Below are 106,949 nucleotides of genomic sequence, written 5' to 3' on the forward strand. Positions count from 1 at the left end.
CGTGGGTGAGACAGCACTCGAGCATGAACAGCAATATGACAGTTGATGTTGCACTTATTGTGACACTTATCCCAAACAACTTGTCTCTGACGTAACATTGTTTTGCTCAGTGGAAGTCATACAAAAGTTCTCCTGCTCGGCTAAAAAGCGGAACAGCAATGTCATACGGCGCTGAAGCACCCTCTCGCCGCAGCGCGAGAGCAGCTATAAATGGAACGGCTCAGCCCAGAGTGAAAACATGTGAAGACTGACCATGAGCATCAAGCACCAAGGGCAGCACCCGTCAGAACAACTCATCCTTTGTTGGCCCTTGGCTGTTTGAGTACATAATACATCGTTACAGGTGTGTACAGTATAGAATAGATAAAGCCATTGACACACTGAAAACACATCATAAACATAAACATACCGAATGTATTGCTTTAAATGTGAGATTTGTCTAAGTTATGGATGAACCATAAAATGATCATTCTCACCTGATTGTTTTTTTTTTTTGTTCCAAAGCAAAATTCTCACCGACATTAGACATGGGATTGTATAAACACACAACTAGAGCAAAAAAAAAAAGGTGAATATCAACACAATTTTCATTGCTTTTGTAAGTAAATCAGTTTTAAGGTGCTCTTAATGTGGTTGCCATGGCACTGTTCTTTGTTCCCTCCTACGTTGTATGCAGACACTGCAACAGGATGTCAATCAAGTACCGGCTGAGCAGCCTCCCCACCTACTGTCACCCAAACTTTTCACTGAGCTCTGAAATCCCATCAGGTCTTCAAGTTATCCGTTGTGTTTTCATCATGTGTGCAATTATGTGTGTGTGTGTCGGGGGGAGGCTTTCCCTGCTCCTCATCATCTCATGCAGAGATAACGCCAGAGAGAAACAAGGAGCAACAGCGAGGTGATGACAGCGGGGTGAAGGAGGAATTAGGAATAGACAAAGAGCAGAGTCACAAGGGGAAAGAAATGATGGCATTTTGCAATGTAAGACGTCTGTAGCTGCAAAAATGTTTTTATGCAGCTAGCTTGGCGAGAACATGATGTTCAAGCTGCATTGCGTGAATGATGCACTGGACCAAAAAAAGAAAAAAAGAGACAGATTTACAAATTGAAACAAAGTCAAGTTGACAAGCTGACCTTTTCTGGACCTTAATGAGTGTTTAATCCTGGGGATATGGGAAAGGAAAAAAATAAAATCTGGAGGACTCTGACTATGGCTGTGACTCAGAAAGAAAGAGAGGAGGAAATGTTTTTAAGGGCTTGGGGAAACAGTTTTAGGGAGAGGGCTGGAGATGCAAAATGATGCTAATGAGGTTTTAGCATATGGAGTTATAGATCCACATGAAGGGGTATTTGTTTAGAGAGTTGTTTGATAATAGCCATGTCCAAGATGCAGAGTGACAGCATTAAGTTTGCTAGAAAACACAGATCAACGGGACTGGCTTGCCCAGTCATACAGGAGTACACCTCAGTTTCAGCTGTTTTAATGACCTACTGTATGATCATCCCGTCTTTCATAAAACCCCAAAACCAATAAGTTAAAAACATTTTAAAAGAGCATCAAGTAAAGGGACCTTATTTTGTGGCAACCACACTAAACATACATCTAGACTTGTCTATATTTGTTCTCTAATAAATTACACAATAATATCCATAATCCAAACCATGTTGACCCATGAAATGGCTATAAAAGCGGCCTCTGTGCACCAGTCACTGTCTGGAGGCCTGTCCTGCTCCGTAGGTCATGATAAGAGGAGCAGAAAGAAGGCATGATAGGGGATCTTGGCCTTTGTGATAGGAACAGCTCTCAGGCCTCGTGGCCGTCTGAGCGTCAGGACTTGTGCACTGGTTCCATCGTAAGTCAGGCGGGCTGCATAGTTTGCGTGTGGCCTCTGTCATGTGGGTCACACCTAAAGTTGGGCCTGGGGTTTGGTAAGGGGACAGGGGAGGAGCTCAAATGGGAAGTGGGTTAAGTCTTTAGTAGGGGGAGAAGATGATGGGTGTGTGTGTGGCCCTCAGTGGCCCCGGGGCAGGCCGAAACAGTGCAGGGCCCAGGAAGGGGGTCTGGATGAAGGTGGTGGTGCCCACTGGGTGGCGCAGGGCCAGCGGGTTAGTCGCCACTGTGCACAGAGTTGGCGGGGTGAGGGGGCTGGGCAGGAAGCCAGTTGTCAAGCTCTTGGTCAGCTGCTTCTGCAAGGCCAGTTTGGTCTGGAGAAGACAGGAGGGGTGGGGGGCGGCGGTGAGAAGTGAGAGAAGAACACGGTGAGGGCATAGCATGTTTAGTTGGGCAAACATGTTTCCCAAAGTCACGGCACTTGTTTGCACACACAGCTGCAGCAGAGGAAAACATGTTCCCACTAAATACCAGACAGAACTGGATTCCTGATAGCTCGTTGCATCATCACTCCTCAGACATATATACTGCATGTATATATATACATAATGGGCTAATGCTAGGACTACAGTATGGACACACTTCAGCCTATTCCATTAAGGACAAGGGTTAATGACAGACATTTCATTTAAAACTCTGTGGAGTTAAAAGGATAGTTCAGATTTTTTTTAAGGTGGAATGCTTTACTCACTGGTCATCATACTGATGCATGGACAGATGCACAGCTAAGATGAGACTTGCTGAGATCTCATCAAGCTTCCAAAAACCTTTGACAAAAAACATTTTAAACCATAACACAGCTCCTTTTTTTTTTTTTTTTTTTTAAATCAACACTCACTCCTTGTAGGCTTTAAAGTTGGGTTTAAAAAATATTTAGCCGTTGTAAGCTTGGAAGCAATGGTGGAAACACTTTCTCAACAGAATTGCTAAATACGTATCACAAACACTGTAACACTTTTTTTTTTATCAGTGTCTTAATAGTAGAACTATATTTGAATCCAGCGTAACAGCGGTGAATTGAAGCTGACTACAGCTGCTGTAGGTTGGTATTTGATGCATTAAAGATGCAGACCTCTCTCTATCATGGAAATAATTACTTTCATGATACAAAGAGGTCTGAATGGAGACTGAAACCTCGCAAATGGATGATTAAAACGTTCTTCGAGGGCTGTGTCTTTCCACACACCTCTCCAAAGGACGAACAGACGACGCTAATGTCATTTCTTTGTTTCTGCAATATGCTCAATCTTACTGAATACAGAAACACAAGATTCTCCAGAATCATTTAACAATCATGTGAATTCTTTATCATAACCACTAGTTTGAATTATTTCAACTTTGTGTATGAGTAATCATGTCTGTTAGTTTGGTACAGATGAGTCTCAATATTACTGTATCTATGAGCTTCGGATGCTGTTGCTATGGAGAAGAAGATGCACCTGGTCTGCACCTTAGTAGTGTACCTCTCATCCGATATTTTTATGTTCACAGGCTTGTACCTTCGATTTTCTTTCAAAGAACCAGATATTTTCTGACATAGGTGCAAATATTTTCTACTGGTGATTTAACCTGGAAGAGTTTCTTGCTCATCAAAGCCACAGAAATGTTCCACCCGTAAGTCATGTAACATTGTACATGGGAAAAATGAATAGGATTTTTCCTGAAATAGCATCTCCCACTTCACAACTGTATTCACATTAACACCGGCGAGTAAAGTGAATAGCACCTCATGTAAAAAAAAAACAAACAAACAAACAAACAAACAAAAAAAAAAAATCAGAACTATCCCTTTAACATAAACATGACTTCATCATTATCTCTGCTCAGTCCCCTGCCCCTGGCCAGGCCTAAAGTCCAGCCAGCTGAAGCTCTCGCCCTCCAATCCAACCCCAGTCTCGGCCTCTCCTGCCACTGACCTGCGAGGAGAGGGAGGTGAGGTTGTACTGGCTGAACGCTTTCTTCATGGCAGACACAGCCACGCCTGCATAGCCACTCCATCTCACGCACTGTAGGATGGAGGAGGAGGAGGAGGAGGAGGAGTATGGGGAGGAGGAGAGATGGGGAGGTGTGTATATGACAGGAGCAGAGAAGTGATTAATCTGGAGTGCTGATTCAGGCTGCTGTTGTCAGAGCTGGTCAGTGGGGGAGAGCAGGACTATTTTAGACCTGTCTCATGGGTAGGGGACTCACTGAGTACAACAGTGTGCTTAACCTCTCTGACAGTACAGGCACACGAGCATGCTGCCTTGCCGAGACATAGAAGCCCCTAAGCACAATGTAATGAGATCACTGTGTGTGTGTGTGTGTGCGTGTGTGTGTCTGTCTGTCGGGGCTGGGGTCAAATCAGTTAACTGTAACAAAGATAAATTAAAACAAGTGTTTAAAAATGGATTATTTTACGAGCTACATCGAATTTATTCCAGTCTTGGCACATGTGCGCAGCATGTTCAAGCATATCTGTGCTAAGAGAAAGGCAATTATGTTTTGTTTGTGTGTGTGTGTATGGGTGCATATTTGCATGACAGTGTTTTGTTTGTCTGTGTCTTTATGCTGAGACTTACCGCTAAGCTGGAGCTTGGCTGGCTCTTGCTGTGGGGGGTAAATTTGGGTTTGGGTGGTTTTCCGGCCAGCCTGTCCTTGTGCCTTCTGCTATTCATGTGCTGCAGAGACCAGCAGAAATACCATTAGCGAGCTAACAAGCATCTGTTGTACCACAGTGGAACAACTTCAAGTGTTATCTGCTGAATTAATAATGGATACACATTGATTATGACTGAAGTGCACTGAAATTACATCACATCACTTTCTACCACCGCCACAGTATCTCCCTCCTCTCTGGCTGCATTGCTAACAGGCTTACATCCTCCTGGGATAGGGGATGTTTATATGAGACCGGTGGAATGCATTTAAGGCTACAGCAGCCTGGGCGCTCACACATGCCAACATATCCTGTATCTTTTCCACATTCTCCTCCAGCCGGGGCGAAGTTTCCAAGACAATCCTTTCACTCAGATGTAGCGTTTAATGAACATCAAAAGGAGAGAAATTACTTCACCAACCTGGTTTGATGCCAATGAAACCAGAAAATTAAATATACGAGGCATTAGTAGCTTGCAATAATGAGTGGCAAATAAATCCCTGCTCAGTGAGGAGCTTTTCAGTTAGTTATAGCATCAGATGATATCTGTCTAATGTGGAAAAATAGCTGCTGCTTGAATGTGCTCTGCACTCACAACCTGCTTTTCAGTGGCTTCATTCATGTGGCTGTAAATGAAACTGCTGCTTTGATTTAAGCACTCGCGCATTTCCTCCATCAAGGTGATGTTCAAATGGGCTCTTGGATTAAGTAAGGTCTTTCAAATCCCAGCATTGATGTTTATCATTTTAATACACATCATCTGTGCAGGTCAGCCTGGTCTTTATTCGATGTGTTGTATCAGTGTCCTGATGTGTAAGGTAATTACTAACAATGCGCAGGTAGTACTGCTTTCTGATTCAATCTGTGGCCACACTGATATAATACAGTCTGCTACCCATTTTACCTGGCTCAGCTGGGTCTCAGAGTTCACAAAGATCTCACACACTTCACACTGGAAGTTCTTGCTGGGAACCCCGACGCTGCCTTTGCTGCCCAGCCGCTTGCTCTTGCACCCAGCACGAGCTGCCACCACTTTCCCTCTGCGTCGTGGCAGAACACTGTGACCTTCCAGCATCAGTTTGTGCTTTGTACCTGGCGGCGAGAGAGCAAAGAGTTGACAGATGTGTGCTCTGCATCTATTTGATGCTCAGATTCCCAACATTTTCAGCCAACTATTGGCTAACTACTAGTCAATTACAAATGCAGAAGCCTTTTTAAAAAGCCCTTTACCGCTGTTATGTGCTTCCAGTTGGGAGACTGAGTTCACTGTCACTTTACAAACAGGACAATGGAGGTGAGCCTTGCTCTTCTTGGGCTCCTTGTCCTCATCTGTATGTGGCTCTCCATTTGTGCTGGACGTGTCTGCATGGCTGCCTGACTCAGTATTCAGGCCCGCGGCCTCGGCGGCCTCGGCGGCCTCTGGGGCTTCGGGGGCGCTGGTGTCTGAGGCAGTTTCAGAGAGCTGTGAGGAAGGCGAAATCTGAGGGGGGGAGAGGGTGACCAACTCGACAGAGGAAACCTCTGATACTGGCGTCAGCATAACTGAGCTCCTGGGACTCTCCTCGAGCTTCGCCTCCAGGTTGGCTGGTTCTAAATCAGTTTGAAGACCTGCATAAAACAGTAGCAACACAGGAGAGCATCAGCAAACTGTGGTTCATTCAACTTACTTTTTACTTACAACTTATTTATTTTTATTTTATTTTTTTAGTAATGTGTTTATTAGTAATGTGTTTAAGGGATTAGAATTTGAAATTACTAAAGTAAAATTACGACAGTAAAGTCACTTTGATCATTCGGAGGGTAGAAATGTTCCCTGTCTTAATGGGAGATGACAGAGGTTTCAGTTTGGTCTCTGCATGTTCAGCGGGCAGACTGGTCTGTGCCAGCTTGGTGCAGGGGCTGGAGATGTTAGAGAAATGCCACACCTGATAACTCTAAGATGTCATGTTATTGGCTGGCTTCCTAATGCGAGAGACAGGTCTGCTTACATTCAAGAATCAGCTGGTTTGGTTTAGCGTTGGAGGCTGTGAGAAGCCTTTAGCGTCACTGTGAGGACGGGACATCTGGACTGCTACTGTCACCAAGGCTACAGTCACTCTTAATAGTAAATACTTCCAAACTGTAGGCTACTATTTCTACATATGTTCATTACAGACTATGTGACAGTAGGTGTGGAGGCCTCACAATTAAAAGGCACCTGTGCTGAGTTACCACGGTGATATAACAAGTTATGTAACTAATTACTTTTTATGCCACAGCACTGTCCCATTCTCATGAACGCGATGTCTCGGCAACGCCTTGACAGAACTTCTTCAAATTTGGCACATTCATTCATTAGGACTCAAGGATATACTAATTAGATTTTGGTGGTCAAAGGTCAAAGGTCACTGACCTCACAAAACACAGTTTTGGCCTCGTGAATGTAATACCTAAAGATCACCTTAAGGAAATTTGTTTAGATTTGGCACAAACGTTCACTTGGACTCAAAGATGAACTGATTAGATTTTGGTGGACAAAGGTCAAAGGTCAAGGTCACGGTTATGTCACGTTCTTGCGAATGTGATAAATCAAGAACGCCCAGAGCACACTGTGACCTCACAAAACATGTTTATGGCCATAACTCACAAATTCATTCACTAATTATGACACAATTTAACTCAAATGTCTATAAGGATAAAATTAAGTGATGACATTTTATATCCAAATGGTCAAAGGTCAACTTCACTGTGACATCATAATGTTCTGCTAAAACATGTCGGGCCATTATTCGATGCTGTAACTCAGGAAGGAGAGATTGTGACCATATGTCCTGCTACTTGGCTGGTTGGCGGAGGGATACAACCATGAGGTGTAATTCTAGTTTGTTGAGTAATTAGTAAAATACATAATTACATTGTATTTGATTACACTGTCCAATATGTATTTGAAGATTTTCTCATCACAGTTAAAATAACGCCAACAAAGCATGAAAACACAATGAGCCTAAATAAATAGCGAGAAAAATCCCCATGCATGCTTAATCAGCAAAATACTTTACAGATTGACTTTTTTTGCAAATATTAAATCTGCCAAATTAATTTTCAAATAGCCATTTGTCTTTCAGTACAACATTGGAGGCAACATTAAGAGTGCTCTTCGAGTGCTGGCTCTCTCACTATTCAAATATCAAGTGGACCCGGAGTCTCAGTCAATATAAACAAACCCATCGACTGCCGGGCCACGCCAATAAGTCACTAGAGTTCTATTACCCACCTCCCCTTCACCCCACTGCCCTCCCGAGGGAGACACACACTTCGCCCCAGAGCACAGCACGCTACGCTCGCTGAATATAGTACGCTTTCTCCCCGCACACACACTTGCAACCCCTCTCAATGCAACTGTGCTTCATTGATTTTCTCTTTTACGTCTCAGAGTAAATTCATCATTGGAGATAAGGGTCTTCCTCTCTCATTCCCACTCAAGAGAAAGAACCTATATAGAAGCTAGATTAGACAGTCCCCCTCGCTGTAATGAGAGTGACCCCTGAGGAATTTGCGCTCCTCTGTAAGGGGGGCAGGGGGGGTGGGGGGGTATGATCCTGAGCTTATGTGAAAGATACGGCCACCTGAGAAGTCTCCAGAGGGGAGTGATACTGATCAATGGATTTAGCAGGAACCTTACAGAGGAAGACATGGAGGCTGGTGGGAATCAAAGCTCTCTGAAAATCCAAAAGCTCGGATCATGAAGGAGCTCATTCAGCAAAGAATCATTTCACACATCCCTGCTGGGTTTCAGGTATCCTCATTTTTAAAAAGCCCAAACTTTATCCACCAAAGAATTTAAAAAAAAAATGTAGATTTATGGAAGCCCATTGATGCCAGTCACATTTTTTTTTAAAGTGAAATGAAATGAGTAAATGAAAAGATAGAAAAAGTTAGTCTTGATAAAACATTTTGACTCTTTATCCAACAATTTTGACTGTCTATCTTATACTTTGGACTTTTTGCTTTATAATTCTAATTTTGATTTAATCAGTTAACATTTTTGTGTTTTTATCCCATAATTTTGAAATGTTTTTATTTTTATCATAACTATTTCTATCTTCTTTTTTGTTTCTTGGCTTAAATGGGCTTTTATAGATACTGGCTTCTTGGATGTGAGGATTTGCTACATTTCTCTTTTTGTATAGTATTGTTAATTAAAAATAATCTTTGGGTTAGGGATTGTTGTTCGCATAAAACCATCAGTTTCAAGATGACACGTCTGAGAAACTGTGAGGGGCAGTATTTCAGGTATTTTACAAACTGAAAAGATGAATCTACTAATTGTGAGAAATATAACACACAGATTGACTGAAAATGGAAATAATTGTTAGCTGGAGCCCTGATAGGAAGCTGTGAAAAGAGCTGTTTTTGTAGCAGACAAAGGGTGAAACTGATGAAACACTTTGATAAATATCAAGACTCTTCCAACCTCCTCTCGAAGCAAATGCCTGTCTGCCCATTCGTCAGCCGTCTCATTTGCCCTCTGACCATCAACAAGATAACAGAGACTTCCAGCAACATTGGCAAACTGCCAGAGCAAAGGCCAGCATATTGGCAGTGCCAGCAGGGCCTCTGTGGAGTTACATAGCAGCAAATTATGGACATTTGGATCAATGTTAGGCAGGCAGTCATCAGTTTTATTTAACCCAAAAAGAATTTAATCCATGTTTTAACAGTCCAATCAAGTCTGACAGTCTTTTGGAGTGTAAACACATCTGCAGAGATCTCTGTTCAGCAGATTGATCCACTGAGAACTCTAACCACAGCCAAGCAGCAAATACATATGAATATTTGACTCATTATGCATATGCTCACACACACAAACACACACACACACACACACACACACACACACACACACAAACACACACACACACACACACATAGCACTCAGTTTAGCGGGCGAGCGATGAACCAAGGCAGCCTCAGAACATAAACAACTTCCACAGGGAAAAATCCTTGCTTTAAATCATTATTACAGTGATGACAGACAGAGTCACCGCGAAGACCTGTTTCAACAGCCGAGTCAATCAAAGCCGAGCTTGACTGATGCTTGTCACGACTGATGCGGACCCTCTGTCTCTGGGCACTGGCCTGCTGCTCTCCAACTAGCTCACTCACTGTCTGCCCACTCCCTCCTTTGCTGTCTGGGACATGGTTTTTAATCATCGATCCCCCCCCCCCCTTTGAAGGATTGAAAATGTCGTCTCTGCTTTTCCCTGTCTCCCTCCTGTATGTATGAATTGTTGTGGTGCCCTAAATGACAGAATGTCAGTAGAAAGTAAGAGATGTTGGAAAGTCTCACTGTGATGTGATAGAACTTTTTTGTGTAACAAGGGAAACTTGTTGGTAGTTTGAAGCAGTGAAACTAACAAATGTAGGACATCCTCATTGGTGTAGAGGTTCGGTTTATACTTGGGCAGCTTAAGGTCCTGCATTGGTGTCTTGTGCTGTCAACAAGTATTTCAAATTACTTCTAAATATGCTGCTCGTCAGTGCCCTGCAAAACGTTAAATGGAGGACATCAAGCGCTTTCCGACCTTTCACCACCACGGTTCAGGAACAAAAAAACTACTTTGTTAAGCTTGGGAAAACATCATGGTTTGAGTTACAATTACTACTTCATTAAGGTTGGTGGTTACAATAATAACCACTTGGTTAAAGTTATGGTCATGGTTAGAACTAACCAACATGGACTGTCGGTGGGATTTGGTAAACAAACAGTATATCATAGCTGGACGTTCTGTTCATGCCAGCCTCCTCCCATCTGCAGACATTGAGGTTCTATAGGAACAAGAACATCACTCTACTTTCTCTTTTGCTCCCAGTGGACAAGAGCAATTATTATTCCTTCGGCTGCTGGAGGCCTGTGTCACTGAGCATGAACAAAAGTCGTTTTTGGGGCATTTGATGAATGATCTTGTTTTTCATAGCCAGTAGTTCCCAACCTTTTCCAACTCATGGCCAACTTGAAAATCTCAAAAATGTTGACGCCTCACATCCAACCCCGTAACAACACAGAGGCCAAATAATACATTCTCACAGCACTTTTTATTTTAATGATCAACAGTGATGTGCCACTTCACACTTAAAAGAAACTAGCTCAAAGTTCAGTTCATACAGATGAAAATGAGCTAGATCACCTTCATTTGTTCCGTTTTTGTTTTTTGTTTTTTTAAATAAATAGGCTGCTTTTCTTTTTAAATAGAACCTTCTTCTACCCATCCATCACCAGCCCCAAATAATTGCCACTCCCAAACTAAATGAATTATTGTATATACCACTGAAGAATCACACACGAGTTACATTTAAAACCGCCATGCTGGGCCGTGTCTATGGAGACGTCATGCGGCGTGCCGTAAAACTGTGGTAAAACGTGAGCGGCCGTTCACGATTATCATTTGGAAACTGATTCATTCAGTTCAGCATTTCCAAAAAAACATGCACATCACTGACGATCGCACAGTCAGGACTGAACTGAAAGCAGGCGAGGCTCAGTTTTTCTTTTTTGTTTGACAAGAGAGATCACTTTCTCGTGTCAGCATCTGTCAGCACCGCAGAGTGGTCAGTGTCAACATAAAAGTTCCTATCATGGGTTTTTCCTATCATTTTTAATGTTTTCAAAGATCATTTCATTTTAAAACATTTAAAAACATTATTTATATACATGTTTATATATATGTATATTTTCAAGAATTATACCTTTTCACCAAAATTGTACTGTTTTGCAAATGATTTGTTGCAATACCTTCACGGCCCACAGGTTGGGAACCACAGGTTGGGAACCACTGGTGTAGAGGCTGTACCGGTGCTTTAAGGTCCTGTGTTTGTGTCTTGCCCTGTCATATTGCTATTTAATTCAAATAAGTGTTTTGCTATTAATCTTAATTATGTTGTGACAAGGCCTGAATCTTAATTACTTCGTCCATCCCACCGTGGCTCTGGACCACATGTATTCGGAAAGCAATTTGTGACTCATCGTTTCTTCTTGTGTGTTTGTGCACCTAAAGTGCACTTGAGGTCCAGCACCTCCCAGCCAAAAAGAAGTGGTACGTGCATGGCAGCGGCTCCCTGCGTCCGAGTGTGCATCGGCAGGTATCCTCATGGAGCCGAGCGGGCTGACCTTTGTGACTGCAGAGGAATCTGTTTATTCCGAGCCCCGCAGACTGCTCGGAGGAACAGCCGACAGGTGTGTTATTGGTTCCTGGTGGCGGACAATGTGGGCATTACCCTCAGGCGGCTTCCCACCAGCTTTCAGTTTCATGGCAGACATAACTCATTTCATAGAGTGTTAATTTGGAGCTCTATTCCATTACAGGTTGGCATTGTGGTGCATGGCTCGCACTGCTGCATTTCAATTTCACATTAGGCCAATCACACAATTGGGCTTATTAAAGAGTGTTCCTCCTCACAAAATTGCCTTGGAACTGTAAAATTATTCACAGCATAAAAACTAGCTATGACTTATCTACTTTCTCTGTCCACTGACCCCCCCCCCCCGTTCTTATTCCTCCCTCTCTCTCTCTGTCTCCTTCATTCATTTCATCTTATCTTTCATTTTCCACTCATCATCTCATTTCGTCTCTGCTGCTTCCCTCTTTCAGAGCTCCCCTTTGCAACGCCGGAATATTAAAATGAGGTTTGATGAGAGCGTTATCAGGCTTCCAGTCTTTTGTCCACTTTCTCCTTTCTGAAGGAGACTCTTAGTGCTCAAGGCAAAAAAAGTGTGCATATGTGTGTGTGTGTGTGTGTGTATGTGCGTGTGTGCCCATGTGCACACGAGCACATCTACGAGAGGGGATGAAGTACAAACCGTCTCCCTCCTCCCTCCAGAACCTTATCTCTTCTCTGATATTTCATCTAGCATCCAAGAGCATTTTGAAATTCTGCTCAGATAGGGATCTTCTCTGGGGCAGGGGGAAGTGGAAGGGAGGAGGAAGTAGGACAGTATAAGAGAGAGAGGGGGGGGGGGGGTTTTACCACTCCTCCACTCCCATCACCTTGGATGGATGAATGAAAAGCGTGGTTCCAGATGAGTGCAACATGAGAAGGTAATGGGCTCACTCTGCAGTCAAAATGGCATCGGAGCAATTCATGCTCTCTGAGCCACGTTTTGTGGAAAAGTCGTCGTCCATATTGTGTTGAAAGAAAACCAATGCTCTCCTCTTTCTTTATCAAAGGTTCAAATGTCTGTATTTACACCATAAACATTTGAACTTTTTGCAAAAGGAGATGAGTGCCTTTGATTTCTTTCAACTTTATTTCCTTTTTGACAGCCTCTTAAATGAAAACTCTCATCATCATTTCGCTCCCTCTCAACTCAACCGCTACTGTGTGTCATGCATTTCATTGCTGCACAAATACGCCGATTCTGGTTCCACAGCCGTCCTCTCTATCAAACCAAGACAGATAGGAGAGAGCAGGAGGGAGCAAGGAAGAGTCAAGCAGTGGAAATTAAGAGACAAAGGGGGTAAAAACGACCCCAGTGAGGCTCAGATCGATCTCAGCCAGCCCCTTTATTTACACAGCATCTCTTGCTTCCAGACATCCCACAATCCCACAGCTTTGGAGACCTCTATCAATCACAAGGCACATGGACAGAGAGCCAGGTCAAAAGGGTTTTGCAAGGGGGTGGGGGTGGGGGGGGGGGGTGGGGGGTTGAAATTGCTGAGGGTTGAATGCACAGAAAGACAGAGGGGACAGGAGGATAAGAGGGTAAAGGATAAGGTGCACAGAAGTTGTGATCTCAAAGTGTAGCAAACTGAAGCAGAGGGAAGGAGATAAGGGAGGCCAAGACATGGAGGAGGAGGATGGAAGCAGTCAATGATGTGAGAGCAGGACTGGTGGAGGGGATTTGGAAAGATGAAATGGAGTGGAAGGGGGAATTAGAGGAACCAAAGCATGATAGAGTGATGATCAAGAAGGTGGAGAGAGGCGGAGAAGGATCGGTTACAAATAGCCTTCTCTTTGCTGTTGTTTTCTTCCCATCACTCTGTCTGTTTACGTACTTGTTCCCTCCACTAAGCTCGTATCCATGAGCGCGGGAAGAGCCGCCTCAGACGTCGATGTCTTGCTCCTGTCCCGCTCCCGTTCCCGTTCCCGCTCTCTGTCTCGGTCCCTCTCCCTCCCCGTGGATGAGGCCTCCCCCGCTCTCCGCTGCCTGTTCTTCTGGGCCTCCATGGCTTTGAGTTTCCGGGCGTGCTTGTGGCCCTTATAGTGGGCTTCTGCTTGGTTCTGCAGAGAGAAATGAGAGAAAACCAGGTTGGGGAGGGACAAGCAGAAAGGACTCAGTGCGTTATCTGCTGGAAAGACGGGAGAGCACGTGCAATAAATGTTTAAGTGCACGCCTGAATATTCGCTCTCTTGCAGGCATACACAGGCTGCAAGGAGGAGAGTCTGTTTCCACCTGATAACAGCGCTGGCACATTGGGAGGCCAGAGGTATAATTGCATGTGTAATATGTAACAAGAGAGAGGATCCCATCTCCACAACTACCCTATTAATGTGCACCGTGAGAGTCAGCCTCTGCAAATCCTAGACACATGTGGCAATACATACTAATAACACACACGTTTGAGCACTCACGAGCACACAAACCCAACAAACACAAATCAGACTCCTGACCGAGTGCGACGGCAGCAATAAACACACTAAGATCCCTCCAGGCGGATCACGATTTACCTTCACATTTTCATCATTCTCACGGCCCGTGGAACAAAGCTCCTGATGTCAGAGCAAGCGTGGATACATAGGAATAGTAGAGAAATCAATACGGAGATTACTCATTAAAACAACAAAAAAAAACTGGGATCATCTGCTCCAGGCCTGAACAGGACAAAGTTATAGAAGGAGGAAGTACACATTACGGAAAGATTTAATGAAAAAAAAACATTATTAAATGAAATTTTTTGTGTCAAATTAAGTGTGGAAAGCTGATTAGATGTCCCCCAAAAACACACAAATTGTAGGAACATAACCTCAATATTTAAGAGATGGATGGATTAAGTATAAAAAAAAAAGCCTTTGACATGTGGAGCAGGTGCAGCCGTTCCTCCAAGACTGCCACGCTTCTTTCCCGAGCTGTCGTCCAGTTTTACTTCCTCGAGAAATAAATCATGCAAATCCTCAGACACCAAACAGCTTCAGTAAAGAGACCGGACTTTTGCTTTGAAGGGCTCCTGAGTGAGGAATAAATACATGCCGAAATGACTAAGAGACTGGCAAACACTAAAAGACTTTTACATTAGGAGGAGTGGAGCGCGGATCGCTCTTATTAACCCGGCATCAACAAAACATTAAGTCCCATAAGCAATGAAAAAGATTACTGCTTGTGCTGCATTAGCACAAGGTTATAGGCGAAAAAACACACACACACACACACACACACACACACACACACACACACACACACACACACACACACACACACACACACACACACACACACCACCAGTCTCATGTGTTAGCTCTATGTAAACATCAGCATTCTGGGTATGGTGTTAAACACATACACTCCCACTGGTGTGATATATATAAATAACGGGGCTGTCAAAGCGTCTGTAAAAAAAAAAAAAACTTGAATACTTTGTGACTGATCTGCCATGAAAAAGCTTCAGAGATTAGTGTGATGTGACAAATTCAGCCAGTGCCTTCTCCACCACCAGTCTCTCCATCCAATTGAGTCTCAGAGCAGGCAGAGGGACAAGGTGTGAAATGAGCTTTGGTTTTCACATCACCACCCCTGCCAGCAGGACTACAGGGAGATACGCTGCTCTTTTAGGGGGATTCTTGATTGTCCGGTGATTAAGCAATCCCCAGGCTGAAAGTAAACACCGGACTATATCTGGTGCAGAGACATATGTTCAGTGGGTGTGGAACGTGTTCAGCTCAAAATGGTGCTGAATCCTGTCTCCAAATAACGACTCGCTTGTAGCAAAAATAATAACAAAGGCATAAAATAAAGTGGCTATGCCCGCTGCTTTGCTTAATTTAACAATCAGTGTGAGCTGCCTCTGTGGAGGCTGATGAATAGAACTGTACAGTTTCCCCTCAAGTCAAAGATACACCGGATGGATGTGAAAAATACAGCTTTTTACCAAATTTGCAGGTCACAGTTGTTTCTGTGATTTTTTTTTTTTTTTTGGCTGCACTGTGCTATAAATACACACGTTATGATGTTCCATTAGGATATTATGGCACTGTAAAGCTTGTTATAGGGTGAGCAAGAGCAAATAAAACGATAATAAATGACACATTTATTCCAACCCTCTCACTTACTGTTCTCCTTTAACTATCTTAGGATATTCTAACACCACTGGACCTGGATTACTGATACTAATACACTGAGAATACAAACTAATGCATTTAATCAGTAACTGCATCTGTTTCATAGTCAAGTTGCAACAACAATTACCTCCTATACAACAAGTGCATGAATATTAAAGGGCTACGAAGTGATCTAAGAGCTCTGACGACCTCTATGGGAAACCAGAAGCCACTGACAAAACCCCTCCCACCTCCTCAACTGGTGACAAAACTAACAACAAAATAAGAAATACAAGAGCACTGATTTTAATAGTGTGTCAAATCACTTGCTATATTTCCCTTTTTGGGTCATTTCAGCTTCAGAGCAGAGAGGCCCACGTGTTCCTCTTGTGAGACATTAAAGGAATAGTTTGGAATTTTTAGAAAATACGCTTATTTGCTTTCTGGCTGAGAGTTAGATGAGAAAATCAATACCACGCTCACGTCTGTGCGGTCAGTATAAAGCTACCTCCTGCAGCCAGTTGGCTTAGCTCAGCATAAAGACTGGAAACTGAAGGAAACAGCTAGTTTGGCACTGTCCAAAACAGTGATGTCACACTGCACCGACACACCCTGGAGTGCCCTTCTACATCACTGCAGCCAGGCGACAAATTGAACCACTGCAGGTCACAGAAAAACAAAATTCGCTCTTTAAGGTCAATTTGCGCTATACTGAGCGGCGGGGAAAGCTTACACATTTCCCATCTCAGCATTATGCATAAGGATGACTTGGTATAATATCTGAGCAAACTCTAAGGAAGGCGCGTGGAAGTGTTAGGAATGTATTCATGCTCTAAGAGAGACAGATAAAGCTGACACTCCTCTGTAAGTCAGTGTGTGGAGGCAGGGAATGGGATTTGTTCTGGTGTGTGAAGAGCACGTCTGCGGCCCCTCTCCCCCCTCAGCTCCCTGTCTCCTGTGCCTCAGCCCTCCTTTGAAAATGGAGTCCAAAAAATAAAAAGTAATGTGTGTGTTTGTGTGTGTGTGTGTGTGTGTGTGTGTGTGTGTGTTTAGCCATACCCAGACCTGACATGTCTTAGGGCTTTATGGACTATTATCTATTTGTTTATGTCAATATGCATAAAATGTCATGGGATGTTTGCCCGTGTGTCTTTGTGTGAGTGTGTGTATGTGCTCTCTAGTGTACATGTTTGCATGAGTACAGTATGCATGCATTTGTGTGTGTGTGTGTGTGTGTGTGTGTGTGTGTGTGGTGGCAAGGATGGGAGAAATGAACAAGAAGCCGAGAATGCTGCTTCCTGCTGGGGCTGCTGATTGTTTCTGCTCTTTGCTGATAAACGGCAGCTCTCCCCGCTGTCTAATCCCTCTCACACCAAAACAACAGAGACACACACACACATATACACACACACACACACACAGATTTCATTGAAGGAAAAACTGGACAAACTTTTATATACACTTAACTACAAAAACTCTGAATGACTAACTTTTGATTTGAAAATACACAAATCTGCATAAAGGGAAACACCTTTTTCCTTTGCATACACAGACTAATATACACACACGCGGGTGTATACACGCATACAAAACATAAACACAAACACAATGAGTCGGTGAGGCTGATAATAGCTGAGGTAATTGTGGACCATATTTTCTAAAATCAACATTGAAGAAGATAGCAGACGCACGAATAAAGAGACGCTGTTCTCTGAGGCTAGACTCACATTTTGGTATAGATTGCTTTTATATTGTAAATTACACAGTCTGGCGTGCCGTCTCTTTCTCTCCCTTAATGTCCCACAACTTCAGCGTCTATCTCATGAAAACCACAGCATAAAACAGCTGAAGCATTTCTTACCGTTGAGTTAAAGCGCAGGTGGCAAATGTTGCAGGAGATAATCTGTTTCTTCTTGAGGGGCTGGGGGACACCAAATGTGTGGTTGATCACTGCCTTCTGGACAGGGTCCATCTGAGAGACAGAAAGGAAAAGACCAGTACAAACAACATTAGGTCTATATATGATTTTATTTTCCCAAATGAGAAATTTCTGTGCAGCACAACAACTTATTCCCCTGCAATCTAAGATTCAATCCTCTGTATGGCCACAGGCTGCTCTCTAATGCAGAGGTTTTCAAACTGTGTGGCCGGGGGGGGGGAGTTGAAGGTGGGGAGAGCAGGGAGAGCAACGAGGTAAAGACACTGCATCATATGAAAGGGACAGGTGCACACCGGTGCTCTAAACACAACTGGAAGTTACTTATTGCAGTTTAGCTGCTGATTTAGCCCATTTACCGACACGGTCAGCAGCTGGAGCTCCAACAGAGGCTGAGAGACACGGTACATGGAGGCAGTTAAGGTACTTAAACTCCTCGTTATAACGTCTCAACATACAGATATGACACACGTTCAGTTACGTGACACTTTAAATGCTCCTTAACCTTCGTATTGTCTTCCCGTCGACCAATGCAACTTTTGTCGTCCTGAGTCAAAATTGACCTGATCTGCTTGACTGTTTATAAAACATGAAGTATAAAATTATTACCCAATAATTGCATTACACCTTTTCAAATCAACTTCATTTCAACTCATTATCGCAACTTTTACACTTTCTTTTACAATTTTACGGTCAATAGATATAAAAATATACCTTGTTTTTGAGTAAAAGCACAAAGCTGACTATAGTTACAATCAGAGGAACATATGCTGATGGGTTATCACAGACAGGTGCATAGCAGAGGTTAGACAGGATACTGTTCTGAAACCATTTCAGTAGTGTCACCCATTGCCCCATTGTAGTGGAGTGAAAGCCACAGATGCGAGGAATTTAAATAAAACACCCCAAATTCAATGAAAATTGTGCTCATTAATTACATTTGCAAAAGGTGCAGTAAGGAACCATCCATGTTATTTTCAGGCAATTACGTGAGAGAAAACCATTTTTCTGATATAAAAACATTTGAGAACAAGTTGTTGAGGACAGCAGACGTCTGCAGAAGCTGCTTCAGAATGATCACGTTTTTAAGTTTTCTTCAGGATCAAAGTATTCCACTGATGGTTACCTGCACATCCCTGGATACACAGCAAACAGGAACTCCTAACAGCACATTCTGCATACTTGCCACAATGTAAACAAATATAATCCACAGCTAACTCAGTGTCTCTTTGGCAACAGTGTACTTCCTGGGTTGTCTTGATTTTCCCTGAAGGGGGCGCACAGAGTCAGAGCTTGAAACCCCCTGCTCTAAATCATCAGTAGAAAATCACCTCCAGATACTTCCAGCAGCTACAGTAGTTTATGTGCAAGAGTCTAAAGCTTGAGTGAGGATGTCTCTCTAGATTCAACATGTGGCACCAATGTTGAGAAAAAGAGAAAACTGATACTTTGTGGAGGAAGGTGGAAATCACAACGTAAATTATGAAAACAACAATAATATACATATAATTCCATGAATATGTTCAAATCTTGTCTTGATTTATTCAAACATTTTCCTTCATAAATTTAAAAGTCTCTCTGTATGATTTGTGTCAGTGACCCCCCAGCAATCTGACTTCTGTCTGCCCCCCCCCGAACAAGCTACATCAGTCTTATCTTCATTAAGTTAATCTGCGTTTATGTTTATGTTTATGTTTATGTTCTTACTATGAGGGTTGTTGAATGTGAAAAATAGTAAAGGATGGGGAAGCGCACAAATCACGAAGTAACCCCTGGAACACAATGAACGTCACACATAATATGATGATGTTGTGATCAAAACGTAACCCCCCCCCCCTCCCCCCCATCCCATTTTTTATAAAAAAAATAGATAAAAACAAGGAAGCAGAGACAAGCAGGGAGTGTGTCTGTGATAGCTGAGCAGTTTTCGACACAAATCTGGAACAAATGAAAACATCACTCTCTGAATTAGCATGAAGTTGCATGACCTTGTGATGTGAGGGGAATATCTGAATTTCCCCCTGCGAGGACGGTGTGTTATTCTCAGAGCTATGTGCATGACTTTTCTGACATCAGTGGCTGTTTTGTCCACACAAAGAAAATATTCCCCACACTATTACCCCACCACCACCACCAGCACCACCAGCAGCAGCAGCAGCAGCAGCAGCAGCAGCAGCAGCAGCAGCAGCAGCAGCCTGGACTGGTGACACACGGCAGGTTGGGTCTGTGGATTCTGACCCTAACATCTGCGTGTCTCAGCAGAAAACCAGATTCATCAGACCAGGCTACGTTTTTCTTCACCTGTGTTCATTCTGAGAAGTTCTTCTGTTCACCACAGCTGTAAACAGTAGTTATCTGAGTTACTGTAGCCTTTAAGCTCCAACCAGTCTGGCCTCTCTCATCAACCCTAGAGACTGAATCCCAGGAGGAGCTGCAGTTTCAGAAATAGTTTCAGAAATACTCTAACCAGCAATGAACAATCATCTCAGTCTTTCGATGTGAACATGAACTGAAGCTTCTTCTCATGCTTACTAACAATAACAATTACTAACAATACTGAAAATGTGGCTTCTAAAAATGTTCTCACCGACAGAGAAATAAAAACACGTGTTTTCAGAGACAGCTTTTACATCCACCCAGAGCCCAGGAATTTCTGTAAGTTAGAGGAGCATTCAGTTGGATGTGAAAGACCTTTGCTGTGTTTACAATCCTGTTAATATGTAATAATAATAATAAACCATAAAGCTGGATATATATCTCTGCGTTAAGGGGTTACACTCTACTAATGACGGCTACCTGCACAGGCTGTGCTCACACGTTCCTCAACAAAACTTCTAGTAATCCTCTACAGCCATTCCACTCACTGTTTGGAATGAATGCACAAAAACACAGTGACTGCGTAGGCTTCCGTACACTAATAAGCCGTATTGGTGAAATTACACTATAAGTTACCTGGAAGTAAGTCCAGTTCTGTAAGTATGTGTGTATGCGAGTGTCGCCCTGTAAATGACAGTAAACACAGTTACTGTGGGGCATGTAATTGGAGCACGATACAGCTAGAACATGTAGAATAAATGCGTCGAGCATTGTGGTGGAAATATTAGTTGGGTAAATCCGACGCGCAACTGTAAATCAAAACCTACGTCACTGGTATTTAAGTGGGCGGGGGGGGGGGGCTCCCATTAACCCCTCGTGCTGACGACAAATCCAGCTTTCATCTTCACGCTTCGCGCATTCTAATGCGGTTAGACTTCATTGTAATCTAAAAATCGTGACTGTCGAATACATCATGAGTCACTGCAAGTGTTTCTGGAGAGGGAACTGTATTGGGGACTAATACAGTTTTAACCGTCTGTGAAAAGACTGCAGCCTCCCAGAACTGCGTACTATAAACAGCAGAGTGAAAGCCGACGCTTCATTAGAAGCTCTGCATTCCATGATGACAGCTGATTTCATTGCGGCACCCTTCAGCATGGTATCACATATAACAATCACCTTGGATCTCTCCCCAGGCTGGCACGGGGCCTGGCCCAGCCTGGCCCTCTGCTCACATGGGAGAGTGAGATCGGCACGGTCATTGGAACCACAGCGGTGGCACTGCTGACAGCCCCAGCTGCCCGCAGATCAAGGGGTGCTGGTGTATTGATGGCGGACAGGATGGCACACTGCCTTGATTTTTTTTTTCTCTAAAACACAAGCCTGAACAATGAGATCCCTCCGTACCACACAAAGAGTTGTGCCATGTCCAAGGCAGCTGCCTCCTCTGCAAGAGTGGGCTCTGTTTGCTATAGATTCTTAAAGGCCAGGTGTGAGAGGGAATATAAACACACCTGACACTGAAACCTCCACACTGGAGGTATAGCTCTCCCTCAGGGCTATCTTCGCCTTTGTTGATTTATTTTGGCTTCTTCTACATGACTCAAAGCTACCTCTGGGAGCAACTGACTTTTCCCTTCACCAGCCAAAGCCTGACCATGGAAACCTAGCTCTCCCACTCCTGCTGCCCTCTGTCCACCTTAGCAGGGCAGGCTGCACACAGCTATTTGTTTTAGGAGCTGAAGAATGTGCCCATTGTCTGTCCGCAGCCATCCTGAACTGACTGCTATAAATGCGTCTTTTGTCCGAGCCCTGCCTCCGCCCCCGCCGTCCCAGTGCAGACAGAAGTTATCTTGCGCTGTACGGCTGAGTCCGTGGTGGGGTTTCAGGGTAGGTAGAGAGAGACGGAGAAAGAGATACACACACACACACACACACACACACAAGAAAGATGAAGGGGAGGGATGGGGGTGTAAGAAGGGACACCAGGGGAACCTGAGGATATTTAGTTTTGGAGACAGGTGCATTCATCTTCTCCCCCTGCACACATCCAGGACAACGTGTGCCTTATCAGGTCTAAGAGAACCTGGGGCTCCCTGTTGAAAGGACTCTGTGATTAATGCCACAGCTGTGCTGTCAGACTGTGTGTTATGGAGGCTAATCATCTCCTCCTGGGACTGAAGCGACACTGATTTGATGTTATTTCTGTGGTTATCATAATTTCTGCATTCTGGGTGAGGGAGATTCCACGTCCTACTGCGAGTGGTATTCTCTTTAAAAATGACTGACTGAATTTCCTTGCAACAATGTAAATACTATGTCATGTGTGCTAGCTTGCTGCATTTAGTATTAATCTACTGCCTATTTCTTCTACAATAATATGACTCTTTATTTTTTACACAGGGAAGCAAAGTGTCTAAAAATAAAACAGTGCTTTAAATTCTGAAATATATTTGTTGTGGGTTGTTTTTTTTATCAGAAAACATAAAGCCTGTGAGGCACAGACAGCAGTTTGAGGAAAGAAAATAATTTTCCCAATGAAACATAAGCAAGTCACAGACAAAACACTGACCAGAGACTTGCCCTCCTGCCTCCATCACTAATATAAATATATGAGGGTGTTGGAGGAGCCAGTGTTTTAACCTGCTGCCTCTGCTGCTGGGCATGCTCAGTCCTCCACAGGGCAGTGCAGGCCAACCCTCGACCCGAAGCAGTGGGCGGCAGAACAAATGAATAAACTGACACTTTTCACATAGAGGGCTGGAGACCCCCTACATACACACAGACACCTTACACAGCGCACGTTTATGTCTCATCCACCCCCTCACACATGTGCTCCACAGAAAGTAGCAGCCAGTCTCTCTCTCTCTCTCTCTCTCTCTCTCTCTCTCTCTCTCATCCTACCTTTCTTCACTGGGTTTGAAAATGTGGAGTGTATGCTGGAGCTCTGCCTTATGTTTCATTTACAGACCACAGAACTGGAGATGGTTTCACAGTGTGCGATAAGGGACACATACACACACACACACACACACACACACACACACACACACACACACACACACACACACACACACACACACACACCGTAAAACTAGGATCAAAGAAATCAGAAGTGCCTGCACACACGCACACACACACACACACACACAAAATGACAATGGGTATAGCGCTGTAAGTAAAGGATCAAAGATACAAGCTTTTAATTCCAGGCACTGCGGCGAGGTAAGCATCAGAGCCAGCGTGCTTGAAAACCGAACAGTTAGTTGCTGACGTTGGAAACAAAGTAATAATGTTCTCATCCATACAGAGTTGCTGATACTGAGGTGACGACAGCAATGCTGAGAGGTGAAACGACGCCTGAATTAAGATTAGCACCCCCGAGACGCCTAAAGGCGAGGGCCTCAGCACGGTGAAGGAGGATGAGGGTGAGGTCTGGCAGGGAGGACGGTGATGTGGTGAATAACAGGGGGGGCTGTAGCATTAAGGACACAGTTTTATAGACCTGTCTTTCTTAATAACGCTCGCTGATATAAAAACCAGTCAACCAGCATGAGGTGGAACATTGACACAAAATTTATGAAGTATGTGGATCATAACTCTGAAACTTTACACCATAAAGAAAAAGACTCTCGCTGCCCCAGGGTACAAAATAGTGCTAATACCTCTGCTGGGGCTTTTCCAATCAATAGGTGCCTGGACTCTTCCCTTTCATTCCCCCTGTGTCATATTTTTCCATTTTCATTGAGTCTAAAAGACTTTTTTTTCTTTCAAGCTCAAATAAACACGTGTCATCGCAATATTTTTCCGCAGTGAGATGAGTCACCTCTTCACATGATATTTCTGCTGGATCTGATTAGGTGCCTTATTATTTACAGGCTGTTTTTAGGCTTAGAGGCCTTTATTGTTGAAATTCCTTCTTGATAAAAGCCACAGATTAATTTGTTCCACTTTGATTCCCCTGTTCATCTGATTACTAATTTTCATGATGTATATGAGAGCACATCGGACTCACCGTGTTAAAGTTGGGGAAGAGGCTGAGGGGGGAGGATCCATTGAGCCTGAAGGGCAGGAGCTGTTTGAGGTCGAGCTGAGGCTGCAGGGGCCGTCCCGGGACGGGGAGGGAAGCCAGGAGGGGGCTGCCCTGGGCGGATGTACCTGGACAACACAAAGAGATGGATGTTAGATAGTTAACGTAACATGAGGGTGGAGATTTCGGTCCCTGTGTGATTGTAGGAGTGGAGCTGGAAATGATGGTGAGGTGCAGCACACAGAGGGGGCCTGACTGTGATTCATTCCATACCAGAGGCGCCATTACACCTCCAGCTGACACCCAACACACACTGCACAGGTCAAATGCATGTGTGTGCATGTGCTTGTATCTGGGACGATACAGTGTGTGGAAGCGAGTGTGTGTTGCTGTTAGTGGGCAGTTTTACTGGAGACTTAATACGTCCATCGCCCCAATTGCCCGGACTGATTCCCCCCAAGGACGTGCACCTATCCCTCATGTACACACACACACACACACACACACGCACAAACACATCATTTAATTACTGATGTATTGGCTGAGGAAAGGTGCCTGCGCAAAGGGAAGATGGGAGATATCGGATTTCAAATGGACCAGGGATGAAGAGATTTCTAATTTTCCACCTGGCTGCGTTTCAGTGGACCGGTGCGCTCAGCGGTGCGCAGGCACTTATCCCTGCACCAGGATCAATCATCGGTGTCAGCTGTGGGTCACCGTGGCCACCCCAAAGTATGCCTATCCTGTGAGCCCTCTTGCAGCACGCACACACACACATACACTGTGAGGTATTTGTGTGTGATAATGCACACCACAGAAAAAAAAAGCAATCACTGACCTTACAATAATGCCAGCATCTTAGAAATAGAAAAGATTAGCCAAAAAAAAAGAGCACCTTCACGGTGGGGGAGGATTTCAGTGACAGATGGTGGGAGTACAGGAAGCTAGAGGTGAAGACAAAAACACTGTAAAATAACAAAATAAAAAAAACAAACAAAAAAAAAAACAGTAATATATTCATTCCTGGGAGCGCACAGTCCACACCTCTGTTTACCATACAGAGAAATGAAATGACTTTATCATCATGAGTTCATCGCTCTTAATCTTAGAAACATTTAATATCAAACGATGAAATTGTACATAAAGACAAATGAGTGGAAATGAAAGAAGTACTGAAAACATGGCAGCAGCCAATTTGACTAAATCCTGGACCATGTTCAGTGATAAGGTTGTTAAGTCTTTCATGCAAATATTTTATTTTAATTATTCACCTAATTAATTAAAACACTCAAGAAAAGACCATTCATTCCAACTCAGTTTCAGATGCAGGTCTGCAACAGAACTCCAGCATGAAAACAAAGCACACTATGCACCCACCCACCATCTAATCCTTCTTCTTTTTTTTTCTTTGCCTCATTACAAAAAAGGATGCACTCCTGTCTCCACTGGCTCTGCACAGGCTGCATGAAATACAGAGCTACTCCACTTACAGTTCACCTAAAGACAGTCAAACATGGCTACAAAGGCTCCGCACTCAACAAAATAAAACATGTTTTTATTTCTTTTTTTATTTGATGTAGCATCTTAGTAGTAGTAGCAGTAGTAGTAGCAGTAGAGCTTTGTGAAGTGCAGAACAGTGATAGATGGGGAATCTGGTCCATGGCTTTTCTGTGGCTTGGCAGGATTGGCAGCCATAATGTGGGGGTGGGTGTGTGTGTGTGTGTGTGTGTGTGAGGGGGGCGGGGGACTGAAGCTCTGAGCATATGCTCCTTAGCGCTGGTCTGAGGCCTGCATTTTTGTGTGGGCTCTCCTCTGCTGTCTGTCTGACACCCAGAGAGTGAGGCAGCATAGGACAGACGCAGCCTACAGACACGTGGGCAGCAGCCGGCGGGGGATCGCTCACACACACACACACACACACACACACACACACACACACACACACACACACACACACACACACACACACACACACACACACACACACACATTCAGACAGAAAAGCAGGAGTCTCCTCTTGGCAGGGCTATCAGAGGAAGGAGCTGGGCTTGCAGGGAGGACAGTTATCAGCTGATAGTGCTTCCCCACCTCTCTGTGACTCCCTAGGCAGCTTATTAAATCAGGGCCTGGCTGTTTGCCTCTTTGGATGATAACGCCGCCGCGGAGGCACAGCCCGAATCCAGGCATGTACGACAGAGCGAGCGAAGGAGTGCGTGCGTGTGATACTCGTCTGGTACATGCGAGCCTAGCGCACACACAAACGCATACAAACAGAAACTGCCTACGCTTCTCTGAAAACAAATAGCTCCCAGGGCGAGGGGGAAGTCAATATAAACACAGTCACAGAACATGCACACAAACACAAAATCAAACAAGGTATAATTTTACACTTGGCACATATTGTATTTGATTCCAGTAGGAGCACACTTTAAAGCAAAAGAACAGACATTTTTGAGTGTTCGAGCATGATTCTTGTGTTTTGTATTTCAGCCTGCAGCCTCTGATAACCTCCTTCTATCACACTGCGTCATTTTCCACTCGTTTGATAGCGTGTGTGCGTGTCTGCACATATGTGTGTGTTTGTTTGCATGTGGTTCTTCCTGTCCAGAGTCATGTCTGCGTCAAGGCTCAAATTTATTTACGCATCACTTGCGGTCCGCGGTTCAGACCACTGGCAGTTGAGGCAAGGCCTGAAACCAAATGTCCAGCCTCCGTCTCTCTCTCTCCCAGATGACTTTGCTACCGGATCTGACTGTCTCCGCCAGTCTTTCCCCAGGCAGGCAGGCCTCCTCCTCCTCCTCCTCCTCCTCTTCCTCCAACCATCACAACAACGCATTCCTCCCTCTCATGACTCACTGGGCCGGGTTACACAACAGCCACCGTCACATCGCATCCACTTGGATGTGTGTATATGTTTGTGCAGGGTGGTGCATCCCAGCCGTAGAATTCAAACATGGATTTTTCAATTATTTTCTACTTGGTCATCTGAGAAAAATAATGGATTCAACATACACAAGCAAACATACTGAGCCTTCCCTCCTCGTTCCTCTTCCGCTATGGCAGAATTAGCCGTTCAACCCTTTAGTCCTTCTACTGTAATTCTCTTGTCATCACTCCAGTGCTCCCTTAGGTTTCTGACAAATTGCCTTTTCTCACATCTAAATACCTCCACCCCGCCCCCTGTGCCCTCCATATCCCTGCAAACCGCTGCTGAGTGGCACAGGAAGGAGAAAGGGAGAGGGTCGGGGAGGAGAGGAGAGAAGAGAAAACTGTCTTTCTATTTGTGGCCCAGTGTAATTATGTGGGATAGATGCTGGCACAGCAGGGTCTTGGAGTTTGGTGAGTCGATCTCCACCTTCTTTTTCCCTCTGCCTGTTGTTGTCTAGTCTCCCAAAGACGGCTTAAAACAGGTGCCATGTCAGGTAGGCCGTACAACAGATGACGGACGGGAGAAACACGTCTTTTCTGTAAATATTCTAAAACAAATTCAGATTCTGAATCATTTTGAGGCGACATATGGTCCATTTAGCCTCACAGCAAGAAGGAAGAAGGTTCTGGGTTCGAACCCCGGTTCGGTCGGGGCCTTTCTGTCTGTCCCCCGTGGCTGAGTGGGTTTCCTCTGGCTTCCTCCCACAGTCCAAAGACAAGCAGGTCAGGTTAATTGGCGACTCTAAATTGCCCGTGGAGCGTGAATGGTTTCTTGTCTCTACATGTCAGCCCTGTGATAGACCGGCAACCTGCCTAGCTAACGGACGGATGGAATATAGTTTGAGTTATGTTTTATTTTACTTTTCCAGCACCTTGTTGTGAGAGTGAAACTCATTAACTGTACACTCCCACGGTTCGCTGATTCAAATTCTAAGTGGATGTTTTCCAGAATTAAAACTCACCAAACTGAACAAGATGTATTCTAACTTTGCAAGGTCTGTTGTTGTTTGTTGTCCAGGGTCTAAACTCTAAACAGCCTGCCAGTGCCTCCCTTTGTCCTCATTTACGGCCCACAGAGTGAAAACACAAGGACATAGCACTGCTGCTAGCAATGCTACCTCATGGACCCCCCCGAGGATCCTCATGACTTCGGCTACGGTGTTTGTATAAAGAGACGAAGGGCCGCGTGGTGAGGTAAAATAATGTACAAGACTACTCCTGCTCCTAAGTCCTTCAACCACCACAACAGAGAGTGAAGACTCTCTATTTTGCCGTTTCTTACGGAGCCTGACGGAATAGAAAACATGATGAAATCCTTTGTGTAAGAAGGTTTTAAAGGAATACACAGGAGACCTTTGTCTCTGGTTTGGTGATTTATTCTTTGTGTGATTGTAGGATCAGTAAGGTAGGAGCTGTTGTCTTTGTTGACTTCTGCAGAATTTAAGGGCATTATGCACCGCGGCTCTGCTGCTCAGCTGTGACTGCCTGCTGAGTAACAGTTGGACTGTCAGTTAGACCTTCGCCATCAGGCTTCTGACCTGATTATCCAGCTGTGACAATGAATTTTTACACATCTCAACTTGAATGTTTTGCAATGGAATGTGCAAGGGGGAATTCCTGACCGGTGCAATGATGAGCGTGAAGTGCAGACACTGTACGGTCATAATTACTCTGCATCATGTGGATGATTCTTTCCTCAGTTGCCTTGCACAGTCCCCACATGCCAGTCAGTGATCGTAGCCGTCGCGAATGTGCACACAGTCAAATCCTGACACATACATTAAGCCTCGTGATGCGATGTTGCTCACTGTGCATCTGCCACACTGTTCCACCCCCCCCCCACCCCTCCAAACTTCCAGGCAGCCGCTGCCCAGGCTCAGACCACGGGCTGATGGGACTGGATCTGACAGCGCAGGAAGAGCCAGCAACTACAACTCTCCACATGAATACAGAACTGGAGCTTTTTAGTTACAATAACCCGACTGACAGAGTGGTTTTTTTTTTTTTTCAGCTGAGGTATGAAATAACCCAAGACATGCTATGCATACAAATGGCTGTCTCACACGAGCTGCGCCTGGAAATTGTAAATTGGCCTCATGGTGTATTAGAGGCTCACAGCCATTCGAGGGCATGAAATGACATTACACTGCCTCTGGATGTCCGAACCTACTCCTCAGAGACACAGGGAGAGAGAGACAAAGAGGGAGAGGTCGGGACATTCCAAGAGAGAGAGAAAGAGAGAGAGAGAGAAAGAGAGAGAGAGAGAGAGAGGGCCAAAGTGACTCTTAACAGCCAATTAGCTTGTGCTTGATCAGGAGGTGGTGTGAGGGCCACCGTGGGAACCATTACAGCATGGACAGAGAACATTAACCACAATCAGTTTTAATTAAAGACTGAAGCTTTTTATTCCTCTCAATTCCCAGCCATTCCTCCCTCACTCCCATTCTCCACTCCTCCTTCAAGTGTGATGATAATCTGCAAACCATGAGTTTGAGCTGGGATGTGACTGGACTGATTAGATGAAACTGTGCAGAGGCGATGAAGGAACTTCAATTAGCCCTCAATTAAGCCAATTTGATTAGTTTAGTGGCATGAAAGAGGCCAGAACTACGTGCTCCTTCACAGATGCAGATATGATCTCGTCTTGATGCATCTAAACAGGAGATGCAAACCAGGAAAGTGGCCAAATAAATGTATGATTCTGGCTGCTTTTGCGCTCAAATTGACCTTTTTGGAGACTTTTATTTCTGTGGGCCACTTTGATCGTTTCAGGAGAGAAATGTAAACAATTCTCAATGGCATGCAATTTCAAATTTCTACAAAGAGCCCTTTCATTTTATGCCCCATCCTTCCTGTCTCTCTTTTCCTCACTTTACCTTAAAGCCTTTTAAAGTTGTTTGTTTGAATTACATTTTTTTTATTTTTTTTATTATTTCTAGGTCACTCGGCATGCCGTGTTGGCTGCACTGTGACTGTGTATATTGTGTACTGGAGTGTGTAAGCTGACGACTGTGTGTGTGCTGCACGTGACAATTTGTATTCCTGGGTGGGTGTGTGTGTGTGTGTGTGTGTGTGTGTGTGTGTGTGGCAGACTAATACAGTTTATAGGCAGAACAGAGCTTCAGCTTTAGCGTTTGATGTGTGAACAGTCAGTGTCTGCCGCTCGTCCGCTGAACACACACTCGTGTTTCTTCTCCTCTCCAGTTTGTGTGTGCATGATGTGAAGGAGGGGGAAGAGATATTTCCAGCAGAGATACTGGAGTTGAGCTCTAATAAGGTTGTGAAGATTTTTCTTACGAGGATTATATTTAATCTCAGCACAGTTACTTACTTTCAGCGACCCTATTTTAAAATAATCTGCGGTTAAAAAAAAAAAAAAAAATCTCTCATATGTAGTTCTGCCCTCCTTTCTCTTTCTTTTCCCTGGATTGCAGAAGGTGGCAGACTGCTCCATGTGGCCTGATTATATGCAAGGCTAAGCACAGTTTGACCCACGACTGAAAATAGAGCGCTCTCAGGAAGGGAGATGATTTCATAACTTTTCTTTCGCATGCAATTTTAGAGGGATTGTACAAAGTCGAGACACTGAGTCGGTTGACATTACATCTCCGTCAACCTTAAAATGTCACCTCAGTACTCGGTCAAGCTTCTGCTCCCTCCTAAAGTTCCATCACTGGGGTTGTTTTAGCGCTTCATTAATTAGCGAGCGCAAAATGAAAAGAAGGATGGAGCGATAAAAGTGTGCAGCAGATTTAGACTGCAGGCAGCTCCATCACAGTGTGGATTAAGGTGCGTGGAGGCTAATTCGCAGCCGATAAATAAAACATGACCTGACATTGAAGTTTAAATCAAGATCAATATACAGCCTCTGGCTTCCGCGGCGACGTTGTCTCATCAGAGAAAGATATCAGCCTGTAGCTGTGTTACTGGCATTGACAAACAACGAGGTTCGGGCTCAAATTCAATTAGGAGAATTACAATGAGAGACATGGGGTCTCTCATTATCAGGGTCAGTATGACCCTGAAATAATCTTAGTTTAATCACGTCTCTTTTTTTACTTCTACATCATTGTTAATAGCTGCTTTTAGCAGGTTTGAATGTTGCTGGCTTTTAGCAGGTTTGAGCGATTCATTCCTAAGTTGAAACGTTTTACCTCAAACTACAGAAAACATTTGAGCAGCATGTTCGGGTCTTCTGTGTTTGGCTCAGTAGTGAGTCATGGCAGTCCGGTGGTTGGCAACGGGACCTCGTGGAGATGCTTCTTCTCCCAGGGAGTGTCTATAATGAGTTCTGTCAGGCAAGCAGCGAGCAGCGCATTGCTACCAAACCCAACCTGAGCAGAGGCAAAGCCCATCTGTCAAGCAGAGACGATAAGCCCGGAGCTATCCAGAGACAAATTGCTCAGCTTCCCCACTGCGAGGCCCTACAAGGCAGCCGGGGATGGGCGGGCAACAGAGATGCCACTGATTCCTGATGCTACACAGGAAAAAAAGGAGGTGGGAAAAGGGAAATATCAAACACATTAATCTATGCACACGGTGCCGACGGCCAGTCATCACTCTGCGGCAGCTGTACACAGAACTTCAACGTGATGATAAACAGTCGAAAAGGGAAAAACGTGAAAATTAACATTATTTTTATTTTTTTATTATTATTTTTTGCTTCCAAGCCTAAGGCTGAGCAGCTTTAATAAGTCACCCACACTTTTCCTAATCTCTTTCCTTTTGCTTTACAGATATAATGACAGCTGTCGGACTTTTACCTCTGGGTACAAACAAAATCAACTTCTGTAACACAGACGTTATTGAAAAGGGAAATGATCAAAGGCAGCAGCAAATGCAGTTTAAACATCTGTCCGAGGGAGCCGTCGTCAGCCTCATTTCCTTCTTCATTATCTGAACTAGCGCTGCCATCTTGCAGCTTCATGTCAAAAAAACAAACAAACAAACAAACAAAACAAAACAAATAAGACTGAATAAACTGTTTCAAAGTTGTGACAGGCCCACACACGCAAAAAAAAAACCAAAAAAAAAAAAAACCCAGGTCTGGAGATTCAGCATGATTGACAGGAACTCAGATCAGGTTCATTTCCTCAGCAAATTGAGTCATTTGTGGAAGTGGCATTAAGTGCGACATCGTTTTTTACATGAATAAATATCAGGCCGGTCAACCAAGCGTCACACAGCGCATCATGCCAACTGTGACAACTCATTATAAATTGATTAGATATGGTGGGCGAGCCGGGCCGCTCAGATCTTTCCGAGGAAGGAGGATGCGACGTGCGGGAGAAAACAAGCACAAGACAGAGGTTGCGTTCTAATTTTAGCTCCTCACCTGATGAGATGAGAGGAGCACGAGATGAAAACACTCACTCAGACACTGAGAGGCAGACACAAAGGTTGTTATGAGAATGTGACGAATGTGAAAGGAAAATGAAGTTGTAGTTGGGCTGAATGCAGTGGAAAAATCCTCCCCTGAATTTCTCATCAGGGACGAACACTGTGTCACAACACACACACACACACACACACACACACACACACACACACACACACACACACACACACACAAAGAGGACAAAAAAAGTCCCTTAACGATTAATGATTCATTTACACAGCTGCAAATCATAGGTATTGCAGGCGAGAGCGTTCCCTTTATTCATACGAACGACACTAGCAAACAGCTTGCAGAGAGAATTGTACTGTACATTATTTGTGTATCATCACATTCATTGTTATGCAAAAGATCTCCTGCTAAGAAAGTTGTACTTGCAGAAAGCCAGTAAATTGCCTTCCAGAGCCGATTTCTTTTTCTTGCCTTCAAATGGCCTGCCTATCGTCTGCTCCCGTTCCACCCTGTTTTTCACGAAATGTCTCTATCCTCACCCACTCACCCACTCACCCACTCCCTCTTTTTTTCAGCTTCTTTGTTTTAGACTTTTCTTATAACAAACCTAATTTCCGTCCCGCTTTCAGGCACATGTCTACGGCCAATTAAAACTCTTAATGAAAATGTGTACTGGCTAAAAAAAGACAAAGCTTTCCTGTTCTTTTTAAGTCGTAGCTGTAGGGCCAAATATCTTTTTTTTTTTTTTTTTTGAACACATAACAGGGAAGTGGGAGACAGCTCTTATATCATTTGAGGAGCAGAATTGCAGCTACATGTGAGTTATGGCATGCGAACGACTGTTGTAATAAAAGTCCTCCAGCTGTGAAGGTTAGCACAGCGCTAATGCATAAATTAGCTCACACTCTGTAATGCAGATAACATTTCAAGAAAAAAAATAAACACAGTAGCAATTTAAAGATCATTTTAATTAGCCAAGTAGCTTACAAAATCCTGACTAATATCACTGTTGACTGAAAGCAAAACTCAGAGACAGTTTATTAAAGGAATTTAACCCTAACGAGCCCGTGCACAGGTTATAAGGCTGGCTGAAGGACGCGCCGCTGTTAAAAACCAATTACCCCTCGGTTGATTTTTAAAATGCCCTCACACTCAATCAGCAGCGGCCTTGGGAAATGAACAAGCTAATTTTGCCCAACCTGGGCTGTAATTGTTTCAAATCAGCCTCATGCCTCGGCGTCACTGCCAGCATAATTGCTCATGAGCGGGGAAGATTAATCTACAGAAGCACATCTGTGGGACTTAATTTACGGGTCGCAGTGCCATGCCTCGTGGATCCATTAGACTCATTTGGTTTTCAATCCTGTGCAGCATATGCGGCTAAACAAAGGTGAAATAATGGTGGGCAAATGCCAGGAGACAAGCAAACACAATGCACAAACTGCTCAGTATTTACACGCGGTCACATGCGCGCACTTTCCGACACTTGTGTAAATACAGTGCGCGGTGGAGACAGATGCAGAGCGATTAATGCTCATGAACTGTAGGTGACGTGAGAGTGTGTCATTTGTATTTGGATGCATCACCCCACAGCGCAGACGTTAACACACACACGCCACCTAGTACAGCTGTGAGAACCTGTCATCCCATCAACCACTTCCCCCCCTAAATGATCCGTCTCTTCTCACGTCCACGTCTGAACACCTGTTACGGGAGGAGAAGAGTCGGGCCCAGACACAGTCAACACATTCTTACAGAGGAGGGGAAAGTGTCATCCTGTGCCAAACGTCGGCCTCCAATCAGCGGCGGCTGAGAAATCAGAGATTGCGAGCCACTTTCAGGCTGAGATAGGACGGGCCATTCAAGCTCTCTGAAGAGAAACAGCTGCACTTTGTGAGAAACTGCTCTGCCCTTTGTTGTCTCCTTCCTCCTCTCCTCAAAGTGCTGGCACGCAGATGTCTCCTCTCATTCCTCACGTGTAATTACAAAGAGGGGGAGGAATGGCATAAATGGATGATTCCTCATATGAGGTATTGTACTGCAGGCAGCCGCTGCAGTTTTTAAATAGGAAAACTTCACAACAAAACATTTAGCACCTCACTCCTCTTTGCCACAGCTGCCTACCTCCTAGCTGCACTCCTACATGACACGCCAGACAGGATAATGTGGTTGAAAAACAATCAATGCTACCACCCATGGTGGTGTTATATACCTTCCACTCCAGCTGTAGGGCCCTCCTGCTCTGCCCGGGTGGAGACACGAGGCTGAGCAGATAAGGATTCTTATCAGAGTCTGTGCAGGTGTTTGGTGGAGCGAGGCCATAACAGGATTCCTAAGTTACTATTGGCCGGCAGGATTTCACTCGATGAGAAGAGAGTAAGAGAAGAAGAGCGGAGGGATGGATGGGTGGAGATGGGGATGGGAGTTGTGTGTGCAGTGGTGGCGGTGTGAGCCGGCGGCCAGGGTGTTGTAATTGTGAATCCCCTCAGAGTGCCGCAGTACAGTGCGTCTTAGACACCTGCTGGTGTGGCGATAAGGAGCGAAAAGCAATCACTCCAGCTACCCGCCAGAACCAACTGGCATCTTGCTGCCTCTCAACCTGCTACTCGGTTAGTTTTTCTCAAATATAACTTGCTTTCTTTAATAGGCCAGCTCCCTTTGCAGAGGAGGAGATGAGAGGAGAGGAGAGGAGAGGAGAGGAGGAAATACCAAATACCAAGAGAGCTGCTGACTTGTTCACAGTTAACCCAGTTAGGAATACACTTTGTCTGACTGTATGTCGGCACAATCCTGCAAACCTAGAAATGCAAAGCAGCATATGTAGCAGTTGAGCTCCTCGTGCCACCACAGGCTGCCATTTCAAACTAACTTTATCACCCACAGAGGTCAAGGACGTGCGGTCTGGCTCAGAGTGGGTCCTCAGGCTCTCCGGAGAGCGTTTCTCATTAGTGTGATTCCAGCTGAGGATTATAACACGAATCCTTGGGATAAATCTTTGCTCGGCACAGAGAGACCATCAGCTGTTGCAGTCAACCAGCGCCGACTCTTGAATTATTCATTTCCTGTTTACAGCAGGCGACAGGTGCGTGACCTCTGTGATGAGTGCCCAGGGTGTCTGGGAGAAGTGGTGACAAGGGAAAAGGGAGGGAGGGGGGGAGCGGAGGAAGCCTGGGAGGGACGGCGCTGGAGACGAGGAGGAGAGAGGATTCAGAGGAAACGGCCAATTTGTCAGACTCAGGCGCTTGGTGAGGTTTGTGGCTGCTTTTAATCTTAATTCTGAAGCGGGGAACACAGCATTTAGCAGACTTTTAGGTAAAGCTAGATGGAAGGTTTTTTTTTTGGAGGCCTGGGGCTGCAGCTGCCAATTTTGCAGGCGTAGCTGGGGGGGGAGGGGGGGTTAAAGCAAGTAAAGTGAAATTTCTGTTCCCCCAAAATGTTAGAGTGAAAGTCAGAGTGGCGTGGGGGGGTTTGGGGAGGTCTGCCAAGCTTGCGCTCCACATCAGCTGAGTGGCATTTACTGTAACCTTTCCCCTGGCTTTTAATAACCGGCGCAGAAACAGCAGAAACACGGATCACTGCGATTCACTGCAAATCAGTGGGAATTGCAAACGGATATCGCCCTGCTTGTGTAAACTCCCAGAGTGGACAGAGAGAGTCGAACCCGCACTCGGTGTCGGCCCCTGTGAGCGCCAGTATCGGTACGAGAGCACAAACGAGGTGACGCAGCGCAGAGACACTTCGGCAAAGGAAAGAAGAGAAGCACTGCTGAAAGCGAAAGGAGCAGGGAGAGGTAGATGAATGGAGACACTAGAGGCTGTAAATAAGCGGAGTTGTCAAAAAAAAAAAAACACAGGCACCCCGTCGGGTTTGTTTAGTTTAACACCAACGAAAAACCAAAGTGAATCACAGGAATTCAATCTGGTTCACTCAGCTTGAATAATAGTCTCTGACACCTGATAGCTTAAGAATAAGCCTCCTATTTATGCACACATATTGATGTGGACGTCTGCACGAACACACACACTCTCTCTCTCACACACACACACACACACACACACACACACACACACACACACACAAGGATACATGCTAAACCAAACAGCGCGGACCCTCTCTGCAGAAAGATGCATGGGTTTCTCCTTCAGGGCAACTGGGGGAAAGAGACAGACATTTCTCCCCTTCGGCCAACTCGTCCCTCAGACAAAATAACAAACGGCTGAATGATATAGTGAGCTGTCCCCTCTGGCTGCGGAGTGGGAATGGAACCACATCTCTGAGACAGCAGCTACAAAAAGGCCCCTCTCTTCCTCTCACTCGCTCTCTCTATGCTGCGCATCCACAGAGACCTTGGCAGATCTCAAAGACAGATTAATCTCGATTGAAAGTTGCTGAAGTGTCCTCAAGCGTCAAAGCATTACTACTTATCGAGAGAGAGAGAGCGCGGCGGAGACGGCCCAAAGAAAAGACAGAAAATGAGCTCCGGGGTCATTTGGGATGGACGAACACCCACAAAGCGGCCAGTACTGTAAACGCACACACGCACGCGCGCGCACACACACACACACACACACTAGATTAAGCCCTCATCATGTGAAATCTTGATTTTACAGACTTCTTCCCAGTCTGCCTGTGGTAAGCCTCGGACTGCCGCTGCGGGAGCTGCATGAATCTGACGTTTCCAGTCCTCATACCAGCATGAGCATCACAGCTTTGGCTGCTCAAAGAAACTCTTCCTCTCACATGGACTTAAATCACATGGAACGTCATTTTAATTTGATTCCATAACATGACCAGCTCCTCAACACCACTACTGCCTAAACTCATTTTTCAAACTGTTATTAGAGACTGTACAACATGTAGTCCTCCTCTACATCATATTATGTATCTGTTGCTTTTCTATTATTTCTTATTTAGGCTTGTTTTCAGTTACTTTTCCTTTTCCAGTTTAGGGATGAAATAATCGTTTATTACGTTAACATCATTGTATGCTCACTAACAAAGTCTATTATATTGAGCACTGTGCTTAAGAACCATTTTGAAGATGAATATTTCCATTTTATGCAACTTTATACTTCCACTTTACATTTACATGAGATCTGTACTCACATCTTCAGATTTTTAATATACAGCATGTCACGAGCTTATACAATATGCACAGATGAAGATGCACAGTTACAGATTAAACTAGTATGAAGTTTGTTCTATTTCCACCAGCTACAGCATCACACAGCAGCAATGCATCATTAATAATAATCCAATATTACGATATTACACTGATGAGGGGCCATTCCACCGCCTGACCACAACTTGTTCTTTTGACTTTAGCAACATTTTGCTGCTAATACTTTTGTACTTCAGCTGAGGTTAAATTTTGAATACAGGACATTTACTTGTCATGGAATAATTTTTGTGCGGAGTAACTTATTTCTACTGTTAGGAAAAGGTAGCAAAATACTACACTGATATTTTTATTTTTAGTAATCCAGACTAAACTCCCATGATCATTACTAAGAGTTACTACTCACATGGGGCTGAACGATATGCATTCAGATTCACTCACATGATTTCAGTTGGAATGGTCATTTTTAAATTTAATTTTCACTGAAAAATATAAAAATGATGATGATGTGATTTTTGTTGGCTCTTACACCAAACAAACATGGTCCTTTACATGTGGAGAATATGGTTTGTAGGCTCGACGCTTCATTTATGGTCTGTTGTGACATATTTTTCCCTTCATGAAAAGAATTGCAGCTCTTCTGATTTGAATATTGCACTTGGCCGCATTGCGATTTTGATACTATTGCGATTCATTGTTCAGCCCTCGTGCTCAGTTTAAAAAAACCCACCTTTGCTAATTTGCATTGGTAAGTCTTCAGTGTTTTTTATACATCTACCGTAATGTGTTCTCTTTGTAATGATTAATTAGAGACTCCTCTTAGTCATTTTACACTTGAATTTTATTTTGTCATGTTCTTTTTCATGACAGGGGTAATTATATTACAAAGGAATCATCACAGTTATGTTCAAACAAGAGTTTTTTTTTTGTATAATTATATTATGAGAAATGTTTCTAACAAAATCACCGCTGCGAATTTACAGTGCGATGTAAGTTACAGTGTACTTTGTTTAAATTTGAATTAACGTGCAGATAAATGTATCCTAGAATAACACTGAGCTGGCGATGGTACAGTGCAGGCTGAGACAAAATCTTACCAAACGGTTGCATCAGTCTTAACATCATCGGGATCAATCCCATATTTATGAGGCACCATCCATGGGTGTCCCTTCGCTGATGCAGATGACATAACTCTGGTGTAACTGGAGCTTTGTTGACCTTTGGCTAACACACTGTAACCCCATCTGACTACGCCGGCCTCGGCTAACCCACTTCAGTCTGTCTGCTGAGACAAAGAGGATTTAGCGTTAATCTGGCTTTAACAACAGCAGGAGTGTGGACTCTCCACGACAACACTCCAGAGAATAGGACTAATCAAGACATCGTGAACATCAAAGAGGGAACAATTACCTCTAATAAAATCTATTTTATTGACTGACGGAGAGAAGGAGAGAGGGAGGGAGAGAGAGAGAGAGAGAGCTGACACAGTTATTTGATTGGATTTGATTGCAATTGAGTTTTTTTGTATATCACACAAAAGAACAACAAAAAAGAATCACCTCAACAAATGATTCAAACTTGACTTGAGTTGAAAACACGACCCTGGCATGAGTTCATTTCACCTCGCCTTTTTTCATTGCAAATGAGCAGGAACAAATTGTCACAGCTCAGTGGTGTGATTTTAAAAATTCTGCTTTGTTTCAAGATAATTGGAATTTGTTTTGAGAAAAATCCTCACACAACATAAATAAGTCTAAAGTTTATTGAAAAACTTGAAAAACACACCGGCACGAACACACACAAACTCTGCTCCTCAATTAGCTGCAACAGGAAGCTCCGACACCGACTGACACAAGCCAACAACAACCGGCACACATGGAATGGGTGTAAGTACCAGAGCGCCACAAAGGCAGCTGATGAGGTGACAGAAAGCGGTTTGATTGTAACACTGAACAAACGGTGGATTTGATTGCAGTAATAAGCAAATGGTTTTAACAGGTGCAGGCGTAGCTGGGGAAGTGTACAATTCGCAAACCCTCCTCATTAGTAAGCAAATGAATTCAATCACCTCTCTTTGGTAAGCGGCTTGATAAATCCCTGCAAAGTGGTGTCTGGCTTCAACCACAGCAAGCAGCTTTAATAGATGCAGAGCTGCTAATGCATCATTCTCATTGACTCTTGTGCTCGCCATTCCGCTAAGATCAGCCTGAACAAAATCGTTGGTCTCCAGCAAACAAAGCCAAGTCAATGAGGTTGAGGCTCCGCAGGCACCAGTGAGGAGTATTTTTCTTGCTCTGGCTCCAATAGCTTTACAAATTTTATTCATACATCCCTGGAGAGATGGACTGCAGTGTGAGCTCGAGCTCGAGGAAGGGGGGGGGGGCAGGAGCTCCAAATGGGCAGGGCAATGCCTGAAAATGCAAAATCTAAGGAGACAAGCTGTGTCTAAAAGAGAGCCGGGGGCAGCTCCTCTGGCCCTGAGACTACTACAGATCAGAGAGAAGCAGTGTAGCACCATTACTACCACCTGCTGCATCACTGTGTGCTCATGTGACAGTGTCCACAGCAGGGTGTGACCACCAGAGAGAGACAGAAACAGGAAGACGGCGAGGAAACAGACACAGACTTCTGCTTCGAGTCTCCATCTTGAAAAGAAAAAAAAACAAAAAACAAAAGTCTTCAGTGAAGCGGTGGCATTCGTAGCATCAAAGGCCAATTGATATATTTGTTGTGTTAGAGCGGAGACAGAAGTGCAGCATTCGGCAGCAGCTTAGACTGAGTCAAACACAGACAAAACTAATCTCTCAATGCCTGGCAACAAATCCACTCTGCAGCCCTAATCAATTCGTTAGACAGCCTCCTCTTGAACACATACATGCACACATCTACACACACACACACACACACACGCACACACACACACACACACACACACACACACACACACACACACACACACACACACACACACACGTGAGGAAGGCACCACGATGATTAGCTTGTCCCACTTAATCACTTCCTATTAGAGGCACCTGCTAGGTTGCAGCCGCCTTGTGTGATTATGTGCAATCATAGAAATGTCACATTTGAATGATAGGCAGCATGAGACGACAGCTCAAAACAAGATGCGCCGCATATTTACATCATGGAATCAGCAGCTATTCTCATACAGAAACTATTCCTATAAGTCTCACAATATCTATACATCTATATATAGATATATATAGATATATATAAGAAACATTGACACAAGACTCAGAAATATAATCTCTCACATTTAATTTTGCATATACCATGCAGGCATATAAATACACACAAGCACCCACACTAGGCTGGGGGGGGGGGGGGCATCTGCTGTGGATAAAAGACATCCCTTATCAGCTTCCTCATAGAGGGGCTGGGAATGAAGGCATTTACTCAAATGAAAGAGGCAGCTTTTGGAGATAAGCCGAGAGAGACGGAGCTCAACTAAGCTTTCAGATTGGACTGGGCCTACAGAGGGAACAGAGGAGGACAGGAAAAAAAAAAACAGAGGGAGCGGATGGACGGACGGACGGATGATAGATGGATTGTTGATGAAGTGATGGGAGGACGGCGCCGGCTCTTATTTGGTGCCGTGTTGTGCTTTGAGGGAGATGCGTGCATACAGAGGAGGAGCGCTTGGCTTTTGTCTCTAGATGGAAGTACTTATATAAAGCGTATTTAGAGGATGTGGGTGTGCAAGCTATTGTGTTGACCCCGGTGTTTTGTCTGTGCGGGCGTGCACATGCGCGTCTCTACCTTCTGTCTATCCCCGCGCTCGTAGCTGGCCCTGTCTGCACAAGCGAGCTGGCACATCTTCTCCGCTGCGCTGGGCTGTGAGCGGCGCTAGAATAACCCACTTCAAAGAGACCCATTGTCACACACTAATGTGGCGAACGGCAGCTAGCGCCACAGAAATCAGCACACACTGAGACTGGATATTCCCTCTGAGATGAGGGAGGAAGGGTGGTGTAGGAGGAGGAGGAGGAGGGGAGAAAAAGAGAGAGAGAGAAAGAGAAAAAGAAGAGAGAGAGAGAGAGAGAGAGAGAGAGAGAGAGAGACAGGTTTGTTCACAAACACACTGCTGTGCCAACATTAATCATGTAGACTCTCATAAAATCATTAGAGCTGATCATTCCCAGTCAGACTCTCTCCACAGCAGCTCACTAGCCTACTGACGAAAAGAAGTGAGAATGCCAATTTCTGTTAAAGATGCAAGCCAGCACACACACACACACACACACACACACACACACACACACACACACACACACACACACACACAGAAACAACACACAGACACCTTTGTAGTGCAAAATTTCAAAACGGAGAAGTGAGGCAGCCGAACTAAACAGCAGGCTTTAGATGAGTTGTGCACAGAGCTTGTACATATTCTACATGTCTGATATATAACTATTTTTTCCTTCCCAAAAAACATGCACTGTGTGTATTTATGTACTTTTTTTTTCTTTTGCAATTTTCAGCAACTCATTTACGCTTGTGTGTATTCACATACCGCTTGCATTTTCTCACTGCAGTGTGATTACACAACGAATTTATGCTGCTGATTGCATTAAAGTGTGTGTCGGTGTGGGTGTGTGAACAAGACTTCCTGCTAGAATTTATGTATTTGTGTTTGTGTTTTTTTTTTCCATTTGATTTATGTGTATTATGAATTGCCGAAGCGTGTTCCTCCGTGCACAAGCTCTGCCAATTTGTATGTGTCCCCGCCTGTGTGTATGTGTGTGTGTGTGTGTTTTTGCATACAGAAAATGCTTACTATATATATTGCTGATTGCATCTTGTGAGTGTATGTATATGTGTGTGTGTGTGTGTGTGTGTGTGTGTGTGTGTGTGTGGTGTGTGTGTGTGTGTGTGTGTGTGTGTGTGTGTGAACAGGAAATGCAAACTATATGTTTTGGTGATTGCATTTTGCCAATTGATTTATGTTTATTCATTTGTTATTTAGGCTCAGCTGAGTTCAATATTTGTGTGTGTTTGTGTGTCAGCAAAAAAAAATGTACACATTCATTTGTGTATATTGTGCATTTTTACAGTTAATTACAATTTTTTCTTAAGACACCAATCCTGAATTTTCTCACTGCATAAATGTAAAATCCATTCACATACATAATTAAACAGTGAAGAGATTTTGGGTTTCTCAGCTTCCTTTTTTACTTCAAACATTACAGATGTAAACAAACCTTTAACTGTGTAAGAAAACATGAATAACTTTTTATTTTATTGTTTATTCAGGGTGCATTCCGTGTATTCTGTGGTAGGGCAGCCCTCTTGTTGCATTCAGATAATTTTTTTTTTTTGTCTTTTGGGTGCTTGTTTGTACATCCACCATTTTCCATATGATTTGCATTTGTGTGTATGTGCGTCCCGGACAACGACTGGACATTAATTCCCAGCCACCTCAATTAATCTGGCGAGCGGCGGGCTGTTAAACACTCATGAGCTGGCGTGCGGTACAGGTGGAGGTCAGCATCCCGACGGCTAACAAAGAGCTGGAGCAGAGACAGCCATTAGAGCTGGATCACCGCGTCTTCTGTTTACACTTACCACCGTTTACACACTAGCTGCTCTCTATTACGCGCATTAAACCCTGGAGTATTGCAGATCGCTGCTCAGGGTACCGGGTTCTGATGGCTGGAGCTGACTGTAAAATCGATGGCCTTTGTTACTTTCTCAGCCGCTGATCGTCGTGCTTGGAGAGACATGGCGGTTATATAGACAGTCTGTTTTGATGACTTAGAAATACACTTGAGACAGAGACAAGTGGGAACTATAGGAGAGAACAAGAGAAATCTCCTTTTTAGATTGTATTCCCTTTATGTTTCAATCCTCTCTCTTTCCACCTGTCTAACTCTTTCCCTCTCTGTCTGCTCCCTTCGTCTTTAAAAGCCTTTAACTCTTCTCTCTCTTCATTTAAGTCAAGGTTAGACCATCCAGTGAAGAACTAGTCACCCACTTCAGCTCAAAGCTGCCTGACCTGCTGAAGACTGATGAATTCACAAGCGCAGAAAAACACAGACAATCACAAACACAGACATACACACACACACACACACACACACACACACACACACACACAGAGGCAACACTGGGAGGTGATGTGCTGCCATTTCTCCTCAAGGCCTCCATCTTTAGCCTCAGCACCGGGGGAATCAGAGGGTAAGTGGTGAGGTTTTGGTGCCGAGTGCAGCATGGGATCATTTCTCATGTTGTCAGAGCTCCCGCTGGGCCTCACATATGCCTACAGCTTTTAGCATTCTGAAGCCATCACTTCAGCAGGCGGGCCAATCAAACCCACGCTGTCATTTCTGTGAAATGACTTGAACCGTCACTCACACATAAGCATTTTCCCCACAGGGGGGGGCCCTGAGGCCAGAGAGGGGCACATACGAACCATGCATACAAACGTCATACGTGCAAAGGCTGTCATGTATAATTCCTGCCACAATCCAAATCACACTCTTACATTCCACTACAAAGAGCATACAAGTGTGTGTATATAAAGAAAAAATCTCATGAATATTCATGGGTTTCAGGGGAAAACAGAACAGCACAGAGTAGGTACCATTACAGCAACTTCACTACCTTGTGACCTCTGACCTTTGACATGTCTGAAAGGCGCCTGCAGGTCCATGTAGACAGGTCTAATTATTATTGCAGCCACAGTCCACCCACTCACCCTGCTCCCCCACCGCTTCTAAATATGATTCACGCACACAGAAATCCACTCTAAATACTGAAACACATTTACATACAAATGTGGGCATTTCACTTTGAGTTCTGAAGTGTTATATCCCTGTATGTATCCAGCTGCATGTACATTTTGTGTCAGCGACAGTAGAGAACTAAAGAGAAATCCATGGTTTTCCCACGTTCTTCCAAATGCAAGAAGAAGAAACTCTATGATGAAAAGAAAAACTCATAATCAACTATTCCATGCATTCTTCTTTCTAGTCAAAATCTGGGACCCCATGTTACCCACAATGCAACCAACAATTTGAAGGTCAAAAGTTTGTGTGTGTTATGCTAGCAGCGGCTAAAGTAGCCTCGCGACGTCAGACTCAGGCAGAGATTAGGAACAGAACAAAGGTCAGGTAAACTCACTTCTTTCCAACCTTTAAAACTCGGCAGAGTTTCCCTTTAACGTTATGCAATCACACAGAAAGATATCCGTCAGGCAAGACTCACATGCTCTTATTTATGTGACTCTCGTGGCGGAGTATGTGCTGTAGAAGCTGTGACTCAGACTCGAATACCAACATTTCATCACAGATCAGCTACTGAACAGCAGAGGTTGATGATATGCAAACATGAGAGAGCTTCCATGAATAGAATCTGTCTTTAAACATCACATCACCTCCCGGACTCAACTTTACTGGGGAAGATAAAACAAGATCAAGAGTCAGTGACTACAGTGAGACTAACAAAAAAAGAAAAGTAGTATGGAAAAGGAGTTTTGGAGAGATAAACTGTCCCATTGTTCCTGTTACCTGGAAGCAACGGCTGACTCACATTAAAGTGAAAAAGAGCCACACACATGCATCGACTCCTGCATAAACGTGGGATAGAACTTTACTCCAGTGGGACAATATATAAAATGCAGTAAGATGAGAAACAATAAATATGAAATAATATATATTACCATTTGTGGTAGAGCTAGACACTTTCATTCTCGCAGGAGTCTTTAGAGAGATGACGCAGACTAATAGGGGCTGAGGCAATGAAAAATAAAGTCAGTTTGACTACAGATTTGTCATTTGAGGTGGGGTGTTTGTTGAGCTAATAGAGCAGTGGGTTATTTGTCTCTGCTGTGTGTGTGTGTGTGTGTGTGTGTGTGTGTCAGAGAGAGAAGGTAGAAGTGGGTTGAGCAGGAGCTTGGAGAGCTGCCACCTTCATCCCTCTGGCCCACGAGGGATGAGCGAAGAGACAGGAGGCTCGGCAGGTCCATCCATCATAATGTCTCATTGCCTCTCAAGCTTTGCTTTTTTGCATGCATGTGCACAAGCACAAACACACACACACACACACACACACACACACACACACTCTCACACCCCCACACACACACACACACACACACTCAGTCAGTCGAGACAGAAGCCCACAGCTGCTATTAACCGAAAACACGCAAATGTTTTAGCAAAGCACGCACTGGAGGAGGAGCGTGCTCCTCAAAGAGGCTGATGGTTTGATGATGTTACAGATGTGGAGTTGGTAGGAAGTGGACCAAAGCCCTCAATCTGACAGCGCTGCCTATTCATTAACCTCCTCATTTACACCCCCTCCACCTACAGGGCCACTTCAAACAGACATGCTATTGCTCCGTGTTGCTTGGGAACCCCTCCAGCCTCCACACATTAAAGCTGGAACCAAGGGCAAGTGGACACACACACCTCAAGGTCAAGGACTGGAAGTTAGGCTGGATATTAAAATGAGGTTTGGGTTCCAAATTTGGGAATGTGCTCTCAATGTGTTTCTCATACTACTCCCAAAAAAACCAAAAACAAAACATACATAAAACATACATTTTCAAAGCCATTCTTCTTATTTTCTGTCAGTCTATCATAGCCCTGGTTTCAGGGTGTGGCCAGCCCCCATTGAGTGGTCACAGTCAGTAACCGTAACCCCATGTAATTAGCCCTGATCAAGCTTCAACCCTGTTTAGCGTAGATTAACCCCCACACCCCCCAGATCTTGCAGATAAAAACAGCAGTGGAAGAGGAAGAATGGCACCCACTCCCAGAGGGACAAGGCCTATAATCAGCCCTCCCACAGTCCCACAACCTGTCCACTGCTTCGGGGCACGGTGGGGGGTTGTGGATGGATGGATGAAGCGAGACAAGGTTGAGCCCCCACCTCCACCTTTTCTTTTTTCCTCCTCAACTGAAACAGTGGCCGCCTCTCAGGAGGCAATGGCACGGTGAGTAATTGCAGCCATTGTTAAGGAACGGCTGTTATCATCTGGTACTGAGAAGAAGCTGCAGCAGCAGCCACACGGCTCCCCTGTGACCCACCAAACCGCTTTTAAGACGTCCTAATGGCCATGGTGAAATCAGCACAAGACAAAGGCCTGGGTGGTTAGGGCTCCACTTGACAGTAGAGCTGCTTTTTTATGAGCTGGATAAAAGGCCAGGAGGGAGAGAACACCCGACACGAGCGAGAAGAAGACAACATTTCAGTCAAACACCTCGACGCTGAAGGCTTGGGTGCCTCGAGTGCATCCATCCTCACTGGTGGAGGGATTAAAAGGTGGCGTTTAGAAGGAGAAGTAAATATCTGAGGAAATGCTAATGTGGCATCCATTTGCATGAGTCACTAGCCAATGTACCGAAGCCATTTTAAGAGCACCAAAATCTCAAAGCACCCCACAATCTCACTTACAGGCGAGATCCATCACCTCCAGAGGCCTGGTGTGCCTCCAAGTCAGAAAACAAGACTATCTGTGTATTCTCTTTGGATGCCTGTAATAATCTCATCCTTTTCATTCTCACATTTTCTCTTTCATTTGCTGGTCCTCGTCTCTGAAATGGAAGGACGGACTCTGACATGTAAGGATTTTTTGGCAGGAGAAAGGAGGACAGGATTGAGCCGCGGCTGTAATTCAGTGTTTCAGGTGAAGCACGGGAACACAGCAGCGCAGGTCCATTAGTTATCCCTCAGCTCAGCCCACACAAAAGGAAAGTACACCTTTATTCTCCGATACAATCACAGATAAGACGGACTTCATTATGCAAATGCAGTAAAGAAGCTCTCTTTTCTGGATTCAGTGGGTCACTTTATCAAACTCAATCAAAAATATCAAACACAGTCAAGATTTTATACATTTTTTCAACCTTAAAAAAGTTGAAGAAATCCAAAAATTGATTTTCGACCTCACTCCTTTAATAGGTCACAGAGGGTAATCATTTTTATCAATAAAAACAAATGGACTTCTGATTTTCTGAGGGCTCAGTGGGAATTCTGAAAATAACTATTTATTGATTATTTTAGCTGCATATCTGACTCTGTTAGGAAGAAAATCCTTTAGAGGCCACGCTCTTTACATTTCATTTCTAATATGCACATAACCTCCCATCACCCTGTTCACACACTCAAATCAATACCGGTTTACAAATAGCCAATAATTCCAGCACAGTCAATTTTAATGAAAATGTATTTGCTCATAATTTGCTGGTTGAGGAAATCGTTGGAATTTATTTTGCTCGGTCAGATCACCGTGGGCCTATTTTCCAACAATCGAGGATGCTGTCGGACTTTCTCACGTTTCAAAAGAGAAAGCTAAAAACATAATCATTACTCTCCTAATCAATAAGTAGCCTGTACTTTATTTTCAGACGGAAGACCAAACTTCCACTCATAATGAGGAGGCTGAAGTGTCCGTCACCGCTCACCAGTCAGGACGCACGTGTTTGGTTCTGGAGGATTTAATTTAAGCCCCAAAATAACTTGATCGATACAGTTTGAAATCTGCGACCGTTCTCGCGGCGGATAAACGAGTGGATAACCGATCAATTCATCAATTCCACGTCAATTTCAATCATCTATTTGAGCGCTCAGCGTGCACGCGCGATTAATTACCCTACAATAGATTAAAAAAAAAAAACCTCTGTATTTCTAACATTCCTGGCGGCCACTGTCCGCGCGCCTGGCCCCATCACTCATATGTTTTGAGTGATATCAACACACTTTAAGATGATTGTCTCTCTAACAGCAGCGCTGCAACATTTCTCTACGCCGTGAGATTTTCTGGCAGTCTTCATTAACGTGTCACAGACGACTGTACTCACAGCGCAGCCACACTGTCAGCGGTGAAGAGTGGAGTATACTGAAGGTGTTCAACACTTACCGATCAGCATCGTGCGTCCAGGACCGTATCCGCGTGTCTCCAGCTCGGCGTGTCACCGTGCGTAAAAACGGTTAATAAAAATTACGCACTTTTATCCCCAGAGAGAGAGAGAGAGAGAGATATGGAGAGAGGGAGAGAGAGAGAGAGAGAGAGAGAGGGGCATGCACGACGCACAGGTGAGGTCTGGACGCGTCCTGTACTTGTACAGAGCCTGGAAATCTGCTGGAGCCAATTCCGACTGACTTGTTCCCCTCTCTTGTCTCTGTAATGACAACTCTTTCTTCGCAGTGCTGTATCCTCTTTTTTTTTCTCCCACGTTGTTTTGGCGACCAATCCCGGGGAAATCTCAGATCCTACTGATGCGCGTTATCCTTCAGTTAAAATCCTATTGCTCGTGCTGCTGCTCCACTTGGCCTGAAGGAGGCGAGGAATGGGGCTGTTGGGAGAGGAGCTGGGTGTAATTGCCTGTTCCTTCTCTCTCCCGCTCTCTCTCTCTCTCACACACACACTGACTCACCCACTCTCTCTCTAGATCTCCCACAGACCTGTCTCTTCGTCTCCCCTTCCTCTCTGTAGTCCTACCTCTTTCTGTCTCTCTCTCTCTCCTCCTCCTCCTCCTCTCAGTGAACACCTTGTAAGTTGACAGGAATGCACAAATGGGGAAATTAGCAGCTATTTTTCATAGCTTTCATACCTGTACAACTTGGCAGCACATTATCCTACTAGTCAAACTTAAACTGTCTTACAGGACAGCACTATGACTGATGTGTTTCACTTGTGTGTACATCCTGCCAAGAAGCCAAAGAAGAAGAAAAGAAAAAGAGTGTGTGTGTGTGTGGGGGGGCAATGGAAGGCACTGAACAGCTTCGGGTGGCAGAAGCATGATAGGAGCACTGTAAACATTAAGGGAGAGAGAGGAATATTTCCTCAGACAGCCTTCCATTCGTGCTCTCATAAGGATGATTTGTGTGCACTTGTCAAGGCAGCTGGCTCGTGTGCACGACAGTGTGTTAGCGAGAGCGACGTGAGAGTGACTGCAAGTGATGGGTTCTCACAGCCATCTCTCTTGCCAGTCTGCTCCTCCTTTGTGTCTCTTCTTGTCGATGCATCATTTGGTGGAGTTGACACATATTCTGGGATTCGGAATTGGCTCGAGAGCACAGCGAGCCTGCTCGTATTAAATTTATGTTTGTTCAAATGGTGTGTGCGTGGATATGTGTGTGTGTGTGTGTGTATGTGTGTGTGTGTGTGTGTGTGTGTGTGTGTGAGCATAGATTGTGGGTTGAAGAGCCTTGGTGCAATGCTAAGCTGTCCTGGAGCAATGCCAAAGCACATCTCCCTGGGTGCTATCAGGAACTTAATTATAGCATTAAATTGCTCCCTCTCCGCCTCTGTCCCGCTCTCAGTTCACTTCTCCTTCTTTCCCCCTTTCCCCCACTTCCTGCTCTCTCTCTCTCTCTCTCTCTCTCTCTCTCTCTGTCTCTCTCTGCCTTTATCTCTTGTTGCTCTTTTTCCATTTTCTTGCACTTGCTGGTTTGGCAGAAATGCCTGCTGGTGCTGCTGTGTTCATGTCATCCTTGTGAGAAAAAGCCTTCAAAATGTATCTCGACTGCTCCTGATATCCACTGTGCAGGCAGAAATACTAAAGGTTCATCGGCTCTTCTCTATTCTGCATCTAAATGTTTTAATTTCATACTTGCATATCAACAACGTATTCATGATTCATGGTGTTTATCAGTTTGTTATGGTGCAGGTGTAATATTGCAAGTGTGGATGTGGAGCGCAGCGGCAGTGAGGGGTGGTAGAGATCAGATTGCTGATGGAGAGTTCCCCTTAAACATGACATATTGCTTCTGACAGAGTGTTATGTGGGGTGTGAGCTACCTTTCCCCTCCAATCCAGGTTTCTGTTCCTCGCCATTCACCGAGGCAGCAGTGGACCCACATACTCTCCCCTGGGGCAGAGTGGAGGACACAGGGGCAGCTGCTGTCCTGCTGCCTCATGCCAACCATCAGCCTACTGACTGGCACGCCAGAGCCAGGGCTAATTAGAAACACGGGAATGGCTCCAAGCTTTGCATCAGGCAGCCTCAGTCAAGACCATTTGTTCCAGCCTATATGTTCTATATGTAAAAAAAACTGTGGGAACTCCACCGTAATAAATGGTTACATCTCTTAGTGGGTGCAGCTGGACTGTTATAAACTGTTCAGTTTAGCAAATAATTTACTGTAGTATTTAGTCTTAAAAAATTATTTTCCTTTAAACAACAAAAGCAAGCTACTGGAAAATATGTATCATGCTAATTATGTTGTTCCCTTGAATACTATGTGAATACTATAGCCTTGCTAATGGCATGGCTCTATGCTGGTCTGTCAGTTAGTCTACCACCTGGTCTACATTGAAATATCTCTACGACAACTGGATGGACTGCCATGACATTCATGGTCCCCAAAAATAAATCCTAATGACTTTGGTGAACTTTGCCTTTTCTTCTAGCACCAGTAAAAAAGTTTTACAATTTCCTTGAAATATCTCAATAAATACTTGATGAACTGGCACCAAATTCTGCCCAGACATTCATGGTTCCCAGAGGCTGTATTTTAATGACTTTGGTGAACTTTGCCTTTTCTTCTAGCACCACCACCATCAACTAATTTACTTATTCTGTGAAATATCTCAATAAATACTTGATGAACTGACACCAATTTCTTCCCATTCATGGTTCCCGAAGGCTGTGTTCTAATGACTTTGGTGACTCTAATTTTTCCTCCAATGCCATATTGACATTCTTGATATCATATTTTTTATTGAAGTAATTCAATAATGTTTGGATGGATTACCATGAAATTTGTTACAAAGATTTATATCCTCCGCAGGATGAATTCAATTGCCTTGGTGAACCTCTAACTTTTCATCTAACACCGTTCTGGGGTCAAAATTTTAATTTGTCCAGTACTTTGTCTAATGACAAAATATTTGCTAAACTAAAGTAGTCAATGTGGTAAATGAGACATGTACTTGTTTTTCTTGAGAGGTAATTGAGCTCAAATTGCTGTCGTTGTATATTTGGTATATTTTATGCTGTATTTTAATATGTGGTGTGTTTGTATAGCTGCTATCTTGGCCAGGTCTCTCTTTTATCTCAATGGGACTTCCTGGTAAAATAAAGGAAAAATAAAAACTAAAGACGTCAATGAAAAAAGTAAAGGCTGCAGACACTTCAGGAATGTTTTAATCCAATTTTTTTTTTCTGAAGTTTGCATTTAATGTTAATTAGCAAATGTTGCTAAACTAATGCTAATATGCTAAACTTAATAAGTAGGTGAGCATGGCAAATATTGCACCTGCTAAACATCAACATGTTAGCATTGTCAAAGTGAGTATTTTAAGATGCAGAGGTTAGCATTTAGCTCAAGGCAAAACATAACGCTGCCTGGATCACATTCGCTGTTCACATATGTACCTACACTCATTATCCACTCTGGCAGTATAATACTTTAGTACTTACTTTAGTTGCTATAATACTATTCAATTATAATACTTATAGCAACTAAAGCATGATTCAGTTTTTTATGATTATGGTTTAGAACCCATAGCACTTGGTTGGAGTTGTGGTCTTGTTTTAACACTGAAACTATAAAATAAAATATAAATAAAAAATAATAAATAAATAAAAATAAATAAAAAATGTTGCCATGTGTTGTAACCCAGGTGTTATTGTAGTACTTACGTCTTAAAATTGTCTTGAAATTGTATTCTCCTTAAGAAGTCTAAGACTGAGATTAAAACACATATTCTTCTGGATGAGTAAACTTTGGTTTAGTGTTAAGGATTTGAAAAACTGAATACTTCTAACTGTGTGCTAAAGGTGAAAATTGTTTAAACTAAATATGAGTGAAAACCTTGGCAACAAATTCAATAATTTCTTCGTTAGTTTGGGCCCTGACCTTGATGAAGAGATTCCTGAGATAAATGCTAATTATAATATTGATAGTTCTATTATAGATAACCCCAGCACCGTGTATTTGGGTGGGGTGGATAAATGGGAAATTATGTCAATAAAAATAAATAAATGTAAGGGGAAAAGATCAATGAATAGTGATGGCACAGACATGTCATTACTTAAGAGCATTCTGTGTGGTCAAGGCATTTACGTATATTTTTGATTTATCTTTTAAAACTGGGGTATTGGATGAAAACTGCAAAAGTTATTAAAATATATCATTCACCAGAAGAATATTAAAAAATATAAAAACTTCTGAGTGCCATTCCACTGCTAATGGAATCAGTAGAAGAAATAACTACCACAGCAGATAAAGAGACAATATATGGTGGGAATTTTTGTTGATCTTTAACAAGCATTCGACACCATAGATCATGAATTGTTAAAGAAACAGGGACGTTTCAGTGGATACAGTGAAAAGAGAAAAAAACAGACAAAAAAACAAACAAGGGGGGTTGATCTCTTGCAATAATTAATAAAGAGGTTAAAAAAGAAATAGACTGTGTTGAAAGTGAAAGAGTAAATAAAAAAAAAATGTCATTATTGATCACAAGCTGGAAACCACACATGGATAATGTGAAATCTAAACTATAAAAATCAGTTGCACTTCTAGACCTGCTACAGAAAAATACACTATATATTCTGCACAGCTCAGTTATTGTTCCATACATCACCTACTGTGTAGAGGTTTGGGGAAATGCATGTAAAATTCATACAGAACAGAGAAAGGAGCCTTAAGAATTATGAACCCTCAAACCATCTGTTTCGTACAATTACAGACATTGAAAACGGATGGCATTGTAGGCTGTAACAGTCCTCAGATGTTATATAAATCTAACTACTACCAAGAAAGAGTCGTTATAAAGGAAAATTTATGGTCAAGAAAACAAGACACTCAACAAGTTTTAAGATTCACAGATTCGCTTCTGTTCAAGGGAAACATTTATGCAACTTGAGGCTGAATTTTAAAATGTATAAAAAAATCAGTATGTTTAAGAAAAGGTTCAAGAATAACGGACAGAATAAGTATAAGCACATGTTTTTTTGTTAAGTGAAATGGCATTTGTTTTGAAAATGTTTGAGTCACTTCTTGATTTATTCACTTTGAATAAGAAGTGGGATACATAATGAAGTACTTGGTGTCTTGGTGAATGTAGAAGGGTGGACAGAATGAGCTTGGGCTCCAGCCATCTCCTTTTCAATCACATATAAGAGGACATCATCTGTTTATTATCAAAAGATGAACTCCAAGGTGAAAGATGAATGTAAGAAAGTAAATGTCAATTTGAAAAGATATGTTTTTGTTTAGTGTGATTTTTCTGTATTATTGGAGTGATCAGCTATTATATTTGAAGTAGCTACTCATTTAAAAAACAACTCTTAAACCAAGTGAAAAATCCCAAAATTAGCTTCACTAGCTAACTTCACTGGCAAAGAATATTTTCAAACCTAATACTATATTACTGACAGATTTATCAAGATGATAAAGAAATTGCAGAGCAGATCCTGAGTCAGAGAGAACATTTGTTCTTGGGATAATACAGTGATCAACTCAGACTGTGATAATTTGACCCATTTTGAAACTGCGTCATAGTAAAGTAGAAAGAATATGATTTTATCAAACTTGCTCATTTGAAGTTGCCATGGTGTAAGTTTCTGTACTGCTGGACGGGGCAAATAATGTCACGATTGTTTCTCTTCATTAGTGGGGGGACGTTGAATCTGCAGTTAACACTGGTGTTAAAATACTAATGGTATTTACTGGGTTGCCGAGAGCCGAGTATCTATGGTGATGAGTGACGGACCCTGGAGAGAGGAGAAGGTCAAGCTGTCACCCTCAAGTCAGAAACAAAATTGTGTTGTCTTTCCACAGCTCTAGTGCTAGTGGCGAGAGTTGGTGATTTGAATGCGCCAAGCAGGAAGATGCGCACATCTGTGCACAGATGTTTTTATCTGCAAATAGTAACGGGAACAAATGGTGGATTTAAAGCTAAAAACACACATTTTAAGTGAAAGATAAATGTGAGACTTGAATGTTGCACTGTTGTCTGTTTACAATGTTTGTGTGATTCTCAGGATGGGAAGGTGGAAGCTACAGAGGAGGTGAGCGGCTTGTAATTATCATGCAGTGTGTGTGAGCGCTGTAGCATGCCGGCACTGTCACGGCAGTGCCATGGGTTGGTTTTGGGGTGGTGATGGGTGGGTGGAAGGGAGTGGCGGGGGGCGTTGGGTGCTCCGCGACAGTGTGACAGCGAGGGCATGAGAGTTGAGGTTGAGGGAGGAAGAGGAAGCGTGAAATATGGAGATAGCTGCTGTCACCTGAGGAGATGACAGTGGGGGTATGGTGCCACGCAAACTGAATACCATGTGACATCTTGGCGGTGGCATCCGAGCGTCTCTATAGCATCCTACCACCCGCCTCTATTACCCACATATCCCAACTTGCATTAGTCATTAACAGATGGCAACAACCCCCCCCCCCCAAAAAAAAAAAAAGGTGCTGATGTGAAGTTCATCCAGCTGTCTCTCAGGAGAAGCCCGATCAATACCTGTCAACGCGTGACAGCCTTATAATGTCCGCCTGTTTGTTTCCCGATATGCAGCGAGCATGCTGAGAGTGTGATGAGAGTGACACAGCTGCTTTTGGTGAGCCGGTTTGTACAAGAGCGTGGGAATGAGGGTTTGGGAGGCGTGTGGTTGACTAAACAGGACACATGCTGTTGCCGCTCCTCTGGGTTAATGGACACTGATGCATAGCTGTAGATGATCTTCTTTACTCTGCCGCCGACATAACTGTACACAAGCCATTTTCTGTAAAATTTATACTTGCCTGGTACTCAACATAAATGCTACAAAATATTCAACATGCACACAGCACTGGCTTTATGAGCTTCGGCTTAATAGTACGGGAACTTGTGACGAATGCAAATGTGTTTGAAAATGGTGTTTTCTGATCCCCAACCACATGCCAGGACGTAATGAGTGACAGGCTAATTTATGAACAAGCAAACAGGAGAGCTAGCTCTGCCTCTCTCTCTCTCTCTCTCTCTCTCTCTCTCTCTCTCTGCTGTTCCAAGCCACCAGCCTCCTCAATTAGAGCTCGCTCTGCCAACCTGCTGCTGAGGCCTGACTAGGTAATGACTGGCAGCAGAGGAGGCAAACAGCCATCTATCTTTCTCCCTGACTCTCTCTCCCCTTTCTCTCTAAACTAACAATTTTCCTTTCTCGCCCCCTCAGCCCCCCCCTATCTAAACTAACAGCTTTCACCCTCCCCCCCTTTTCTCTCTAAAGCATCAACTCTCACTCTCTGTAAAATAACATCTTTCTCTAAAGTAAACTCGAGACAATCTCTCCCTTTACTCCTGTCTTCACACTCTTCTCTGACACTAAGCTCTCACCCTCTAAACTGACATCTCTCTGTCTCCCTCTCGCTCAATCCCTCTACCACTTCGCTTACTTTATTGGCATATTAATTTCCCTCTTCACTATCTCTCACTAGACCAAATCTCTCTCTCCCCACAGCCCTCTCCTCCCCTTTTCTCTGACTAACAAACAAATGAATTGAAGAGTACGGGGAGGGAACACCTCCGGAGCGTGACAGCCTGGCCGGCTACCTGACTGACTGACAGAGAGACTAACTAACAAAGTGACAGAAAGACTGACAGCAAGTTGGAGGAGCAGTGAGAAGGTCGACTGTGAGGCGCTAAAGTAATTTGAAGATTGGCAGACAAGAAAGGCAGATGCTGATGGGTGACAGTGTAAGATGTCCAGTCCCATAAAAGCACCTGTGGCCAGCTCTCACCATGTGTCTTAAAGGGAATAGATCAAGTTTGGTCAACTTACCCATAAGACTCAGGCTCGATTGCTCACTCACCCTCCTTGATATTAAGGCCACAACTATCAAATAAAACACACTACCACATATGAACTTCCAGTTCTGTTCAAGAAACCAGTCTTGGAACAGAGGCCGTCTCAACAGTAGTTTCATATCTAGATAAGAATGGGTATCTTAAAGGTCCTGTTCAAGAATCTCAAGCTTAAAGGGACAGTTCGGTTTACTTGACGTGGGGTTGCGTGAGGTAGTCATGCGTAGTCGGTGTGCTACCTGCAGGAGATTCAGATCAGCGAACTGAGGCAGCAGGAAACACCGGCACACTAGCAGAGCGATGTGTTGCAGTGCACGGGGGCCAGCAGAAAAAACGTGTTTTAGACCCTTTTTAAATACGCCCACCGAAAAAATCCAGTATCCGTTTAAATGTACATTTCATGTAGAATATTTTCAGTGGTTCATCTTCCCGCCAAAACCACATTTTGCTTTGGTACTACATTTTTTCATCTGCTGAACTTAAAATGATTTGCCATTGTTTAAGATTACTCACTGTTAATTTCCTTCAAATTATGTTTACATACCTTAAATCTCAATTTATGAGAGTATGATGACCTTATCATTTTTATGATATGCATGGCAGTGTATTGCCTTTGTTTGTTTGTTGTACAGAAAATCATCCATTCATCCATCTGTTCACCCATTCATCCATTCATTACTTGACCAACCCTCACTCAGTAAATGGTTTACTGGCTCTTGGATCCTTGTGTTTTAATGTGCACACCAGCTAGAGGCTCTACGGTCCAGTTATCTTCATAGTACCTCATCACCTTCATCACCTCATCAGTACATCATCAATAATAATCCAAATTCATATCATGTCAGGTTTAGAGTGTATAGCCTTTTTACAGGTCCCATTTTGTATAAAGTGAGATTTCTGTGTCTTCTTTGATCATCAGGTCTAGGTTCTATATTAATACTGTGAAAGTATCAAAGCCTCAGTCCACAGAGAAATGCACACAGCCTGTATTCAGAAACTGAGCCTTAAACCCAGCCGTCAGGACTTGTGGAACTTTGTGATGTCACAACAAAGCAGTCACCGCTCTCAGCCACGTCCCAAGCCCCGCCCACCTGGACCCACCATCCAACCTTGAGAGGCTCAGAGCCTCCTCTCTTCTGATTGGCTCACTGACCTGTTGTTACTAGAGCTCCAGAGAGAAGCCTGAGAGAGGAGATGTAAAACTACACTGAGATTGTTTTTGGTTCTTAAAACCACAAATATTTCTTCTTATGGATCAACACTTCAAATAAAACACAGGGAAAGTGGGACCTTTAAAAATTGATCTTATGTCTAATTTAATTTATTCATTATTTCAGTTTTTAGCAGCATTTGACCAGCCCATTTCCCATAAACCCTGGAGGATTGTGGATGAAATGTCACAGGTCGACAGCAGAGGTGAGTCAGTGAGAAAGTTGAAGAGCTGCAAACAATGTAGAAGTTTTGATACAGCAGAGGTTACAACTAGAAAGTTGGAAAAATGACATAAGAACAGAGTGTTGGTGAATATTACTGGATATGAGCAAAACGAAGTTTATGAAGTCATGATGACACAAGTATCCATGCTGCTGCACTGGTAAATTTTCATGGGAGATGTAGTTTTTTTGTATGAACGAAGCAATCATTGTTTAACTGATATGACTAATATGAAAAGTAAACCCCAGGAATACGTTTCACTTTTTCAGACAGACTGATGAAAGAAAGGCAGAGTTAGATGAATGCATGGAATTAGAGCAGCTAGTGGGACAGAAGCTAGCCTGGAGGTGACGTCAGGACTCATGGCTACCAATGCCTGATGGCTTTTTTGATGGTTAAAATGATCTATTAATGCTTATAGATCAAAAGTAAGTGATTAATAGGGACACAATAAGAATGAATAAACAAAATTTGTTTAATAAATAATCTATTAATGTTTTATAGGCATTTGCAAGAACATATGGGTGGTCTTTTTGTAAGTAATCCATTTGGCTAGCATCCTCCCCCAACACAATGTTCTTTTTTTTTATCCTGCTTTTTAATTCATCATTTAATTCACCACCAGCATCAGACCAAAGCACATTTATTAACAACGTATTACTGCAACATCCTCCCCCTTTGTCTTTTTAGTTAACTCACACTAATTATCCATCACATCTGGAGTTGTAAATGTTGCAGTAATACATGGTTAATAAATGTATTTTTGGCCGATGCTCTGCAGCTCTTTCACACAAAGTAAATGGTGACACTGATGAATTAAAGCCCTGGATAAAAAGACAAAACAAGTTATGATGGAGGATCAGACAGGATTTCCCGCTACCCCTGCAACCCAAAAGTTGTTCTTACAAATGGCTTATAATTGATCTATTTACCATTAATAAATGATTTATGAAGCATTAATAAATCCATTATTAATTGACCTGTCAAGTGTGCAGGAAGCAACTTTAATATACACATGGCCGAGCCTGTCAATTCTGTTTATAAGTTACAGTTTTACATGTACAGATAACATACGGGTTTGTTTTTCCAGGCTTCCCCTGTTTACATAAGACATGAATGTCGTGGGCGATAGCTGGTGAGACTGTATGCAGCAAACTGTGGCTGTGCAGGGACTGAATACACAAACTGTTCCAGAAATAACCCTGGCTACAGCAGATAGTAATGGAAATGTATTAACATCACTAACATGTGTCTTCTTACTTTAGCTGGTGTTGTCAACTAATGTCACTTGACGTAACAGCTGCTCTTAGTGTGTTTCCTTAAAAAAAAAAAAAAAAAAAAAATGGAGCAGATAGTGCCAAATACCTAGATCATATGAGTTAACCCCAGAGCAGGTAGATGCTGTCATCTCAGCATGACAATGCAGAGAATAGAGGGTGTGTGGGTGTGTGTGTGTGTGTGTGTATGTGTGTATGTGTGTGTGTGTGGGCAGTGTGTGTGTTGTGCTTGTAAGCGCCGCCACCTGCACATTCCATCTCATCACAACAGGAGAGAGGACGCCCCATTTAGCATCACTGTCACATACGGTTTCACAGACAGACAAACACAAGAAGAGACAGACTGAAAGATTGTGTGTGTTTGTGCGTGTGTGTGTGTGTGTGAGGGAGAACGAGAGAGAGAGAGAGAGAGAGTTGGGTTCCCTAACATAAATAAATCATCAATATGTTTTGTCGCCTTGGCTGGGTTCACAGGCGGGGGATGAAGGAGAGGAGCAGGATGAGGAGGAGGTGAGGACGAGTGGAATAGATCAGGTGGGGAGGGAAACTGCTGGCTGAGGGGAATGAAAACGCAGGTGGGAATCCTTATGTCGGCTTCGTGCTTCGAGGGGAAGAGAAAGCTCAAGACCGTCTGCGGACAAACTCACGTAATTGCTGCCAAGAATAACCTAAGGCTTTGGCTGGATGGAAGATCCGTGTGAGAACTCATGCACACAATTACATAATGTGAAAATTCCTGGTTTTATGTTGAACTTGACCCTCTCCTGTGCATTGCTCTCAATGCTATCTCTGAAATGCTTTCAAGAAGTACAGGGAGTTTTGTTTTTGCCATGAAATTTGTTACGGATATTCATTGTCCCATAGTTTGACTCTTTGTTTGGCACAGCCATGGTGTCTCAATGACCAACACTTTGGCCCATGATCTCTAATAAAAAAATAAAAAAAACTATTTGTGACGAGCCCCGGTAGGAGGGTCCGTGTTGTTTCATTACTGAATATGAGAATAATCTGTATTTCTGTATTTTCATTTGGGAGCACATGCTTGTTTGTACCAGGTTCATGTTGCCTTCACTCATAGCAATCTCTGCAAGTCTCTGAAAGAGGCAGGAGAGAACACAAGCTGCCCATTCTGACTAATCATAGTTAATGCAGTCATCGCTGTGGCCACGGCCCCGATGTTTAGCTACATTTCTGAGGAGGCACATGCCATTTATAGCTATTACAGCTATAGCAGCTCACATTAAAAACTCTTAATGCACAACTTTAAATCAACCTAAAGTGTGGATTATTGTTATTATCGTCCTATTATTTTCATTTTCTATGTCTGACCCAGTGCGGTAGACTGTAATTCCTCTATCTCTCACTCTCCCACTCCCCAGGCCGGTGAGAGTGACTAATGCTGGACAATGAATGACTAATGCTGGTTTGTACTTTTATGCCTTAATTGCATTTCAGAATATTGCTAGAATTCGTGAGGGAATAGTGTTGAATTTTTGTGCCTTATAATGTATTATTGTTAGGTTTTTTTCTTGGTTCAGACATGTCTTCGCATATATTCATGAGTAATTCATAAAGTCAAAAATGGGAGACTGGTTTACTCTGTATTGGACGGTTTATGCCGCAGCTCCTATGTGAGTCACTTGAAAAATGTGCAAACTGTGACAACAGCCAGGTTGAATAAAGGATCATCTTCTGCTTTAGTGCTGTCCTATAACAGACAAATCCTGCATGAGGCCAAAAATCTCTTATTCATTATCAGTTGAGTGACTCTGGGCTGTATGTTACCACACATTACACTCCTGTATTCTTGTCTTTGGGGTTTTTGGGTTGCTCATGTTCACAAATATTGACCAGAGTACCCTGGTCTATAATGCATTAAAAAGAAAAAGAATTAACCACATAAACGTCTACACATGCTTTCAAATTTTCCAGCTTTTACTGCCTTAAGGCCACCAATTAAAAACTCATTAAACCATTTTTTCACTTTAATTTGGATATAGCAATGAGTAAAATTAAGGTAAAAACAAATGGCTAATAATTTTCGATAGGATACGTTGGTTGCCTTGAGTGCACATGCATATAAAAATGAAGAGTGTGAAGAATGGCTATATTTGGGCACAGCACTCAGAAGAGTATTTGTACATTTTGGTGATGTTCACCTTGAAAATTCACCTTGTCTTTGGGTTCAATAAATAATACAATAAGGCAGTCAGTGGATGTGAGTGTGCTCGTTGACTCAGATAAAAGGGAGGAGAGTCATTGCAGTGGCAGAATGAGGCTTTGTACACTGAAGATAAGGCTATTCAGATTTGAAAGCAAGGGTCTTCACATAATAAATGTGGCCAGTGGCCATCCTCACCAAGAGTAAGGTCAACTTAATATTTATCTAGCTAAAGAAGGGGCCATATTAATACAGTTTCTTAGACACTAAACGGTAACAGCTTAACCACTTGTGGATTTAGATGTCATTTTCATTTGTTTATTGATGGGATGAGCTGTACATCGCCATGGTTTCCATGTGCAGTGTGATGAGAAAGGCTTTGTGTTTCAGGTGGAGCCTCGGTACAAATAAACTACACTTGAAACTGTCAGAGAGAGCCACTGTGGCTGTAGTGCAGTTACTGTGTGCCGCACATCAAAACTGCAGCAGCAGGCATGACAGTAAAAACAGAGAGAGGAAAGCAAAGGAGCTCCTCGGCATTTTCAATCAGATTCACACAGTGTGACAGTGTGGAAGTAGACCATCATACAGAGGATGGAAAGAAAGAGAGGCAGAGAGCGGGGAAATAGCAATGATCGGAGATGCGGTTCAGTCTAAAGGGACGAGAGAGGATATTGAAGGTGAAAGGGGAAAGAAATCCATTGAGAGGTATGCATGCGCCGAGCCACGCACGGCCCAGTGGAAACACTGGGGTTTCGCTCGGCTCTGGAAATATGACAGCGGCTGACGCACCTGATGGTGGGCCTGGAAAATCTGTAAATGGGCCTGTAAATGTGAAAAGGCTATAGGGTGTGGGCCGTGGAAAAAGCCCGTATATGCAAGCTGTATCTCCTTGTCGTCTCCTCTTCAAACCAAAGCCAAGTTATAGCCCCACCCTGCCCATAACCTCACTCTGCCCCGTCTGTGGAGGCCTACAGGGAGGAATTACTCTGCAGGGAGAGACCCTACACCACATGTGGGCAGAAAAAGTTGCTCTCTTAATAAATCACTTATCTTTCTTTTTCATCTAAAACCTAAGGAACCTTAGGTGAAAATAATGATTTTGGTTAAACATTTTTTATTCATTTCTACAGCTTATCCAATTTAACTTAATAAAATATAATTCATTTAATATAATTTAGTAACATTTTGAATGAACTGTTAATCAGACCAGCTGCATGAGGTATGCAAAGAATTTACCAAAAAAAAAAAAAAACTATATTAAAAACATATTGAACATTTCTTACAGCATGAAAAGCAGATTTTATTGAACTGCATTATAATAAAAATGTCTGGACCTGTATTACAGCGTTTTTAATATTTCTAGACATTTCCTCTTAATTTATTTTACTGAAAAATATAATGGGCTACTGCTCGCATTCACCAAACAATAAAACATATGTGATAAATTAATTAATGAACAAAGATGTGGTTAATTTGGTTTCTAGATCAGTGAGGTGCTTTGCATGTAAGAGACTAAATGGCTTTTTAAATGGCTCTTCTAAAATCTGTTTGAACCCACATGTGTGTGTGTGTGTGTGTGTGCGTGTGTGCACGCGTATTTGTCTCCATGTTTGTCAGTGTTTGGTTGAGGCAGCTGAGGTATGTGGAGTGAAAGACAATGGCACAATCCTAAAGGTCTGGAGCCAGGCATGCTGAGATTCATTTCACTGCCATTCAACCGGATAAAATATCACAGCAGTCGTGGCCTGAACCCAATGTCACTGTGTGTGTGTGTGTGTGTGTGTCTATTTGTGTACACGTGTGTGATATTTGTCTGTCTGTGCATTTGCGTGCGTGCCAAAGTGTTGTGCATCTTGTCTGTGTTGTGCCAGGCGGGGCAACTGTTTCTGACTCTGCTATTATGAGGACACATTGGCCCCCTGATTCCATCCCATCCAACATCGCAACCCTCCCTCCCTCCTTCCTGCAACATCGGGTCACATGGGTGCTGTGGGCGGTTTCACGTCCCATCATTTCCTGTGGCTGACTGTCGGGGCGGATCAGGGTGCCACGCGAGTCTAACGCTGACGAACTGAGACAGCTTCGCTCTGACTGGGAGGGGTCTACTGGACCGAGCACAATCTGCAACCCACCCCCCTCCTCCTCAACCCTCCTCTGCACACAAACGCACGCACAAGTAAACAAACACACGCACATACTGTAGAGAATAAACCACACAGCAACAGTGTGCGAGCACCTCTGTGCAAACCCGGTGTGTATGCATGCGTAACTGTGTCACTACAGTACAAGTATGAGTCATACCACAAGCCATAATGGTGCATTATAAAGCTGGCTGTGTTTTTGTGGTATTAGTTATGAATGTTTACTGTTAGAACATATATATATTACATATAGAACAATAAAAGGCTGACAAACAACCAGTGAAAGCATAGTTTCTCATTCTCATTGTTTGGATGGGGCCTTGCTACAGGTTAAAAATATAACTGACGATCACCACGGACAGCACAAGGCCCAGTGGCAGATAAACACAAATCAAGCATTTCAAAGGAAGGACAAGCAGAAAACAACTATAGAGCCACAAACGCAGGAACAACGAGCAGCTACCAGGAAAAATGAGCTGTGTCACTGGAATCTAGCCTCGGCTGTTTCATATTGCGATGTGGACCGGAGGAGGCGACGGCCTGTTATCTGGACTATGTCACATCTTACACCTGCACACCATCTGCGTATGTGTGTCTGACTGGAAGCATGTGTGTGTTGTGTGTGTGTGTGTGTGTGCTGACGTGGACCTGTGTATGTGTGTGCGTGGCTGCACTTGCATGTGTGAAGTCATTATCAAGAAGACCCGGGACAGACACACGTCTGGGGCATGTGCACACACACACACACACAGACAGATGTGGTTATATATGATAAAACGGCTGTTAAAAAGAGACAGAGCAAGTGTCGGGATGAAGCGCCGGGGCCGAGGGGAGAAACGGAATGAAAAACTGTGTGACAGAAACAGGCTAACAGAGGAAGAGACCGCAGGAGAGAGTGACAGACAGAGGAGTTCGAATAATAGATGTAGGCAGTGACAGGGAGTCAATGGGATGGTGAGACAATAGATGGATAGTTGAGCTCTGTCAGGGAGAGGGAGAGAGAGAGAGATAGAGAGAGAGAGAGAGAGAGAGAGAGAGGGAGAGAGGGAGAGAGGTGGAGAGAGAGGAGCAAGGCAGGCGGAGGGAACTGGTGGCTTTTTGTTCAAAGTTGCAAAATGTAGCATGTGAAACGCTCCTCCTGCCCATACAACACTTTCCTCTCAGAGAGACAGAGGAGATTTTAGTGACTTCAGAGCTCACTTTAGTCGACAGTGCTATCAACATTTCACACCCACTCAGGCTCAGTAAGTCACTATTATGGATTATTGATTAATTGTCTTGAAGAGATGGCAGTGAGAGAATGATGTCAAGAGCAATCGCATTGATTATTTTTCACTCTTTCTGTCACCTCAGAGCCTCTCACGCCCTGAGCTCAACCTCACAGGCTGTGGACAAAAACAAAACCTTTATCGTCTAAGCTAGTTTGTAATGCTCATCCCTAGAGGAGTGTTTTTACAAGCACAGAACACAAACACAAACAATAAAAATACCATAAAAGCTGACTGAAAAACCACTTCATCATTCATGCATGACTGATTATGGGGGGCCACTCCAGTGGTTCTGGCCGCTGACCATTGGCTACAGCCTCTCTGGTTCTGGGTGTCCAGAGATCCCTGCATTGTTGTTGCTCATCATTCCCCCACCTTCTCTCCCCCTTGTTTCCTCTCATCTCTCTATTGACCACCTAATGATAACCCATCACTTCTTCCAGTCAGGAACCGGTCCGAATTCTCCGGGTAAACAGATCCACATATTGATCCCCCTGAACAGAGAAAGTCATCTGGCCAAAAGGGCACCGTACAATTTCCTCCAGACTCGCTCCAAGTTACTGAGCAGGAAACCCTGAGAGATGTCTCTGGGCAGCTGAGAAGCCTGGTTATTCACACGCTTACGGACGAGTCGAATACCAGCAAATTTAATGACGTGATTGTGACTGTTAACGTTTACAGGTTCAGGGGACTGGATCCTCTCCCAACACATATAGGGAGAGAGTAGGGGTACATTTTCGACACAATAGTACTGCCAGACAGGATGATGATATTACAAGATTTTGGTTCATTACATTCAATTACAAAGTTTAGTAACATTTAAAGCCAACATTTTTTTTTTGGTTGTCCGTCCATACGTCCCATTTTTGTGGACACGATATTTCAGTAACTTGACGGGACTTCTTCAAATTTGGCCCACACATTCACTTGGAATCAGTGATGAATTGATTGGATTTTGGGGGTCAAAGATCAAAGGTCAAGGTCAGTGTGACCTCACAAAACACTTTTTGTTTGAGGCGGTCATTGTAGTTATACTTCAATTCTTTCTACCAAATGTGTGCATTGCATCCACGATGTAGTTAACCCTCTAACCCTTAAGTTTAGGGAAAGATTTTGGATGCAGCAACTAAACCATGGTTAGCTTTACACAATTTGGCATCCCAGTGCCCCAGCTCGAGTCCGGCCAGCGACCTTTGTTGCATGTCTCCTTTATCAATCTCTCTCTCTCCACTCATTTCCTGTTATCTCTGTCAACAACAATAATAAAAGGCTTAAAATCTCTCCAAAATACTTAAAACGACCTGGTTAGGGAACGATTGTGGTTACAGTTACAAAAAAACACTATTATTTCTGTCACCATTCCCATTAGCATTAGCATTAGCATTGCACATAAATGACAACCTAATGAAAGTAATTCCTGGGATAGTCATCTGCTGAGCAGGTTGCAAGACGGAAACGAAATAAGCATTTGATCAGTGGTCCTCATCAGGGGCAGTACACAGCCTCGAAATAACAGCATCACTGAGGGCGAAATGTCTCTTTATCCTCCCTGTCCTGCCCTGGTTGGTCTGACTGAAAAGATATCCTCAACTATTTTCTCAGACGGGGATCCATCAGACAGAATCTAATCAATGATCCACAGCCGAATGTGTATTTATTTGGAAGGGCTCTGACATAAAAATGTTTGTGAACTCAGAATGTGCACACTGTGCATCTTTTATAAAACTACAGATTGATGTTTTATGCTGTATATTGTGCAAGCAGTGTATGCTGTGAGGACGTGTGAGAGATTAAAACTGCATCACTCCAGCAGCTCCTCAGTCCATCCCTCACGCTCTCTGCTTCTGTTGGAGAGCGTGAGACGAAGGTGACCAGTGGCCTCGTCTGAAAAACGTCTGATTAATCTGACTGGTCGGAAACGACTGGTGCAACCTGACACAGCGAGTTGCGGTGACACACACTGTACACGCCAACAATCACCACACTGCAGCGTGGCATCTGACAGCCATTTTAAATGCGGCTCCTGACAAGCCTGGGATGGAAGAGGAAATGGGAAAGACGCTTTTCTGTGAATCATTTTCATGGCAACGCGCATGTCAGTCTGAGCAAGGGAATGATGGTGGCGGGTGAGGGGAAAAGAAGGGGGGGGGGGTGTCATGAAGCTGTACAATAGCTTCGTCTTTTAAGAAGCTGGAAGTCCTTTCCCTGATTAGGGCTCTGGAAGGAGAGTGCGATGGAGATGAGAGAGACAGAGCGGAGAAGAGAGCGGAGTGCTACGTGAATGAAAACTAGTTTATTTACTCTTCTCCTCGGCTTCTCTTTCACAGCCACTACTCTGTTCTGAGACACTGAGGGTGGCTCAGATTTTTTCTTTTCTTTTTTTTTTCACCAAAGTCTCACCTGTTTCTCTGACACAAAACACACAGACATGGGAAAAACACACACAGTAAGCCGGGTCTCGCACGCAGCAGAGAAAAACCTCTTTTCCACTTTTAATCCAGAACGCCGCTAAATTCCTGGGTCAAGTGGAACCAAACAGATCAGCCGGGTGCAGGGCTTGGCAGGAATGTCGCAGGAGTATGAGCAGTTTTGCAGGTATATTCTCAGTGGGGGGAAAAACATGGGGAGGGGGAAGTGGGATTTGTTTATCCCTGGGGGGAAGTGGAGGAGGCTGGGGACGTTGTTGCCATGCTCCTGTGAGATTCCCGCTGCGTATTCTGTGATCGAGCCCTTCCTGCGTGCTTCTCACATCCCTATGAGGAGCCATGGCCAATATTGGCCTCTATGCAAGCGTGCGTGCGTGCGTGCGTGCGTGCGTAGGTGCGTGCGTGCGTGCGTGCGTGCGTGCGACTCTCCCAGACATCAAGAGCTCTGTGTTTTGTCCTGATTTTGTGATGAATGACTCTGGCAGGTGCCACAACAAACACATTATTATTTTATTATCATAGATTATTATCATAGTGCCTTACTTTTTATGAGATTTTAATCCAAGGATTCAACCATATGCCTCCTTCTCTTCTCTGTTCTCTTTATTACCTGGAAAACCAGCATGGCGTGTAATGAAGCCAGAGAGAAAAATGCCATATTCATGAGCGACACATGCCTGGACCTTGACATGACCTTCAGTCTACTGGTTGGGATAACCAAGCTCGATTTACTTTGCACTTCAGAGCCCATTCTTAATACAAATGTCCGTCCTTGTAGTGAACCGGTGAGAGTGCAATGAGAGATCTGGAAAATGGTGATGATAAAAGAAAAAAAAATCTGGTAGGAGAGATGAAATTAGGCTTTATCTGCTGGATGAGAGATGATGGGATGAGAGCTGGAATCAGACCTCTTTTGCTGTGGTGTGGGTTCTATGACAGGATAGAAAGGATTGACTCTGACATAGAATTACATCCACATCCACACACACACACACACACACACACACACACACACACACATATACAAACACAGACACTCACTTGTATGAAAAGATAGGTCTTGCTGGCTAATCCAGGCTAGCTCCAGCAGGCCTATAGGGGGCTGGTCTAATCCTGTTATCGGGCCCAACAGATGCTGTTGACAGAACAATAAGCGGGGGGCCAATATTGCAGCGCGGCCCCGAGGAGGTCATGAGCCAAACTCATCACAGCAGCAGCAGGATCGCTGGCTGGCTGGAGCGAGCTGGACCGCGCACTGGTCACACACACTGGCTCTCGCAGGCTGAACGCCTCACTGCGACAGCCGCTCACACTGATTTGTTTCCTGGTATGTACCCCCCCCCCCCCCTTTTTTGTCTTGACTGCAGTGCCAGAGCGTGCAGAGTGCCCCCCCCCCCCCCCCCCCAACACACACAAACAAACAAACACACATAACCATCCACCAACACAGATGGATGGTCTGAAGGTAAATACATTAAACAACACAATGAGCAACAATTAGACGGCTGCATCTCAGTAATCCCTCAAAATGAATGAATTTCTGAGTGCTACTTTACCAACAATTTGCCTCGCTCATTTCTGCTGCAAATTGTGCAGAAAAGGTGAAGAAACAAAGGAAAAGCTAAATTGAGGTAAAATGGTGCAAAAAGGTGTGTAACCTCGCAAAAAGCTGACGGTTAGTGAACTGTGTAAAACCAAGGTAAACCTCACCTCAGCAGTTTTTCTGCACTGAAACCTGGATTAAATGGATTATAGAATAATCCAGAACTGAAAGTACATCAAAATCATTTTGAATTTTTTTAATTTCAGCCATAAAACTATAAAAAGAAACAAGCAAAAAAACACACACACACACACACACACACACACACACGCATAATCAAACTAAAACAACTAGACTGGAAGGCAAAAGATTTGAACTTTATACATGAAACACTTTGATTTCCCACCCAGCTGTCAACTGCAACCAGCCCAGACCACAGATGCAAACCCTTCTTGGTGTATCCCATCAGTCGTGATGTCAAAATCTATAATCAGCCCAACTATTTTAATCTACTTCTCTGTTAAGTTCCATCATTTCCATTTTGGAGCATAAACATTTATCTCTGCTGAGTTTTGTGGCCATCTTAAACAGCATTTTACTCCTTCTTTATTTCTTTTGGTGCTTTAATAAAGCTATGATGTGCTCTGTGTGTGTGCATGTGTGTGTCTGTGGTTTCTTGCAAATCAGAGAAGAAATACACTGCCTGGGGCTGCTAGATTTGTGTCTCAACTTCTAGCAAAGGATCTTTTCTTCTGAGCGTCTGCTGCACACAACATAATAATACCTCGATGTAAGAGGGATACAGTATGGAAAACAAGCACACACACACACACACACACACACACACACACACACACACACACACACACACACACACACGGAGTTGTGGAAATAAAATGATATTTTTTTATTATGAAAGTAGACTGGCAGGACAGGTAGGTAATTAATGGGAAACACTGCATGTCATATTGGTTTGCCTAGTGTTGGCAGTAGCAACGTTAGCAGTGCTAGCACCAGTAGCCCTCCTCCCTTGCAGGTTAAGTACACATACCTGTGCTGAATGTGGTTACATATTGCTTCGGTCCAGTGGTTATAGTCTGACACAGCCTACATACTGTACAACCTACTGTACAGCCAAACTGCATTGGTTTTACTAGATGTCTTCTGTCCCACTTTCCACCTTCTTGTTTACAACATCTGGGCACTTAGCCGGGGGGGGGGGGGGGGCTGCAGCCCCTGCTAGTGGCAGGAGGCTGCATAACAACTTGAATGCAAATGAACTGTACATGAATAAAATATTCATAATTTATTCAACTTGTATTTCGGGTGGCAACAAGCGAGGGTTGCAACGTTTAATTGTTTAGCCGAGTAACATCCCGAACACACACACACACACACACACACACACACACACACACACACACACACACACACACACACACTCTTGCACCATGTCCCCTTGCAGATCCCTGCAGCAGCTCTTGTCTCAGGCTCATCATGAAGGATCTCAATCAAAACATATTTGGCTTTTTAGAGACTGAACCTGAACCAGGCAGCCTGGTGTCAACTCAGCCTGCAACACACTCTACAGTCACTGTTTGTTCACTGAAAACCGCCAGAGGAGGAGGCACGAGCGTGAAGAGTGAGGAACGACGTCGACTGGAAAAAATGAAACAGGAGGAAAAGAAAAACCACAGGAGCAGCATGAGCACAGCTCTACGACAGGTTTGTGACTGACGTCGCTCACAGCCAATAGACAAGAGAGGTGACACACACATTCATTAAATAATCACGTCACGGAGGCCAGTCGTGCATGAAAGCAGAAATAACAATGACGTTGGCTGTGATGATGAGGAAGTGTGTTCCTCCCCTCTCTCTGACTTTCTGGTTTGTGTCCCAGTTTAACTAAATCCCATTAAAAACGCTTTCATCTCACTGCACTTCATTACCGTCATAAATGCTGCGGCTCACCCCAGAGAGAGGCAGGGATTAGACGAGACGAGCTCATCTAAAATGTTACGCTCTCGAACCCCAGCAGCTTTTTTAATAAAGACACTCACTTTTAAATTCTCCATATTGGATTATCCAAATAGACCCTCCAGCGCAGAAGGTGTCATGAAGGTCAGGCTTGTTGTGGTGTGTGTGTAGGTTCTTGTGCCCTTGCACACTGGCAAACAATGCGCTGGAACTAAACAGCAGAGGTTGCTGTTTATTTCCTTTAAAAATGACGATGGGTAGAACAACATCCCTGGAAAATGTTGAATTCAAAGAAGACAGAAGACAGGATGAGAGAAGGGAAAATAAAGAGGAGCTTTACAGGCATGAGCGGGGGAAAGCCAGAAGAGAGAGGACAGCAGGGAGGGAGGTTGATATTGTGTGTCTGATTGGATGCGATGGGTCAGAGGCTTTCACACGCATTTATGAATGCTTATTTTAAGCAGGGCCCAAGCTGGGCTAATCTTTACTGCTCGCCTGAATGAGGGTGCTGATTAAAAGCTAATTATACGCTACAGATTTGGCCTCTGGTGAAGACTCTGCTGATTTGACACGGCTTGGACTCCGGCCTGGGTGCATGCCTGTGGGCTTCGGCTCCAGATAGCCATGCGTGTGTGTCTACAACTCTGAGGGGAACAAGACGTCAGCATGCATGATGGATGCTGTGAGGTTTGTGTTTATAGCGGTGGTGGAATACTGTACTGACGCACAATTCTGAGGTACTTGTACTTTGCTCGATTATGACCAATTTCTGCTAATGTGTGCCTGTATTCAATTACATTTCAAAGGGGAAATATGTTTATGCATAATGATCATCCAATCATATATGATAATATAAATCAACAGGGTTGATTCTACTGGATTGTTACTTTTAAATTTACATTTAAATTGACACACTGTTAATACCGCTGCACTTTTACTTACTGTGGAGTTTATAATAACCAGTTATGTTTTTAGAGTGGGCGCCATGCTTTCTTTGTGTCATGCACGTGCACAAAGATGCACATGCACAAGTGTGAGCAGTGAAGGACACAGTCCTGCCACCGGTTTTACACCATTCAGCTGATGAGTTGGCAGTTGGCGCTGGTAATGCACAAAGAAACCTACCCAACACAGACCAACACTTAAAACTTTAAACAACACACAACAGATATATTTATGTATTTAAGTCAGCTTTGCATGAGGAAGGAAATGCATTCAACACATCTGAGGTGTCAAGGACACACACAATGTGTTTTGGTGAATAACACTGAATGTAAACGTGGCCTTGTTTGTTTGTTTACAAGAAAAGTGCACAGCTTCAAGTAAGATTTTGAGACTTTAACTTGTGAGGAACAGTTCATTGCACTGTTGCATTGCTATGTTTGCCTCAAGGATGTGAATACTTGTTTCACTGCTTGTATATTGGTTGTATATTAACATGCCTTTAACACACTTCTTTATTCATGAAGTAGATTAGAAATCTTAGACAAAAGAACAAACACATCATGAAAACTGAAATACGCTGACTGTCTACTGACTGAGCGTATAGCTCATCATCTCTGCAACTGTGTCTCTTTATTGATGCAGTTAATCGTGTTCAGGACTCTTGGAATTGCTCCCTTGGCACGTTAAGTCATTTTGTTTTGTTTGCTTCTTGTTATTTGCCTTTTTTGGCCTCGCCGGAGCTTTGTTTGTCGTCTCATTTCACTTTGAAAACTCATGTGTCAATGTGTTGATTGCCTGACCTCCTAAACATCTGACAATGTTGCTAATTAGCTTTCAATTTACAATGATCTCTTCTTAGTTTGCAGTGTTGTTGCACTACTGTAATTATGCTAATTGTGCGAGAGAAATTCCTTTTTAATGAAGTAAGTATTTTATTGTCTTTCCCTGCGTACTCCGTAAATACAACACGTTAGGAAACAAACTATATAGGGACAGTATTATCTTTTTATTTTGATAGTATTTACACGGGCTGATAGCAACAGCATGTGTGCATCCCAGGTTGCATCTTTGAAGTCTTCCCTTCCTCCTTAATTCTAAGTAGCTCAGCATCCGACTTACATTGCCGTGTGATTGGCTTTGACTTTCATCCATCGCCATGTGAACTCTCACGGGGCTTCTCTCTTCACTTTCCTCTCCTGCAGCTGCCATTCCACCACTCAATCACACAGACAAGAGGGGGTTAATATCTCTTATAAATGCAGCAGGGAAGAGAGAATAGAGTGAATCCTTTGCTGCCTGTTAGCATCTTGTCCTTGACATCATTACTCCTCCCGCATGGCAATGTTCCAAGAGCCTCCGACCCTCCTGCAAGGAACTAACCCCGGTGCCACGCCACAACAACACGCGCAGGAAACAACATGTCTCACAGCCAATTGCCTGCAGGGTGTCTCACAGTCCTTGGCTATTTATGTCTCAGGCAGTGACACAATCTTTTATTTATTTTTTTTTTTAACTGCTCATTTTCTTACCAAGACTGCACGTCTTACAGCGAGCATGTCAGCGAAGAAACATTACACAGCTGCATTACAGAGCTGTTTGTTTTCTTTATGAGCTGAGAAATGAAGGCTCATGTTGATGAGGGTCAAAAAGTGGTTGGCTGTACTTTTTATAAATCTCCGTGCCGGTGACAGTCATTCTCACGGACACGATATCTCAGCAACGCCTTGAGGGAATTTCTTTAAATTTGACACAAACGTTCATTTGGACTCAACGACGAACTGATTATATTTTGGTGGTCAAAGGTCAAAAGGTCAAGGTCAGTGTGACCTCACAAAACAATTTTTAGCCATTATTCAAGACTTCACTCAGCAATTATGACAAAAGCTCAAAGAAATGGTTCATGTTTTATATGACTCTGGATAAACAGGGATGTAGTGGAGGAGGCAGACAACCACGAGGAGGTAATTCTAGTTATTAAAAGCCTCACTGCTAGTAAATATCAGTAGGTGCTGACATGCTGAGTTTGAACTGTCCCGTGGGCGGCTGGTGTTTGCCTTGTATCTTTAATGTGTTGTAACATTAACTGTAGTTTAAAAATCAGCTTCTCCTGCTGATCTAAAGTCAGAGGAGCAACAGACTGCAGCTGCTAAAGCGTCTTGTCAACAATCGAGAGAGGACAACTTTACATGCTCACCTTCGTGTCAAGGACAAGATCATTCAGAGCGAGATCACACCTGGTCACTGCCCGCATGCGTCTGTGTGTGTCTAAGTGTGTGTAGGGGAAAGAGAGCGGGGGTTTTGTTTGAGAGCTGGTGTATGACTGGAGGCATCTTGACAACTCCAACCTTCCCTCTCTAACTCTCGCTACTCTCTCTCTCTCTCTCTCTCGTCTCTCTCTCTCTGCCCCCCCCCCCGCCGCCCCCACTCCCCCACCCCCCACCCCTCTTGCCTGTCTTTATTATTAGTGGCAGCTCGAGGCAGTGGACCGGAAAATTCCCATCGAGAAACAAACCCACATCTGCATATTACAGCCCTGTTTCACGTCTGCCATGAGCGAATAAATTAATACATGAATAACAATGAAAATCATCCATGAGTTGCCTCACTCGCTTTCTAAATGGCATTGTGTGCGTGTGTGTGTGTGTGTGTGTGTGTGTGTGTGTGTGTGTGTGTGTGTGTGTGTGTGTCAGGAGGAAGCTGTGGTTGTTTCTTTCGGCCGTTCTCACTGAGGAACCGGGGCGTATTTGCATAAAACCTGAAAAGAACTGGCACACCCACACCTACACTACAGTGGGTTAAGATCACAAGTCAGGTGGCGACGAATGTTGGGACACAAACAAGTTGAAGGCTGATATAAAACATCTCCATCATCATGCGCTGAAATCTGAGTGTTTTCCTGTTTTAAATTTGGGAGAACTTATTACTGCACTTATTAAAATGTATTTTAATCTATTATTTTTGTGTGTTGTGATTTTATTTTTCCTGTTGAAGAGGTTTTTCTTTATCCAGATTGAGGGTCTAAGCTAATTAGGGGTCATAATATTGTACAGGCCGGAAAACATCAGAGATAAATCAGCCAGTTTGGGGCTGTTTAACTAAACCTCACTTCAGTACTTGAATGAATTTTCTGTCATTTTAATTTTTCTTCTTCATTTGGCTTTTAAATGCTGTTCTATTTGAATCTGTTTGTCTGAGTTGCCTCTGTGTTTGAGGTTCACAGGCTTCACTAACATCACTTTACTCCCAACTATGATATGAATATACATAAGACTTAGAAAATGGATGGAAAGGTGGTCGTGTTTACAGTTAAAACATTTGGCTTCCCCACTGGATCTCTGTGTGTCCTCCTGCGCGTGTACAGTTGGTGTAAACATCTAGTTAAATACGTGTTTATCCTGGGATTTAACTGGAGTTGGGAACAAAGTGTGAGATGTGTGAGGATGTGATGGTGTGTGTTTTGCCTTTTGTTGAGCGCGTTAGGGCGAAAAAAAAAAAAAACAAACAAACAAAAAAGAAAAACCCTGCTGTCATCTACGCCAATGAGATGTTTATTTTTGTGTTTGTTGGCGCATCATACGTGCCCTCCTCCCACTCTCACTCTCATCCCATTCCACCGAGTTTACATCTGTTTACAAAAGCTTGTCTACTTCAGTTTCGTGTACGACACGGCGAGGGTCTCTGGAGGTCCACCACGCCGCGCACTAGCTAATGCTCCAACGCTGTCAAACTGCTTTGCCGCTGATTCCACTCGTTCGATGTGATACAAGGGCTCTCGTGAGATTAGATCAAATTCAAAAAAAAAAAAAAAACACACTCTAACATCCCAGTGCTGGCAGACTCAAAACTCAGTTACCCTCCGCAGAGAGGGCTCTGGCATCCCATAGTGTGTTGCTTCCGTTGGCAAGGCAGCGGATGTGAGGGATGGTAGGTATGTGTGAACTTTGGGAGCTGTGAGGCAGAGCAAACTTTCAGGGGCCATATATCATGTGTCCATTAGTAGACAGCCCAGGCTTGCTCTGTAAATGACAGTGTTTTTCAACGTCTGCTTCTCTCTCTCTCTCTCTCTCTCTCTCTCATCTACTCTCTCTATTCAAGCCAGACTCTCCGTCTCCTTTCTAATCTTAACCCCTTCCCTCTGTCTCAGTCTTTGTGATGTGATTCTTCCCCCTCTCTTAGAAACCTCCATCTTCCTCATTCCTCTCCCTCATCTGCTTTATCACTCTCTCACCACCTCCCCTTCACTCCTGTCCGTACCTTTTTTCCCTCTCTCACCTCTGTCCCGGCCCTGGAAACAGCTGGTAATAAGTCACTCTGCTGTAATTTTGCCCTTCTAGAGGCCTGTAATGACGGTGCTCAGAGGATGGCTAAGGTGCAGGTGAGATTGGGGTGGAGGTGAGGTTGGGGTGGGGTGGGGGTCAGTTAAAGGGACTCTCCTCCTCCCACAAAGACAGGCTTTAATGTGCCAGAGGGGGAGGAGGAGAGCCAGATTGGCTAAAAGAGAGAGAAAGAGAGAGAGAGAGAGAGAGAGAGAGAGAGAGAGAGAGAGAGAGAGAGAGGCTCTGTTTCTAAATGAAACTTTACATTATCTCTACTGATGATCTGATGAGTGTTAGAGGAGCTTCTGTCCATGTGACATACGCACGCGCGCACACACACACACACACACACACACACACACACACACACACACACACACACACACACACACACACACAGAGTGAAAAGCCCAATGAGTACAACTCTATTAGGAGTTTACGGAATAAAGAAGGGCGCGGTGATGCAGGGATCGAGGGCAGCAGTAACTGAGTCGCTCTTGCTCGGTGACTGAATTGACAAAGCGCTGTTGAAACTGACTGATATTTTATGACATTTAACGAACTGGCAAACTGTTCAATTAATTTAGCAGATATGTCTGCGGTAGCCGTGGCGATGCGGGCTTGTGTATGAGACAGGCCAGATAAGGGCTGATAGTGAGATCTGCTTGGCCTTCTTTCCACAGACGGAGCCGGCCGACCTGTCAGAGCCCGGGTAAACACAGTCATCTGAGAGATGCGCCCCCTCTCCCCGTGGCCTTATGAGCGTCACTCCTCATGTTTCTCGCTCCACTGGGCCCTGTGTGTCGACCCCAGTACGCCTGCCGACCTTTTCCCAGAGTTTGAACTGCCGTCACACAGAGGGGCGCACCCCGGGGGCAAAGCGGAGAGGAGGGAGACAGGAGGACAGCGAGCAGGGGGCATCTGAGGTGGATGGGTGGGAACAAAGTGCAGGATTCCACAGCCACATCATATTTCAGGAGATTTACACACTTACCCAACGCCAGGAAAAGACAGATACTCAAATGCAATTATGTTAGTATTATTAACTCTGTCTGATATGAAATAGGTCATCGCAAACTCCTATTTACCCTCACTGGCTTCTGGGTAATGTGTATTTTATGTGTTGTCATTTATTTAAAGAATTTCTTTTGTCATTATAGATAGCACCATCTGTGTTTTTTTTAATGTATGCCCACGCTTCAAAATGACATCAAAGTGGAAGCAAGTGTTTCCTGTAATTAGACAGAGCCATCAACCAGCAGCTACTGCACACAGGCTTCCATAGCAGCTGATGAAAACATCAAATAGACCAACCAGAGACAGGCAACACTCAGCAATTCACAAGGATCAGAAGAGACACTAAGATCACCGCATAAACACCGCACACCAACGACGTGTATGTCCAAAGGCGTGAGGAGGGAGAGAAGTCATTTCACTCTGCTGGGGGCGAAAAAAGAGGAAAATGGCAAGGCGGCACAAAAATAAAACGCAGATGCGCAAATGCATACATGCAGAAAATCCTTGCCTTTAATCCAATTCTTCACGCTTTATTAAAACAGAGCCAGAGAGATGGAATCAGACAGGGACCATGATGAAGAGACTCACCATGAAGAGGAGGCTCACATTACACAAACATACACTAACACACACACACACACACACACACACACACACACACACACACACACACACACACAGCAACAAAATATGCACAAATCAAAGGAAAATGCGATATGGAGGACTGTGTAAAAAAAAAAAAAAAAGGAAATGCAAATTCTCTCTCTCTCTCTCTCTCTCCTCCTCTCATTTTCTGTCTCCCAGAAAACACATCCAAACATGACACATTTATGCCTCCTCACAAAGCTATGGGAGATTAACACAACAGCCACACGCAGGCAAACAGCGTGCAGTCAGACTGTTAGATTTATAGACCCACAGGCAGCTCTGCTGGGTCATATCAGGCCAGGCCGCTGTCCACTCTCCAATCCCTTCTCCCATTTCTCTCTCCCCGCACCCTTTCATCATCATTCGATCATCTGCTCTGAAAAGGAAGGTGATTTACAGCACCGCACAATTCAGCCGTGTGTGCGTGCATGCGCATGTGGCATTTCTGTTGGGGGGGGGGGCATGTTTGTATTTGTTCAGTCTCTATATTTTGGTGTGTCTGGTGTGTCCTTGCCCAAAATGAACAACAATGGCAATTATAAAGGATTAAGGCCAGTCTCCCTCAGAGGACTGGACTCTCTGCTGCTCATTGGTGGGTCAGAGGAAGTCCGAGGTCTCCCGGCCTCACCACTGAGAACTGCAAGGAGAAAGGAAGTAGACGGGGTTTCACGCTCACATGCGCCAACACACAAGCGAACAGTGACGCTAAAGGCACATTTATGTGGCTGGAAGAGCTGCTGCTGTTCAGAGAGCGTGTGAAAATCACTGAGAGCTCAACACACTGCAACTTAAGAAAACTCATGCAAATACACAAAGGCGCTGCAAATTCAGAAAACATCTCTCTCTCTCTCTCTCTCTCGTTATATAAGTCACACAACTGGTCCCAACCAGGTTCATCACTTTTTAGTGTCCCCTGGAAACGCTTCCGTTGTGTTGTGTGTATTTGAAGCGCATGTTGTTGTCAAACCGATGACGATGTTTTCTGAATTTGTGTTTTTGCACGTGTTTTCTTAAGTTGCTGTGTGTTGAGCTCTCAGGGCCACCGTACATTTCCCTACAATTTACTCACCCTGTTGGAGTAACAACCGGAGCTGCAGATGTTGGTTAACTCGAATCACAAAAATGTTGCCTCCATACTTGACCTGACCTCCCACAGACTTCAAATAAATGTGATGCTTTGGAAACAAATGATGAGTAATGTGTTATTGTAAATGAGGTGACCACTGGTGATAGGTCAGTGTGTCCTTGAGTGATGTACTGAACTCCTGAACTCATTAACTTGTGTTACCTAAAAGTGTCAAATGTCAAGAAAAAAACACTCACCACAAGTCTATTGAAGGTGTACTGTAAACGTATGTCTCTCTGTGCAGATGTCTGGGGGCACTATAGCTTCACATCTAACATGTGATAGGTTTCACTGTGAGGGTGAAATCTCATGCAGGGCTGAGATAAGGAGAATAAGAAACAGCATCTGGATTCAATTTTCTCTTGTAACGTGAAGTTACACTGAAACTATGTCATCCGTAAAGCACCTGGGCTTCCTATATTTTTTATAGGATTTTTATGCCAACAATAACATAATCTAACAAAATCTGATAATTATTATTATCATTATTATTATTATTGTTGTTATCGGTGAGGAAATTATCAAAGTGACAGAAACACATTTGTGACAAACAATGACATATCAATATCTGTAAAATATCTATCCACCAGCCGCTCTAGCTCTGGTTAAAAATCTCTGCTGTGGCATTGAAATATTGCGAGCCAGACACTGTTTTTCTTCTCGGACAGGATGAAGTATAGCCAACATTAGCAGGCACAAAAGAACCGCCACAAAAAACTACTTTAAGTCGTCCTTTTGTTGAGTTTATTTTCCTAAAGTGGCTTTATTCTATCTTCAGGGAATGTTTTTGTTTCAGTCTAGTTGATGGAAAAATAAATGTTGTCGTTCTTCATGTAAGTCATTACCACCTTAATTTTAAAGTGATTGTATAACAAATAGAGTCAGCAGGCATTCACAGCGAATTTATAATACCACATATTGTGAAACATTACAATATAAAAATGGGCATAAGCTGGATAAATTAACACCCGAACGCACATTGTCACCCAAACATCTGGACTCCCTCTCTCCCCTCAGATCTGTCAGCACCAAGCTTCTCTACTTATTATTCTCCATGATAACAGAGTGAAATAACTTAATCACTGACACATTCATCTTCTAGGAAGACTGACTGCACCACATGTCCAACATCCACGCCAAGAGGAACAAAGAGAGAGGAGGAAGAGGGGAGAGGGAGGGAGGAAGGGAGACAGGAGAGAGGGAGAGGGAGAGGGAGAGAGAGAGAGAGAGAGAAAGAGAGAGAGAGAGAGAGAGAGAGAGAGAGAGAGAGAGAAAAGAGCCTGGACCCACTGTCAGCTCAGTGAAGCAGAGAGGGAGGGAAACGCTCGTCGACATGGAGACGATTCGCTGGGAGAAACACACACAGACACACACACACACATTGATTGAAAGAGAAAAAAACGTCTCCGTTCTTTATTCATGGAATCCATAAACCTATAAACATCCATACCAGGCACACATGCCTTACTGTACATATGCGGGCTGACATAACCACAGATTCACCGGAGCACGCATTCATGTCTCCACAGTACAAGCTACAGACTGTGCAGCATTTAAGAAGTCTAAAAATATCTGAGCCCGACATGCAGCATGCACACATGCGCACACACACACACACACACACACACACACACACACACACACACACACACACACACACACACATACATACACACAAACATAGAAGCTGTGGTGAAGCTGAGGACACAGCAGGGCTGGCTGCCTGGGGGAGTCAGCAGAAGGTGAGCAGAGATAAGGCTGTGTGATTGTGACTGCATGTCAGAGAGAATCTGCACACCACAACAGTTCAGCATGCCCAGCGCCGCTCACACACACACACTGCACCACACAACACATAAACACACACACACACACACACACACACACACACACACACAAACTTTTCTATATGTGGTATCACCTGCAGCAGTGTGGCAAAACAGGGAATTTAGACAACACGTGCTCTGAGCGTATGACTCGAGTTTCTGCTATATTACAGGATTTATGAGGTCTCCACGCTCGCTTGGTCCGCTCCATCGAGGCACCGTGACACACCAAGTCGACCTCTGGTGCGGGTGACGACAAAGGCTGACTGATCAATCAGTTTGCATCGTCTCATGCCTTCTGTCAAAAGTCACACTTGGACATACAGCAAAGACTGCAGCTGATGCAAAGAAACCAACAAAAACAAAGTAACCCATGCATTTTTCTGCCAATGTAAATGTAATGTAAATGTGTTTCAACATATCCTCTAAAAAGCTGCAGGTCTGTCAGTCTGCACTCTTTTGTTTGTGGAATAAACAAAAAGGTGAAGAAAGAGGTGAGAATTAAGTGTTTGAGTTCCTACAGCACAAAACTCACCGACTAGCTCGACTAGAAACAGCCTGTCAGTCAGCTCCACCTCACCGGCTGCCTCTGCTGCTGATTGAACCTGCTGCATCGGGCTGATTAGAGCCAAGGCTTTAAATGCTGTGGACGGAGTGTGTGAACGGATGGATGGTAATTTTCATGTCTTATTAAAAAATGACTAAAAATAAAAGTACAAAGAAGGACAATACCCTGTTGTGTGCATGCTAATTCACGTGTCTGACTTTATGTTCTTTTGTTCTGTTGTTTATCTGTTTGTTGTTGAGTTTATAGATGGCGAAAGGTAGGCTGTAAATATTATGGTATGGGAGGGAAGGAAGCAAGGAAGGAAGGAAGAAAGAGGGGCCAGGGAGAGCGGGCGGGAGGGAGGGAAGGAGAAAGAAAGAAAGAAAGAAAGAGAAAGCAAGAAAGAGAAAGAAAGAAAGAAAGAAAGAAAGAAAGAAAGAAAGAAAGAAAGAAAGAAAGAAGTCAGGTAACACATGAGACATAGAAGTATGTTTCTGGGTCTATCAGAATACAAGCTCTGTTTTCTGGGTGAGGACGTTCTCAGCAGAAAGCAGGGCCTAAGCACTTTGTGTGAAAATGCTAAAACCCCATTTCCAGCTCAGAGCATTAGGGTTTCTGATGTGCTGATCTCAGGCACTGGCCACACTGATGGAGATAAATCTGAAGGCACTGTTTACTCTTGAAAGTTTTCTGTCGACTCTGACATTTTCAGAACAATTTCTGAAAAGTTTTGCTGCCCACATTGACAAAAGTGTTTAAATGTCCTCGTCTCTTTCCTGCTTCGCAAACAACAACATTTCTGCTTCAACAGAGCCATGTGTTGTCTTTGTTCGACTTTTTGTGCATCTGTTGTCAGATGACGCACAACAAAATAATGATTTGATAAACTGTCATAACTGCTGCATAACAAATGAATATTTCATACTCGTACTGAATTCTGACAAAAAAAAAAATGTCACTGACAAACCCAGCATTAAGTAATCACATGGAGAACCACAAGCACCAGCAGACAGCCGTGTTTGTCAGAAGTCACATAACGATCACGTGTCAGCACAAACAAAAATCTCTTTTTTTCCGGTTTTGAAAAGGCTCCGTTTTTTTCTAGTGAAACTCAGGGTCTTAATGTAAACAGAGGCTAAAACAGGAAGAAAAAGTATCTGCAGGAGCATGTAGCTTTCATGGTCTGTGTTTCAACTTCCACTCACATTTCTCACAAATGAGAATGACTCTGATTTCCTCCATAATGGCCAATGAATTCAATTCATTCATTCTTCAATTTAACAAAGCGTAACAATAAAACGATTTTTAGCACATCTGATATAAATACGTCACCGAGCAGTGACAGGATTTCAACATTCGCAAACTTACAGTGAGTTGTAGCCGAGTCCCTCTAAATCAAATAATCTACCTTTGATTATTCAGAGAAGTGAATGACAGTGTACTCACTCACTGTAATGGAACATTTCCTACAACTAAGAGTACAGTGGAGATCTGACACCAGCAATATTTCAACCATCTCTTCATTGAGAGACCAATTAATCATTATCATTGGCTTTCCACTTCTGAGTGATAAAAACACGACCACATCTAACCTTAACACGAAACAAAGTTCTTCTCATCCTACACTGAGCTCACAGGATGATACTCAGATCACTCGACCATTAAAATCACCATTAAATCACCAAATTATGAACTGTATCTGTAACTTCATGCAACAGTTCCAGTAGCACTACAATAGGTTTTACAAACAGTGGTTTAATCCAGTTTTATTTGAACTTCAGCTGCTATAAAAGAACATTTTTAGAGATAAATTCTCCCATAAAAGTCTCCCATAAAAAAATCAACAAAAAAAAAAAATCACTGCTGTAAGAGAAGTTGGTTGTCAAGTGCTCTGGTCAAGGATACATAGACTTGACACATTTACTCCCCGAGCCGTATTGGAATTGAAACTGTTGAGCAAGCCTTCTTCCTTGAGCGTCAGTCCACTGGTACCTTAGAAATATCTTCTCAGGGCTTGACATTGAACCATACAGATCTATCACTGGGATGAGTTTATTCCACTTCCTTTGAAAAATGTCATATCCTGACGTGAGAAAACGCCTGTTTCAATCCGTGCCGGCTGAAGCTCTTTTACAATCAAACACACACACAATCACACACACACACACACACACACACACACACACACACACACACACACACACACACATATACACATGCAGATACAAACGAAAAAAACCCCCAAAAAAACATACATGCATCTGAACACGTGATCTACGAAGCCCTGCTGGCTGTTGACAGTGCGCATGTCTGGAGGGCAGATGTAAGCCGTGTGATTGGTTCGTTCAGACAGACATCTTCCCGCTCAGGAAGCTGCCGTGCTGAGACGTGATCGCCATGTTTCTCAGTGTCAAGAACAAACTAGGCAGCCACGCACAACTGTGACCCCTCAGTCCTCAGACGACCTGTCGCTACACAGATCCACTCACATGACAATTAACACCTGAACTGGGTTTCTAAAAAGTGTTTTTCATTTCTACATGTCTACATGTACATTTTTTCCAGGGGTGTGTGCGCGCTTTTCTTGTGCGTTTTGGGTGTTTTCTTTAGTGTGCATCCTGTTGGCAAGACTGAGGGACGAGTAAAAGGAAACACCAGGAGTGTGAACAAGTCAAACTTAACGGAGACACTGATTCCTCTGCAGTCGAGTCCTAATCGAGGCTGTGACTAGAATGACAAAATGTCCAACTTCACTCCAGCATCTCTCCCAGAAGCACAGCCATCAAACACAACCAGCACTTAATTAGCTTCTCACTTTCTGACTTCATTCAGCTCTGCTCCACTTGCGTGCGTGTGTGCGTGCATGTGTGCGTGCATGTGGTGTGGGTTTGTGTGCGTCTGTGTGTATCTTCAGCCCAAGGCTCTGTCTGAACACATTTCAGCAAATAGAATCCAATTTGTTTAACTTCTGTTGAATACAAGTAGGGGGAATTGGCACACGGAGGCTGGTGACAGTGTGCTGTGAACAGTGTGTGGGATTCTGTTAATCTGCATGGCCCTATTGTGCGAGGCGGTCTTACAAAATCCAGCGGCACAGCAGTTTATCCAATGTTCTGCATTCATATCTAATTTTGCAACAATAAACAAACAAACCGATGGTCAGTCGAGCAGCACTTGAGGCCTACCTGTGTTGCTTGGCATCTTGCCATTGCTGATCTGCTTGAGTCTCTTCTGGTGGGATTTGCCGTTGTAGTGAATCTGGGCCTGAGCGGCTGAGTTGAGTTGGATGTTGCAGACCTCACACAATGTGTAGCTCCGCTGCTTCCTCTCCCTTTTGGGTCTGTAGAGTGCAGAGGGCACGACGCCCCCTTGTGACTGCTCGTCTGGTACCGCGCCATCATCCTGGGTTTCGCAGCAAGGCTCCACGTCCATCTGAGCTCCCAGCGCGGCGCCGAACCCCCTCCTGTCCAGCTCGGTGCTGGGCAGAGCTGATGGGCTGAACGGACGTTTCATACCTGCGGTAGAGGAGAAAAGACAGCACAGTGAACAGGAGGAAAAGACGCCAGGGGTCGACTTCACAGCTCAGGGGTCAGACCACATCATGCTCTAAAGTTTTTGTCAGAGTGAACGTCAGATGCTTCCTTCCCTTTCCAAAGCATCCCAGCTGTAGCACGTGCAACGCCTTAGCCTCATGGCGTTAAAGTGAGGCCGTGTGTCACATCTCCCGTAGATGGAGGTATCATTTTCCCCAGCCTGCCCGGACCAGACTCACCCAGCATACAAAGCCACCCTGTTAAAACCTGATAGCCACAGGGGCACACACAGGCAAAAATACCCATGATTCCCAAAGCTTTGTAGAAGAGTGTGTGGAATCCGACCCCACTCCTGTCTGTTGTAAGCCACGCTTGTCAGCACCCTCCAAACACAGTGACACCTGCACTGCTAACACACACGCACAGGAAGACATCATCGTCAGGAGGCAATAAAAAGACAAACTGGGCACAACGAACTGCAGGCATGATCACACTGTACAGAGCTCAGTCCGAGTGGTGGTGGTGGTGGTGGTCCTGGGGAGCGGTGACGCACCACTTGGGGGAGACAGAGTGCTGCAGTGTGGCTCTCTGAGGACCAGCGAGGCCCCCTCTGTCATGCTGCTTGATGACTCCATGCCCGCTCGCTGTCTGTGCAGCCCTGCAAGCCAAAATGCTGCAACGGCTGTGCTGCCTCTGTGGAGGACCGGATCAGACAGACAAACAGGAAAACAACTGGGAGTGTAAGGCTTATGAAACAGCTCTGATGATGTTTGCAGGCATTTAAGTTCAAATTAGAACGGCCGAATTACGCATACAGCTAAATAAAACGTGCAAGTGTATGAGAGCTGAAGCTGGGACACGTCTCCTCTCGGTTACGTTTGCACAAATGGCTGTAAAGACCGGACGGGTGGATATGTGGGGGGTTAACAGGAGAACAGGACAGTAATGTCGAAAGAGACAAACAAGCAAACACACTCCTGTCAGTAAAGGCTGCTGCTGGAACACCTCAGTTTTTCCAGGCAGAGCTGTGCGGTCAGAGGAGAAGCCTTCCCAGGAGAGAGCGTCACAGAGAGGAGCTGTTTGTTTCGTATGCAGCTACTGTCTCTATAAATAAATGAAAAGGTAGGTCTACAGCTCTGTGAAGGATTGAGACATCACCACTGGAAAAAAGTCCCTGAAATACACACAGCTGTGCATTTCTGCTGCTGGATTATTGCCTCCGCCTCGAGTTATTTATGTAAACACCGAAACCGCTCAGACACACACACACCCACACACACACACACACACACCCCCACATACACTTGTACACAGAGTAAAGTGGCATCTATGATGCATACATACCTACATGCATGAAAAACTCACACAAACACAAATGTGGGCGCACACACACACACACACACACACACACACACACACACACACACACACACACACACACAGTGCTTGAAAACACATTAGGGCAAGCAGCCTCTCTGAAAGCTGCTATTCATGTTGCCAATCTGGGAGCACTCAAGAGGCTCCATCAGATGTTTTCTCAAAAGCTTTGAGCAACGCTGCTCTCTGGCACCCAATGAAAAAAATCTCTGTGGTCCTCAACCACGCAACCTCCTCACACTCCTGCCAAACTACTCAGCTACGCACCCGGAATTAGCATGGTTGTAAAAACAAAAACCCTCACAATGGAGACCTACAGAACATAACACACAGAGCGTATCACATCCCCTCTGTTCTCCATCACTACGTCACATCAAGAGTCAGCAGAACATAAAACCATCTGATCATAAAAAAGCAGCTCCAGTGTCTAACACGTAAAGGTGAGTCTCGACCTCAGGCTTGCCGTTTTGTGAAATAGTTTAGCCTCCTGCAGAGGTGGCGTAAGCATGACTGTTACCATGGTGACCAGGCTGGCACAGATGTGACAAAATCTTCTCATTTAAAAAAAAGAAAAAAAAGAAAAAGAAAAAACAGAGGACATTTAGCTTGAATGCTAACTGATTTTCTTTTTTTGCAATTTGCAATTTGCATTTTGCAGTAAATAAAGCTGACCCCAGACCCTCAGTGGATATGTATGAAGCGTGACACTGAAACTGGGCAGAGTGCAGAGAGGAAAGTACTTTTGCCTGCTACACTATCTGCATTTTGAATGTGCATCGCTTTGTTACCGAGCAAAACAAGCACTTTCAGATTTCCATGAAAATATGTTTCGTAACTAAATTATTTAAAAAGTCAGATGAGTAAATAAATAAATAAATGTGCAATTTTTGCATTAAGTCTGGTAGAATTTGGATTTCATTTTAAACAGAAGAAACAAAAAGATTCCTCACTTTCTTAAATAGCCTGATAACTTATTTTCTCAATCAGATTTTTACCATGAGTGGTGGAGTCCAGCTGAGCTTATTTCAGATTTGAGTTTTCTGATTTTCCCTTTTGTTCATCTGTTGTTTTCCAACTGGTTTGAAGAATCTGCTGACAGTCAAATCAAACCACATTCAAACGATGCTAATAAAGCAGATTAGCTGATATTTTGAGTCTTAATTTAATCGCTGAAAGATGCTTCTGTAACTTTGATTGTTTCTTGTTTCGTCGTGAATATTTTATGTTCATAAATTCTTACAATTTGAGGCAGTTTTCAGGGGCTTTGAAGGGTTACACAAATAGACTACTTAATCAAAAATCAAAGACCTTTGTGCAAATGGTGCAGCAGTGCTGTTGTACTTCACTTGCCCCTGGAGGGAACAAACAAGCTACTCTTATGTAGCTATGAATTTACCTGCTGAATGGAGGCTAACCAGGACCAGAAGACTTTTAAAGCTTTCACCTGTACGCATGTGAGTGTGTTTGTAGTGAAGGGGCCTGCGGGGTTGTTGAAGACTCTTTCAGCCCCCGGTAGAAACTGTGTGAGACAAGAGCCCATGCTGCGCCTGCACACAGAGATCTGTGGGGCTGACACAGGACAAGAGATTGTCAGGGGGTAACCCTGGGGGAGGAGAGGGAGGGGAGGCGCCTCTGCCAGCCTTGCCATGTCCACTGTTTCCGCTGTCTGATGTGCTCCCCCCACGCCCACACCGCACACCCGCCTCCCTTGGCACATGGGAGCCATCAATCACTGCTGTGATCTTGCTGAAAGACCCGAGCTCACCCAGCATAGCAGCTCAGCAATAAAAACTCTATTTATGATCTTGTGTCTGCTGCTCACTGATCCTGAAATACTATAGCACTTTCCCCAGCTCAAACCAGCTTTAACCACCAGCCCACCTCGGAGAGAAACCCCCCCCCCCACACACACACACACACATACACCCCACCCATCCGCTGTGGTGGCCACAGTTTGGGCATGGCGGGGGGTGGGGGGGCTGTCGGTTCTTCCTGGCGCAGGCAGAAACTGGCCTCCAGGTGGACCAGCGCAAACACTGCAAGCACGTTAGCAGCTCCTAAATCACACTGATGAGAGGGGGACACCGACGAGCACAAGCCAGTGAGATGCTCGTACACGTCACATGACCACATATACCTCACATTGTTAGGAAGATGGCTCTCTCTCTCACACATACACACACACACACACACACACACACACACACACACACACACACACACACACACACATCCATGTGAACAGTCACAAACGTGAGTTACCCTCTGATTCTGGCAACAGAGAGTACACAATTCAGCAAACATGAGGCATTTACACTTGACTAAATGTATCCTCTGCTGCCCAGAGGACAAGAACTGACCTGCGAAATACAAACGAACACAATCAACAAAAAGAAAATGAAATTCACTGCCTCAGAGGAGACGGATAGTTACACATTCATGAAGGCAAAGGAAAAGGTAGCCAGAGGGAAAGACTCCCGACTAAACAGCTGGATGCAAATAATTCCGTTGTGAGGATTCCTCGCCGTTAAGCCGTCCTGACAGTGACGACTGTAAGCAATATGACCGCGACTGAGGATATTCTGTTCCCCTGGTTGACATGTATCAGACGGGTGAGGATCAAAACTCTCCTGACAATCAGCCAGAGCTCCGGGCATTTCACCACATACAGTAAGGTCAGTGATGGCAGGGAGACAGGAGGAGAAGTGAGAGGGGGGGGGGGGGGGGGGTTGGTGAAGGGAGCACAAAGGCCCGTGTATAATTGGCATCATCAAAGAATCATTACCGTCATTACCGCTGTATTGTCATTACTGCAACTACAGAACGGGCCTGAGGTCTTTGAAGCTCCGTGTCTTTGTGTCCAGTGCATCAGTGTTGATTATGTAAAGTCCAGGCTACAGTTCCCTAATGAGTGTAATTATACAGGAGTCAGTTTTGTGCTTATTGAAAAAGAAGCTTCAACCACAGTGCGGATGGCTCGGGAGTGGAACGCTAGGGCCGAGTGTTTGGAGTCCCCGTCACCCGGAGCCCGAGCCCGAGAGTAAATAAAAAGCAGTGGCACATAAATTGATGTGTTTTCTCTAATCTTTGTTTGCAGCAGTCCTTTGGCAGCGCACAGGGAGGGCATTTGTTCTCTTTCTGTGTGTGTGTGTGTGTGTGTGTGTGTGTGTGTGTGTGTGTGTGTGTGCACACGCACCAGAGTGTACTGGGGAAATTTATACAGCATCAGACTGATCCTATCACTAAGGCAGCACTGTGTTTGTGTGTGTACGTGAGTGTGGGTGCTCTTGCATATATATGTGTTTGTGTATATGAATATGTGTGTGTGTGTGTGTGTGTGTGTATATATGTGTGTGTGTGTGTGTGTGTGTGCATGTGTGGCAGCCTGTGAAGGTTAGCACGCACACACACACAAACACAGCGGAGAAATGGTATTACAAAAGATAAGAGAAAAAAAGAACAACAATTTAGAGCAAAAAAAAAAAAAGGGATAGACAGTATACAAGAGTGACTTTTGATTAAAGAAACAGGCTAATAGAGAGAGGACAGCTTATTTAACAAGTAAACAAAGCTGCACATCCAGTATCAACACCACAGCAATTTTACATTCACTGTCAGAAAAACAGGAATAGGAATGAAGTTTGATCTCTGTGCCATCAAGTGCAAATGCCTTTATGGAAGGAAAAGGCCATTATTAACAATATCAACTTTGTCCCTGTTTGAAGTAACTGCAGATTTCTGACACACAAAGGACATGTTATAAAAGCCCACAGTTCACATCAGCGCATGTAAACGTGAATATGGTGTGGACTGTGGGCTTTTATGCAGCAGGTTGTGGCGGAGGGCGCGTACATTTTATAGCAGCAATCTTTTTCACTCCCAGATGAACGTCATCAACACCACTCGTCATGTTTAAATGTGGTTGTTTGAACTGATTTGAAACTGGGGGTTATTTAACTAATTATGCAGCAACACATGTTTTCACATTTCAGCTTATTTCTTCTTCTCTGCTTAATCTCTCACTGGTGTTCAGGTGCTACAGCTGAGATTGTGTGTGCCAGCGACCTGTTTGTGCAGTTGGCCTGTTGCAGCTGGTAGTTTATTTGTTATTGTGACGATGAAAATAAAAAAAATCAGCATCAGACTATTTTACTTTATACTTTGTTAGTTTATTTTTCTCCTAAACATAAATTTCTGATGTCAGATTCTAATGTCTTTTCAACTTGTCCACAATCAATCACAAATCGACACATGTCCACACTTAGAAAATGCCCTCGCTGTCCTAAATATTGAGAGCAATTAGAGAGTTGTCTCATTGTGTCTTCATTTGGAATATTGACAGTTTATATTGAATTTCTTAGATGATAAAAATGGCAGTATACACACCCTCTGTCACTTAGGCACTGATGGGCTCAAAATGTAGAGACCGGCTTAATTGTGTGAGGTTTGTTGTCATGGAAATCCATCCAAAACGTCGTATTTCACCCAGGAGAGACGTGCTGTCTCACCAGACCAAACGCCTTGACTGGCATCCCCGTCCCTGGAGCTGCTGCTAACGCGGCTGTAACTGAGATTTTAAAAGTGACAATTTTGTTACGATGGAGATATTACATGTCACTCTTACCTTGCAGCAATTGAACCAGAAAAACAGACAAGCATTTATAGGGAATATTCTCCAGACTAGCTCAAGTGGGCTTGAGCTGGTGTCTCTTTCTGTCTGAGGTCAAGGTCCGGCTTAGCTATGCACCCCCCTATGCACCCCCCCCCCCCTCCCCCCCCCCCCCCCCCCCCCCTCACCCACCCATTTGCTTTTCAACCTTTTATGCTGCTTTTTCTTCTTCCAAGCTGAGCACGGAGTCCACGATCAACTCCTCTTTATGCTTCACTTCTTTGCTCACTCTGATAAATTTCTACATCTCCGACGTGCAGCCCCCCTGGGAGCAGCTATTAATGTGTGGCGGATGGTCTCAAATTGTGCGAGAGACAAACACTCTTTCTTCTTCTTTGAACGCGTGTTGTGTGTGAGCACATACGGGACGGCATATTTATGTATGCAACACCTGTAGCACTGTTTCCAAGGGTAAAGAAAACACCATATTCACGTTTACATGCGCTGATGTGGACTGTGGGCTTTTATAACAACATGATCCACAACCTATAGAATCGTATTGTTCTACGTATATGAATTGTACTAAATTGCAAAGCCCTTAATCCTTTAGCCTGTGCACTTACAGAGAAAAACACAAAGGCCAATCTTCTGCTTTTCTTTCTCTGGCTATCTCCTCTCTGTTGAGTGTAATTTGATCCATTCTTTGAGATTTTGTTAAAACTGATGAGCATTTAATTTAAAGTGGCACTTGATGGAGCGATGAGTGGAGCTGTAAAGATGAGTATGTACATCGAGGATTGGAGGAGAAACATCTGCTCATTTGCAAGAAATTATTTGCATATTGCTCTTTGGCAAAATCAAAAATAGATGCAAAATATGTTTCCTTTACTGAACTTGACTTGAACTATTTAACAGGCTTATATTTGTTTCTTATCAAGTTTTCTTCCCTTTGTCTTTGAGTTTCGGAATTAACCTCACAGGCGCCAGCTCTGTGCCCTGCCTACACTGTTGTTAAATGACATATTTCACTGGACTTCTCTTCCTGTGCTTGTGCCATGCAGCCAGTGGAGCCTAGCAAGAGAATGTGATGCCAAATACCAGATTTACAATTTGCAAAAAGCACACAACCACAGCACTGAATGGGCCCACTCCATCCAGTGTGGCCCTATTCATTTTTCAACCACCAAAGAAAAAAAAAAAAAAAAAAAAAAAAGACCGGTCCAGTTTTTGCACTACTATTCAAACATCCATCTGTCTTAAGTGCGCTAAAGTTAGCTCATACAGGAAAACAGGCCCATATTTGCCTTGTTCACATTTCACCACAAACTCAACTGGGGAACTGCCCAATAGGAGTAACCACAGACACTGGGAGAGGTTCCATACAACACTAGATATACTTAGACACGGACAAACCCAGGCTCAGCCACAGTCACAACACACACACATACTGCACAGTCAGCCAGCTGCGCACACACACACACACACACACACACACACACACACACACACACACGCACGCACATAAAGATGAAGAGACACAATCGTTATTCTCATATCCTGCAGGGCAGACATTCTGGATGGCAATTTGTCCAAAGGCCTGAGAGGTGTTGATTTTACAATCTGCTTTGGACAGTGCCTTCAACCTGTCCGCCTGCTTCAGTAAACATCTGACACAGTCTGTAACGTCTCAACAACACAGCCTCATGACAGCAATATTTGGGAAGACATGTTGAAGAATAATTTGTTCCCAACCAGGAATAAATCCAATTAATTTCATAATGAGTGTCCGTCTATATCCCTGGAGGCATCTGTTGGCTGATTTTGTGTCACACAGAAAGCTGGCGGTTTGAGAGTCATGCCATTGGTGGCTGGCGAACACCGAGGTATTCTGATGACCAGATTCAGAAATAGCATCAAGGACATTCGCCACCTCTGGCTTAGACATTCATGCCTCAGAGGATCACTCAGAATTATTAGTAGTGACTAGCGCTGGCTTCCCCTTCACTCACTTCTACTGTAAATCATGGCAGAAAAATCAGTCCAGCAGCTGCGAGGTAAAATCCTGATTGTAGTTTTTCATTCATTTATACTAACCCTAACTCTAAATAACATAAGTTTACAGCCAGCTGTATCAGTCTCAAGATTCAGACGGTGGTGTGTGTGCTCTCTGCTGTCAGATGTCTGGGGAATGGGATTAATTCAGAGCTGGCTGGACATAGATTTTGCAGGGAGAGTGAGTAGATGGATTTTTGCTCTCAGATAAGAGACTTTAATCCTGTATGTATTTAAAAATGATGAAACGGGCTAAGCAAGAATGATGTGCCTCTATCAACTCATCTCCTTCTCTAAACACCAATGCAATTACTGTGGAAGGATTCTGGGTATCCTTCCAGCAACTCTTCTGAAGATGAGGAGGAGTTCATAGACTTCTCAGAGTAATCGTTGCAAAACAAGCAAACAAAAGCACACACACACACACACACACACACACACACACACACACGCACACACACAAAGAAAAAAAAAACAACAGACTGCTCCTTTACTTTTCAGCAGAGGAGAGGGTGATAAGTGCTGACACCTGTGAGGGAGTGTGTGTGTGTGTGTGTGTGTGTGTGTGAGAGAGGTCAGACACACTGCAGGGCAGAGTGTATTTTAATCTAAACTACAAGCCGAGGAAAGTTTAAATCCATTTTGATTCTCGTTTATATTAAGTCACAGCAAGTTTTTCAGTGGAGTGAAGAATCCCTGAAGCTGCATCAGACTCATTAGATCAGACCGTCGCCGGCGAACACTGAGAGAGGGTTTTTGATTGTTCTTTTTCTGGCTCCTGCGTTTGGTTGGAGCTGCTCCTTACCTGGAGATATTACTGGCTCGTCTTACTGAATTTGGTGACACTCTCTTGGCCTCTAAAGCTGGAGACTGCCCTTTTTAAAAATCTCTCATCTGCCAACCAAGAAATAATGTTCTTTGCCTTCATTGCCCTGCTACTAAGAAAAATGAACCCCTCCCTGCTCTCCTATTTACCCCTCTGTTGGACATTAACAGTTCTCACAGCCTGGACTCTCCCCTCTCTTGACACACCCTCCAGTCTGACCAATCTCAGACTGAATTCCCCTCAGTTATTAATGATGGACTTAATTGTCTGTCTGCAGTCCAATTTTGATAAGTATATACCAGCAGGTCTAAAATTACACTACAATACACGTCAATAGTTATCTGCAGAGCCCATACAAGCTCCCTACCTCCGCTGACAGAACCATATAATTTTCCCCACACAGCTTGTGTGACAAACAGGTATTGCATGCACTCGGCAGACAACAGAGAGGCAGCTCTGGCCTGGATAGCATAACTGATGGAGATGGGAGGAAACAGATTGCCTTCAGGACAAGAAGAGAGGAGGAAGAGGGATGGAGGTCGTGCACAGGTGCAGCGTTGTTTTTCATTTCATTTTGTATGAGTTTTTTAAGGAACTTCAACCTCCCTGCTTCCAGATTTCCTGCATTCACTCCTCGCACCATGTAAACATGTTGTTCTGCTAAAAAAATGTTTTATTTTTTTTTATTTTTTTATGTGGGTTGATGATTGTAAGTCCTTAAATATAAAGTACACCACAGTGAATCAGCTGGCATCTGTGGCTAGGAATAACTTCTGGTCTGTTTCTCTTCATGGGGCCGGAGATGATGATTTGCACAGCAGACATTCCCTCACACAGCTTCTTATAAATCCATGTATAACTGAGGAATCCAATGCGGCTTTGACCACACAAACTATTTAGACAAGAATGACCCAAACAGACTCCGACACCTCAGCTGGCAAAGCGAGAGAGAGCGAGAGAGAGAGAGAGAGAGAGAGGGAGAGAAAGGGTTCAGGGCTCCTGCCGTCGGGACATTAATGCAATCATGTTCGTCTTTTCTAGCAGCACATCAGCGCACGAGTCAGGGCTCTGCTTTAAATCTGTCACAGCAGGTTTAAAAAACTGTCGCCGTGATGCTTTTATAGTGCAAAGTCTGCTGACAGCCTCACCTTAAAGGCTTAACATGTTACATTTTGAAAATGATCTTCAAAGTATGACTCTGACTATGAATTATGCTGATTTGACTTAGACTTTTTTGGTGCTTACATTTTCTTTACCCTAATAAAATTAAATAGCCACATTTTAAAAAGTACCTTTATGCTCTTTTACCTGTAAAGGAAACACTGGCGCATGTTTACGAGAAACTGGTCAGTGATGTGCATTTCTGTGTGTTTGCAATGCAACAGATGGAGGATAAAGATAAACACTCTAAAATAATACTACCATATATTATAAATAAACAATTGAAAATATACTTTAAAAATAACTCACTGATTATGGTGCTTAAAATGATATAAAAATATTATCCTCAACATATAATGCGGCCTGCTGAAAGATCTGTCATAACACTGTATTATCCTTTGAAATATATTTTCACTGTCATTTCATTCTCATTTAAAAATCCCCATCAATTTCACACACAGAAGAGACACAAAAGCCTGACTGCAGTTTAAATCCAAATATCCCCTTCATATGAAACATAGATTTGATTTGTCTTCAATCATACTGGGCGAGTCTGTGATTTGAATCATCACACTGAAATTACTAATGCTGGGTTATTTACCCTGCCTTTTATATATTGATTAAGAGTCCCAAAGGAGATTAACTTAAGTAGCCAAGCGAGATGACCGTGGATTCCATGTCAACATCCATCAGCGTGAAGAAAACATGTAATGAAATGAAATACAACTTCAACCAGGGAGGGATCAAGTATCAAGTGTTAAAATGCTGCTGCATACGGCTGTCAAGGATATGACACCATAAAACCAACACAGGAATGATCTAAAAATTGCGTTGACGGATATTTTGAATTATAGAATTATTGATTATCATGAGAACCCCTGTGTGTCTCCCGACAAACCTGCCAACGTTCCCCATAACAGGTCAGAGATCAGCATCAAGACACGGTTGCCACCTCGCACCCCTCCCTCCTCCTTTTACCTTGACATGCTGCAAACATTCAGTACAACAGGCGGCTGGTGAGCTACCAGTAGCTCACCCAAAGGTTCTGAGAGTGTAGACTGTACAGACCATGGGTGCACGGGACAAACTTTAAGCAACACAACTTCACTCAATAAATCTACTCCAATATACTTGTCTGTGTGTTCAGCGAATCATGACTCAGATCTGCGACACAAAAACTGACACCGATGTGATGTCCTATGTGAGTTTCGTGAGTTTTGAATATTAAAATTTGATGACATGTTAAATGATCTAATTCATCTGCTTTGGTTTGGAGATCAGTTTGAGTGTATTGATACGATATGTGAATAAATGTAACCAGTGATATAAAGATATGAGCTCTCAGCCCCTTTTATTTTGTAAAAGTATCTCTCAAAGTAAAAAAGGTTGGAGACCCACGCTGTACACACACTTTCATGATGGGTGATAACGACACTCTTTCTCTGTAATACAGTACATCTCAGCCCACTGAAAGGAGGAAAAATAAATAAAATTTGAGAGATTTTTAGCTGCCAGATTCAACCTGTCTCATGTTTCCTGTGCATTTCCTCTCACTGGATCTTCCTGGATGACACCATCAAGGGAAGGGGGCTTTGTTGATGCCAAAGCTGTTTTTCTCACAAGCACTCCTAATGAGCTGCTCCTTTTCATCGGCGTGCTGTATCTGGGCTCGGCTGGGGAGAGTTGTAATTACTGCAAGGATTTGATTGCATTAGTCTCATCCCTACCTGTCGTTAATGACATTAGTTCTGTAGGAGGAAATTCATTAGACACAGAAAGTCGAGTCGGTCTCCTTCACATGTGGTTAGACACGCTGACAAATTGCCTGCTCCATTGTAAACAAATGTAATTTACTGAAGGGGGTATTTATGGGACATGTACACAAACACCCGAGCAACTTCAACTCAAAACCATCTGGCATCAAAAGTTGAATTTTTACAGGAAGGGAGGCAAAATGGCCGTCTTAACACAGAAGCTACATGAGACGCTCTACATGATCTAAACATATGCACATTCACACAGCTGAACGGACACACACAACATCAGCGCTGCAGGAAGTGGTCTCAGAGGAAAGACCAAAGGCAGAGCTGTCGCAATAAAGAGAGATAAAGAGCACTACTGCTGCTGAACTGCTGTTTCAGCATGGGGCTAAGAGAGTGCGATTCAGCTGCACGTGGCTATCTGTGTGTGCGTGCGTGTGCTGCGGTATCTAAGAGTGAGTATCCAACTGTATTATCCAGGGATCAGCTATGGTGTTGATGCTGGCATGCAAGCTGTCCCTGCCAAAGAGCAGCCCCTGCATCCATCAGTCCCCGTCGCACTCCCAGTGCCAGCTCCGACAAGAGGAAGGATTACGTACCCAGAACTGAGAGCACTTGTTATTTATGTTGCCATGCTACTCAGAGACACACAAAGAAGGTGGAAGAAATTATTAGAGGAGAGGGGATATATATACACACATATACATAGAAGGGGGGGGCGATGAGCACATTGATTGACACAAGTATAAGAACTATAAAGACAATGGGCTTGACGTGCTATATGTACACTACAACAAATAAAAAAAACTACTACTCTGCCACTCAGACTAGTTTCAGTTTACATTCCTGTTTAACCAGAATCATATAATATATTAACCATTTGTGTGAAATTTTGTCATAATTGCTGTGTGAAGTTTTGAGTAATGTCTGAAAAGAGTTTGTGTTCATCCTTGAGTCCCAGTGGACATGTGTGCCAAATGTGAAGGGATTTACTTGAAGAGTTCTTGAGATATCACATTCACAAGGGCAAAACCGTGTTTTGTGAGGTCACCCTGACCTTGAACTTTGACCTCCAAGATCTAATCAGTTCATCCTTGAGTTCAAGTGAATGTTTCTGCCAAATTTGAGGAAGTTCCGCCAAGGCGTTACTGAGATACAGTGTTGTGCATGAAAGCGCGAACAGCGTTCATTGAACGCATTCATATTTTTAGTGAAGGCTGAACTGAACGCATCAGTTTACAAATGATGAAGTGAACTCTGGCTGGAGTGAACGCCGCTCACGTTTTACGACAGTTTTACGGCACGCCGCATGACGTCTCCATAGACACGGCACAGCTTGACTGGTGCTAGCGGTACAGACGGTACAGACGGTACAGACGCACACGGTACTACTGCTGAAGCCAGTTTGTTTGAGCATTTGAAGCAGTTTTATGAACAAACAAGTGAAGATTATATTTATATGCGGACTTTAAATCTAAAATTACCACTAACATTTAAAAGCAAGTGAGTGTCCAACAAAAAAGCAAAAAATGCTTAAGCAGCATTCCATGATCTTTTGGCCACTTGAAGTCACAGAACAAGTTGTGGAACATCAACATACAAACTTCAAACTTCGTCAAAGTTTAGAGAGTAAACAACTGCTTATTCAACCAGCATGGAGTCATGGTTTTGGCCACCTGACAACTGTGCAGTAAGTCTAATACTCAAACTCCTTTTAGCTCTTTTTTCTGCTCCACCATCTCCTGATGGAAATATCTGGCCTTTTAGCTGCTAAATGCTCCACTATGCTGTATGTCTGTGCACTACTCCACCATTGCCAATCAGCAGAGGGTTTTGTCGGAGCTTTTTCATGGGAAACAGGGTCGAAGAGAGCAGAGATGCAGGCGAGAAAACCAAAAGCTGAGCTGAGCTAAAAGAGACTAAAATGACCCCACAGAGATGATGGGAATTGGAGTTGGGTGATGATAATAAGTGGGTGTGTCACCATGAGGAACGCCGTCCACATTATACGGTCATTTTAGCCATTTTTAGAAGAAAAATATTGGTTAGTGGAGCTTTAATATGACGTCTTCAAATTAGCATTAAAACTCTCAGAGCTTTGAACTAGTGAAAAGACAAGAGATGGAGTTCTGAAAATAGATAATTTGTCATTTAATTCCTCACAATTTAGGAATCAAAATCTTAAAGCATGACTACAAAGAAGGATGTGGATACTCTTAAGTCAAGACATTATTGTCTCTGCTTCTTTACGCCTGCCTGATGGTGCGAAGCCTCAACCAGCAGGTTGTAACACAGACATAGATTCACACTACTCTCCACACTTTCATCTCACACCCTTGCACACAGGTACGAGTCTTCCATGCTGTAGCTTGAATCGCGTTGTCCCCTCTGACACGGGTGTATTTAACAGTGAAGCTGAAAAGGCTTAAGCGTGCCTCTTAGAATAGAGCTCGCTCACTCACCTTGTTTAAGATCTGCTTCTGAATCTAATAATAATAAAGTATACAATCGTTCTTAGATAAGATGGGGTCAGCTCAACAACAGAAAACCAATACAGTGTTATTATTGTTTTTGCACAGTTGTACGTTGAAACAAGTATACTGATCTAAAGCTAATGGTGCTTGAAAAGATGATTAACATTATATTAAGGAACATAAGACTTGATCTTAAAACAAGATACAATGAGTTTCTTAAATTGGCTTTTTTGTTGCAGTGTAGCCAGGAGAGAGTGAAAAGGCAGACAAAAGGTAGTGACGCCTACAGTCCCTGCTGAGTTCATTTCAGCTGGACCTACAAACAAGCCACTGCCATAGAGCTCACACAGCGCACGGTGCTGTATATCACCATGCATCTCACACTAACGGCTTTCAGTTCAGTCCATATGCAACGGTCGTGCAGCCACGGCCGTGAGCCACTCACAGTAACGTTCAACTGTATTACGTTTATTATTAATCTTATTTAATCTAATCCAGGTTTACCTAACCCGGATCAGCTTGTCAGCAAGTTCTTAGCAAGGGGTTTTTATTATAGTTCAAGTGTGAAGAATGAGCTGCTGGCAGCCACAAAGACTGCAGCAAAGAATTAGCATGAGCGAAGACATCCTCAGTAATCATTTATAATTTAGATTTCCATTTTATTCGAGGATTTAAGTGACTGAAACTACAATTTGTTTTATTTCTGTGTCAAGAAAAAAGAGAGAGTGTCAGACATTTTGGAACTGCACTTGTCACCGTGTGTATCTGCTGCATATGTATGACAGAAATTATAATCAGATCTATGATCGCATGTGAGCAAGTGGTAAAGTCTGTGCCTCTAATGTAGCATCCTCGCTGTGATCGAGGCGGCGCAATCAGAGCGAGGCTGCTCTCCGCCGCCACTGCAGAGGCTCCCAAAGTAAAGGCAGAGATGAAGAGCAGTGGGAGTTGAGGGCGGAGGGTGAATGGCAAGTCGGCACACTCCTGTAATCCGAGTACCATCCATGCCAAGTCTTTGATGAGGAAGTCTATCTGCTCTGTTTACCCTCTGACAGAGAGACTGCAGACGCTCTCTACGCCTGGATGCTTTCCAGAGAAGGGCCACAAGCGCGGTCAGAGCTGACGAGCTAAAATGAGCAGGCACAGCAAAGCAGACAAATGAATAGACACGTTCACACATTCACGGTCATAAATCAGCTCGCAGTTACCTCTGTGTGGTGTCTGGGTCTCATGCAATCTTTTAGCGCCGGGAAAACACAGCCGTGGTCGTGCCATGGCTGATGGAAGTGCAGGTACAAAAAAAAAACACACATATGCTTCTTCACTAGCGCACAAGACACTTTCCTCAAGTCCTCCGGGTGATGTATATAGAAAACCGATCTGCCATGTTGCTGTAAAAGACAAACTAGACTGACCTTTGAACTCTGTGGCCCAATTAAGTTGCCCCTTAACATCCCTCCTCTGCACTGTGACCAGATCTGTCTCTCAGCAGCTAAACATCACGTCGTCTTCCCCTTCCCTCGGCACGGCACACACTAACCTTACTCCGATTGGGCATTTGAGAATTTGCCAATTTCCCGTCTGATGTGAAAAGTTCAAGGAAGGGACCTGCTAACACTATGCTCATGTGGGAAAACCCTGCGGCGTGCGTGTGTGTGTGTGTGTGTGTGTGTGATGAAATGACGTAGCGCTACAAGTACCAGCTGTATTTCTACATAAAAACACACGCCTACAGTGCACACACCAGCACACACAGACATACGTACACACACCCTCTCCCTCCCTCTTTGCAATCGCTGGCACATCTTCCCCTGTTTCTATCAGCACGCAAAAGACCCCGAGGAACCTATTAACACTGTTAAACTAGGCTAATTATGTAGCAGACACTTTTAACACTGAGAAAGTGTGTGTGTGTGCAAGACGTGAGCATGTGTGAGAAATCACATAAATGCATGATTGTGGGTGACGTGATAATGTCTGTGCATCGTCAGTTGCTCTCACAGGAAGTGAAGTGAATCAGTCGGGTTGCCACTCACAATTACCGAGCTATTAATAACGAGACGCGGCGTTGTTGCCGCCACAGCAGCCATAAATGCCGAAATGATTCCAGTAGGAAAATTGTTTTATCACCATATCAATTATTCAGCACTTGGCAGTAAACAGAATTCACATGCTCTTTATGGCTGTTCAGACAATTCGCTGTTGCTTGTGTATCCGTCTGCTAATGTATTTTGGGATAGCAGCTCGGATCAAGGGCTCCCTCCATCACTGTCTTAGTGGTAGTGACAGAGCCAACTGGCGCTCATCGATCACACGCTAAACCGCTGCAGAGGAATAAATGTACTAACAGCTATTTAGAAGCAGAGGATTACCGTCCAGTAGCTGAGAGGAGCCCGGGAGGTGTTGATGAGCGAGTTTATAGTGAGGGCAGGAATATGAGGGGCTCACGTGAAATGGTTTGGAGAGAACAGAGGTGTAAACAATAGGCCCTTGGAGGTGGGTAATGGTTAAACATTCATGGTGAAATATTCAAAAAATATAGAATTGCATGGAGTTCAATTAATCAAAAGGCATTGTGAGTACGGATAAACAAAAAAACCATAGAAGACATCTGGTAGCTGCAGATGTTCTGCTGCTGAGCATACTGTAAAATGTGCAGAATTATACAGACTAGTAATATTATGCAGTAAATTTCCTCAGCTTTATTGAAATTTTGTCCCAATGCACCCAAAAGTTGTTAAGGGAAATTTCAAAGATTTCATACTTGGGTCGTGCAGCTACAAAAGGGTAATGCATTGTATTGCATTGTAGCCACTCTGGTTGCTGGTCATGCTAATTCTTTACTTCACTGTAGTGAAAAAGTGCATATTTTGAAGCAAACGCAAGTAGTTAACCTGTTCATCTGCAGAAACAATAAACATGTATTATTTATCATTTCATATACGGCACGATTCTATTTCAACAAAGGTAAACACTGATGTTATGAAAATGTAGCTTAAAGGCTTTGATTGCTTTGCAGCAACTGTTATCGCTTTAGCTCGCTATTCACAGGCGAGTGCTCCGCATGGCCATAAACAGCTGAGCAATATAAGGCTACGTCCACACTACTACATTATTGTTTCAAAACGCATCATTTTTGCTATGTTTTCGCCTCCCGTCCACACCACTCCCGCATTTTCCAGCACTGAAAACTGAGACTTTATGAAACGCTGCTGATCCCGTTATGAGTTTGTAAACTCCGTGGTTACGTTGTCGTCTGGATGGGTGAAAGCAGAAAACTATGGAAATGATGGCGTAGACACCCACAGTCTCTCCCTGATTGGGTCTCATCAGCCTTGACTACAAGTGATGTAAGCAACATGGATAATGAAATACAAGTGTTACTGACCTTGTTGTCTTTGCTAGCAGCTGTTGAGGAGTTAAATTTTGCACTGTAATGCTCCAACTGTCTTTTCTGTTCCTCATTCGTAGTATTTTTTGCAACTAATCAACTGCAGAGAAGACAATCTGCTTCGTGTTCACACCGGCTCGCACATGTCCAGTGTGATTGCTCAGGTATGTAGGTGTGATAGTCTGGACGGAGATCATTTTTGTTTGAAAATGCTGTTTTAAAATGAAAATGCATAAGTGTGGACATAGTCTAAGAAGACCCATGTTAAAAAATATTGGAATTTGGGGCGTCCCAGTGGCTCACATGGTAGAGCGCACACCAGAAGGCTTAGTCCTAACCGCAGTGGCCTGGGTTCGAGTCTGACCCCTGGCCCTTTGCTGCATGTCATTCCCTCTCTCTCTCCTGGACTCTCCTGTCTCTCTCTCACTGTAACTATATGAATAAAGGCAAAAAATGCCCAAAAAATAACTTAGTAATTTATAACTAAGTGAAATTTCTCTTTTTTCTCTCATTTTTACAACAATCGGAAATGTTTCCAGTTGAATGTGCACCAATGAAATCAACAAATGTTTTTATTGTTTGTTTTTTAAAATTGAAAATAAATGAATTCTTAATGAATTCTTAAATTGAAATAATCAGCTGCCAATAAAGTTCTGTAACTTACCATTCAACCAAAACACTCGTGGGAATTGAGGACTCCTTCGACTGTAACAATCGTGTGTAATGGAATACATTTTCCAAGTAACCTCTCCGCCCTGGCTGGCTACCAGAAGTTTAACACATCAGTGGGTCAGTGTGACACGATGATGAGCTGTTGTTGTTGTCCCATGTTGGATATTACACAGGATACGCTCTTAGAATAGTGTGATGGATCAGTGGATACAGTGGTGACAACTGAGAATGTCACTGGGTGTCATAGCGGAGCTATACTTAGGTTCTGTGTGACATATGGGCTGCACAGGGGTTCTGAAAGTTGGCCTTGGCTAAACACTGCTGCTTGAATCACCAGTGAGAACCACTTAAAAATCAGCAGCAGCCACCAGCTAAACTCTGATTAACAAACTGGACCTGCTGCCCAGTTTGTTTTGATCGATTTTTTTTTTTTTTTTTTTTTTGGGATGGGTGGGTGGGTTGTTGGGGGGGTTTGACTGTTTGCACAAGTTTGATGCTCCAAAGGTAGAAAGTAAAAAAAAAAATAAAATAAAAAAATATGCAGGCAAACACAGAGATAAGAGAGTGAGGCAGCTCAGTCTCTCTCTCTCTGGGACAACAGCAAACCCTGGAGCTTAAAGCCTCCAGGCCACCTGGCATGGGTGGAATATCAACTAGTGTTAGACTGATAACGTATTTGTTTGTACGTTTGCTTTTTCTTTAATATCAAATAGCGAGATAGAACTGCTGTTCATGGAGAGAAAGAGCAAAGAGAGAAAGTGAGAAATTCAAACCAACACAAGCCCTAAGGAAAACCAGCAGCACAGTAGAGCTGTTTTAACAGCATCCTGTATCTTGCTTGTTGGGATTAGATAATCATAAAGTCTATATCATCCATCCCACAAAATTTCCATCTCCAGAGAAATATGACGGCATCTTATCAGCTGGCATTTGTGGGTGGATAGTTTTGAAACACGATGTAAAGTCAAGGAAATCAGGTCTGGCATGAGTCTTTTGACCCTCCAGATGTTTGTACAGGAAAATTCAGCAGGAGTGTGACAGCATCCTCCACCCCTGTGCTAGTTCAAATTAAAAAGAAATCCAACAATTTATCCAACTGCTGTTACAGTCTCCGTTATAATGAGCTTCTCCAAAGCTGTTCACGCTAACAGTCTAAGGCTATTCAACGCCACGGGCGGGTCTTTTTTAGCCTTGGCCCAGTTCCACATCTGGGGCAGCCGAGGCAGGTACAGTGACAACATAGAAATGCTACTGAGAACACATCTGCCTCCGACTTCTTCTCACAGGCTGAAAGAGTCAAATAAAAGAGCATTTTAAACAGCAGCAGAGCAATAGAGCTTCTTCTAGCTTCTTTTAAGATTCTGTGTGTTTGATTCTGGACAACAGCACACGCTCATTTCCGTTAACTTTACCTACTGCAGCTTTAATGGCAACAAATGTAAACTTTTTATTACAGTTGGTATCTGTGTGCTTCATTGATTAACTGATGGATTCAACACTGTTCTGTGTTGAGGCCTGGTCACACACTTCCTCTGCTCATCTGTGTTGTGTTTTTCCCCATTTCTTTATTTCAAAAATGCCACAGGACAAATAACCACAACAAATTCTACATCAAAATACATATGCCTTGATAACAAGATAATATTAATAATATAAAATACAAATATAAAAAATAATAGTATATTAAATACAATATAATATTATGAAATCTGCTCATCTTTGTGAAATATTTAATTGCAGCTTTGTGACATAGTAAGTACTCAGTGTTAGGTAGCTGGTGAGATAACTGCTAACATGTTAGCCGGCCGGGAACTGCTAGAGCTACACCGTCACAACCGCTCCCTGAGCGTCTTTCTCTGTCTGTACTGTAACCATTTACTCCACTCACTTGCTCAGCCAGGGCCTAAGACAGAAACGTTTTGTGACACACCAGCGTCGCTTACAGTTGCCTCGAGCTGTACGTTCCTGCTGGATAAAGGCTGTGGGAAATGAACAGTTAAGATTGAGTTATTAATGTATTGATTTGGTGTCACTGAATGGGTTTGAGTGTGAGGATGTCACATGACAGCCAGCTGAGACGTTCACATCAAAGGGTCATTGTACTGATCAACACCTGAATGTATGATTGACTGAGCCAGCCTCGTCATGTCAGCAACTGTTGTCCTATTGACTGCCTGACAGTATATAAAGCAAGACACCTTGGAAGTCTTTATAGAACAACCGTGTTAGGGTCTTTGAATTGATTCATCCCACTGCATCTGTAAATAATTCTTCAGAGAACAAGCAGCTCTCAACAAAAAGAGGAATTTCTATCACATATTTGGTGACGAGGATGGGATGGACGTTCCGCTGATCCAGGCCTGAGTCTAGACCGAAGGTGAACCATCGGCGGGAGTGTCAGCGAAAGTTCCTGACGTCAGACACATTTGGCGGACAGCGGACGCTTCATCTATTTTAATAAGTGACGACTAAGTTATGAATCATATCCTGTGTAGAAGTGTAGAAACCGATAGGTAGCCAGGTCATGTAAAACCTTTGTGGTAGTGAAACTATTGAGTCTGTCATTCTATAAGTAGTAGTAGGCTCCAGAAAAGAAAGAAAGAAAGAACAAAACAAAAACAAATCATTCCTCCTCTGGGAGGCAGATTACACTCTGACAGAGGAGGTTAAATAAACCTGGACGGTGACATGCAGCTAATAAGCTACAAAAGATTCTTCCATTTTGGACTCTCCAGCTCTTGGTTGCCTTGAAGTTATGTACTATCAAGATGACCCACTATTGGTCAATGACGTGACTTTGTGGGTCATGGTTCACCAAACCTGTTGTGAAAAATATTCTATATTAAATTAAATTTTATCTGGTTCATCCATAGTGACCAATAGAGGTACGTATATCACAAAGCAAGGACAGGGAAACGTTATGGTGTGTGACAATTGACACACAACAAGAATAGTAATAATTATGATGTCTGTGGTTGTCAAAGTAACCATTAAAATGATGATGATGATGATGATGATAGATGGGATGGCAGTGAAAAAGGTACTCAGCAGCCAAATGGAAGTGAGAAGATTTCCATACGTTCATCATAAAAACCAGGCTCACAAACAGTCTGTCCACAGACAGGGAGCACACACTAATTCTTCAACCAATTATGTCATTATCAGCCCATTACTTATGAACTCATTCAATCATTACCTGAGGTAGGAGAATAGCAGTCGGTGGCCATTACGACCTGTTTTGCACTACAAATGATAACAGCAGCCGAGGTTGCTGAATGAGAGGAGAGAAATGAAATCACTTTCCCTACACCAAATGGACCGTCAGCTGAAAAACAGGCAACAAAATCAGACTCTGAGTGTTTCTCTCTATCACTGAGAGAAGAGGAGAAATGGCACATGAGAAAACGACATAAAGAGGGAGAGACAAATGAAGAAATGAGGACCGGCCCCAACACAGAGATGAGACAGAAATGAGATGCCATCATACAGTGATGTGGAGCTGGAGTGGTCCCAGACTGATGAGCAGCTCTGATTGGCTGCGGCAGATGCTGAACGAACACACACACACACACACACACACACACATACACACACACACACACGAGGAGATGAGGAGGGTTAATGATGCGTGAAAGAGAATTACCCCTCTCCTCCACAGAGGACAGTCACTCTGTTTGTCACATGGACAACACTTATTTCAAATGGCCCTACTATCTATTCATGAACCATCTGTGTGTGTGTGTGTGTGTGTGTGTGTGTGTGTGTGTGTGTGTGTGTGTGTGTTCAGGTCTCTTTGTGCTCATACCTGCCTTTATGCACCTCCAGGGTTAACAGCACATGGACATGTACAAACACACACACACACACACACACACACACACACACACAGATCTGTATCTTGACTTGTAAAAGTAAATCTTTGAGACCTTTATTTATCGAAGGGAAGTCAAATGTGTACAACTGCTGTACCAGCAACCAGCAACACCCTGCTTCATATCTATAAGGTAAATATAGTAAATACAAAATCTTATCAAAGGGCCAGTTCACCCTATTCTATATGCCTCTGGTGGCGTTCAGTATAGGCATCCAGATAGTTTTGGGTTTAGGTACCAAGGTTTTGAGATATTAGTCTGTGAAAGGTGAATTTAATTTATTTTGTGGTGCATTAAATTTTAAAGGAAAAACTTT

General features: G+C 43.7%; 1 protein-coding gene across 1 annotated transcript; it reads right to left on the bottom strand.

Moving 5' to 3' along the window:
- Window positions 1–1,697: 1,697 nt before the first annotated feature.
- znf385c (zinc finger protein 385C) lies at window positions 1,698–84,419 on the bottom strand. The gene is made up of 9 exons (XM_022739619.1): window positions 84,092–84,419; window positions 24,086–24,228; window positions 17,680–17,790; window positions 13,562–13,787; window positions 5,760–6,137; window positions 5,434–5,621; window positions 4,453–4,551; window positions 3,808–3,897; window positions 1,698–2,205 (listed from the first exon to the last, which is right to left on the bottom strand). The coding sequence occupies exons 1-9, from the start codon at window positions 84,417–84,419 to the stop codon at window positions 1,975–1,977; spliced, it is 1,794 nt and encodes a 597-aa protein (XP_022595340.1). The 3' UTR covers window positions 1,698–1,974.
- Between the last annotated feature and the right edge of the window lie 22,530 nt (window positions 84,420–106,949).

The sequence above is a fragment of the Seriola dumerili genome, unplaced genomic scaffold (genome assembly GCF_002260705.1).
Source record: "Seriola dumerili isolate Sdu_G_001 unplaced genomic scaffold, Sdu_1.0 BDQW01000044.1, whole genome shotgun sequence".
Taxonomy (NCBI): Eukaryota; Metazoa; Chordata; class Actinopteri; order Carangiformes; family Carangidae; genus Seriola; species Seriola dumerili.

Excerpts from the sequence above, each read along its gene's own strand:
- znf385c (XM_022739619.1), bottom strand. The coding sequence starts at position 84,419 with ATGAAACGTCCGTTCAGCCCATCAGCTCTGCCCAGCACCGAGCTGGAC. Across the intron at positions 6,138-13,561 it reads GAGCTTAGTGGAGGGAACAA|GTCTTCAAACTGATTTAGAA; the intron begins GTACGTAAACAG and ends TGTTTTATGCAG. Across the intron at positions 4,552-5,433 it reads CTGAGACCCAGCTGAGCCAG|CACATGAATAGCAGAAGGCA; the intron begins GTAAAATGGGTA and ends TGGTCTCTGCAG.